Source organism: Terrapene carolina, unplaced genomic scaffold (assembly GCF_002925995.2).
Source record: "Terrapene carolina triunguis isolate 2854851 unplaced genomic scaffold, T_m_triunguis-2.0 Scaffold706, whole genome shotgun sequence".
Classification (NCBI taxonomy): domain Eukaryota; kingdom Metazoa; phylum Chordata; order Testudines; family Emydidae; genus Terrapene; species Terrapene triunguis.
Genome location: NW_020665057.1, coordinates 7,207,474 through 7,315,073, shown reverse-complemented (window position 1 = coordinate 7,315,073; position 107,600 = coordinate 7,207,474). Strand labels below are relative to the sequence as shown.

The following is a 107,600-nucleotide window of genomic DNA, read 5'->3' as shown; positions in this document are numbered from 1 at the left end:
TGTGTGTGTGTGTGTGTGTGTGTGTGTGTGTGTGTGTGTGTGTGTGTAGGAGGGAACCCAGAATGTAGATCTGAGAGATGTGCATTTGAACATATAGCTAGGTGATAAATAATATGGCATAGACATTCTGGTCTTTTTGCGTGCATGGACTTCATTTCTATTCACTGCTGAAGTTGCTTAAAAAAAAAAAAAAGGTACAGTCTTGGGAGAAGTTACACTGATGTTTTCCTTTGTGGCGGAACAACGATGGAAATCTATGTCTAGATCCTCAGTGGCATCAGTTTATGAAGCCAGAGTTTTAGGCTGATCACCACCCTTGCAGGGCTTTTTATTCACTCGTGAGCGCTTGAAGTAATTGGTTGTGTGTAGAGGACTATAAAGTTGACTGGATTTTTTCCAAGAAATGCCACGTTAGGGGTCTGTTTCTCTGAAAGCAACTAACTTTGACAGAAATCTGGTGGGGGGGGGGGATCTAAACCAAGTGCGAGGCTGTGGGCCAGATTCTGCCTCCTTCACTGCCGCCGTGTAGTGCCTGTCTCCGGTTCTTCGTTATTGTTCTCTAGAAGCGAAAGGAAACAAAGTGGAGAGGACAGATCACGCGGCCCCTTTATAAGAAAGAGGGGTTACGATACACAAGCCTTGGGGCCCCATGAAACCGGCAATAATCCAGCCCCAGAACTCCACCTAAAGCTGGAGGCGAAGGATGGAGAAGCAGACAGAGGCAGGTACCCGAGCTCGCTCCTCTTTTATCGATTTTGAGCGGCCCTGGAAGGGGGGCGGGAGTGGAGAGCAGCATCTTGAGCCCTTGTCGGAGCACACGAGTCCTGCAGAGCCGGGGCACCCCTGCATGTCAAGCGTCTGCTCAGAGAGCCGCGGAGCGGGCAGGCGAACCGCCACGGAACAGACACGAACGGGATCTACACACGGGCTGTAGGAGAACGATTCACCCTGGGCGACCTCAGCCCAGATCGCCAGGGCCAGCCAGCATCTAGCGTCTGGGATAGGCGGAGGAGCCGCTGGGCAATAGGTCAAACCCCGGAGGTAGGCGCAGGGCTTCAGACTTAAGCAGTCCAGCTCTCATCAGCCAGTGTATTACCAGGAGAGAGGGGGATCCGATACAGGCTGGGTAATCACCCACACTTCCAGCCAAGAGCCCTCCTCCTCTTTAAATGTCCCAGAAGGGGATCCGCTCGCACTCAGTAAAGCCTGCTAACTCCCCTGACCTCGGTGGCGTTACCTCCAGATTTATAGCACTGTCACTAATTAAAATCAATCGGTCCCATCGTCATCATCCACCCTAGAGCACTGGGTGACTTCTGGGGACAAACACCTGGAACTCATTACAAAGGCGCCAATCCCCACCAAGGAACAGGCGCGGATGAATGTATTAATTAAATAAAATGCGCAGCCCATGAATTCGCCCGGTGCCACGAGATCCTGGGAGCTTGAAACCCGGCCCTTAAAACGCCGTCCCAAAAGAAAAACGTGTGAAAAGAGAATTAGTGAAATTAGGTTAGTCCAATAAAACTTGCGGGGTTCTCTCGCTCCACCCCTCCCTGGCAGCCTTGGGCTAGAAGAGCTATCTGGCCAGATCTATTGTTTCCCACCCCGGTAGGGGGTTATTGTGGGATAAATAATTCTTTTTTAAAAAAGTGGGTATTTGCATAATCACTGCTTTGATGTGGCCAGCAATCTCAGGCTGGGTCCCCCCAAATCAGTCATTGGCCTGGAGGAACAAAACAAGACCCACTCTTTCAGGCCACTGAGCGTGTGGGGCAGCGCGTCAGACCAGCTTCACTTTCTTCTTCACCATCCCATTTAATAACCAAACTCTAGGAATGCAAAAAAAAAAGGGGGGGGGGAGGGAATATGGTGCTTTTCTCTCTTTTCAAGCCAGGCCCCACAGATTCCATTGTCCCGCGTGCACTTTTAAAAGGCTCGGTAACACGTGCGTTCCTATCCCCCAAAGGCAAAGTTCCCCCCTATTAAAGGCTGTACCTGAACGTAGAATGTCGCTACCACGCAGGTATGATGAGCAACGCGCCTAGGTGATTAGCATTTCATTATTCTTTTCGGGGCTCCTTCCAGCTCTCAGCAAGGCAGCACAGGACTTGGAGCAGGACATTTATTCTCCCTGTTTATTTCCAGTCTCCAGTGCCTTGTTCATGGGCTAGACGAGAAAGCGTCTTGTCCTAACAGGAGTAGTGAGAATAGACTCCACGCACTGGTTAGCGGTAGGGCTACGGGAATGGGAAAACATTACTTTACAAAGCCTGGTTTGGGGGTTCCTTATGAACCAGAAACGTGAGGCGGGTCTTTCAGGGACCTTCAAAATGGTCCAGATTCACCTACGTTCACTCTGGCAATAAGTCAGATCAGATCAAAGGCGAACATACATATGTATTTGAGTCGAAACCACCATCAACTGTGTCCAGTTCTGGCCTCCACATTTCAGGAAGAATGTGGACAAATTGGAGAAAGTCCAGAGAAGAGCAACAAAAATGATTAAAGACCTAAAAACAAGAGCTATGAGGGAAGATTGAACAAAAAATGGGTTTGTTTAGTCTGGAAAAGCGAAGACAGAGGGGAACATGATAACAGTTTTCAAGCACATAAAAGGTTGTTACAAGGAGGGGGGAGAAAATTGTTCTTCTTAACCTCTGAGAATAAGACAAGAAGCAATGGGCTTAAATTGCAGCCCATTTAGGTTGGACATTAGGAAAAACTTCCCAACTGTCAGGGTTAAGCACTGGAATAAAATTATCTAGGGAGATTGTGGAATCTCCATCATTGGGGATTTTTAAGGGCAGGTTAGACAAACACCTGTCAGGGATGGTCTAATACTTAGTCCTGCCATGAGTGCAGGGGACTGGACTAGATGACCTCTTGAGGTCCCTTCCAGTCCTATGATTCTATGCAACTCAGTGGTTTCCACCCAAATCCAGGCAAGAACGTGGTGGGTGCAGCTGAGTTTTGGATTCAGACAATAAAAAGAATCGGAGCCGAGATGAGTCCCATTGAACCTCACCTGGGGGGGGGGGGGGCACAATGTAGCCCACATAGTCTTCGAGGTTTCTTTTACACGGCTCCAAGGGAAAGCTCGTTTTATGGTTTCTGGGGATGAATAGGAATGTCCTGAATTAGGAGAGAGACACACAGTTCCATTAAACTGAGCAATAACGTGTCCCAGGGAAGCGAGCTGAACATGTGCTAGAAAAGCCAATCATTCCTCCACAGCTATGGCATAGAAGACTTGAGGAGAAGGGGATGTGAACGGATCCTACTCGTGTACATTACAATTGCTGTACAGTTCCTGTCCGTTATTGAGACCTGCTGGTTTTACTTGCATTCCCCACTCATCCAGCCGTTCAGAGCGTGAAAGGAAATGTCTGTTTTTATCATTTACTGACTGTAAACACAATGCGAGCCACTCTGCCCGAATACAGAGGGGGCGGGAGGGAGGCTCACCACTCTGCCCTGTCAGCCTCTGTCTCTTGCAAATAAAAGACCCTCTCCCACCCAGTAGGGCCTGTGCCTGACAGCAGTTCGTGTCTCTGTCTTCAGCTACAGCTGAAAGAGCCTCTGCCTAGGAACACGGGCCTTCATGCTACCACGGCTCTAATTTCTGAAATGCACAATTTTAAAATAACCCTGAGGTGCCCCCTTTTACAGTTAGTGGAGTGTGAGCAGGTTAAGCACAATGCCTCACCAGTGAAACAACCACCACGTGTCTAAAGGCAGATACTGTACTGATACCTACAATTGATGGCACAAGGCAGGGGCAGATTTCAAACACATGCCCCTCTAAGAGCTTAGGTGATTTTTGTTAAATTTTTTGCTTATTAAAATATAGAGGGGCTCCCCCCTGTTGGGCTAGAGGAGGCAAAACCACAAGTACTATCCAGTCTATCTTGGCGTTTCCTGCAAATACTTCAAAATGGACAAAGAGGGGACTATTTGTCTATCCAACGAGAGCGGACATTTACAAGTGCTGAAAGCTCCCACTCCCTACTGACTTCAGCTGGAGTTGTGGGTGCTGAGTATTTCCGGGGGGGGGGGGGAGGAAGAGGGGAAATCAGGACATTAGCCTATCACCAATAAAGTCAATATGTGCTGGGAGTGGGCTGTAAAATGGAACCCTGCCCGTTCAGAATAAGTGGGGGAAAAATAGGAGCTGGTTTCCATAGCAGCACCTTGCCATAAAAACGTAATTCCTCCTGACAGAGAGGTCATCTTCCCTTTACAACGAGTTTATGATCCCTGTGTGTATTGTATTTGGGCATAAAAGCTTCTCTGCACCGTCAGAGCTCAGCGGGCAGTTCTATGACTCTCGTGGGGGTTTATTGCCCCCCTTGGCATCAGAATAGCGACGAGAAGCCAAAGCAGTGCCAGTGTGACAAAAGCGTAACCCCCAGGGCTTGCGTTTGCTTTCTTTCGCGTAAGGCATAAATCTTGCAACATCTCGTCATAACTAAAAAGAGTGTTCCTGTCACACCCATAATTCGGCTGTGTAATTTAAACAAAGATTCCACCCTCCTCCCCCTAGACAAATGTCTGGAAGCAAAGAGAAAGTGGGGCTTTAGTGCATGAATGGCTAGGGCTGTTGGTCAGCTGTTCTCCACCCTCGCTCCATCCAGGAACTGATCACTCTGCAAAATTAAGTGTAGGAGGCTAGACAATAAAATCTAAGAATTGTAAATTCAACCAATTTATGTTCCCATGTAAATCTGAACATGCATAGACAGTTCGCAGCTAAGAACCAGGAGCAACACAGATCTCGCCCCCTCCCAATAATAGAAGGTTATTTTCCATTGAATATGTGGATTTGTCGCCAATCCTTTAGTTTATATGCAATTATTGAGGAGGAATTTGTTTTGCATTCTTGATTATTTCGTTTCTTTGTGGGTCTGAGCCTGCACTCCATGCAAGTTTTTAGTGCACAAGGAATGCAAAATCAGGTCTTGCATGTATCATTTTTAAATTAGCTTATCATGATGTTTGACATCATGCCAGAGAAACAAGTAATCCAATTGTACTGTCAGGTAATTCAGTTAGGATGTATACAGTTAATATGGGATTGTAATTTTTGCAGCATTAACAGGTATTCAATCACTGCATTATTTTTAATATTTGATATTTCAGCAGCTTAAGTTATTTTATATTGAAAAGATAAACCATTTTGTGTTTTCAAAGTTAAAACTCTTTGCCTCAGAAAATATATGTAAAACTTAACAAAACATAGCACCTTTATAATAAATAAAAACAAAACAAAACCACACTTGTCCGTAAAAATGTTTGTGAAGTTCTGTAACAATAAGATTCAACGGCTTTTAATGTAACCTGTAGAATGATCCCTCAAACCCATGAAAAACAGAATGGATACTGAAAATCCACATAGACCCTTGCCTTAGGGTGGCCCTACCTGCAGTACCCCCTCTGGCAGGTACTAGCATGACCTGCACACCTGCCTCAGTTTCCCCTTGGAATCCACTAGTGTAAAGTAACATCATCTCTCTTAGCAAGAAATTCAACTGCCACAGTCCACAGATCCTCATAGTAAAACACTTCTCAAAACCCCAAAGTAAAACTAAGTTATAATGCAGCAACTCTTCAATCCCATTGAAAGGTCACCAATTCCCCCTATGCCACCATCATCCACCAGAACGTTATTAAGCACTCTATCATGGCCCCTTCTCTTGAGAATTTTAAGACCCAGTTCTCTCCCACAAGTCTTCTCTGGTAGTCCCAGGTCAGGTCTCGTGGGAAAGAATTGCCTGCAGTATTCCAGTCAGCCAGGCCTCCCTGCCTGCAGTTCTTTCCTGGCTCAGGGAACTGCCTTCCAGGACCAACCCCTTGTTCTGATCTCAGCTCCCCCTAACCAGAGGGGTTCCTCCCCATCTTCCTAAGGGCCTCTGCACAAGCTCTCCTTTAATCTATCAGAGGGTCACCAGCTCTGGCCAATAACAGCCTTTTGCTCTTCCCAATGGCTCACTGTAAGAGTTTTCCTCTGCTACTTCTTTCTGGGTGTCTCCTCTTCTCCTAAGACAGCTTTCACCTGCCCTTTTCTGTCTCCCTCAGTCAATGATCTTAGACAGCTCTGACTCACCAGTTCTCTCTTAACTTCTTTCAGGGGCCTTCCAAGCAACTTTCATCTGACTTCCTTCGGGGACCTTTTTCATTTAGGCCTCAGCCCAGTTGCCCTTTTTAAAGCCTAATTAGGGAGAAGAGGGGAAGGGAGTGAGCAACTTATCAGCCACAGGTGCACAGACCATTTCTTTCTTAAAGTGCCAATGTCACCTTGAGACAATCCTAAACTAGGTCCAGGTCTTTCAGTGACAAAAGCTCATGTGGAAATTTGCACTCATGAGGAGTCCAATTAACATTAACTCCATTGGGCCTAGGCAGCTGTGTAAAGTTCTGCATGTGCTTAAGCCAGGGGCCTTTAATGGTGTAGTTGATGCCACATATCAACATAGGTATTATACATGGGATGGTGATTAAATATGCATGCACTACAATTCTGCATACTATCTTTCCTACAAACTCTATCCCAAAATATTTACAGGGTTCTTGTGCACACAAGTCCAGTTAAATAGTTAGCAAGGTCATGATCCCACAAAGACTTACACATGCTTTTAAGTGATTAGGACTTTTCACAGTGTGTAACATTAAGCATGTAAGTAAATCATTGCATGATTGGGCCCTAAAATAACAGGGGGAAAGGAAAAACAAGTCACTGGGCTGGGAGTCTGGAGACTTGGGGTCTATTCCCAGTTTTGCTGCTAACCTGCTGGGTGACCTTGGGCAAATCATTTCATCTTCTTTGTTTCCCTTCTCACCTTTTTGTCTTTTTTGTTTATTTAGACTGCAAGGTCTTTAGGGCAGGGACTTTTGTCATCGTGTGTTTATACAGTGCCTTGCACAATAGGCTCTAGGCACTATTGTAAGGCAAACAATACATACAACTAATAGTCAAAGGAGAAAATATTGTTTTTCATATGATATTTGGAATGAGATGGAGAGTTGATATGGCAGAGCCTATGTTGTAGGCACCCCCATCTGACAGGGAATAATAATAAATAAAATAAAATAATTACTATTAATAAACACATGCAACAGGGAGGCAGCAAGCTGTGTGGATGTGGCCGACGGAGAGAAAAGTAGAGAGTTCAGGGACCTGGAACACAGAGAGATAACAGGAGGGAGGGACACTTGCCTACCAGGAGTCTGGAAACTGAGGTATGCCTCGCTCAGAATGAGTTATTCTCCTCTGCAGGGCTTTTCTCTTCCTTTATGTCTTTTTTCTCTCCTTCCTCATTTGACTTTCCATGGAAGGAGAGGAGGTGGCAGGTTCTTCATGCTTCTGAAATGCGCTGACAATGTGTCCCCTCCCCTCTTTAATGGCTGGTCCACTGGAGGATAACTGCCTGCTACTGCTACCAACTACTGGAGTAATTCCTGTAGCAGGGATTCAAACTGCTGAAAACCCAAGAAGTATATAGGCTGATGGGAAAGGGGTAATGCTAACCTTGTATAAATATAGGAGGATCAGTCTTTTTACCACTTGCTTCTTGGTTGGTGGAGATGACAGTAGCCTGGTGCCATGAATTTTCCTTTGGGATAGGCCAGGGGTAGGCAATCTTTCAGAAGTGGTGTGCCGAGTCTTCATTTATTCACTCTAATTTAAGGTTTCGCGTGCCAGTAATACATTTTAATGTTTTTTAGAAGGTCTCTTTCTATAAGTCTATAATATATAACTAAACTATTGTTGTATGTAAAGTAAGTAAGGTTTTTAAAATGCTTAAGAAGTTTCATTTAAAATTAAATTAAAATTCAGAGCCCCCCGTACTGGTGGCCAGGACCCGGTCCGTGTGAGTGCCACTGAAAATCAGCTCGCGTGCTGCCTTCGTCACGCATGCCATAAGTTGCCTACCCCTGGGATAGGCTATCTAACAAATACAGAAGGGTCATTCTGCCAGAGTCTATTGCACTGAGAGTGGGGAGGATGGGAGGGACTGAGAGATGTCATTGCAAAACATATGGGGGCATCAGGGAGGGGATTAGAGAGGGCCAGTCATCTGGGAGACAGGCTGCATGGAGGTCATGGAAGGCTTTAGGAGGGCAGTTTTGAACTTGACCCAGAAATGAATGAGGAGCCTATGAGGATGAAGTTGATATGGTGACGTTTGTGTGGAAGAAAGCAAGCAGCCACTTCCTCTGCATACAGGTGTCTGGAGGTCTTAATTTTAGGAGACCATATAGAAGAGAAATGCATTGTCAAGAGAAGGGGAGATAAAAACATGGATGAGCAGAGCTGAAGCTGAGGCAGTGAGTTACACAATGTTGCTGACGTAGGGGGAAGGAGATTTCCCAGTATGGGAGATGAGGGAGTCTATTTGGAGAAGGTTAGTCAAAGCGGAGTCACTAGAGATGTCAAAGGATAGGTATAGTTCTGTATCATCAGCATTATAGTGGTAATTAAAGTTAAAAGTAGAGAAAACACAACCAAGGAGAACAGAAAAAAGCAGAGCCCTGACAACTGTACCTTGTTGGGGATTCTAGTGGGGTGTTTCTTGTCTCAGAGATGGAGAAAGAGCAATAGATATGGAATCATGTGAGCAGGGCATGTATTCACACCGCTAAAACTACTATTACAATCAGCAACCTTCTTAGCAGTCTCTGCAGAGAACCCAAAGACTGAATGGTCAGGGAGACTGCACTCTTTCTTATCCCTGCAAGCTGTCTTGCCTGGTCAAGTGTTGAGGCACATTTATGGGAAATGGTGGGGCTTTTGTAACGTCTGGTGTAGTGAGACAAAGAACTTAATTCCCCAGTACACTAATAAATACTGAATTCACAAGCAGCGATCCAACTGTGGCAAAATATTAATAAAGTTATAGGAAAAGCAGCTCATCACAATCAGGTTTAGAATTGGGCTGGAACCAAAACTTCAGATCCAAACATTCCCAAAAAGTTGTGAAAGTTCAGAGATGGATCCATACTTTGGCTCTCAGGCCCATCTTGCATTCTGTGCTTTTCAAAATTGACAAATGAGAGGCTTGCAGCATGGAAAGACACTGTCGATCTTAAATGATCAAAACAATGGGCTTTATTCGTAATACGTTATTTGTGTGTTTTTGAAAGGCCACTTTGCAATGAAGAAACACCACTTGCTGCATACAGATAGGTGTGCTGCTTCCTTTGTGCAGAATCTGTTTAATACATGCTTTACATCCAAGCTTTCCCAATGCTTCTCCAAAGTTGATTCCTGCGTCTTTATGAAATGCTAGATGGCCGCTTCAGAGCCATATACAAGGCCAGAGTATTCACTGGTGATGTCAACAGGCCTTCTGTTTCACCCAGCTGAAGTAATCAGATAAACTCAGCGTGAAGGAATAAAACTGAGCCAGAAGCAAGGCTAACGGTTAAATGAAGGCTAAGCCTGTGTTTTTCAAGCAAGCATAGAAGGCTTATTGGGAAGAGTTTGACTCTGTGGCAAAGCGCTCAAGGCAGCTGCACTCACCAGTACATTCAAGCTGTTGAACAGTAGACAGTAACTGCTTTCCCTAATCTTATTTTTGTAGGTAAGGACAACAATCATACTCAGAAATACAGGCACTCTCTTTCAGACTGGCAGTATATGCAGATCCCAGCGTAAGGGCCACACTTGCAAATGTACGCATGTGACCCAGCAAACAGAAAATGTTCTATTTATAACCTCCTCAATTAGTGATTTTCATACACAATAAATAGACTATAAGCCCTTTGAATTGCTCTGCGAAAGGAAACATTTTGAGAACTAGGGACTTGGCTGTTGGGAAAAGGGATGGGTCAATGAGGGTATCGATAAATGCAAAAGTTGGAGACACACTGTCCATAGAAACACAGAAACAAATCCTATACTGACTGGGTCCTGGCAAAATTTAGCTTTCACTGTACGCTGATTTGGCCCAGGCAGTATTGTTAGTGTATATTATTTAAAAGGGTCTAGATAAATATCCCCTGCACAATCTCAACTGTGTGTACTTCTGTATAATGAGCCCATTTCTACAGCCCTACTTACTTAGGCAAAAATCCCATTGTGTTCAGTGAGAGTTTTATCCAAATAGGAGTCACAAGATCTGGCCCAGTATTTAGACACCAACACCCAGATCTTCAAAGATATTTAGGCATCTAACTCCATGATCATAAAGGTTCCTGCTGGTCTTAAAGTCTATTAAACTGTGAACATAAAAGGTTGCATAACTTCAGTGGGATTGCATAGGGCTAAGTGGGGACGAATTTGGCCCTAGTAGTTGGTCCTGAATGGTCAAAACTAAACTCAGCTGAACTGCCAATGGGGCTCTGAGATCTGTCTGCAAGCATCTAGCTTTATTCTGTCTGCTATTTTTATATCTACAATCGTTAGCATGGTGTATTAAATTCAGAGTATGTGATGAAAGACAAGCAAGCACATTAGATGGCAAAACAGAAGCTCTTCCTTTTAAAATAATTTTTGCTCTCAAATCTATTTCTCTTCAGAGGGATTTTTTATTTAGTCTATTTATTTATTTGGCCGCTTTTAATCAGAGATTGGATTGGGTCTCTGAGGATTGCTCTATGTTTCTATGCCAGGGAGTTTGAGAAATAGTGCAGCAAGTTACTGAAAGTTGTTCTTACGGGAAAGGAATATTGATTGCCTTAGCTACCCATGAACAATCTTGCTCTCTCTCATCTTTTAATAAAGGAGAAAGAGAGACTGGACCAAAGCTGATGGCATATTTACCTTCATGAGTTTTTTAAAAAAAGTTAATTACTGCTTGGAGCAAGTTGGTATGGTTGTCCTGAGCTGTCTTTTATTAGTAGTCCCCTTCATTAATTTCCCTTGCTGGATTTGCTGCTAATAGCTGCTTGGTCCCAGACAGCACAAAGCAGCATCTGTGCCATTGAGCAGAAAAGCGGGAGTCAGGCAAAGGGGGGTGGGGGTAGACGCCGTTTACAAATCAACCCTTATTAACATGATGGCCTACTCTAGAGGGACTGCATCCCTCAGCCTCTAGCATCAAGCACAGCAGTTTAGACTTCAACTTTGCTAATATCAACTGGTGCTCCCGAACTAAGGAGAGAGACAAAAACCACCTCTTGCATGACCGTGCAAGTTATATAGCTCAACTGACTGTTAACGTCGCTGGACTCATTAGTTTGGTTGATTATTTTTTTTAAAGACAGGGGACGGGAAGAAGGAGATGGTTAAATACAATAAAACAGATGTAATAATACACTCATGTTGAATAATATAATAATCAGTGATGCCTCACCGACAAAAAAAATAATTACAAAAAAATCAGATCCTCAATTGTCCTGTTTTTATATGGGAATGAGGGACAGACAATACAGCTTTGAAAACAGCTATATTAGTTACTGTTATGGAGCCAACTCCTGAAGACTTTAAGGTATGTCTACACTGGCAGTTACAGCGCCGCTCAGAGAGTGCTGAAGGGAAACCACTGTTGTGTGTTCACACTGACAGCTGCCTGTGCAATAGCGTGTTCACACTTGTGGCACTTGCAGCCGTATTTGGAGCATTGCACTCTGGGCAGCTATCCCACAGAGCATTTCTTCCTCTTCTGCCGCTAAGAGTTGTGGGAAGGCGGAGGGGGCGCGGGGCATCTTGGGTCCTATCCCAGTGCCCCGTGATGCATTGCGTCGCATCCCAGCAATCCTTGTGCTTCCATCCACATTTGGCGCCATCTTTCAACAGTTTGTGTACTGCGCACTCTGCCTTTTCGGTCTGCAGGAATGGATCCCAAACTATTGACCAGTATGCTGCTCACTCTCACTAACACGTCACGAGTGGCAGTGGAGTTATCCCTTAAACTACAAAAGCAAGAGAAGTTTGACACTGGTCTTGCCACACGTAGTAGCTACAACATGAGATTGCTTGTGGCATTCACGGAGGTGCTGACCACAGTGGAACACCGCTTTTGGGCTTGGATCACATTGTCATGCATATCTGGGATGGCAAGCAGTGGCTGCAGAACTTTTGCATGAGGAAATCCACATTCATGGGATTGCTTGAGGAGCTCGCCCCAGCCCTGCGGTGCAAGGACATGAGAATGAGAGCTGCCCTGCCGTTGGAGAAGCATGTGGCGATTGCACTGTGGAAGCTGGCTACTCCATACTGCTACCAAACGGTCGCTAACCCTGTTCTGGTGGGAAAGTTGACCGTTGGACTCGTGTTGACGGAAGTCTGCAGGGCCATTAATTGCATCCTGCTCCGAAAGACTGTGACTCTGGGCAATGTGCGTGACACTGTGGCTGGCTTTGAACAAATGGGCTTCCCTAACTGCGGAGGGGCGATAGGTGGCACGCATATTCCAATTCTGGCACTAGACCACCGAGCACATTAAGCAGAAGGAGTATTTCTCAATGGCTATCCAGGCACTTGTGGATCACCGTGGGAGTTTCATGGACATTAATGCAGGCTGATCTGCAAAGGTGCATGACGCACGCATCTTTCGGAACACTGGCCTGTTCAGGAAGCTGCAAGCAGGAACTTTCTTCCCGGACCAAAAGATCACCGTAGGGGAAGTCAAAATGCCCATCGTGATCCTGGGAGACCCTGTCTACCCCTTAATGGCCGTGACTTATGAAGCCATACACAGGACACCTTGACAGCAGCAAGGAGCGGTTCAACAACAGGCTGAGCAAGTGCAGAATGACTTGAGTGTGCTTTTGGCTGTTTAAAGGCCCACTGGCGCTGCCTATATGGAGGCTGGACCTGGCCAATGACAATATTCCTATGCTTATAGGTGATTTAAGGGGTGGGGCTCACAGTTGGTCACCTGAGGGCAGGGCAGTACAGTTCAAACTGATGACCAGAGAGGAGAGAACAGACATTGTGGGACGCCGCCCGGAGGCCAATTGCAGTGCTGTAATCACCATGGTGTCTACCCTGGCACAGCGTCACTGTACCCTGGCGCAGAAAGCTGTACGCCTCTTGTTGGGGTGTTTTTTTTTTACAGTGCTGCAACTGCACAGTTTCTGTGCACTAAGTGGCTTGGCAGTGTGTACACCTTGGGAGTTACACTGCAGAAAGCTGCTTTACTGCACAGAAACTTGCTGGTGTAGACAAGGCCTTAGTCAGGACCAGATTCCACTCCCCTGGTGCCTGTTGTGGCACCATACTGAAATAGTGGTCCCAGTGAAGTAAAAGGGGTTAATCACAGAGTAATGGTCTACCCAACAAGAATGTGGCCCTCAGGTTTTAATCAGGCCTCCTTCAAGCAAAATTACCATTGCTTCCCCAATGCCACAGATTTACATCTTTCAGTATGATATTTTGTATTATCAGGCATGCATTTCTAGATTGTTTATTCACCCGTTTGGTGAGCCTGGGACATGTAAGATTGAATTCTCAGGGAGGGATGAATTAAGACATTCTGAGCAGTGTGGGCAGAGCGCATTCTAGAGCTCTCATGGGCCCACCCCCATGCTATGGCAATGGTGCTTAGGCAATGGCCCCCCATCCCTCCTTGGGGTGGCAGCAGCTTTTGGAATCTAGATGAATGGGGCAGTGCACACCTCTAGGAACTATTGATCTATTGTTTCAGGCTGCCTGCAGACTCAGGCAGGCATCACTTCTATTTGGCTCACATTCAACTTTTCTTTGCATTCATGAGAGCTGGAGATGCTTTTTTTTTAAAGTTGTTTCTGAGCTCATCATAGGATTCATTTAAAACATGTACATTGAGTGTAATCTACAAATAATATATTTGTGGGATTTATTGAATCCATTTAAAAAATAGATTGAGACAGAAAGAGGGAATGAAAGTGGATTTAAAAGATAGGCGAGATTATTAACGTTATTTTTCGTTGTGAAAAGTCAGTCTTTTGCATTGTAATATTAATTCCACCTTCGTTTGAAATATTCCTGGAACTCTCCATTTCATTTATTGCTGCAGTGGCTGTCTTGTTTTTTTCCCCCTTAATAGCAAAGTTAGGGGAAAAACTCTCCTTTAACTTTCTGAGGGCTAGATTTTGCTTTCATTTCTTGCCCTGTGCACAGGGCAATGCATTGGTGCACCCCCTCCCTCCAGAAATAGCACAGGGATGGGCAGAGGCATGATTCCTTCCTAACATCCCCATGTTTCAGGTGGGGAGTAGAAACTTGATCCTGATCTATTCAAATAGTAAACTATTACCCGCCCTGAGCTGGCTCAGCTGTGCCGGCTGGTGCATTAAGGGGGAGCCGAGGCTCTGGCCTCTCCCCTCCCCTCTCATTCTCTGACCACCTGCTTTGGATGGGTAGGTAGCCGGCACGGTGGGTGTGTGCAGCAATAAATATACCTAAAAAAAGCATGTATTTTTCTTGGCTACTATTTGATTTGTCTCCAGGTGAAATAAAGGTGCCAGATTCTGGCCTGACGCACCTGTTGTGCAATGCTATTGAGGCCAGTGGGGGGGGGTTATGGGATATACAGTAAATCAGGAAAGAATTACCCCTGCAGTTGCCACGTTAAAATATTCTACTCCCTGATCCATATGCAGATATTGATACTTATTGCTGCTCTCACTGCCCTCTGCATGCCAATCTCCCCGCAATGTCAAAAGAAGCTCAATCACTGACTGTATCCACCACCATATAGATCTAAGAGCCAGACTTAGTCCTTATGGAGGTGATAGAGAAGCAGCTGATGTCCTGCTCATCCATTCAGTAAGGATTAATCCCAGGCTATGCTATCCCTTGCTTTGAATAATCAGTGACCAGAGACACAATCTAACTAAGGAATTAGAAGGCAAACCAGATTAAAATAAAATCCATTCCACTCTAGTGCAGCTGTGGTCATTCTGGAGGGATGACGTTCTTTGTAGAAACAAAAGAGTGAGTGGAAGTGATGGGAAACCTCAGCAGAAACATTATTTTTCTGCTCTTGGTAGCATCTCCTGTGAATATTCAGTGTCTGCTCCTGCTGCCATTGGATTCAAAGGGAGCACTGCTATTGTCTTTAAGGAGAGCAAGTTTCTTTTTGAGCCCTCTCTCCCACCTCCCTCTATTCCTGTGAATGAGAAACTGATCATAAAGGCACCCATATGAGACTTATCCAGATAAAGTCAATTGAATGGGTAGCTAAGACCAGACAGTCAGTGAGCAATAACTGCGCTGTGCTGAGGCCAGAGCATGCTCCATGAGGCTCTGCAATTCCGGAGGGGATAAGGATTTGCATCCTCCGTACTGCACTGTGGCCAGTTCAGCAAATCCATTATAAACATCCAGTGTAATCCCGGTTTTCTGTGAAGGAGCAGGCCTTCACACTGTTGGAGTGAGTCACGTGGCAGGGGGATTGGATGGAGAGGCTGCACAGTGGGCATTGTTCTAGGCAGGCTTGTCTGGAGATGCTCTTCTTCAGACAGGCAGCAGTTGCCGCTGAGTGCCTCTACAGTGCACTGCTGCTGAGATCTAACTCACTTAGCCCCCCCTTCCCCTTGCAGATGGACTCCGTGATGATTGCATCATAACTGATTTAACTGAGGCAGTGTTTAATCCAAAGGGGAACACAGGTCCTCCAGCTACATCCTGCCCCCTCTTCTGTTAAATAATTAACACAGCTTTCCTTGTAACTGTCACCCCAGATTCCTGCTTGCTGAGAAACTGCAGCAATACACGCATTGATGTGTTTGCCATCCATGGGGAGAATGAAGGTTATTCAGAGGAGGAATGACAGTTACAGGCTGGTGGCATGCAGGCTCTGGAGTTAATGTCGCCACCTGGACCCTTTTAACCTCATCTGCAAACAACTTTCAGTGTTTCAGCAACATTACTCCAGTGATTTCAAACCAATCTGTCAGAGACACAAGGAGCCAATGAAAAAAAAAGCTTCTCTCCAGTAGAGTTTTTGGATATTATTTTTATGGCTGGGTAATATTACCACTCTAGCAGCCCCTGGGGGCTGTCTCAGAGGCTTGGGAACAGCCCTGCTGCTGCATTGTTCAAGGTGTCGGCCTCCTTGCAGGGGGGAGTTAAAGTACTGCCCACAAAGTACGGCTTCCAAGGGCTGGGGAGGCGATGAGGTGCAATCCTGCGCCGCACGCTCAGCAGCACTAAGCAGTGATCCTCCCTTTTAAGGACATGCCCATCTCCAGGCTTGACAAGCTTCACAGGTGCTTGCTGGGTTGACGCTCACTGTGCCCAGGGGAGGTTTTTAACCCCTTCCTGACGGGAGTGGGGATTTGCCCCACTACAAGAAGTAAGATCTGAGGAGTCTCAGGGATCAGTGTCTAAATTTAGGTCTCTGGGTCAAAAAGTGTGTAAATTACCTAAAGGAGTGCACCATCTTGAATTCAAGAATACATATGGCTGCCACACAGCTGGAGAGGTCGCTCTGAATTCATTGTTGACACCAATGTGAAAGACTCTGAGTGATGTCTCAGACCAAGAGAGTAGAGGGCAAACATTTATCTAAAGCTACTAAGGCAATTTTATTCAATAATGAATCATTAGAAGAGAAAGATTCTGGGCTCTGCAGAGCTCTTTTTACACAGGAAATGTCCCACAGTACTCTGCAATTATGTTAAATGCTGGTAGTACAGTGGAAGTGTCCATTGCCTCCACTACCTTCTTGTGGATAGTTCCATGGAATCTGCTGCATTTTGGTACATCCTAATTGGCCAGGCTATTCGATTTGCCCCATACATTTTATAAAAGGCACCAGGGGATCCCCGGTCTCCACCTGGATACTCAGAGACAGAAGTAGAAGGGACCACATCTCCTTGGAAGGACAGAAAGATCTCTGCAAATTGTCCAGCACACCCACCACAAACTCCTGGCAGCACCAGAGTGCAAGCACTGAGTATAAACCCGAGCCCTTGTCTGTTACTTGAACCAACAACATGCAGGCCGAGAAGAGAGAATATTTTCTTCTCCCCCTACTCAGACCTAATTTCCTTATGAATAAAATTACAATATTCTATAGAGACCAAAACTAAGGCCACAGAACAGCTTTTGTAGAATGATCATGCTAACACTTATATAGCGCTCTAGATCTTCAAAGTGCAATATAAACATTAACTAACTAAGCCCACAGCACCCTTTGACAGAGGTAATTTATCATTCCATTAATAGATAAGAAAATAATTGAGACTCAGTTAGGTTAAGTGATTTTCCCAAGGTCACATAAGTCAATAGCAAAATTGGGATTTTTGGTCACTAGGTCCAAACTGAAATCTGTAACCTAGAAATGAAAAGCTCTATATCCAGCACCCACCCATGAGTCATCCAAGCCCCTGTTTAGGACCTGTTAATTCTATAAATAAATAAAATGGATAGTTGCAGTTCCCTTTGATTCAAGTTGCTGCCCTGCCATTCTGAACCTGATTTTACACTGTTATATCTCGATTGATTTACCTGGAGTTACTTCTGATTTACATTGGTGTGAGATCAGAATCAAGCCCTAGGCCATAGTGGCTTTGGCCAGTGAAGCCTTGCAAGGAGAGCTCCCAATAAAGGAAAATCCACCTGGAGGAGGTTTCAGTAGCACAAGGCACCCATAACCTCCACACTGGTGGGGCGGGGGAAGGAGCCCTGCAGCTGGCCAATGCAGCCTCAGAAATGGACAGCATTACGCTGTTGAGTAGGCCTGGCCAGGGCACCCAGGATTCAGCACATAAGCAGGCAGCCTCCACCAGGAGGGCCCCTTTGGAGGCCTGGTCACAGGTTATAATGTCCCTGCCCAGGGGTGAATCCTCCTGGGTTTAGGTGGTGCAGTTTGTACCCCTTTGTGTTAACAGCAGTGACTTGATTTCCAATGGGGTATTTGTTATTCGTAACTAGTCACTGGACTACATTACAAGGGAAACAGCAAAACTGACCAGGCACAAAGTGCTGTGCTATGCCCAAAGGAACCCAACTAACACAACTTGAGCAGCACTTGGCAATCCAGGTGACTTGCCATTGTTTAGGCTGCCAGTAACCCTTGTAGCTTGTCTGGCAGGCGGTCATTGCCACTAGCTACAGAGTGACACACTAGCTGCTTCTCATTAAAGGGCTGTAGTAACTGAGATGCTTATCCGTGACTCCTATAATCCTGAGCTCCCTGACTCAGAAGTCTTGCACCAAAATAAATAACAGAGACAGACCATTACAATGTGTCCTTATTTCAAACAACTACTGCCAGGGAGATGTGCTGAAAGAGCAGGCTGCTGAGGCCATCTTTCTTAAAGCTAGCTCACAGATAGCTGAGTCAGTCTGGTTTGTTACTGCTAACTCAAAGGCAGCTATAAGCGAGAAACCCATTCAGGGTTAACCAGGGCAAAGAGAGAGCCCATTTTCGAACACCCAGGGAACCACAGGAAGAAAACTACCAAACTTTGGTTTTGACCTCACCCACCAGATGCTTGTTGAAAATGGATATAAAATGTTAGATCATCTCCTTGCGGGCCAGGTTCGGATTCCTTCCTCACAGCACGTAGCATCTCAGTATTCTACTCCTCAAAGCGACAACACTGAAGTAATTGGGGCTACACATGGAGCGATGGACTATCCAGTGTTAATAATGGGATCAGACTCCGGCCTTGTGTGGTTTAGGTTACACAGCATCTCAGAAAAGACTGGGGACCCAGTTAAAGGGCCTGATCCAAAGCCTATTGGAGTCAACAGAGAGACACACATGAAAATACAACCTTCTGTAATGATGTGATGTGAATTCCATCTTTTATAGTGCACTGGGAAAACTCAGCAAAATGGTGTCATGCACATTTATTTTCCTAATGATTTATGACAAACACTGGCATATGTGGGCCTTTTTACGGTGAAAAGATACAGGTATAATAAGGGTCTGTAATTTGTTAGAATAAAGAGATACTGCCAACTTGCTTAAGACTTAAAATTTAGATTTTTGTTAAGAAAAAAGCTTTTTATAAATCTCATAAATAGAAAAAAATCATTTTGTAAAAATTTAAATGAAAAGATTTATTTGTTTTTGGTTTCTCTGTAACAGCCCCTCGGAGCAGAAAAGTGGGTAAATGGTTACGGTGAAATTCCTTGCTCCATCACGGCTTCCTCCAGAAGTCCTTGGGAGAATCACTGCAGACAATTACCCACAGGGATAATTATACTTGCCCACATCACAGGGGCATTTTGAGGATAAACACACTGTTTAAAAGACTGTCAGGCGCCCAGATACTAATCTAATGGGGGCCATATAATTATGTGAGATGGATAGATTGTGAAAGAAAACAATACCGTTGTTCTAATACATGACAACCAAAAGTGAAACTGACTAAAAATAGTGAAAATGATCAGTTAAATTTCACTGTCTACCAAAGTGAAATCAAAAAGTAAAACAAACAATATAAACAGTAAATTAGCTATTTAAAACGCTGTCAGGTTTAATTATTAAAAGTGTTATTACTGCTGATAGTTACTAAGCACGGCAGTGTTAGTTGCTTATAATTTATTAGGACCCTTCAACCAATCTGAGAAAATTAAAAAAACACCTCATAGAGTTCTGTAAAAAGGCTTTAACGTAACATTTTTGCAGCCTATTAATTCCTGAAACCTTACTATCTTTTTTCCCTTCAAATTCTATAGATGTCTTTTCCAGAAGCACTAACCCATGTGCACACAACTTTTGTCACTAGGTTAAATCCAGCATTTTACTGTTGCAGACAATCCTCTTCTTTATTGGCTGTGGTACAAGATAACGGACTTAATCTTCCCAGTAACACGTGAGTCTTCATGTATAATTTTAATCTGCGAAACATTGGAGCTGAGTGTACTGTCACATGCCGATTTTACTTTTCTATGAGAAAGTGACTCCCGGGCTCAATGATGGATTGTTTGCTCTTTTTTAACAACAGGCAAGACGGTGAATGCCCTGGGGTGACAGACAGTGTGCAGTGGGAATGAGAGCAAATCTGATGGCCCAGTTCAAGTTCACCTGACAAAGCTGGAGCAGTCTGCAGGCAGCATTCTAGAAAGGATTATTCACACTAGCATTATATTTTTGAATGCATTTTTCCCCTGCGCAGCTGCACAGCTCCCCAACACTGAAGGTTTATGCACCATAATAAAGAGATTTAATTTTTTTCTCTTGCTTCCCACTCCTTACAACTAGTTTCCCCTGCTCTGTGCAATTATAGGGCATCTGTATACCCAAACAACTCAGTACAAACATCACCTCGAAAACAAGAGCAGAACTAAACAACAGTAACAAAAAGTCTGAACTCTCTGCTGGCTGGAGAAACAAAAGCTGATGGTTTTGTTAAGTCTAACGTGGTACTGGGGGTCCGATATTTTTATGGACCTTTAGTATCCAGTTTCCTTCCCCCTCAAGATGAGGGGGGAAAAAACCCCTAAACAATATCAACCAGATGCCTTTCTGGGACAGGATATTGGAACTTTAAGACATATTTTGGCTTGCAAAAAATTGTATTTTAGCTAAAGGAAGTCTTGAACTATTTAGCAGGAAAATCAAACACCTTTTATTCACATGGTTACAAAACATAAAGGGGGCACACTCTTTGCAAAGTCAGAGGTGTTTTATTTTTAGCTGGTGGGGCAGCTCCCTGAGAAGCAACAAATGTTGCCCCCCATCCAAGAGGTTGTTCCATATGGGTGGACCCCCCCAAACCTGCACAGAGCCCCACTGAAGTTGATGAGGTGCTACATGGAGACAGGGTCGAACTTCATGGAACTATATGCAGGATCAAGGCCTTTAGCTGGTTCATAGATAATACTACTTAGCATTTACTAGACATTGCAATGGCATCTTCAAAGCGCTATACGAACAGTAACAAATTAATCCTCACCAAACCTGTGTGGTAGGTATTCTCCTCATTATGCAGATGGGGAAACAGAGCCACGGAGAGGTTAATTGACTTGAGTAAGGCCATACAGCAAATCAGTGGAAGAACCAGGAATAAAACTCGAGAGTGTCTGAATCCTGCATTGCAACCACGAGACCATACAGTTCACAGAAGAGTTGGGACAATGATCTGAATGCATCTGAAACTAGTTTGTCTGGCTACTTCACAGACAGAGGCTTTCAGCGCTTTCTACGAGGTCAATCACATCACCAGCAAAGGAGCACTAAGGGTGAGTCTTCATAGCACAGTTAGCTCAAGTTATGATCTGAGTGTTAATACTAAATCAATTCCTGCCCACCCCAAAAAATCTCTAGCTAAATTGTGCTTTAAACTCAAGCCAGGTAATATCTACACCACAGCTTGGGGGATGCGATACCTAGCATGGGTAGACAGACTCATGTTAGCTCAGCTTGAGCTACCATGCTAAAAATGAGGTACAGGCGGTGGCTCGGACTAACTACCTGAGCTCAGACCCTGGGGTGGGGGGTTGGACTCTGCCAGCTAGGCCGTGCTGTAATATCCACACTGCTATTTTTAGCATACTGGCCCAAGCAGAGCTAGTCTGAGTCTGGCTGCCTGGGCTGGAAATCACCTCCCAGGTGCAGTGGAGACTACCCTTAAGAGGGGTGCGTTGAGGCTGGAGTGATGCTGCCGCTAGATACACAGTGGGGAATGTAACAGCTCGAGTTACAACTCATCAGTCTGTGCTGCTAATCCGACCACTCTGTGCAACTCCAGTGTTGTTCTGAAGGCTAGCTGGAGTGCAGTAACTTGAGTGTACTAACTCGAGCTATCTGTTGCAGTGAAGACAAGCCCGACAAGAAATCGAATGCAGATAAAGCCTGACATTCTCTGCCCCTTGAATACATCCCCAATGAGCTTCTGAGAAGGGAATGACATAACTGCATTTGCTACTTTCCAATTCTCCAGGTGGTAGCTCACTAAAGTCCAAGAAGGTCACATCCATGAATTACAAGCTTTGGTCTAAAAAAAAACAACAAAAGATTGTTTCATAAAAAGTAAAAAGCGGCAGCTGCCTCTACCCAGGGTAAGCACTATTGAAGCCTGCGGACAGCACGCATACCACAGGACATTCAAAGACCGCGGAGTGTTAAAAATCAGGGGTTCTTGGAGTATATTATAGAACCATGAACAATAACAAAAGTGCAGATAAAAATGAATGAAATAAAGAGGAAATGTTCAAAGCAGCAGCTGCATGTACATGCAATACTAAAACGTCCCCAGCACAGCCAGCAAACATGTAAAAGCTCCAAGAAACGTCTTTGGGGTGTGGGTTGAATTAAATTGAGTATTCTCAGGGGGAAGAACAGCAGGGTAAGTGACACTGGCTGTTGAGGGGGTTAGTGTGAAATTACATCTCCTGAACCCCAGAATATCACCAGATATTTCTGCTTCAGTCGCATAATTTATGTTGACAGAAGAAATCCCAAAATGCTAAGGCATCAAGCCCATTCTGTGGGGAATTACAGTTTTATATTATGGTCTGTGAGCCAGGGTCACAAAATCAGGGACATGAAACTATCGTCAGTCAATAACAGAGCTCCCACTGATGATAATGATTGTACAAAGGGTGAACTAGAATATGACCATGTCATAATTAAACTTTCAGAGGCCAAGACAACTCTTTGGAGTCAATGCAAATTTTTCCATTGGCATTAATGGGAGATGGATCAAACACGTAGCTAGTAAAATTGCTAGTGCATTCAGCATCAGTCAGTGGGAAAATTCTGCGGGATACTTTTAGGACTGTCCCTATGTCTGCCATTTGTTTATTTAATCATTTGTATGTGCAATTACCTAATGTGCATGCATGACTGCATGTTATATGTGCAAATTATGTGTGCAATTGCAAGACTAAATTATCCACCAATCTGCTTTTTCCAGCATCATTACACTTCAGAGTTAACATCATACTGCTCTGAATTTGGACAGTTCACAACTTTCTTAGAGTTGGTGTTTCAGGTTTATCTAGGCTAGTGCACAGGGTCACTGTACATTGGAAAGTTTATTTTCACAACCACGAGGAGCAGAATCTTAATTTTTATATGATATTCTTATATTCTGCAGAAATCCTAATATATCATGGGCTGGATAGATACATTAAGCATATAGGGAGTTTTGCATTTTCATTCTTTATAGAGTTAAATCAAGAGACATGTTAGAAATGAAAGCAGAAGAAAAAGGGAAGTTAGAGCTGTAGACAAGGGAGAAAAGATATCCTTTCAGGGTGGATTTGAAAACAGCTAGGAGTTAAGTAGAGATGTTCAGGAAGGCACTTCCAGATGACATGAGCTACAGATGACAGGCGCTTACACCATCAGTGACAAGAGAGTGCAAAGTGTCAGAGAAGTTAGTGCTAGATGAGCACATAGGTATAGAATGTGACTTTAGGCACTGCCCTGAAAATTGTGTAAGCTGCAGTCCCCAGGAGACATTGTGACCGTGTGGCTATGTCCACACTATGAGCTAGGGGGTGACTCCCAGCTCACATATGCATATGTGTGCTAGCTCTCATCTGAGTTAGGACACTAAAAACAGTAGTGTAGCCGCAAGGCTTTCAACAAAGATAAATTCAACATTTCAACAAAATTCAACAAAGACAAATGTAAGGTGCTACACTTAGGGAAGAAAAAACAAATGCACAAATACAGAATGGGGGATAACTAGCTTGACAGCAGCACTGCTGAAGGATCTGGGAGTTGAGGTGGATCACAACCTTAACATGAGTCAACAATGAAATGCTGTTGCCAAAAAGGCAGATGCAATTTTGAGCTACATGAACAGAGGCATAGCATGCAAGTCACGGGAGGTGACAGTACCACTCTACTCAGTGCTGGTTACGCCTCAGCTGGAGTCCTGTGTCCAGTTAAAGGCAAATAGCTCCCTTCACTTCAGTGGGACTACTCGTGTGAATAAGGGTTGCAAGACCGGCCTCTAGATTTGTGGAGCCACAGTTCCATTAGAGGCAGTTTTGTTTCGTTTTGTTTTTAAGAGAGAACTGTCAGTCCTGTTGGCACATTAACACAGATGTGAGCAAGTCCAGCCATCCTTCCTCCGGCAAGGCTTCCTTCGGCATCAACAGCAGTTTTGCCTGTATAAGGGCTGCAAGGTTTGCTCTGTGGCTTGCACCGTTAAAACTGCCATTTTACAATGGAAGCAAGAAATTACACACTCAGGTCTGAGAGAAAGAAGCTACATCTTATCACTTTTTGTTTCAGTAACACAGCATGTAGACACTGAAAAAAGTCTCTGAAAATCATAAATACAAGTAAACCCAAATACCTGAAATAACTATACCAGATCCTGACTACACCCTCTTCCTTAGAATAGTATCTCCTAATAGCAGCTAGGGTTACACATCCCACTGTCCTTTCTCAGCCAAAACCCACATTGAAGTCAAGCCCTGAGTAAAGGTTGTACTATCTTGTCTCCTTCTGGTGCTGCGATTTCTAGATGAGACTGATCATTGTAAGGACAAAGTTCTAGTGTTAGCTCATAATTTTTCTGGCCCTTGTGGGTTTGTTACACCCTGTATGTTCCTTGAATATACTTTTATGTGGTTTTGTTAATTTCCACAAGCTGTATTCAGTAACACGGTGTTACCAACCTGGAACAATGACCCGGATCCTTCCACACTTAGGAATAGAAGTAATTTTACTTCTATGGCTCTGCTCTCACAAGCAGAGTTATTTATGTGTCTAAATGTGTGAGGGATCAGGTCCCACGTCAGCACCTGTCAGGCTGCCTTTGCACGAGGCTAGTGAGGTTCTGCTACCGAAGGCCTCGTTAAAGAAAGATGATGGCAGATTTCATTGCACTCCACGTGTTGATTATTGAAGAAATAATAGATTCCTTTCTCTCCAAAGTTGGTGGAGTGTGAAACATCTTTCCCATTAAGAGAATGAATTTGGGGGTCTGTGAGGTAGATGAGGCCTTTTCCATTACCAGTCACCCAACCTGTAGAATAAAGAATACAAAATGACATACAATAGTCCCTTCACTTCATTGTGTTCTCTAATTAAGCCCCACCCACCCCAAGTCTGATCAGTTTTACATAGGTGGAATTCTGCTGACGTCAGTGGAGTTACTCCTGATTTACCCCAGGGTAAGCGAGAGCAGAATAAGGCTGCACTGATATGCAGGTAAGAACACAATCACAAGATGACATTAGGTCCCAATAGTATCTTATTTTTGGCTTTACCCTGCTAAGGGAGGAGAGTACTTGAGTCAACAGCTTGCCAGGTCAGGTCCTCAGCTCTAACCAAGGAGAGCCTGTGAAGCTAAAGAGGGGGTGTATGCACGAAGGTAGCTTTCAGCCATTTGGGGGCTTGCCAATCACAGGGAAGGAGAAGGGTGGCATGGGAACTGCTACACTGCCTCGGTGTCACCTGAGGTGCCCCCTTTGCAGAGAAGCCCCTCAGGGGCCCATTTCTGTTAGCTTTAGTTTAACTTTCACATGGGTGGAGTGACACAAGGTTGCATCACACTAGGATCTGGCCCAGGAACATGATCACAGTTTCTCTCACATCAAGAAGAGAGGGAGGTTCTCCTTGAGCCGCCAGGTGTTATTTATTTCACATGCCAAAAATTATGGCCTGTTTTCTTACGCAATGTGAGTCTGAGTCCTCTCTATGCCTCCCCTTGCCTTAATGACATTGTAAATGGTTTTGTTCTTTGTACAGCACACACTGCTGGAAAATGGGAAGGACACACAACAAACAGAACCAGCCATCATACAAACCTTGCAAATCGACAACCACATCTTTGCCATGGGAAAACTCATATGAGAAATGGCCAAAGGCCAAGCCATACTCTGTGGCTTTGTACTCTGTCTTTACTACTTTTGTGTTATTAGATAGTTTCACAAATTCTCCCAGAATATAGGGCTCCACACTCACACATCCTTTTATAGATTTGCCTTCTAATATCTGAAAGAAAACAGAATGATAAAGGATTAAAATAATCCCAGTAGAGATGAGAAGTCCTATAGCTCAGTTATTTGAATTCTTATTTGCACTCTTACTTTTCCCCACCGCACTAACAGGAAACTGGATGTAAAGAGCCCCCACACTGTGCCACCCATTTGTTTGTTCCCACCACAACACATCTGGAAGCAGAGCTCACATCTAGCTAGAGAGAAGAAAGTGTCAGCTCTGGAAATATCAATTCAGCCTGGTGAGACCAGACACGGTGATCAACAAGTTCTATAGGTATCTTGCTTGTAAAGCAAATGAAAAATATATTGCAAGAAAGTCAGTATAAAAAGTGGGCTAAGGAGCTGAGAAGCAGCACCAATGACAGCATGCTTAGCAAAAGCAGTAAAGCAAAGCTCTTTGATCCAAAGTCATTTGCATATTGCATTATAGTGTATACGTGAACAACAGAGCAGTAACTTATATTGCACACATGCAGGGACAAAGAAATAGGACATCGATACTGTACACAATAGTCTACTGGGCTATTTGTATTTTATTTGCAGGAGTCTAATAGAATGTAGTTAAATGTATAAACTAGATCTATAAAAGATAGAGGGAAAGATGTTGGCTAATGCTCTGGCCAGTGCGCCACTCAGGTGATGCAAGGGGGCCAGAAAGCCACTGTCCCAGGGTAGCTGCAGATTTCCCTGGAATGGAGGATTCTCCACATGGCATGTAGCTAGCTATGTTGGCTCTACGCATCCCCTGCCATCCCCCTCGGTATGGATGGTGTGTTGGGGGCAAGTCTGGATGTGCTGCAATCTGATGATCCCCATCCGTTCCTTGGGTGCCATTACAAAGCAATGCAGATTAGTGTAACCCTCAGGCTGCACTGAATGGGGACTGGCTGGACCCAAGGATCTGGCCCATATTATTTTAACCGTTATTTCCTGCAACATCGTTACTATTAATAATTATTATTATTAAGCATTTTTTAATGATCAAATGAAAAAACAAGTTCCTGCCCCAAGGAATTGACAATCTAAGGGCCACACACTGCTGGCCTGGCTCATCTGAGTAGCAAGGGCACTGGAACCTTTGTAGAAGTGGGTGGGCCAAGGCCAAAGTGGCAGAGGAATTAAAATGCTACTTAAATATCCTGCAGAGTACAACTGTAACATAAATAACCAGAATACAAAATGTAGCCACATTATAATATTTAAGGTTTAATTATAGTACAAACAAACAGACAACTTTAGTTCTAAACATGGGGACTCCATTTTCCCCCACAGCGCATGTTTCTTTTGTTAAAAAGTGGGGGGAAATAAGTGGGAGGGCCATGGCTCCCTGTCTCCCCCCCCCCCCCCGCCCCCCGTTCTGGCACCAGTGCTGAGAAGTCCCACTTAAATCAATGGGCCAATTTAAGTGAATAAACTGAGCAGAATTGTACCCTAATTCTGGTATTTCCGAGAGCACCATTATAACTATAGGCTACATTTTAAAGAAGCACGCTAAAGGTGCAGCTACTAAAATAGCATGTGCACCTGCAGGCAAATACGAGCCCACATATTTCTGTGCACAAACTGGTTAGGTGCTAACACAAGTTGGGCAACTATACCTGCCAGCTGGTTAACTGAGCCCTTCCCTGCCCAAGGTACACACGTAAAGGTATGGGTTTGGTGAGCCTGGCAGGACGTACATACTTTTACAGGTGCAGCCATTGCACCCTCTGGTGAGAATCTGTGCTTGTATGTTAGATGTTTTTTCATCTTTAAATAATCAAACTTCTTTACCAGATAATGGCATTTGCCTCTTAGGGGATCTCTATCCAGCATTTCGGAGTGAGAACGAGCGAGCCTCCCTGGGTCGACAGATTTGCTCTAGCAAGACCAAGCTGGATATGAGTCAGCAGTGTGCCCTTGTTGCCAAGAAGGCCAATGGCATATTGGGCTGCATTAGTAGGAGCATTGCCAGCAGATCAAGGGAAATGATTATTCCCCGCTATTCGACACTGGTGAGGCCACACCTGGAGTACTGTGTCCAGTTTTGGTCCCCCCACTACAGAAGGGATGTGGACAAATTGGAGAGAGTCCAGCAGAGGGCAACAAAAATGATTATGGGGCTGGGGTACATGACTTATGAGGAGAGGCTGAGGGAACTGGGGTTATTTAGTCTACAGAAGAGAAGAGTGAGGGGAGATTTGATAGCAGCCTTCAACTACCTGAAAGGGGGTTCCAAAGAGGATGGAGTTAGGCTGTTCTCAGTGGTGGCAGATGACAGAACAAGAAACAATGGTCTCAAATTGCAGTGAGGGAGATCTAGGTTGGATATTAGGAAACACTATTTCACTAGGAGGCTGGTGAAGCACTGGAATGGGTTACCTAGGGAGGTGGTGGAATCTCCATCCTTAGAGGTTTTTAAGGCCTGGCTTGACAAAGCCCTGGCTGGGATGATTTAGTTGGTGTTGGTCCTGCTTTGAGCAGGGGGTTGGACTAGATGACCTCCTGAGGTCTCTTCCAACCCTAATATTCTATGATTCTAAGGCTCAGACTGGTGTTCTAAAAACAGTGCTTTGAAGTTACGGCTTTAGCTCAGACTCTGAAACCTATGGAGAGGCTGTCTATTCTTAGCCATGAGGCTCACTCCTGCTCGCTCCAAAATGCTGTGTTTACATATCCACTGTGTATGGGACACAAGTGGCTTATAATAATCATTATTGTTCTGCAGAGAACTTGAAACTTTCCTCATTTTATACCCATTATTCTACAGGAGAAACATTCTCTGATCATTTCCTGCTGGCTTCTGTAAATTCCCTGCTTCAGTTGATTTCAGTTTAGGACTTCTTACCAGGAGTATTGTAGAGGGGATGTAAAAGATTTGTGTTGGAATCTTTTGCTCATACAGCCTTTTGTTGAATTCTGTCACGTAGTACTGGGCAGTCATTTGTCGCTCTACATCAATGAAATGGTTAAGAAGCCCCTTTTCTTCTTTATACTCTTTCCCAACATACCTACATGGTAAAAACAAACACACAGAATAGCCAATTCCTCAGGCAATAGCAATAAGGGAAATCCTCATTGGATTGCAAATCATCACCACAAATCCACTTTGTTGTTCAAGGGCAAAGCTATTTATTGGTAACTTATTTAAAATGACAACAAGTGGAATCTGGTCTTGTATCTCTTGATGGAATAACAGAAGTTAGCTCTGAAAGATCTTAGTCTTAGGGTGAGAATTTCAAAAGCGTGTAAATGAATTAGGCATCTAACTCCAGCTAACTTCCACTGGAGCACAGGCACCTTTGAAAATCCCACCATACACCCTAATAACCCATACATCACATTTATTCATGGTCAAAAATCCACATTTCCCTCTCCCAAGCAGCAAGCACTGCCTCTAGGTGCTGTGGCCTAGGTGAAGTGAGCAGGTGGACTTATTCCAGTTTTTAGGCAGAGGTGTCCATTTCACAAAGCCACTACACAGAATAAAATGTTATCCATCTCTCAGACATGCCATGCTCTGCCCCACCCACCTCTCTCCTTATCCTCTTGAGAACAAGACAGCTAGGCCCAGATTTTTAAAGCCATTTTGGTGTTGCTGCGCTCAGCATTGCAATGCCTAACTGATTTAGGAGCCTAAATCTTACTTTCAAAAGTGATTTAGACACTTGGGAGCCAAAATCTGACTGTAAATGGGATTTAGGCTCCCACGTGTCTAAATCATTTTTGAAAAAAATCAGACTTAGGCATTGCAACACTGAGCACAGCAAGGAGTTTAAGACCTCCACTTCAGGCAGAGGTCAATACTTGGTAGTTAATCTTGTGCCCATGAGCAACCTCTACTCACATTTGTATTAAAACACAACAATATTGCACACTCTACTGTGTGCCTTGTTTACATACTAGCTTGCACTGAAATCACTAAATTGGTTTTAATTTGACTATTTTCCTATTTTATGCAAATCTGTGTGTGGATACTCTCGTTTCAGATTAAGATTGTTGTATCTGGATTATATTTAAATCAGAAATAGGAAACTCTTAATCCACGAGAGAATTTGAAACAACAAAAGGTGTGAAATAAAATCCATTCACTGACTTCTGTGCAGGTTTGTGTGTAGACAAGCCCAAGGGCATAATAGGAAAATGGACAGTAAATGTAACACAGTGTCAGATAACACAGAAAACAATAATGAAACAATTGGTTCTTTTTAAATACCTGTCCCTATGGAAAGACCGTAACTTCAGAATCAAACTGGGTAACAAGAATATCCAGAGCTATAATAGTGAGGATCAAATAGCCAGGAGCTTTGGAAGGGCTATAAAACCCTTTTGCTTCAGGATATTTGCCAGCTCTTAACTAATGGAGATTAGGAAGAAACTTTCCCTGGGAGCAGGTTATCCCATCACGCCCCTATAACAGTGGGGTTCCTTGCACCTTTTTCTGAAGCACCTGGTACTGACCACTGTTAGAGTCAGGACACTGGACTAACTGGACCTTGGGTCTAATCCAGTATGGCAATTGCTATGTTCCTACGTGTGCAGAATTAGCCCTGATTAAAATTTCACTTCAGCAATTTGTGCTTGATCAATACCTTCCCAAAGTTTCTTCTTGATGCAGAAAGTGTATCCAAAATGCATTCCTTTGTTTGCCTTCCTTCGCCACGCTCAGGTAGTCTCCAATATACACAGCTGTTTCCTGGCCTGTCCACAGCCCAGATTTCTTAGAGTATTTCAGAAGAAGAGCAGCTACCAAAAGAAAACCCCCACAAATGAAACCGACAGCTTCTTTAGCAAGGTTGTTCCATACCAGTAACCAAGGATGAAACCTAAGAGCTATCAATTTTTTCTGTTGGGATTGATGTCCATGCCCAGACAAAGTTTCAAAGCTCTGCTATCTTGTCACACTCACCTATTACAGTGCAGTATTGAAGCAGCATCTTTTGAAGAAGCTCAGCCGTAAGTGGAAATGTATAAGGTAGTTAGGTAAAATGCATTGCTTTGGCAGGAAACACTGTAGGGCTACTTTGGGGTAGCAGGGCTTTCCTGCACCTGTCTTGTACACCAATAAAAATTTAAATGATAAGGGCATCCTGCAGAAAAACTAAGAGCGAGTAGAGAACACAAAATATCTACAGGAAGAATCAAATGCATTTCACTCCTGCTCTGTAATGCCCCTGCTATGAGCCAGTCATAAGCCTCTAGCACATATATAAACTTGAATACCACCAAATTGTGTGGCACTGACATTTATACTGATAAGACTATCTAGACTTATACTAGTTAATGTTAACACAAATTTGGAAGGGATATAAAACCTTCAGGGTTAAAACCAATCTACTGCTAGGCTTAGGAGGAGACCTTCGTGTGGAGGCAGATCATCCCACATTTGCCCACTGCAGGGTTCTTATATCTTCCCCTGAAGCATCTGGTGCCGGCACTGTCAGAGAGTGGATACTGTACTAGATAGACCAGGGAACTTAGAGCTGGGCAGGAAATGATTCTACAAGAATTTTCAAGATTTCAAATAATTTTCCCGTCACAAATTGAAATCTCAACAACTTTCACAAACTGAACTTCTGAATTTTTTTTTCAGATCAGGTCAATCAAAATGTTTCATCAAAACCTGCCCTCTTCAGATTAGAGCCACACTTTAAACCAGTGCTTCGCGTCAGTTGTGCTTGTTTATTAACTTTGTGAGCTAGCAGACAGAGCTCCTAGACTCACAGATTGAGAACAGAGTTTTATTGAAATGAACAAAATATAAAACTCACAAGGACCTTAAGACAAATTAAAAATAATTGAGAGATTCTGGCAGCAGGTACAGTCTGACTTGGTTTGGTTAACAGATGAAAGGAAAAAACTGGATGTGATATTAAGCAAAATAGCAAACTAAGCCAAAATGTTGTTCTGCCCTGGCTTGGCTCTTTTTTTATTTAAATCTAAATATTGTGAAAAATGAAGAGGGCCTAAAAATATCCAGACCCTTGAGCTCTGTATGATCCTAGTAAGTAGTACAGACCTGATTCTGCAGCCTTTACTCATACATAGTTTCATAGATGTTTAAGACCAGAAAGGACCAGTCCCTACTCTACTCTCTTCTAAATTATTGGCATAAGGCAAAATGAGAATCAAACATGTGACTCTCAGTTTACAAGGGCGATGCTCTAACCTCTGAATTATACGGCCAATGCACAAACACATATGAATAAGAATTGCAAGATCAGACCCTAGATTTCTATCTGCTGCTTCTATCTATCTTTGAGGGTTTTATACCTTGTTCATCATCATAGTAAGAGTGCTGGCCTGCATGCAGTACAAAATCCTTCAAAGGTTAGCTCTGACCTCCTTATAGCTATGTTTGGGACCACAATGGCACAGAACATATACACACAGGGGAGAGGTTACTTACAGTATGCTTTGTGGAGTTGTCTAGCCTTAAATATTCCAGTAGTTTCCAGTCTCTGCACTAGCCAGTTATGCTCAACACCTGACAAGAGCTTCTCATAGTCAGCATCCTCTAGAAAGCGAGCTTTTAGGATTTGTTCTTTGGTTCTCCCAGGCACAAAGACAAAAGAGCTCCCACTGGAGTTCAGAAAAGATGGACTCTCTACTTCAGAGAAACTGCTGGAAAACTGAGCTGATTTGTACCATGATTTCAGAGAGGAGCTTGAGCTGTGGCTGCTGTTCAGAATGTTCCTGTACTTTTCCGCTTCATCTTCCTCTGTGGTAGCACAGTCATTGAAGCCGTCAGCTTCTGGCTTCTCCCTCCCTGATGGTGAAACTCTGATCCCAACCCCGTGGCTAAGTTGAGGCCTTGGAGCATTCATGGCAGGAGAGTTGTTTACTGAGCTCCTGCTATTGCTGAAAGCAAACTCCCATTCATCTTCTGTATCTGCCTGGGTGTCGACTTCAGGCATTTCAAAAGACCCATTTCCAGCCATTTCAGCAGAAGATTTATTAATCCAGTTACATACAAAGGAATCACTTGCTATTTCTGGCTTGTTGCTTATAGATGTCGTAGTAGCTACCTTACCTATAGGCTCAATTGGCAGATCCTCTGTATTGTCTACAGTATCTCCTTCCGGGTCAATCCACACATAATTATTTATAGATAATGGCTCTGTGATTCTTTTATACCTTTCAGCATCTATTACATTTCCTTCCACTATGCTGCGCTGAGTAGGGCTGCGAATAACGCTGAAGTCTCTATTGCTGTCCTTGGTTCTGGACTCAATCATTTCAAAGGATTCTAATTCTGCCAAGGAAGAGGAAATCGTCTCCCTCTCAGGTCTGTTGGGACCAGAACAATGGGCACCCTTTAAGTCCATGAAAGAAATAGCATTATTCCTGAAGTCTGTACTATTGGCATCCCCTACGTTCTGTTTTGAGGCATCCCTTTCAGGTTCTGTCCCCTGCAAGAGCCCTTCTCTGGAAGCTGAGGACGCACCTGCTAATCTATTAGCAAAGAGCATATTTTTCTTTAATGAATGCTGAGAAGGACCTGAACAGCCACTCTGTGGCTCCTGAAGAGAAAGATGATGAGTTTGGAAGGACAATGAGTGCAGGCTACCAGCTTGAACATTTTCCTCACTAGATTCGGTTGAGGCAGTGCAACACTGCTCATCCACTGAGCCCTTCTCCCTTGGTTGCCAATCTCTGGGCAGTTTATTGCTAGCATTACAATCTAGCTCCTCCCAGCTAGCAGAGGAACTTGATTTTGACAACTTGCTCCAAGACTTCAAAGAACTAGTGGTTTGACTCCTGCTTTGCAAACGGCTGAAAATGCCATCTTCATCATTGGTAACTTTGTCTAATGGCTTGCTCTCCATTTCTTCTTCAAGGGAGACGTTCATTACATTAGAACTAATCCATCTCCTTCGGCCACTGAGTCTCTCACGGCTTCTTCTTGCGTTTTGTGAATCAGAGATTTTGGCAATGTATTTGCCACAGTGTAATTTTTCTTCGGTGGTACACATGGTGTCTACATTTTTAGTTTCAGTTTTTAAGGCAGTGATGCAAGCTCCCATTTTGGCTTCTCTGTGCCTGGTTTCCTGGCTCCTGCAAGTACTTTCAAACACTTCACTTATTGACCTATGATGCTGGGAATGCATTTCAAGGATTTTCTCAAAATTCACTTCACCACGCAAGATAGGCTTTTCCACTCCACCTTTGTAGCTATCAGGAACATAAGACCTGGCATCTGAATTAGGGAAGCTCTGTACTTCTAAATGCTCCTTGACAGACATGATCAAAGACATGATCTCTTTGGCAAGTGTTTCTTTGTCTTGATCCTCAGTAAAAGGTGAAGTGCTGTAAGTGTACAGTTTCTCCATGGCTTCGCTACATAGCTGTCTCACCTCACAGAGTCTCTTGCTTTCCCCGTAGAGTTGCCGATGAACAGTTGTAAGGCAGAAAGCTGCTTTAATAAAACTATGAAGCTCCTGCCTGCTAGTGACAGGGTCATTTTCTTTCTTGGTGAGAAGACCAATTTCAAAGGATTCCTTAGCTTCAGACAAATAGAACTTTCTCTTCTCTGGAGGACATTCTCTGGAGTAACTATAGGACAATAAGCATGTGCCACGGATATTCTGAAAAGGAAAAAGGATGAGAAGTCAATGAATTAGAAATCTGGAATTCTGTTCCAAATAAAAAGAAAAAAGTGCTATTTCTTCATGCATTTCAAGGCACAGATACCAGCTCTTACAGATCGTTCCTGCATTTCTAGGACATGAGGTAAGGATTGTCTCACATCTCTGATTATGATGCTTTATTCTAAATTTGCTTAGAGTTGCAGGGGGGTGAGGTATTAACTTGCAAAGCATCATCACTCTGGGGGATCCGTCTTTCTGCCTGTCTTTCTCCCTCTGTGGTTTTAGATAGGAGTTCTGGGAGGAATGCACCATCCTACCCAAGTCCCAGATATGAACTGAAATCATACTCACCACCGCGGTGAGCACAAAAAGCGGGGTGTACTGGCTGAAGGCAGCTGCCAGCTTGCAGGCTTCAGCAGCTGACAGTAAGCGATGGTCAAACTCTTGGAGAAGGCTCTGTTAAAACAGCAGGATAAAAATTCCTTTACACACTATGTCATCTTTGTAATGTCACATTTTTGGTGGTGGAAAAAGGCAAGTAACAGTTATAGGGTATGTCAACACTGCAATGTAAGTCCAAGGTTAGTAGATCTTGAGTTAGCAGAGCCTGGATTTGTTAACATAGGGCTTTATAACCCTAGGTTAGGAATTGTTGAACCCTGGCTCCCAACCTGGGGCTGGAGCATCCACCCTGCATTATGCGGGCCTGAGCCCAACCACCCATATCCCAGATTTCCTAGCACCCTCCCAAAATGTGGCCGCTCTAGCCCTTTATTCGTGTTGCAGTGTGGGAAAACTTGACTGTCCAGAGGACAAAGAAAGTCAGCTCATGGGATACTTTTGGTGGACTCCCAGAGCATGGATCTAATAGGGCTGTGGCTACATTGCAAAACAATAGAACTTGAATCCTGGGTCGCAGCTTGACTCAGGCTCAGACCCTCCACCCTCCTGGGGTCCTGGGTCTGAGCCCTAGGTTAGAGTGATTTTTGTGTGGACGGAAGCGGGGTTAGGCTTGAGCCTGAGTTTGAATCTTGGGCTTCCATTGCAGTGTAGACATACCCACAAAGACTTGACTGTATAATGAGGGTCATAGTAGTGTGGTGGGAAATAGTTGGAAATAAAAGGGGAGTGTCTGAGCTCAGTTACACTGGTGTAACCCAGCCTAGTTCCATTGAAAGCAGTGGGACTGATCTGACTGCAGAGCCCAGCTGCATCTGCCGAGAACATGAGTCATAATTTTACTTTATGTAATGAAATGCTACAGCTTGATTGTTAAAATAAAGCGGTAAATTGAGGATTCCGATAACTACATTAAATTGGCCATGGATTTTATAGTAGTCATTTTATGTCAAACAGAAATTAAGTTACATATCTAACCAGAAAACGGGAAGATACTAAATATAGACAATGCACATGAATTAAATTGCCCTGGGAACCTTAACTTCTACATATCCTGATTTCTTCTAACTGTGCAGCCTTACTGTTTACATTAACGTAGTTCACCAGGAATTTTGTCTGAGCAAGGGCTGATTTAGGACCACAGGACTTGGCACACGGTGGAAGAAAATGAAAGTCCCAGTTTGTTTCGATGCAATGCTATGTTCAGATTGCACTTCTAGTACAGAGGGAAACGGACTTCTCCTCTCAAGTTGTTATGTGAAATAAATGACTTCATTATAGGACAAATCCTGAGATGCACTGAACACCATCCACTCCCTATGGGTCGAATCCTGAGATCTTTAATAAGTTAAAACACAATAATTACTCAGGCAAATTGCCATTGATTTCAGTGAAGATCAGGACTCAGTCAGGATAGAACATGGACCTTAGAATTTGATTAGTTGAATCCACTGGGTTTTGCAGATGCTCAGCACCTCTCAGGTTTTGCATCCATAAGAGGCTTCTACTCTAATGAGTCTTGGGCTACTGCCAGAGCAAGATACTAGATCATCTACACCAACGGTCTGATCTGTACCAATTCCTGTGTCCCGGAGACTCTCCCCATTCACCTTTCCCATCACGTTGGACGTTTAACATGTGTCTAATTTTGGTCTTAACAATGTTCACAGTGTTAATTTAATTTGTCCTGGAGGGAAATGACATCCACTTTGTGTCTAGGTGAGATAACAAACACTTTGGCTGGCGTTGTGGAGCTTCCCCAAGCACTCAATGCAAGGACAAGAGCAGGAAGTTTGCCTGCGCTTGGTGCAACTAAATAAGGATCAGGTAGAGACTTCTAATACATGAATATTTACCAGGTCAACTTGAGAGTTGTTTTTAAAACTATTATAATCTTTCTCACTCATGGAAACAAAGATGTCAGCCAAAATACCCAGTGATGTAGCAATTCCCTGAAAAATAAAAACAAATAAGTGTTTTTTCCATTTTATTTTCTATTTTTGCTGGTGCTGTACAAGACACAAAGATAAAGACAGTCCCTTGCCATCTACAAGACACACAGAGAAGAGAGGACACATGGGGAAATCTAGAGCAGGAAACAAGTTAGCTGGATTTTGTTTCTTGGATTATTATAAATGTGCAGGCATTGAGGAAAGAATGAGGGCTGGTGTAAGTCTGTATGGCTCCACTAAACCGAATTAAACTGCATCCATTTACACCAACTGCGGATCTAGCTTTGTATTTTAGGAGGGATCTGAATGAGGACTGGAATTTTGTTACATTCTTCCTTCCTATTTCCTCCGGCCTGTCAGCTTTTAAGGTGTGACAAATACAGCACAGCATCATGTGACATAACATAAGAATATCGTCAGACTAAATGCTACATTAAATCCTGACTAAACAGATTTTGGAAAACAGGTTCTTAATCTGTTTAGGCTCAGTTTTAACACTCTACTAACTTTTTCTGCACACCAATAATTTAGAACTGATCGGTATCTCTCAAACTATTTGCGAGGCACGAGGAAAAATTGTCTAGACAAGCGCCATATCAAATGCAATCAACGTACAGTTCTGCTGATAGAGCACCAAGCCACTGATGAGGTAATGTTGCCCTGATCTATTTTATGAAGCACTTAAAAAAAACCCAACAGGTTTTGACAAAAAGGCAGGTGCTCCAGTTAATGACTATTTAACTCTGGGCACTGGAATTTGCAATTTTAAATAGGGGTCAGTGAATCACAAGAATTTGTAATGTCATGAAGATAGGTGCATTTGCCTTTTGTGTCCTTCCAAAACAGGACAATTGTTCACTATTCCCAAACAGTATGCCAGACAACAGATTACCTTAAAATGCAGTTAGTACAGCTAAATCATTCTATTACATGATGCCTCTTTGCCTTCTTAAATATCTGTACAATTCCCTGCACACCTCCGCTTTCATATAAATATTTATGAGACAGGTTCAAGCTGCAAAACTTCGGTCCAGAGTTTTAACCAACTAAGTTTAGGAAGCTTGGGATCTGGAGTTTTGGTTTTGTCCATTATAAGGATAGGACTGGTTTACACAATTCAGATCCAGATTCCAAATATTCTAAAGCATGGAGGTGTTATAAAGATCTGGGCTATTTGCAAAGTTAAAAACAAAATATATGAAGGATGGTTGTAGGACCTATGATGGTTAGGGCACTAACATAAGACTGAGTAAACCAAGCTTCAATTCCCTGCTCTGCCACAGATTTCCTGTGTGACTCTGTACAAGTCACTTACCCCCTCTGTGCCTCAGTTTCCCATCTGTAAAATGGGAATAATAGCATTTCTCTACCTCATGGGGGTGTTATGAGGATGAATATATTAAAAACTGTAAGCCACTCAGATACTCTGATGATGGGGACTATATAACTACCCAGATAGATAGATATTCAGATCCTGGTTCAGAATTTGAACACTCCTGAAGCTCAGGAATGTTTGGTTCCAATGAAATGGTTAAGGCCCCTCCCTAAAAGTATAATGATGGCTGCATCTTGGTATTACTCTGTCACTCAGTCAGAGAACTACATTGCATCATCTCATTTGATCATTTACTTCTGGTGATGGTAATGAATGAAAATGATCACTTTATTTCTTTGCAGAAAACAAAACAAAGCTCAAGACATGCTGGTTTAAAAATAAGTGCGAGCACATGCATGTAAAAATAAATCAAGTGTAGTGTAACATTCAGCTAGAACATTTGCCCCACGTATTAACCTTGACTGAAATTGATTACATCCAGGAAGAATAAAACCAGGACATATGACTGAGCGAAACACAATAGATTCTGGACTCAACATGGAATTCAGGGTGAGTATTCAGGGTGAAAAAAACACTAACCTTTTTATCTGGCTGAGGCAGTTTGAAATAGCCTACAATTGAAGCCCAAACCAGCTCCGCTGCCTCATACCACATTCCTGAAATAAAGCAGAGAAATGATCAATAAGCAGACTGCTTCTTTAAGTTACAACATTGCTCTATATTGCTTTAAAGCAGATGAGTTTATTTCACCTATCCTGAGCTGGGAGATTTCAAGATTGTATAAAACCATTCTATGACACTTTTCCAACGTAGTTACATCATTATGTTTATTAATTTCCTATTGCTTTGGTTTGCAGATTAGCAGTCATGAAAATGGAAATTCACTCAGAAGGCACAGCATAGCATTAGGCTGGCTATGCTATCACCCTACCAAGAGCAGAGCTTCCATACAGCAGCTCTTTGCACCACCAATCTGGGGACTTCTTGCCTCTGCCCAGGTAATTTTCAGGACAGCTCTATGGGGGTAAGCTACTGGCTGGTTTCATTCAGGAAAGAATGTTGAAAAATGGGGAATAGTTTTAATACTAAAAATAACAAAGAAACTGCATTTGCGAGTGCTTATCTTCTGGTTGTCTCAGCAACAGACTGACAATTTGTAAATTACATTTGTTTGATAAATGGGCTCTTGCTAGCTGTAAGTGTTTTCTGTCTCAGCCAGTTGTGAGTAGAGCTAATTTTCTGTGGCTTTCTCTGTCAGAGAAACCAGGGGAAAAATTTAGATAAGCCAAGTCTTTACTTAACACAGGAATTTCTTTTTAGTAAGTTGTGAACATGGGAAACGACTTTAACGCTTAAATGGTGAAATCACTGCATGGAAAAGTGTCTGGCTGCAGAGTGTGATCTTACCAAGCTTTTGCAGAATCTGTCCTCTGATCTGTATACAGACTGACTGAACAAGAATCCTATCACTTTCCTTGTCATACAGCCACACGCCTGAAACGAGAGTTTAAAAACTCACTGGAGTGTGACACAGCTATTGGTGGTTCCTGAGCCCTTAAAATCTGATCCAAATCTCAATGAAATCAACTGGAGTCTTTCCAATGATTTCAATGGGCTTCGAATTAGGGCTTTAGATACCTTGTAGGCACTGAGATACACAGGTGATAGAACAGTAAAAGAACTCAGAGAGATAAACACCAGTATAAAGCTTTCATACCAATTGTTTTTAGATATACCCTAGAACAACAGCAATAAAATAATATTAATATTATTAATAATAAAATTTAGCACTTTTATGGAATACCCTTCTAAAGATTTCAGAGGTTTGCAAGGGTGGCTAAATATTAATAAATAATATTTAAATATCACAAATATTAACTGAAGTGATTACTTAATTTAATTAATATATTTGTGGTAATGTATAAATGGCAGCATAACACATTCTTTTAGCCTGTGCCAAAAAATGCTTTCTCATCACACAAATAATAATTAGGCATCTAAATTCTTATTTTTGTCTGATAGTTATATGGCATCTTTCATACATATTGAACGTTCACACTCAAAACTTTATTAACTTATAAGTACGTTTGCTAAGCATAATTAAAAACAAGACATACACTTACACACATCACTAAAGAATGAATATTACAAACTATGGTTAGATAAAACAATTAGTCTCACTGAACAGCATGCAAATAACCTTATCTCAGAGGTTTGCATTGTTTTAAAACTGGCAATGTTGTTCATATTCAGCACTGTCAACCCACACTAACTTGATCCCAAGTCTTGTGATATTTGGTCTGTCTCTTCAATCCCAGCTCCTGGACTTGTGTGGATGTTTGAGAGACTTATCTTTCATTTTAAAAAAGGAAGTTTCTAGCCCTCATTGTTGTGGAGAAAAGCTTGAAAACATGACCCAAGTGAATCATAAAGGCTCAGAAACCAAAAGGCAAAGAAAAAGCACCTAAAATGTATAATTAAAAACTATCTCATGATTTTTGGGGCCTGACTCATGATTATTGAACACATGGGGTTGGCAATACCGCATATCCTTCCACCTGTAAAGCAAGCTCTGATGCCAACTGTACAGACCTCCGAGGGAGAGAGTAACGCTAACAAATAAGTATTTATAAAAATTCTAACAGCGTTTTAAAATAGCACAAGAATATTACGACTTTTAAGTCCAATATTTCAGACCTTTCCAAGACTAGAAACAAGTGCTGTGAAAGCTGGAACTCTCTTTTCCCCATCGGTACAAATCCTGCATTTTTAGCTCTGATGGTCACTATATAGTGAAACAATTATTATTGGCACAGGATACAATATTCCTCATTTTGTGCATAAAGCCCAAGTGATTTTGGGAGGAAAGAGAAACATTTCTCTGACAATCTGATTTAAAAATAAAATAAAATCAGTCAATTGTTCGAAACTGGTCAGAGGTTTAGAATGTTAGAAAACTCCCATGGGAGAGAAATTAGCAGGCAGGGTGTCAGTGATGCAGTCAAAGGTGCAGGGTACTTCTCGACCTAAGTAAAGGTTCGCAGAATATGGGCCCTGAATGAATTAGGGAAGTGTGAAAAGAGAAAGCTTCATTGCCCACATATATCTCTCTCTCATGGTAAAAAGCAGAGAGAAGGGAAATATGTAATTTGTCTACCATATTTTTGGGCATTAAAAATAATAATTAAAAAGGAAATAAATACAAACAACAAAGGGGCTTTTGTGGGAGTTTTTGGTGCACAAGGAATGCATGATCAAGCTGCAAGAGAACATCACAATTTAAGACCCGATCCTGCAGGCACATATTAGTTATCAGTATTATTTCTTATCAGGCTACTACTGTTAGCAGCACCACTGAATTCTGACTAATATTGGTAGGAAGCATTATGCCTGGTGTAAGTCATTGCAAAATCAGGAGTTTATCAAGGTTTGTGCAGTGAATGATAATATTTAAAGTTTGTGTGAGAGTGGCAAGTGATACAATTAGCTAAGAAGTGTATAAAGTTGCCAAAAATGATCACTTAGACATACCTGTTGCTCCATTGTCATTTATAAGGCTGCTTAGGATATACTCGGCTTTTAAAAGTTTTCCTGAAAAAAGAACCCCAAAAGATAGATGAATATAAAAATGCATTATGTAATATAGACGGGATTGAATTATTCATGAATAAAAGTCTGTCTGTTCTAGTTAGTCTCCATCTTTCTAATGCATTCACTGTTCACGTTTAAATGTTTTTAATTCTACATTACTGAAATTAGGACTCCTGTTAAACACTCACAGCTAGACTTAAACTAGTGGTCAGGAAATAAAGGACACCTGTATGTATACTGAACGCCACCTGCAATTTTGCATGCACAGAAACACAGAAGAAACAGTAAAGTAGGATACTTTATAGCTAGGATACTTGCACTATTTTGTACTTAGAAAATCCTGTATGCCAAGTTAATATGTATTACTTTACAGCAGCGGTTCTGAAACTTCATTGCACCAAGACCTTCTTCTGATAACAAAAATTACTACACAACTCCAGGAGGTGGGACCAAAGCCTGAGGCCACTTGAGCCCCACCGCCCTAGTCCGGGGAGTGCTGAAGCCCAAGGGCTTCAGCCCTGGGCGGGGGACCCAGTAACCTCAGTCCTGCCGCCCAGGGCTGAAGCCGAAGCCTGAGCCCCACCACTCAGGGCTGAAATCCTCGGGCTTCGGCCCTGGGCCCCAGCAAGTCTAATGCCAGCTCTGGCAACCCCATTAAAACGGGGTCGTGACCCACTTTGGGGTCCTGACCCACAGTCTGAGAACCCCTGCTCTACAGCTCCATCCTACCAACACTAGAGTGCAGAACTACTGCTGCGAATAGTCCCATTGTATTCATGTGATATGCTCAGTACAATGTGTTTGTAGAATTGGGCTAATAAATAAATAAAATATTTGTTAACAGAAACAACCCCTAGCAGAGTTATGGGCCTTGCCTCATTCCTTCCAGTACCCTAGATATTACAATATTACTTACAATCATGCAGATCTTGCCCCTACACAGCCACCCAGCTGTGGGGAGGGAAAAATGCACCTTACACAGAGCTGCTTCTGAGATGCTCCCTACAGGGGGCCGGCACCTAAAGGAGGGCCAGGAGTAGGCTGGTGCCATGGCTGTGCCCTCCTCATGGGCCACTCGGCTGGGCTGGCTGGGCATAATGAGGGTAGTATGCTGAACTTGTTAAAAGGCCTCAGCTTGCCTGTGGTGCTCCACCCTTCCCATAATGTAGGGCTGTGCTGAACAGGCTGAGCTCTCCACTGTGCCATCCACGCTGCCTCTGCCCCCAGCCTGAAGTGGTGTCCTCCGAGGACAGGAAACAGTGGCAGATAGTGGAGGAAAGGAGGAGACTGTCCTCCAGCAGCTATGGTTCCCTGATCCCCTCTACCCCTCTTCAAGGAATAGGGAGCTGCTCCCGGGGATTGACCACAAGCACAGAGAGGTGGTTTCGGACCGAGGAGGGGTGAGGAGGTTAGGCTGCTACATCATTCAAAGAAGAGAGTGGGGAACAGGGGGGGAACAGGCCCTGAGCTGCTGGTCTCTTTGCAGGCTGAGCGGCTCCACGCCCTTCTACACTCTCTCTTGCAAAAAATGTAGTTGTCCCACCTGCTCCTTGGGCTCCCCGCTCTGTTTGTTAGGGAGGAGCAGGGGCAGCAGCTATGGTGTGTTGCAGAGAGGTAGGGCGATAGGACAGATTTAATTTTAGAGGAGGTGAGGAAAGCTAAACTGGGGAAACGCATGGCCTGGCCTGAACTGTACTGAGAGCAGCCTGGCCAGGGACCATCCCTTCTCCCTAAATCCCTCTCCCCATGATGCCCCCAACAAACCCAGGCAGGCACCTTCTTCCCAAACCCACCCAGTCCTCTGAGCAACCTGGGACAACTACCCCTCCTCAGTAACAGATTTAAGAACTGGGTAGGTGGGTATTGAATTCATGCAGCAAGGAAACATCCTAAACACAGGGTTTACAGGGAAAAAAACCAGTAAAAGCTGCCAATGACAGCACAGCGTTCAACAAAACCCAGGTGTTCCACATCTCAGCACCCGTTTCAATGGCCTGGGTCACACACTGGCAGGTTTGAATGCTGAGAGAGATGCCGTGAGGCCTTGTTTTGCCACCCTTATCACGTTGAGGCAGCTTTGGCTCCACAAGCAGTCCAACCGAAGTCAACAGAACTGCTCATGTGGTTAGAGTGATATGTTTGCAGCACCAGCCCTAAGTATGAATATTCTGGTGCTTAGACACCACAGCAAGGGGAGCATTAGAAACACATAGAGAGAAATAAGAAATATGAAAGGTAAATTATAGTTTCTCTTGTCATTATTTTACAAAAAAAATATATATAATGAAATTTAAATTGAGTTGTTAAAACCAGGCTAGATTCAGTCAGCTTCTCCTTTTACCTTTGGTCCTGAAATAACGGGAAGATACTTTAAAAGCCATCCAGGTACCATCCACGCTCCAAGAGTGATGGAAAAAAAAGTACCAATTTACATTAGTGGGTCTGTCAGCTGCATTGTTTGTATAGTCAAGTGGCCCTACTGAAAAAGCGGCTGGGACAGTGCAGAGAAAATGCCAGTATTCTAATCTATTTTTTAAAGGCTCTTGGTCAGAAGTATAGCAATTCAGATACCCCTGTTTGAAACCAGCAGGCCAGATTTGTTAAGGAACAAAAGCTCCAATTAGTATTTTCCACACCCTTTCACAATTTTCTCTACTGCTTTTGGCTCTGAAACCCTTTATGCCAGGCCCTTTGTGCTGGCAAGAGGAGGTGGGAGGGAGGCAGGGGGGTGGGATCTAGGTTTGAAAAGATGGCACTGGGATCATAGGAATGTCATCCCCAGAATAGGACAAAGTATCCTCTTGAAAGTCAAGTAGCTCCTAATTAGAACTGAGCTGAGAAAATGGAGAGAGAGAGCAAGAGAGCTCTTAACAAGAGTTTTGTTACCTGAATTTACAGAGATGCGAGCTAGGCGAATAACCACCTGAGGGGCTATTGGTGTGGCTGGCTGCAACTTGTGCAGGCCTTTGGCAATCTGAAGAAGTTTGCTGGAGGCATCCACCCAATATAGGAATCGGTCAATCAGGAACACAATAGCAGCTGCTGTTGCACAGTCCTTGACCATGATGGAGGCTTTCAAATAAACCTGAAAAGAACACCAAAAACAGGAGACAGCCAGGCAGAAACAGGAGAGGTAAAAGAAGTTCAGTTAAGTGTTTACAGAAAATACTCAAGCTTAATAACTCTTTGCGGAATAGTGCTGCTTACACAACACTATGCACTAGACCAGATTTTCAGTCAAATAGTCTTCCTTATTTGCTATCAGACAGTCACACAATTTTACAGAGATTGAAGAAATAGACATTAGGAAAAACAAATATCTGCTGGTTGATAAAATACTGTATGCATTTCTCAATCTGCTTGCAGTTATTTTGTTCCTGGGCTTTTGGTAAGGGTGATAGTGATTAAATAAAGTTTATGAGTATTATAAATATTATTTCTGTCTATTCTGTGATTTTTTTTTTTTTTATCATGCAAGCTTCTGGTTGGGTAGTTTGTTTTATGGGTTTGTAATGTGGATTTTGTCCCTATTTTGTCTTTTTAATTGTTACACTGCTCCTAGAATGGCAGTTAAGTGCTTTGTAAATAAATTTAAATGAACAACAAACCAATTAATAGTCATAATGGTAATGTCTAGCTCTTACACTGCTTGACCTGGAGAAGTACCCAGCACCCTCCCAATTTCCATCTGATGTCACTGAGACCTGCAAGAGCTCCGCATCTAGTTTGTGCGGCAGTTGTTATCCATAAATCTTCAAGGAATTTACATAGGTGGGTAAGTACCATTAGTCCTATTTTGCAATTGGGAAACTGAGGCACAGAGAGGTGAAGATGAAAACAAAGTGCCTTGAGTGCCTCGGGCCACTTATTTACATATGTGTAAATATTTAAATATTATCCAAATGAGTGGCCTGATTTTTAGTGTTGCTGAGCTGCTGGAGTTCCCATTAGCTTAAATGGGAGCTGTAAGTGTTACCTCCAGAGTTTTTTTTCCTTTTTTCCCCTAAAAGTCCCATAGGAAATTATGGCCTCTCAGGAGGCAATCAGCTCTCTGCCGGATCAGCCTTAAATATAAATAACTGGCATTAATGCAACATTAAGATTGCAAGATCAAACACTCCTTTATACATCACAAAGAAGCAAACAGGGCAGAAGTCCAATGTTTTTTCCTTTGCAGGTCACCTTTAATGATTTTTAAAGCAGTATTAACTCCCTTGGAGTCCCCTCTGCGGCTGATCCTTCTCACTGGCATGAGGAATCAGCCAGAGTTCCTGAAGGAGCATGCTGTTAGGGGGAAGGGAGGCCAGCAGGGTAGCAGTGTGGATGCACAGAGCCTCTGTGGGTGTCTAGAGAGCCACGCAGATCTTGGGACATCTGCCAGTCTAGGGCCCAAACACTTTGCCCTTTCCAGGGGAGTTGGAGGATCAGTCCCCGCCCCCACCTCCTTTCCCTCCAATGGGGCAATGAGGAAAAGAGCTCCACAAGCTCAAATTAGGAATTTCATACCTCCTTTGAGGGTTTGTCTTGTGATGGGGAGAGTAGCATCCAATGATCATTTCACTGAAACGTGTACATTACATGCTTGTTATCTGAGAAGCAGGGCAGAGTGAAGGACCAGTAAACCATGGTAGAAGCCTCTTTTCCTATCTCAAAAAATCACTCCGGGAGCACAGATTGTAGGAGGAATGTAAAGGAGTGGGAAGTTATTGTCCCTTCCTTCTTGTCTGAACTGTCTTTTAACTGGATCCTATTCTATAGAATTCCCATGGGTCACACTGTCTCTTGGTCTTAAGCAAGAGAAAAGTGAAAAGAGTTGTCTTCACAGAGGGGAGAAGAGGGAGCGCAGGTTGCTTCAGGAAGCGAGAAGAGACTCTTGCAATATGGTATAGTCAGGGAACCCATCCCTCCTGTGCTTCTACAGGCACAGAATATGCTTTCCAGCCAGATCTTTGGCCTACAACCTCCCTGTAACCCTCAATTACCCTGCCTTGTAAAAAGGAGGCTAGTAATGCTACTTACCCAACTTTGTCAGGTACTTTGAGATGCTTGGATGTAAAGGGCTCTCTATACAGTGAAAAGTGCAGAGCCAGGAGTGTTTGAAAAATCTAGTATGTCAAGCTCTCTCCCAAAAAGGGCCTGACTCTCCTCTCCCTCACACCAGTGTAAATCAGGAGTAACTCCACTGAAATCAATGGTGTTAAAACTGGTGAGTGAGAGCAGAATCAGTCCCCAAAGCCCTATCAGATACTGCGCGACTGAAGAGAGAACTTTATCTGAATCACCAGCAAAATTTCAAATAAAAAGGTTAGGCAGCTAGCTCAATGTTTGTACTCGGCTTATAACATTTCCCTCGCTCATTAGCTCTCCTTGTAGGCACATAGGCCCAAATCCTCAAAGGTATTTAGGCACCCAACTCAATGGCTATGTCTACACTTATAACAATGTGTAAAGGAGAAGACCATACATGTAGCTAGTATCCACCACAGTGAAAGGTTGGCTGCGTCGACACTTGTCACTCTGGTGCATAGCTGTACCCCACAATGAGAGGCTCCAGAAGCAGGGAAAACTCCAGCAGCTCCCCAGCAAGAACAGGCTGTGGCAGGGAGTAAGCCAGGGGGGAAAGGCTCTGGTAGAGAAAAGCTCCAGCAGTGAAAGGCCCCCTGCTAGAGCCTTTCCTCACTGCTGGAGCCTTTCACCATGGCCCTGGAAGTGGGACACTCCACTGCTAAAAATAGCACTGTAGACATGAGAGGCACTGCTTGGGTGTGCAGAGAGTTGTGTAGGGAATATACCCTAGGGTTCTTGCATGTAGGACATGCTACTCTACTCGCCTAAGCTCTCTCTCCCCATCTACACTGCTATTTATATCTGCGCTAGCTGGCTGGGCAGTGTCTGTCTGCTACACGCCACCTTAAGTGTACATGTACCTAATGAGAGTTAGGCGCCTAACTACCTTTGAGAATCTGTGCCACTGAGCCTGATTTTCCTTTCATATGGGTTTTTATACCAGGTTAGCTCCATGACATCAACAGAGAGACTCTCGATTTATACTGATGCAACTGAGATCAGGATCAGGCTCAGAGGGGATCTTACTATTCTGTCCAGTTTTTAAATGCACAGCTTGCTCTGTAACTCTCAGGTGATGAAGAAAGCAAGGCAGGGATGGTTTGGATAGGATATGATGATAGGATAATGGTACCAATCAATAGCAGCATATTTGCTATCTCCCAGCTTTTCCACACTTCAAGGTGGTGTTCTGGTATTTTTTTTTTGTTTGTTTAACTTTTTCCTGATCCAGAGAGTGGTGTTTGCTGAAAGGATGGCACTTGAAAGGGATTCCCCACTCCCTGCCTGCACATGCTCTACTTCTGCCTGTCCACAATGGAGGAATCCCTCTCTTTAAGCACCTGTAAACTGACCCTGCAAACTACCCATTCTAAATGCTCATGAACACACCATATATTTAAGCACAGAGCATTGCCTAATCTATTTTTTCTCCCCTTCTTCCCTTAATAGATTGGAGCACAAAAGCCTGAGAGAGGGTGACCTACCAAACAAAAGGGCCTTTGAGTTCCTAGGAAAAGTAGACTTGGAGGAGGATGGAAGGAATCCAAGTGGCCCTATTATTTCCACTTGCACTAATTAGACATTTTTCTGTCAGCTATTGAGCACTGCTGAGAGGCCAAACTCACTGAATTCATTTCTAAAGTGTTTACAGAAGTTTGCATCTGTTTGTGTCTCTTCAGGAGGAAAATAAGCACTTCAATAGCATTGTGAAAAATCTAAACGAAGCATCCTATTCTGGAGGGCCTGGCAGCCTTGCAGCTGCATAATTTAACTCTCTGCTCGAAGCTGAAGGCTCTTGTGTCTCTCTCCAAAACCAAATGGACTCAAAATGTAGAAAAGTCAAGCCCGGGGGAGAATCTCCACAATTTTTTTTTTAAAAAAAGGAATGGTTGCATGCTGTGTGGCACATAGCAACGTAGTTTGGTGTCAGTCCTTGTAATTAAGTTCCTGTGTTTCTACCAGTACACTGAGAAATTAATACTCACTTCTTTCATTTGTTGCCAAATAGCATGGCTTTAAAATTCCTTAGCATCCAAAGATAGTGCTGGATAACTGCCATGCTGGGTACGTACACAAAAACATGTACAAAGAAACTCTCGAAACTACTTTTAAACAAACTGAGACAGAGGACCCAATTCTGCTCTCCATAGCACCATTATAAACCCAGAGTAACTCCACTGACTTCAAAGGTGTAACTGCCTAGCTGAGAGCAATCAGAAATTCAGATCTGCTGCTCATACATGGACACTTAAGCCCCTTTGTCCTTTATTGGGAGCTCTCTCATTTACTATATTTCCTATTGTTATCATTTTAGAGAGTGTCTGTATGTGTCTAGATGTAGGGGGAGAAAGGGAGAGAGAAATAAATACACACTTTGTTTCAACATCTGTTTCCATGAAGTGAAATGCATATGTCTAATTGAGTTTATGATACAAAGAGGAACCTCATGGCTGGAAAGCGGAGTCAGGTGGTGACGGAATTAAGTTTGCATGAGATTTCTATACATGGTTGATTGGGAAAAATGCAAAAGAGCCTTTACTGAAAGTGAAGAGCTTTTGCTTAACAGCAGCGAGTGGAAGTGTGTGCTGTTTTCATGGTTTCTTGCATTAGTGCTACAGCTCCGCCCCACATAGAGCTTCAAGTTTGGGTCCCAGCTTTGGGTTCAAAGCCATGACACCTTCTTTGCACTGACAATGGCAGCTGTTCCCAAGACAGGACACAAATTCAGAACCAGAGCCATCTGGCACTAGACCTGGCAGGAACTGTGTAAAATGGATATTACTGGTGTAGTAATGAATGAGGAGGAGGAGGTGAAGAAGATTGGAGAACCCTTAATGTGATGACTGATTTAACAGGAATTAAAAGCACAAATAAATGAAATACTGGTTCACGCCTGTCTGTCTATTTATAAAGCAATGAACACATAGGTAAGCATTCCATGAAATGAGTGTCTGTCTGCAGACTCAGGAAAGTTCACATTGGGAAAGATGCCTTTGCAACTAAAAGGGGTAGAAACTTAGGCAGCTAATAAACGGCTTAATTTTCAAAGATACTGAGAACCATTAACTCATCCTGCATTCATCTAGGTGCCTAACTAGGGAACTCTGAGCCTAACTGTAGGCACTCATGTATGAACACTTCAGCTTTCATTTATTTTGTTAGTGAACATTTAAATTCTTCAGGGAGATCCCAAATGCATGCATCAGAAAGGAATTTTCATGGTGCATGTTTCCAGTGGCTTCAGTTATATCTCCTAGATCTTTTCCTAAATTGACACACAATTTACATCCCATCTATGTATATAAATCCTAAGAAATTGCCTATTACTTGTTTATATTTCTTCCATCCATCTATATCAGCTGTGGGCCAATCAATCAACGAAGGGCCAAAGCATTGAAGGATATGGCATTGAAGGACTTGATTAATGCACTGTTAGCAAAGCCCATCTTCTCTAGTGGAGACTGGATCTGCTGGGAATTGTTAACCCCGTGGCATTGCACTGGGTTTCTCTGTCAATCTTTGTTAACAATCTAACTGTAGAATAATATAGTTTGCATTTCTGTATAGTTCCTTTATCTGCCAATCTTATAGCCCTCTACAAACACTAATGAATTAAACCTCACATTATCTCTGTGAGGTTGCTATGTTCTCTAACACCCATTTTACATATGGGTAAACTGAAGCAAAGAATGGTTAAATGACTTGCCCTAGTCATATAGCAAATCAGTGGCAGAGTCTGGAATAGAACACATGATTCCCGACATCTAGTTCCCTGATCAAACTGGTAGACACCACTACCTCACTTCTTATGTAACTTCTGGGTCTGCTGATACAAGCCCTAACCAACTCCCTTCTGAGGTCATTGAGAGTTTTTCCATTGATTGATTGGGCCTGTTACTAGTAGCCCCAGATACAAAGGAATTTAAAAGCCCTGGAACAGCTTTATTTTTTGAGTAAATGTCTTCCTTCACCATATGAGAACAAAGTTCTGAACAGTTACAGCTTTCAAGAATCAAAAACTCACTCTCTCTTTTCAGCTTAATTCTCTGGCAATTACATTTACTATATATTTTTCATTTCCTGCTCTACGCTTTAACAGCACGTAGACTTCATACACATGACAACACATGGATAAATATTCACTTGTGAATCTCTGAGGCTATGTTGCCATTGAGGAATTCTGAGGATGTCAGAATCAGGAAAACAAAAGCTTGAGTCCATTTGGGCATTCACCATATGGGCATTCACCCGGGAAGATAGTTACTAAGTACAGGGAGCACTTGGCAAATGTAAACTGCTATGCAAGTGCTAAGTTTCTGCCTGCTAGGAGAGGAAAGTTAGTCCCGTGGTTAGGGCACTAGCCTGGGACTAAAGAGAGCCAAGTTTGATTCCCTACTCTACCACAGACTGTTGGTGTGACCTTGGACAGGTCACTTAGGTCTAGATCCTCAAAGATATTTGATCACCTGACTCCAATTTAAATCAATGGGAAATAGGCACCTCAATATCTTTGAGGATCTGGGCCATGGTCTCTCTGTCCCACAATTCCCCATCTGTAAAATGGGGACAATACTACTTCCATATCTCACAGGGTGTTGTGAGGCTAAATCCAGTAAAGGGGGGTATTTAAATATATAAGATGGATGCCCACTGAAGTCACTGGCAAAGCAATCATTTATTTCAATGGTGCTTTATGATCAGAATTTATAATTCCCTCGTCTACCTGGTCTAACAATTCTCGAAATATGAGCCATTAAAATCCAGTCCGAGTTGAAGGTGGAGGCAAAATGCATTCTGGTAGTCAGAATAATGTGATTTTAAGATGTAATGTTTTGTGACTCACCAGGGCTTGAAGATACTGCCATACTATTGTTTGAAAACTGGCAATTAACAGGGTTAATTTATATCCCTCAACGTAAACAAGATATCATACCTTTAAAATGTTTCCTACAGTGTGGTTGTAACTATGTTGGCTCCAGGATATTAGAGAGAGAAGGTGGGTGAAGTAATACCTTTTATTAGACCAACTTCAGTTGGTGAAAGAGACTAGTTTTTGAGCTCCACAGAGCTTTTCTTCAGTCTGTGTAGCTGAAAAGCTTGTCTCTTTCACCAACAGAAGTTGGTCCAAAAAAAGATACTACCTCACCCACCTTGTCTCTCTTTAAATACTTTAAAATGGTCATTGGTCACTCAGACTAATAGACAGATATACTGTGGCAATTTATCAGACAGGGCTAGATGTTTTCAGCATTATCACAAGTACCCTTGGCTAATTTACCACAGGATCCAACAGGTAAACTGTTCTTTGATCCAACAGATCAGATGGGAAGTTTTGGTTTTGTATGCATTTCAGTTTCCTGAGCACTGCGAATTCTGGATTAGAATGAGAGAGCTGGCATTCTCTGATGCTTATAAAAGCTGTTCTGTGATATTTCTCAATTAAAAAAAGAAAGACCTGGGATGCTAGGGATGTAGGCATCAGTAGAAATGAAAGGGAGCCTATAATGGCATGAATTCCTTCCTCAGCACCAGACAGAAACAAAACTACAGTTCTCAGTTACCTGACTCTCCCTTACACTTGAATCACCTAAGGGAGATCTTATAACGTAAGTCAGGTAGCAAAAGGTCAGCCTGGACAGCTAAAGGCCCAGGGCCAAGAGTTAGGGCTTTAGATTATAATGCTCTTTGTTACCTTACCAACAGGTACAAAAAGGAGAAAGCTAAATACTCAGCTCCCCCTCTTTCCTGCTGTTTCAAAGGTTCCCATCTCTAAAGTGTCAAGCACACCTGTGACATCTTAATCAGGACTGTTTCTCTAATGTTAGCCTCTAAACATTTCATTAGGTCAAGTCATTAGGAAAGCTTATTCAGTCCTCATTACGGCACAATTCCCATTGACTTGAATATTCCCATTAACTTCATGGAATTTTGCCCACGTAAGGACTGAATAAACTTTCCTGAAGTTAAGGTTCAACTAGTTCCCATTACAATAGCTTATTTTAGACTCCCTCCCCACAGTCTCCCAATAACTTTGCCTTGGAAAATTGTTTTGGTCTGAAAATTGCCGCATTTACTGTGAGGACACAGAAATAAATTAACATATCTTCTTCAAACCTGGCAGAAAATGTATTTTTAGTTAACAGTCATTAAATATTGTTTCACATTGTTCACTCTGCTTGTGAGTTTTACCACTTGCCCTCACCTGTCTATTTAACCTGCAAGCTCTTTGGGGCAGGGACTGTCTACTTGTGTGTACAGGGCCTAGCACCATGTGTGGACCCAATCTTGGCTGGTCCCTTGATACTACTCTAATAATAAGAAAGAATGATCATTACTTGAAATTGACTTCTGTTTAATGCTGGTCTCCCTCTAGTCAAAACTGGCTTGCTCTTACCCCTTCCAGCTTTCCATGTAGTTAAATCTCCTTGAAACCTCATATGCTGGCTACATTTGAAAAAGAAAACAGATTTTCAGTAAGCAAAGTTATTAATGATTCTTGTGGATGGTTTAGAGAAACTCTTCTTTGCCCTGATGCCTACAAAAAACTTGTCAATGGCTAGGCTGCTGATGAGACCACTGCCCATTATGCTGACCAGTATTGTCTCATTATTTCCTGTCTATCTGTACCCATTTGCCCTCATGCTCCTCGGGGGCAGAGACTATCTTTTTGTTCTGTCTTTGTACAGCACCCAGAACAATAGGATCCTGGTCCATGATCATTACAAATATTTAATATAATAAATACAACAATTAATATAACACGGTGCAATCCTGCTCCCATTAATCTCCTGGGAGATTTTTGTCACTTACTTCAGTAAGCGCAGGGTATGGCCCTAATCCAGTAAATCACTAAATCACATGAGTAGTCTCACAAGATGACTGCTCATGAGCATAAAGTTGTCCCACAATGAAACTACTCACATATATGTGTGTGTGTGTGTGTGTGTGCATGTTGCCCTCTATAGGCTGGAAGCAGAACATAGGGACATTTTGATAGCTTACAGCTAACAGAGATCATTCAGAGGGTTAATATAAGCAGCAGAAGCCTCAGGTTTTGGAACTGAAGGGCCAGGAGTCCTGTCTTAGTCCTGCAGGTGTGTGTGGTTTTCTTATGGAGAGGGCATAATCCTTCCAGATTTAAGGTTGCTACCATGGTCTGACAAAGGAAAACAAAAGCAGTCTTATGAGTAAAACAAAAATCCTGATGCTTCCAAATGTTTGGGGTTTGGAAGCATTAGGATCTCATTGACAACTGGAACATTTTTTTGGCTTTAGATACAAATAGAGAGCGCCATCCTGAAGTCTCTACTCAGCTCAAATACCCCCTTCATGGGAATTTTGGCTGAAGAAGCCTGCAGAATGAGGTCCACTGTAGCTAGCTGGGGGATATGCTCACTTTTAGCTGACCACTCCTTTAAAAACCTGTTTGTCTGTTTAAAAAATGTGAGAAACGCTTTGTTGAGCCAGTTAAATTGGGATGGTCATTTGGATATGCCTGTGAATTTTCATCAGAAGACATTTCTAAGAGATGCAGGGGAGATTCCCATTGAATTTGGCCTAAATAGGACTTTAAAAAAAAACAAAAAAACATGGGGGAGGGAAATAATCTTTTAGTCATATTGGAAAAGCAAAAATTCCGAAACAAATATGAAGTGGAGCAGTTTAAAAGGATGATGTAAGCCGTCTCACCTTGACAGGTCAGACAAACTCTTTGTGCCTCCTACAGATGCAGCAGCCAGGAACTGATACACCAGTTTTAAAAATGTGAGAATAAGCCAAATGCTGAGGACCAAATTCCAATACACTTACTCCCTTTGGGTAGAACCAAGAAATCAACAAACTATTCACCACGTAAGTCATTACACAACATGAGTAAGGGTATCAAAATCTGGCGCTTCATAATAGCAACAACGCTCTATGGTAATAAAGCACCTTTCATTCAAGATCTCAAAGTACTTTGCAAACCTTAGTTCATTAAATTTAAGAACTTATTCTAAACTTAATAATTTAGAATAAATGCAGATGAAAATTGTTAAAAGGTTTTCCTCAATATCTACGAAGGCTTATTTTTCTTTCAGAGAATTTAATTATCTCTTTGCCCTCCACATTAAAAAAGAAAAAGTTGTTCAGACTTTTATCTTTCCTCATCAAACTGTAAACATTCCTTTTCAGCCTCATTCTTCTCCCCCCCTCCAGCCTTTGATTCAAAGAGCTCTTGCTCTGCCTTGAAATTTTATTTAAAATTAAAAAAAGGGGGGGGGAGAAGGAGGAAAAAAATCCCTTTTCCTGACTAATACTAATAATACAGGTCAAAATGTCAGTCGATCTACAATTAAATGGAAAACAAAAAAGGTTTTCCCTTTTTTCCCCACAGTACAATAGCACTGGAATATAAATTACCGATGAAGATGAAATAATACTTCAAAGCACACGGGGAAGGGCAGCACAGTGTTTACAAAGTATTTTCAACGGCACGATGAAACATTGAAGACGACGGTAACCCATGGATTTCAGGGGGTATTGGTGAATGGTTTAAAACTAGCATGCGGTAGGATTTTAGGTCCCTATAGTCTATGACCCCATGATATGCTTTGTTTAACAAGGGCAGCTGCAGTTATCAACAGATGTTTCGGCAATAAATAATTGGTATCATCTCGGAAAAGACCCATCTACCTGGGGAGCGGGCATAATGCTGAAAACACTGCTCCACTATTACAGCCACATTAATCTCCTATCTATCCAGGTTTCTCGGGGAGTTTACTGCAGGTGTTTATCCTGGGAGAGAGCAGACAAATGCTCCAAAGTTAGAAAGCTTTGTGAGGATTGTAAAGGAGGTCGGCCTCTGCCATAAATTTCTGTCTAGGGCCACACACACCAAGAGAAAAAAGAAAATACCAAAATAAATTGAGAATTACAATAAAATCCTCCTTATCAGTGGAGCGTACAAAAGCAAACACTCCCCACTTATTAGTAACATGTAAGAGGTTCAAGTCAAGCTTCCAATTTTCTTTTTTTAAAGCTACTTGTGCTGATGTTTAAAAAATATGATTGAAGTTCCTGGATCCAAAACTTGTTGGCTGTACTCAGGCCTGACTCCCAGTGAAGTACCGTATACAAGATCAAGAATGGAATCCCGGCCTCAGTGAAGTCAAGAAGAGTTTTGCCATTCATGTCAGTGGGGCCATTCATGTCAGTGGGGCCAGGATTTCTCCCCAGGTCTCTTGGGCCTGACTCCTCTTTCACTTGCACTCTGCTCACTACTCCTGATGTACCTCACTATAAGTGAGAGGAAAACTGGAGTCTTTAGTTTAACTCTGTTTTTAAACAGGCACCATGAACCTAAATATCACACTTGACTTCAAAATAAACAAACAAGCAACACTTGATATTTCTATAACTGGAAAAGGCTGGAGAAAAAGTGGGTTTTTTTTTTATCCATCACATTCCAGGCTTGGGTCTTTAGGCACCAGATATTGATTGTTTAGGGCTCAATCCTACAAACCCTTTCTTGGGTGAGTAATCCTTACTCTTGTGAAAAGCCCCATTAAAATCAAAGGGGTTTCTTGCATGATGCAGAAACATTTTTGCAGGATTCTGTTGTGGAGTTTCGTCCCAAAACTGAGGGCCCAATCCCACATGACCTCACTCATGTGAGGATCCATACTCTGCGCTATCAGCCCCATTGAACTAAATTTCAAAATCAGGTTTTACAAAATATTATATAAATATGTATTTCAGGATTTTATTTTAAATGTCAATGCAAAGTTTTCTGGGAGGATTTAAACATTCTCCTCTTTTGCTGGAAACGTGAACACAACAGCATCACAGTAGTGCAAGATCACTGGGACGTTAAAGGGGCTAATAAAGTGAAAGTGACTAATCTATTATTATTAATTTATTGTTTGTATTACCATAGCAACTAGGAGCTCCAGTCATGGATCAGGACCCCATTGTGCAAGGCGAAAACAGAAGAAAGGCCATCCCTACCCCAAATGCATCAAGTGCAGAGATTAGTAAACAGCATAAATGAAGTAAAGTTATTTTTATGTTTTTGTTTTGTATTAATGAACAAATCATTCCTTGTAGGCATATTCCTGCCCATTTATATAATTAGTTCTGCTTGAGGGAATACTATCAAAGTCCTTTTAGATACTTTCTTTCCTGTACCATTATACAGTAGCAAAATATTTGTACACATGGAGATGTCACTGCTTCCACCCACTATATCCTGCCTGGAGCCTTTCTGGGTATGTCTACACTGCAATTAGACACCCATGGCTGGCCCATGCCAGCTGACTTTGGCTGGCGGGGCTTGGGCGAAGGGGCTGTTTAACTGCAGTATAGATGTTCAGGCTTGGGCTGCAGCCCAAGCTCTGGGTCCCTCCCACGTCGCAGGGTCCTAGAGCCCAGGCTCCGAACAGCTACACTGCAATTAATCAGCTCCTTAGCCAGAGTCCCACGAACCCGAGTCAGCTGGCACGGGCCAGCCATGGGTTTTTAATTACAGCATATACGTACCCTCTGATGCCAACCTCCTGCATTGTCCACCGGGACTCATTTCCCCACTATGTGCTGTGCTCTGAAGCCTGGTCTACACGGGGTGGGAGCGGGGGGAAGAAATCAATCTAAGTTATGCAACTTCAGCTACGTGAATAACGTAGCTGAAGTCGACGTACTTAGATGTACTCACCGCAGTGTCTTCACTGTGGTGAATCAACTGCTGCCGCTCCCCTGTCGGTTCTGCCTGCGCCTCTCGCGGCAGTGGAGTACAGGAGTCGACGGGAGAGCGCTCGAGGGTCGATTTATCGCATCTAGACTAGACGTGATAAATCGATCCCCGCTGGATCGATTGCTGCCTGCCAATCTGGTGGGTAGTGTAGACGTACCCTGAGTTAGGCTATTTTGCCCCACTGTCAGGCACAGCAAGAGAGTCTCTTAATAATCAACTTAAAGGCTCTCATTGGGTTGCCAGCTGGGAATGGGGGTGAACATCATCTTAGGTCTCAAGTTCAAGTCTGAGTCTCAGCTAGCCCACAGCCCAGAAATCTAACAGTAAGGCCTGATTTTGCTCACACTGACATCAATGGAAGAACTCCTATTAATTTCAATGGGAGCAGGACTGGGCTCCCAGTTTCTGAACAGCAATACTATCCTTTATCCTTCCAGCTTTCATTATGTCTAGCCTATCTAGAGATTAGGTACTCCATGAAGAGTGATGGCACAAAGCCACTGTCTCCAGGATATGGATTCATTAAAATCACAACAGGAATGATTCTAACGATTCTAATGATTCTGTTCATACTAATCGGAACCTCATTTCATCTGGGGAATTCAACTAGGGAAGCGATGGGAGTTCCATATCTAGTCTGTGTGTGATTGGCCCTTTTCTAATAGCTGCTTCCTCAGATCAGTTCATTAACAAAGTCATTGTCTGCTAAATTACAGTGAGGAATGGTGTCATCTGTGTAGCAGTAAATATAGAGGACTAGGGCACTATACACTCAAGAATTGCATTTGTAGATTTTAAAGGAACAGGTGTGCTGAACTTCATACCAGTAATTCATGCAGCCTTGCACTGATCATATCTTGCAGATTTGTTTTGTCTTCTGGGCTTATGGCTTGTTTGTATTGCCACTTCTCTGGCACGAAGGGCCACTTCATTTCCTTTGCCTCTTCAATAAGGGTCCTTAGATCATCAGGGAGCGAAGCTGAAAAGGTCAAAGTGCAGGTAAGGAAATTGCAGATGATTCAGCCTCTGGTGTTATGATGTAGCATCTAACCTGCAAAAAGCATTCCCTTGCCTGCACCTCTTCTCAGGCACTACAAGCTGTTAGTTTTTGTCACAAGAGTAATAATGAGAGGGGTGCGTCTCATCGGTTGCTCTGCTATGCCCTGCAGGTAAATTGGGGCTGCCAGCCATTAAAAAGGTTTTTAGCAGGAAGTAAAACACTTTGGTGGCCGTCTATGCGTGAAGAACTAGAGAAAGAAACGTAGGAAACATTTTCCCCAAAGAACAGGTTTTTGGCTGAGTAAATTAATCCAACAGCATGGTAAACCTATCCCATTTGCTAAAGACTATTAGAAATCTGCTAATGACTAAAAAGGACTAAGATAATTAGAAGGCTTGGAAAGTTTGTTAAATAATTCTTCAATGTCCACATTTGCCACAAAGGTCATTGGCAATGAATTATTCAAGCTGCAGTAGTAGAAATAATTGTGGATCACCCTCCCCCCCCCCGCCCCACACACACATACTCCCAGTACCACAGTGAAAGGAGTAATAAAACTCAGTTATGTAGAAAAATGAAGACGAAATTATTCAGTCCATTTGAATGGCTGATGTATGGCACAGGGAATTAATTCTCTACAAATGCCCTGTATTTACCAGCTGAAACTGCATCACCCATACAGAAAATCCATGGACCAAATCTTCATCTGCTATACAGTAGGGTAGTTCCTTTGAAGTCCATGGAGCTACATGGATTTACACTAGCTGAGGATCTGGCAACATGTGCCTGTACTGTTATGCTTCATTTTCGGTTTATGTTAGAAGTAATAATACTCCATAACATATAGGGTAGAATTTTCAGAAGTGGCTCCTGCTGGAGCCAATGGACCACTGACTTCAATGGAAGCAGAATTAGGTCAATTTTACACTTTTGAATTCCCCATTGGCAGTGCCTTACATCTGAGGATCTCTAAGTCCTATTTAAAATGGATATTGCACAGTGAGGTTAAAGGCCTGATTTTCAGAGGTGAAGAGCACCCAGCACTACCATTGACTTCAAGTGGTATGTTGCATGCTCAGCCCCTCTGTGATTTGCCAAAGGTCACATGGTGAGTCAGTGGCAGAGTTAGGAATAGAATAGACGAGGCATGAATCCAGGTCTCATGACTCTCAGACCTCTGTGCTAACTACCAGAACTTTATGACTCCCACTGCTAATAAAAGTGGATTAACCAGGGATTATTGACCAGCTGGGGTTAATGGCAATCATCAGCTGCGTATCTAGCCCCAGCTGGTCATTGATCCCCAGGAAAAATCCTGTTCTGAGATCATCATTACTTAATGAGATAATGAGTTAAATGTACTTCTACATTTCTACAAAATCATGATATCTTAGAGATAATAAATTAAAACCCACATTTCTTATCCTTATTAAAGTCCACTTACTGACAGTGAGATCTATTGGGCTGTAGAATAGTTTTCCTTGGAAAATGATGGAAGCCCTGACATTCAGGGACAAATTTTCAAAAGTTGCCTTTAAAATTATGCCCACATTTTTGCACATATTATCTCACTCAAGTGACATTGCACTGCAGTTATATGTTGCTAGCACCCCACAAGCAGCCAGGATTCCCCAGTGTTTTGAAGCACTGTCTGGGCATTGACTGTATTATTCCCACTGCTGCACAGGCTGGCGGAGAGCGAAGGCACGGAAAGGTGGCTCAATGGAATGGACAGAGGGGATGACAGCTATGTAGCATGCTCACCTCTTCCCAGTGCTAACAGAAACTCTATGATAACAATTGTGGTAACACATAAATAGGATTGAGGGAAACTTGGCTGACCACAAAGAGGACAGAACTAAGATCCTGCCTTTTTATGTATAGTAGCCTTAAACAAAGAGGAAGTTTCCCCTGGCCGAGGAGCCTGCTGGAGCCTGCTTGGAGACACTGAGTCCCAGAAGGTGCCACTCTGGTGTGCTCCCGGGCTGTCCCATGTGGCTGACAACTCCAGCAGAGGAGCTTCTCCCAGCTTCCCCTTCAGCCCAGATCAGCAACAGCAGCAGAAGAAGAAAGAGGTCAGGCAGGCAAGCAAGCAATACCTGCAGAGATGCCAGAGTCAACTTTTCTGCCAGAGTGACTTCTTTGACTCAGACATTTGCAGTTAATGGATTTAACAGTTGCTGATATTGACTTGCTGCACCGCACTGCTTGCAACTTCCCAACGTTGCCATTCTCTCCCTTTCTTCTTCCTCATCTCTCCCCTCCCCAATAAAAAAAAAAAGCACTGAATTAAATAATACCGACATTTAGAGGACAGTAACAGCATCAAGCATTACAAAAGTAATAAGTAATGTGGTTTGGGACACTCGTAGGCAGGCTCTCTAAGACCATTACTGTTACCCTCAACTCCAGTGAAATTTAAATTTGCATTAAACATTTGATTTTAATTAGGCCCCGATCCCGCAGATGGACTCTGTTCCCATTTGGATGCAATAAAAAGCAAAGGATAGAATTAGGCCTAATTCTTTCCTATTATCTTAACCAAATGTCCCTAATGCTGTGTTAGTTAAAAAAGAATTTAGGATAAAATTTCCTAAAGCACCTAAGTCACTTGGGAACTTTAGTCTCACTTTCTAAAGTGACTTGAGCACTTAGGCCAAGATCCTTAAAGGTACTTAGGCACCTTACTCCCATTGAAATCAATGAGAGTTTTCAATGAGAGTAAGGTGCCTAAGTACCTTGAGAACATGGGCCTTACGAACCCAAGTCTCATTGAAAGTCAATGAGTCTTTTAGGTTGTCTTTGGGAGCAGGTCTTCTTAAGCATTTGTAATATGCCTAGTACAATGGGGCCTTCCAATCCTTACTGGAGCCTCTGGATGTGACTGCAATAAATACAATTATTGTATTGTGTTGCATTGTATCATCATCTATGGAACCACAAAATATTGCAGTGGCAACTATAAATAATTCTGCACTCTTCAGCCAAAATCCAAGCACCACCGATTTTATGGCAGGGCTGTGTGATCACTGTAAGCAATGTAAATTCACGGCTAATTAGGAGGGCTGAAGAAGGAGATGAAACTACACTGAAGCTGATTTGCAGGATTTATAAACAAAACAAAAAACCTTAAGTAAGGTATGGTGAGGATTCTTTTTTTCCCCATTTGTGTGTGTTTGGCTTTCAGTTGTTCCTATGTTTGGTCTGAAAACCAGTTTCACAAAGGCAACGTCTGGGGGAGGGGAAAGAAGAAAAACCCTCAGCGTTTGTGTTCAGAGAATCCCCTTGGCTCAAACTGCTGCCATAAGTGACCCTGTACTAATGCCATTCTGTTGGAAGCACATGTGGGCTTGATGAATCAGTTATATCACAATCTGATTGTTACTGCTGTTTAAAAGCCACCTGCCATAGGAAAGGGGATCTGCAGTCTGAGATCATCCAGCCAACCTGCAGTCTGTGCCCTCCAGTAGAATACACACACAGACAGCAACTGTGATTAGGTATTAATATTATTATCACTGCCCCATTGCAAGTGGATTTTCTTCTTTTAGCCAGCCCATGGCAGCCATTCCTAAGAAAAGCCTGAGCCTCACTTCAGTCTCTGATCACTCACTTCCTGAAGCAGTTTACCTGAAGGGCCATGTCTAATTTTGTAACTATAAGGGCACTGATTTACCTTATCTGGAACTAAGCTGATTATTTCTCATGCTTTGTGGCATTTAATAGGAGAAAAGAAGAAGAGAAGGATGAAGAAGAAAGCGCTACCTGATTAGGAGTTCAAGAGCCCATTCTAAAGAGTGATAAAGCTTAAAGGTATTTGTGATGAGAAAACAAAGTACCCTTTGTAGAAAAAGAAAAATCTTCCCGTATCTATAACAGAAACCTATCCACCACCCTCAAACACAACCATGCTCAGAAACTAACTGAGGTGCTTGATAGCCAGCTGATCTCCCAGTAAGATCATGGGTTTGCAAATCTGTTCCAAGCAGACTAGAATACAAAATGGGTCAATATGGACTAAATATTATTAGGATTGAATCACTCATGCAAAGTGGGGAGAATGCCCTGAATGCATATAGTACCAACTACAGACAAGTGAACTAGTTGGTGAGAAACACATGCACTCTTATTTAAAAAAAAAAATGTTTTCAGTGCTTTTTAAAAATCTCAGATTCAACTATTAATATTTTCCTTTGTATTCAGGGCATGAGTAATTTTTCTGTGTGGCAAAACAGAATAGGTATACTCTCCAGCTGGTGACAGAAAGAAAGACACTCAGAAAACAAATTCAGTAATGAAAACTCAAAAGAATTCTTTATGGGAAAAATAAAAGCTATGATGGTGTAACGTTGGGTAGCCCCTTAGAAAGCTTTTTACAGAGTGAATAGAACTAACAGTAACATTTGGCAGGTTCTCATATCTAATACAAATTTAAATTTCACTGGAATTGAAATAATTCAAAACACCAACCATCACACAATGCTGAAATAAATGCTAGCTTCTCCATAGGACAGGCAATGTAAAACTCTTGCATCTTAGCACTCATTTTGTATGTATTTATTCCAAATATTAAAGGCAGAGGATATTCTTTCAATATGGATATTGCAAGTGTTTTTCTTGGAACACCACTTGTAGAGGTGTTGCATGTTTTACAAGAAAGAGATTCAAATGGTGAGATTTTTTGATGAGGAGAAACTGTTAAATACATAAGCAACAGACAAATTCCTAGTGAAAGGAAAGTAAATAAGTGCCAGCATTCAGAAGTTGCATTTTTTTTTTTTAATAATTGAAATTTATGTGCATCAGCAAACTTTTGGGCATTGTTCTTCCCAAACTAAACTGTTCCTTATAGGCTCATGTTTACTGAAGCCTAAAATTGGAACTGACAGCAATTCACTGCAACAAAGTGGGCTTCTTTCCCTGCCTGCCTGCAGCCCACATCCCATTCATGCCCTAGAAATCCAGTCATCTTCTGACACTCATCTGCTGGGAGAAGAAAAATAGGACAGGGATGGGGATGTGTCACTGTGGCAAGGAAGTTCACAGCAATCTGCTGGCTTGTTCCTGGGGCCTCTCATTGAGACCTCACCTTTGCACTGCTGGTACTCTCTCTTGTCTTCCTCCGATGCATCAGACATCTTGGGTGAGAGCACATCCAGAGCTTGCTTGCACTCCTGAAGCAGGGTAGCCACGACTTTTTGATTATTCATGATGCCTGCTCCCACTCTGCTGCGAATCGGGCGTCCCTGGGTGAGCAGTGATCAATTACCTAGGAGAAGACACAAATTCCAAATGAAAAGGATCCCTTCAAGGCTGAGGTACCTGATGAACAAAAGAGAGGGAAGATGATTAACTAAAGCATCATCAATTATCTGTGAGACTCAAGCAGGGAGAGATAATAGGGGAAATACATGACAGCCACGGAAGACTTTATTAGAGGAGTGTGTGAAATAACTGCAGGGTCTCTGTGACTAACTGTGCAAGGCAAACATCTCTGAGGTACCAGAGAGCAGAGAGAAAGGGCTTGCTTTTCAATGGAGCCATAAAATCACAAGCAGTGCAGTGACTAGCCAGGGTGCACTGAATCCCTTTTCACTTAGGAGACTCACGCAGTCAAGTGCTTTTAGTTTGAACTGAATTGTAGACCTTTTAACACAGAATTACAGTGAAATGCCACATTTTCAAACACTTGCTGGGTGACATGGCATATGCTTACTGGAGCCTGCAGGGAAAAGTTAGGCTGTATAATTTTTACTCATGGGCATCGTAGTATGCAGCTCTCTCTTATGCACCCTCCCCGCAACTTCTCTAATCAACACAACACGCTGCTAATCCCCCAATACAACAGTCTCTCTAAATAATATCTTGAAAGGAATCTTTCCCGGCATTCAAGATTTCAGAATCTATATCTAGAGATACTAGTGTTTGCTTCAATGGCTGTCAACACAGTGTGACATAGACAAACTATACACAAAAAATCTAGTTTGAAATTACAGAAAACTATGGAATGAGTTCAGCTACAACAGCCACCTTAGAACATAGAGGGGGAAAAGGACTGTTTTTTATATTATGGGAGGGGCTGGTAGCACTGCCTTGTATTAGGATTGCCTGACATTTCCCATTGTAAGATCCTGTTTTCAGTTGCTTATAACTTTGCCGAATGTAAACCATTTTGGCTGAAATTTTCCATGCTGGCAATCTGCCTCAGACTGGACTTTTTTAGAAAAATTTCAGCTGAAATGGTTTCCAAGAATCAGATTAGAGAAAGATATATTGTTTTGCCTCTGTTAAATTTTGGTGACCTTCACTTTGAGAACTTCTAGTGCTCCCCATTTTGGAGCAGGGACTTGAAGTTTGGCATGGGGTGGCCTTTGTGTCAGGGATGAGCCTTTTGATGACCCTGTGAAAATATTCCAAACTTTGGCCAAGTTATAAGCCTTTAAAAAATTGAAGTTGACTCCTGCTCAGAAGAGACTTTGATTTTAGCAGTGAAATTCCCCAAAGATTCCAATTGCATAGGGTGACCAGAGAGCAAGTGTGAAAAATCAGGACAGGGGGTGGGGGATAATAGGTGCCTATATAAGAAAAAGCCCCCAAAATCGGGACTGTCCCTATAAAATCGTGACATCTGGTCACCCTACAATTGCACCGGGCCTGCTCCAACTCAAGATTGAGCAGGGCTTTCCCTGCATTGGATCTCAGGGCTGCTGCAGGCTGGGCTGAGTCCAGGTTCAGGTCAGGGTCCTGAAAATGAGAACAGGAAGCCTGTCAATGACCCCCGTTAGGCCCAGGCAGTTTGGAAGACAAAGCTGCTTGATTCAAACACAGAGGGGACAAGAGCTGGACCTGCAAGGGGAGTGAGGGATAGATTGGCATAAGGAACCTGGGTAGAAACTGGGACAAAGAGCTGGGGGGCAAACACTGAGACTGGACAAGGAGCCTGGGAAGGAAAATTGAGACTGGAAAACATGGGGAAGGGGGAACTGGAGGACAGATTGTGGGAGGGAGACAGATTGGATAAGCTAGAAGGAAAGGTACTGGGACTTGCTGGTCAATGAGACTGGGTCAAAAAGATGGGGTCACTGGAAATGGCTGGATAAGGAGAAGGGTGAAGACAGGGATGGGAAGTCCAAAGCGATGTTGCCTGATCTATTAATTGTATGCTGATTATATTACTAATTTAGTTTCCCTAATTAGCACTCTGAAGTTTGGTAGGTTCTTGTATCAAGATCAGGCCCAGTATTATCAGAACTACTGTTGCAACCATGCACATTGAGGGGTCCTAATGTAACATGCACACTCTGGTTTATAACAGTTTTATTAATACAGTTAGCAAATTCACAAAACACTCCAACCCAGCAAAGCAGGCAGAAAAGGATAAAATGAGTGGACCATCCATATACTTATCCCCATCCCTTGCAAAACAATCTGAAGTGTTAGTCATCTTCTTCCTCACCATCACCAGTGGTCATCATCCTGGCATCTCCCAAGAGCTACGTCTCTCCCTCTCAAAGCACACAGGCTGGGATACAACTTTCATAACGTGTTATGCTGATACCACTATGCCTAAAGCATATTCAGTAGGGGTTTCAGCCTCTTTTCCTTATTTATAGCTTATTTAGGTGCTATGTTGGGGTACCCGTCTCCGAAAGGTTACTAATCCTTTCCCCACATGCTTATTTGCATGTGTGTCAATTAGTTTACCATGGCATTCTTGTGACCAGACATCAGCAGATGTCCTTAACTAAAAATATCCTAAAAAAAAATCCCATCTTGTGCTTACCTATCAGCAGTTTAGTTATTATTACAGCATTCTATCTTGTGATTCTTGTGATCTAGCTTACTCTTGGTTAGCTACTTATGCCAAGGGTTTTGGGGCCTTATGCCAGGCTTCCCCTAGCACATACCTATACCTATAGGCTACAGTGATAGACCTAGGACTTTCTGGGCAAGTAGACTGGGACTGGTATGAAAACCCTGAGGAGTGGAGGCTGGGACTGGCTAGGTGAGGACAATGGGATTGGGACAAGGAGCAAGGGGTGAGGAAGAGACAGGATTAGGGCAGGGCCACATTGGAAAGGATGGGGCAGAAATGATCACATTTTGGGGGGGCAGAGCAGAAAAGTCTGTGCCCACTGGAGCACACTCCCCTACAGAGCCTAGAATGGAACCCAAGATCTCTGAGTCTTCCCCACTCCTCAGCGGTCAGCAAATATCCATGAAACCCTGGCAAACTCTCTAATCCCGCGCCAACACTGGTCCACATACAGGATGACAACCTGCTACCGCTATCATTTATTCCCTTAGCTCCACTGGCAGAGGTCAGTGTAGTGGCTCTAAAGGTTCCAGTTCTGCTGATGACCCATGTGGGAGTCAATGTCATGCCACCTGATGGAATTTCTGGGGGGGGGTTTCAGTTTGGAATTTACACACAATAAACTATGTGAATTAAACATTATTAAGGTTGCAAAGTGAACCACTCAAAAGTCAGGAAATGCCAGAATAAAGTTGCCTGTGAAATCTTTTATCTGCATTTGTTGCAGAAGCTGGAAGATGAGTAGTGAATGAGGCAAAGGATTACAGGAAGAGAAAGGATGGTCTTGTGGTGAAGGCACTTAAATGCTGCAAAAAACAAGCACAAGCCTATAAATCACTCCCACGTTACTCAGGGTTTCATTGATTTATGAAGCATGTTCTTTTTGCAGTTACAGTTCAGGACAGAAACAGGTGGCAGATTCTCAGTTTTAAGTCCTATACCTCTAGAACAGTCTCCTGTCACGAGTCTTCTTTATGTTAACAGGAGTTTTGTTCACTTCACATGAACCCACTGGAAGGAATTACGACTTCAATAAATTCATTGTAACAAGTTAATGCTTGAAAGTGAGTCAGTGGAGGCTGGGATGCTCACAAATTTGGTGGCTGTCCCTGAACAGGGATGGGTTTTTCACAGCAAGTCTATAGAAGATTGCTCCACTCCACTAGTGCTGTCTTCTCCCTAGTGTTCATCAGGGATGGTAGCAATAGAAATAGGCCTGATCCAGTGCTCTGCATTCTCCCAAGCATGCAGAACAGTCAGCAGAGCTCCACCGCAAGCAGAGGATGGGGGAATGGCAAGGAACTACTTTCTGGTCATGTGGTCTCCTTACCTCCCCAGACAGAGGGCCTGCTGGCTGCTCTTTGGGGACAATGAAAGAGGGAGCTCTAATGCTCCCTGAGACTGTGGTCCCTCTAGGGTCTGCATCACCCCACAACACAGGGCTACACTAAGGGCTTGTCTACACTACCGCGGTAGTTCGACGGCTGGCAATCGAACTTCCGGGTTCGATTTATCGCGTCTGGTGTGGACGCGATAATTCGAACCAGGAAGTGCTCGCCGTCGACTGCGGTACTCCACGTCAGCGAGAGGAGTACCGCGGAGTCGACGGGGGAGCCTGCCTGCCGTGTGTGGACCGCGTCTGAACCGCGGTAAATTCGAACTAAGGTATGTCGACTTCAGCTACGTTATTCACGTAGCTGAAGTTGCGTACCTTAGATCGAATTGGGGTGTTAGTGTAGACCAGGCCTTAATGACATAGTCTAGCTTGGAAGCCTGGTCTTCACTGCAAAACATTATGGCGAAGACTCCAATTAACTTATAGAATACTGACCACAACAGTACATCCAGCATAGATAAGGCACAAACCCTGTTCAGCATCATGTCAGCTAGTCATGTTTAAACCCTAATTTAGCTATCGATAACTTAAAAACAAACAAACATTAATCATCCTAAGGTTAAAACCTACCCTCTCTTCTCTCCCCCTCTCCCCCGCAAAAAAAAAGATTCAAATCTAAATGACAAGTGAAATTGTAGGCCAAACTGTCAAGATCACTGGAAAAGGCTCATCACAACTTTGCTTCACAGAGATCCCTTTTCCTAAGCATCTTTTGTACAGGGATAAGTAATGAGAACTTCAGTTTGCTAAACCTGGTAGCATTGCTGGAAAAGTACATCCTTATAATATCAAAGCACTCTCCTCCTTATCCCATTAGGGCTAAAGAAATTGATCCAGTTACAGGCTACCTTTCAATCAAAGAAGAAAAAAAGAAGCTCTCAACTCAAGCTACTATAAAACACCAGAGCTACATTTACCATTAGGCACACTGACATCCAATTGATTTATCTGACTAAACAATCCCGTTTGTGAAGGGGTGCATGTGACAGTCCCATGAGTACATCTCAGGTTAAGACGAATCATCCCTGCCATATGGCCCTAGCTCTATTCCTGAATGTAAATAGATTTCTTTAAAAAAAACTTGCTTTTCTGGGGAGCACTTTATTACCATACATACATGTATTAGTTTACACACTCTCTGTCTCTCACCACAGAATGTGTGTATATGGAAAAGAGAAAGAGAGAGAGACCCCCACCAACTCTGGAAATAGCATGCATTAGCAGCTGGTTGGAGAAGAAATGTTTTGGGCCACATCATCCCAACTTCATCAGATAAATACTCACAGAAAAAAAACATCTGTGCTAAAAATGCACTAGAGCAAGAAAGAACACGGAGCTGGCCTTAAACACAGTGCTCAAGGAACAGGGGAGTCAAAGGGAGCTTTGCAAACAGTCTGACTTGTGCTGCGTACATTGCAGCTGGACCCCGGAATCTGGCCCATTATTCTTTAAGTGAGACTTTAGAAACGTGTATATAGGTTTTCCCAGCTCACACTGTGATTTTCAGTAGTTTTGAGGATATTTTTGTCTACTGACCACAAATATACAAGAAAACACTTTTCCCCCTTGGAATTCAATCACCTCTTCCAGGGTGTCCACTTCCAAGTTGCCCCCAAGGTGAATGATGGGTTAAAAAAAATTCAAACTCCTTACTTAGCCACTTCAGAAATAGTTTCCCATAAAAGATCTACACCTCTATAGTAACTGGAGAGTGTAGTCAGGAAGAATAAGTTCTCTTCGCGTTATTGAGCACCACAGTGTAGATTTTGATCACAAGTCCTAAAACTTTTATTGGGAAACAATTTGGCTAATCAACGTACACTCTTCAGTTGTTCGTGGGCAACAGGTAGACTGTTCCCAGGATAATGAAAGCCAATCCATTTTTCTTCACATTTCCCACTTGCTGTTGTCAGGAATGCTAACTATAGCATCAGGATATTTTTTATTCGTCCTCTGTCCCATGCAAAATATAGTCAGTATAGATTGTTAGCCAATAATCTGGGCTTGTCATACATTGCCAGCAAGGAGGAGTGGCACAGTAGCTAGAAAGAAAGGAATTTCTTTGGTGGATGCCACTGCAAAGTGAGTCTACATGTACATGCTGTACAATAATGAAATATTTGTATGATTTGTTGGTATATCATGAGCTTCCATGTGTTGATGAATGACAGAAGGGCCCCTGGGTTGAAAGCAGCCATGTGTTCATTCTGGTGCTCTCTTTTGCCATTTCTTACATAGCTTAATAAAAAAATAAAATAAATACTAATAGTATTAGAGTGCTAAATACTTCTTCATCTCCACTAAAAAGGGACTCCTAGCTTGCACGTTATGTATAGAGCACCCTAAAGTCGAGTACATGACCAAACATTATCATGAGCAGATGGAAGGGGGCTTAGGGCACCAGAGCGGAACAACTGAGAGACTCCAATAGGATTATGAATGTACATTTCACTGGTGTATAACTTTTCAATTGCATTTATTAATTTTTATAAACATAGGCCTCTTTCCTGGCTTGGTCCTGCACCACCTTGAAGTCAGTTGCAAAGTTTCCATTGGCTTCAATATTTCAGGACTGGTCCCTATATCAGGGTCCCAAGAGTTAGACCAGCAGCTCTATAACTATGGTTCCTAGACTGCCTGCAGATTGCAGAGAAAGCTGGCAGGTCAAAAGGTGCTGGCTTCTCCTCCAAGATCCTGGAAGCAGCTGAACACAAAAAGGAGGAGCCAGCACTATGGCCTCGTTCATCGCTACCTAGGAGGAGGAGAAACAGAAGCCAATCCCAGAGGCTGGAGCCATTGGGTGGACTGGAGCTGTCAGCTGCAAGCAGCAGCAACATCTGGGAACAGAGTTAAGAGCCTCCAACAAGAACGCCCAGGGGAGAAGCTACCAAGTGGCTCAGCAGCATTTTCAGGAGAGCAAGCTGCAGGGAGGAAAGGGCATCAGAATGCTGGGTTAACACTGGCAAGAAAACAGAGAAGAAAGTGATTAGGCAGAAAAGCAATGTAGCCAAGGAGCAGAGGAGAAGGGACTCGGGGGGTTGCACAACATGTGCCGAAGAAAGGAAGATCTGACAGCAGGGAAACATGCAAGAGGAAAAGACAATCAGGTCCCAGGGAAAGCTGGGGGTAGGTGAATAAAGAATATGGAGAAGGAGATGAATTGAACAGCAAAAGAAGACAGCATAATTATTTTTTTCCCAAGGAGGACAAAACCTTTATTGTATTAAAAACACCAGAAAATACCTAGTACTTACACAAATGCTGTAGTTGCCACACAATGGGAGTGACAGTAGGAGGCGGGGGGGGGGAGGCACCATGAGATGATCTCTTTAGCAAGGTGTGGACCGCACTGTGAAAAAGTTTCAGAACCCCTGAGCTAGAACATCACAAAATCTGCCAAAAGAAAGGAATTTTAAGTTATATTGTGGGTAGGAGGAAATTTGGGGCTTCACCTAACTGGACTGCAATCAGTTTTGAAGCCATTTTTGAAAAGCAATCAACAGACACTCCAAAAACGGAGCAAATATAATAATCATTCGAGAAGCTGTGAACAATGTTTAGGAAATGTTCACAGTGTTACGGTCCTGAAATCCCAATTAGAGTTTCTCAGCCTTTTGTCTCTAAAAAATATATTATCCTAATTTTGATCTTATTGAGGCCATGCTACAATTCCAGGGAGACCAATGAAGGGGAAGCAAAGACCTGATGATTTCCATGTAGAGGCTGCATTTATGGATTAATCCCAACAGGGAGCAACTAAACCTCATCCCAGGGGCATTTCAGTTGGGACGCAGCACAGTCAATTGAGAAATGGGGTAGTTATTTATGACTGGGACTGTTTTGACTTTCAAATAAACATTTTAATTATTTTAAGTGCTACACTGAAACTCAGAAATCAAACACTGTTTTAATTTTTATGTCAGCTGTGCCTGCTTCTCCTCTCCCCTCCCCCTTACTGATGGAAAATTCAAGCTGCGTTTAAATGCCACAGTGTACATGATACTGATCTTCATGTCAATCACATCAAAAAGCATTTTCCCAAAGCAAAATCCACTGCTGAGACACATTGCCGAGAGCAGGAAGAGAGGCCTTGTCTACACCAAGCAGACTTAGGGCCTGATTCTAGGAGTAACTCCAAGGAAGTCAGTGGGGCTGCATTAGTCTAAAACTGATATATATAAAAGGTGCACCCTCAACTTTCAGTGATTTAACTGGAGTTAGATGTACTCAACTTCTCTAAAAATCAGGCCCCTCTGTGACTGGCTCAGACACCCTGACACATCTCACTGTAGCAAACCATTCTCATCTTTCTTCCCCGTATATTCATGATCTAGGTGATATTTTTTCTCAACCGCGTGAACAACTTTAAAAAAAATCTGATCCTTTATTTTTATATGAAAACAGTTATTTTTAATATATTTCCATTAAAATTAAATGTAAATTCCATTTAGTAGAATGCAACCTATTAACTTTTCTCTCCCTTCTAATTCAACAAAGTTGAAAGATTCTTTCCTTCCTTTGCACATTCCCTTGTGCCAATGCCATGTGCGGCTTGGCAATTCTGATGCATGTTGAGCTAAGGAACACTTCTGTGATGCCAGCAGAAATCATTTCTCTTGTTCTAACCAAATAATTAACTGAATATATAAAACTGCCCATTGTGAAGATTACATATGACAACAGATGATAGGTCAGATCCTCGGCTGGTATAACTTGGCATAGCTGCATGTAGCTTCATTGTGGTCAATGGAGCTGCACTGATTTACACCAGCTGAGGATCTGGCCCCAAGTCCCTTGATTAAATAGGAGCAGTAGTGAAATCATGACCCTCTGGAGCTACTGTAAAGCTACTCTAGCTGCATACCTGCATCCATTAAATCTAAAGAGCCTCATCCAGTCCCCTTTAGAAGGAACTAGCAAAACTCCTATTGACTTCCATCAGGAGCAGGACTAGGCCCCACACCTGTGAAATTTAGAAGTGTTTTTATTTCCACAGCAGTCTGTTTTTCTTTCTGGATCCAAATGGTCAGGGCCACATTTATATGCACTGTCTGTCTCCCAGTTCCTATTTAAAAGCCAATTTAATAAAATGAGATTATTAAAAAAAAAAAAGGTAGAAAATGCATACTACTAGTTCTGTGCATGTATGCACTTGTCACACAACACTTTGGGGCCAAATCCCTAGTTCATGTAAATGGTGTTGCTCCATTAATTTCAATGGAGCTATGCCGATTTACAGCAGCTGAGGATTTGGTCTCATGTCCTAGAATTTTTCTACATGTGGAATAAGCAACACGCTAGCAACCAAAGACTTAAAAAAAAATATATCACCAGTGAGCATTTCAGCTGATCAGTATTACTATCATCCCCAGCAGCAGGCAAGTTCAGTTTCTGAATATTCTGACAATCACTTGTGTTTCACTAGAGTATTATTTTTTTCTGGTGCATGGAAGCTTTGCTTTGTCAGAGATAATGAAAGAGACATGGCAAAGCTATTTGCTAGGGGCTTTTTATTTTTTTACTTCTCTGGTTTAAAGATTAGATGTTTTCTTTTTGTAAAGCTGGGTATACCAACTGGCATTGGCTGTATTAAAATAAGGAAGAACCTCAATCAAAAAAGCCTCTCCAAAGGCAAGCTTTCTTGTTAATATGCACAAACATGAAAGGCTTTCTTTTCATCCTATACAACTACAGTGTGTGTAAATTGCAGGGGGCTCATTGGCATAAATCTCGGCTGTGACCTCTGAGGTAAACTGGATTTACATTACTTTCTGACAAGAATTAAATGAAGGCCTTGTGGATATATGAACAGCCTTCTAGACTGCAACAGATGGGCATGAATGTGCTCCCTAGGCAAACTATCAGTGACATCTGTGTCCTCCAAATTCTGGTGGTCTCAGCCAATTAACAGGCAAAAGGAGAGAAGGGGGGTGGGGGGGGGGGAAGCCGCCCTCTGCGCAGCCACCCCCAGTCAAAACTGAAGCAGAAGTGCTTGTGTTTAGAAATGGGATCAGGAACAGCCCACAGCAGTGAGGGGATTGTTATTAGGCTTTACAGAGATAAGCATTACAGAAAAAGCTAATGTGGATAGATTAGATATCACTAAAATAGAACAAATTCTGCCCCTCAGTTAAACCAGTGTAAACCTAGAAAAATACCATTATTGAGATAGATTTGCTCTGGTGTAATGGAAAGCAGAATTTAGTCTAATGCTTGCTTATAAGCAGAGATGGGCCCAAAACAAAGCACTTCATCTAACTCCACTTACCCATGCTTTGGGAAAGCTTAGATCCAGGTCTGGAGCCAAACTCGATGGCTGCTTCCTAGCTCTGTAATGGGGTGAATCAGAAACTGGATCCAAACATCCTTAATTCAGATCTGGACTTTTCACCTTTTTTGGTGAGCCATATAGACCGCTGAGAAAAAGTGTTCAAGTGACTAATGTAATATGATTGGAGACAGAATCCCTGTTATCTACCTTGGCCATTATTGAAAAATAGTGCTTTGGAGATGGATTGTAAATATAGCCACTGGACATTTAAGGATCCTTCATATGGTTCTTCAGAAAACTTCAGATATTTTTTAGTGTGGCACGGATACTGAGTAAAACGTCAAGAATGTTCTTTATTAGTAAAACAAAAAAAGTCTCAAGTGATTTATTTCAAAACTGTTTTAGCTTTTAAGGGAATAAAGTCTTTAAGGGAAATGATCTATTCAGAATGAAGCATTTGAGATTATTCTTTTGAATTTCAGGGAACATTCATGAAATTTAAAAACAATAGACATTTACATAAAACTTTGATCCTGATTATGAGTGCAAGGGACTGGACTAGATGACCTCTTGAAGTCCCTTCCAGTTCTATAATTCTATTTGAGAAAACCAGACATCACCACACTAATAAGCACCTAAGAAAACAAACTTCTGTCTAACAGGTGAAGTTTCACATAGCACTTTGTTTTAGGTCTTAAAAAAAAAAAAAAAGTGGTCAGTAAAAAAATTAGATTTCATTGCTCTCCAGAATGTATCCTCATTAAACATTTCCCTTGAGAGTTAGCATTTTTAAGATAGGTGGGGGTTTAAAATAATCACCCTCAATTCTCCATGTCTATGTAAGACGTGTCCTTCTTGCAGTTGCATGTAAATATTCCCTTTTCAGTTAATTCACCCATAGCTATATCCACAAAACAAGACACATAAGGGAAGAAGGGACTGACTCAGAAATACTGAGCACCACAACTTTCACTGAATTTAATGGGAGATGCTTAACTTTAAGCATGTGCTTAAGTATTTTCCTCAATAGCAGTTCTTTCCTGAATTTGGCCATATATGCCCAATTTCACTATGGTATAAAGACACTTCACAACTTGCACTAATTTCTTTCACTCTTTTACACAGTCACTTGCATTGTCCATAGGAACCAAAAAAGGCTGCCTGCAAGAATATTTGCATGAGCAGCATTATTCTGGAGAACATAAAATTGTCACCTTGATCTGTAAACCAAAACTGTAGAGCAGTTGGCCACTTTATGTACTAGGGGATGTAGGAGAAGGGAATTCTGGGGCAGAAACTGATCCCTAAACTGTTCAAACTTTGTTTACTTATTAACCAGAAATGTTAAAACAAACAAGCAAGCAAACCCAACCTGAGTCATTTTTGAAGGACTCTACTGCTCCTATTGGACTATCCTCTGTGTCTCAGATGTCTATTTTCAACAGACTGTGCAGTACACTGCTTTATAGTCACTCCACATTCATAGGCCATTTGTTCTTGTTGCTTGATAAAAGCGGCTGATTGGTGGATGTGAAATGTGTACTGTAAGCTGTTCCTCATGAAACACACGTTTATAAATATTTCCATTACTTCCCTTAAGAAGAGTGCAAAAGTCCCAACTTTTTACCTCCTCCACTCCCAATTGACACCTCTAATATAACACAGGGTGATAACAGCAGAAGGGATCTTTGGCTAAATGCAGAATTGTGATAGTGTCCAGACTTGGTGTACAAAAGCACCTGTTGTTTTGCTCTTGTAGTGGCTTTAAAAGTGCCAATTCTGGCTCTCCCCCCCTCCCAAAACTACCATTTTCACACACCATTATTGGATGCAAAAGAGGGAATAACTGAGAGACAGATCAATAAATTTAAAAGATCTTTAAAAAAAAGACAATGAATTTGGTACAGCACATATTTTTAGATCAAAGATGCCTTTGAAGTGACAAACCCCTAATCCATAAACTACTGAAGCACTTCCTTTCTGTTCCAAACTACTTGTTGTCAAATAAAATGGAAGTTAAGGAAATTATCTTTATCTGAAAATGGCCAAAAGAAGCCATCACCTAATGACAGCCTTGTCACAAATGACAATTGGGGAAATTGTTAGGAAGGCGAGGCCTAACGACTTGAGAAATAAGCTTGCTGTTTGCACTAATCTGGTCATGCAGCCCCCCACACACAATTCCAGTCAGCTTGCTGTGTGAAACAGCTAAGTCTTTGTCACCGTTAACAGTGGCTGGAAAGACTTCTCTTTCATGAATATGTATCACCAGCCCTCCGTGTCTACAGAGACAAACCCTTCAAAACTGCAATATAAAAAATAAAACACCCTCCCCCCCCCCAAAACAACCAACCAACAAAAAACAAAATCCTAAGCTACTGAGCTGAGCGGAGTGAAATGCTACTAACTAATGAAAGCTCACGCTTTGGTAATCAAGCCAGAGGAACCCTCTGCTCAAAGCCTTTCCTAGGACTTTTATTTCCCAGCAAATTGAGATGAAGCCTATAGAGCACTTCACATCTTCATGTGTAAATGTGCAAAACCTAAATGACCCCATAGAGGTCTATTATGCATCTTTCTCTATATTTATACCAAATATTTGACCAAATGTGTTGCACGGGTATGGAAAAAAACCCTGGCTGTATATACAAAACTGTGGGCCTGATCAACTCAAACTCACGTGAGCCCATGCTTACTCATGTGAGTAGTCAAGTTGATTTCGAGGGGATTACTCATGTAAATACAGACTACCTGCACGTGTAAGGGTTCCAAGGCTTCCCATCTCTTCGCCTGCTTCCCATCATGATCAAATATATGGTGTGAAACTTACAACTATATTAAAAAATAATATGCATTAAATCAGATTAAAATGTTTTACATATTTAAAATATGTATCTTAATATACTATTTTCTACTACAGGAATGGGTTCCCTTTAAAAAAAAACAACCCAATAATTTGGCCAAGAATTTCAAAAGTAACTAGTGATTTTTGGGTGCCCAACTTGAGACAACACAAAAGGGTCTAATTTTCAGAAGGCAGGTGCTCAGCACTTTCTAAGAATCAGATCTCTTTAAAGCATCTCCAGCTGGACAACCAGAATCACTAGCAATTTTTGAAACTCTTGGGCTTTATTTTTTATGGGGTCTTTTTACCAACTATTCACAAAATGCTCCGCAGGGAGAAGTAGAATAGAAACATAGTGCTATTCTATCTGATTTTACTGTCAGTAACACCGATTAAATCCAGAACAACTCAGATGATGTCAGTGGAGTTACATTGGTATAAAACTGGAATATGTGAGAGGGGACTCAAACCCACAGCACTTTACAAAACTGTGCATTGAGGTTCATATACAGGCAGAAGGGAGGAAATGGCTTATAAGGATGCAGTAGAGTAGATATATATGACAATTATTTTGCATCTGCAGAACTGATCCTGAATTTCCTGCATACCAATGAGAGGTACAGAAACACAAAGAATTCAGGATCAAACTTTATATGTATATGATCAAAACAAATAGATTAAAATTTGTGTGTGTGTGTGTGGGGGGGGGTTCTCCTGGGAATGCTGTACATTAAAATAGTCAATATTATTCATAAAGTTACCTTACGATATTTGCTACTGCTGTTTGAACTTTGGTGAGCTAATCAGGTAACAAAATGAGCCTTAATTTACTGAAAAGAAATGTTTTTGTAACATCACATATTTTACTTTTTCTCCCAGTAATAATGAGAGGAAGAAATTGGACTTCCAGTGGAGATATCAAGACACTAAGCTCAATTTTGAGGGTCTACGATATTATGCAATGTTTGCTGTAGACATTTCCATTTCATTAGCATATTCTACTTTACATGAAATCCAGTGATGAATGCTCCCCCTGATCTAAGGCTAATCCTCTTTAAAGAGCTACAGGCTATATTACATGTGGCCACAGCCGCAGTTATGCCATGGCTGAATCACTTTGAAGCCTATTGAACAGTGTTCCCTTGTGAGACTTTGCACAAATCCATAAACCAGTGCTCTCTGTGTTGTGAAATCCTAATGTTTTCATCATGAAGAATTTTTATGAAGGGACAGAACCTCTCTCCCCCCAAATAAGGTCACACTGCACATGAGATGCGAGGCTGCCGTCACTACTTCTAACGGCCAATCTATAACTGTAGCATACAAGATTAAAGTAAAATGTTGACCTGGTCTTTCAACAGCAAGCAATTATTCAGAAGCCATGGCTGTTGGAACAACAATTCACAATATATAAAGATGAACTGAGAACCAGCCTTCCGGCTGAGATTGCCTTAGCACATTTTTCTGTGGGCTACCTAAAATTTACCAAATTTTGATGGCCATCGCAATTTAGAAGGTGACCAATATAATCAGAAAGTGATGTGGGATACTATTGTAAACTGGAAATGTTTTTTGAACCATGCTTCTCTCCCTTTCTCTATTCCACCCCCCTGCTTCCCTCTCTCCTTTTTACATCCATTTCATTCCTATGCATTTTCTTCATCCACATTCTTTTTCCTTTCTTGTCCTATATCCCTTTCTGTGGACCTGATCCAGAGCCAATTGAAATCAGTAGAAAGACTCCCATTTACTGCAGTGGGTTTTAGATCAGGCCTTGGCTGTGTGTGTGCGCATATTTGTTTCTCTTATTTTCAGGGTGGCAGCTGAAAACAAGAGAAAAGAGTCCAACAGGTGCCTCACTGATTCACCAGAGAGCTTTATGATCAATGCCTGCTGCTGAGTGAAACTGTCAATATTGCATCATCCCAGGAAGCTTCGTCACATAGCAGCCACCCCAGGTAAAGCACTTCTGGTCAGCACCAACTGGCTACTCTTCTGCTGGCTATTCCACAGATGTCCATTAAGGAAAAGAAAATAATTAAACTCTAGGGCAAGATGCATCTCACATAGGTAGATGACTAATGCACATCACCTAGCCCCTTTAACATTTGCGTAGTGGACTAGAATATACATTGTCACACAATACAGTGCCCAAGGTACCTTATGTGAGCGTCGCAAGACACAATACAATCAAATTAGAAAGAAAATCATGGTATTTATGGGGCCTGTACCAAAGCCTACTGAAGCCAGTGAAATTTCTTCAGGCCCTTAAATACTGCAAACACTTATCTTTATACACAATTAATTTGCTTCAGAGTAGCCAAACAGGGATTTTTTTAAGTGATAAAAATAATATCTTACATTTACCCAGCACCTTTCATTAATAAGGACCCCAGTATGATATTCAAAGTAACCCACTTCTAGACAAACTATACACAATGATCACTTCATATGCCTTTGAAATGCAGCCACCTTTGGGGTGGAACGTGGCAGCTGTACACAGCAGCACGACACCTTAGAACAGGAACTACAGAAGAATACTATATCCATTTGAAGGTGCAGATAGAATTTAGCTAGGCAGAACACATTTCTTAAATTGCAATCTGACCAGGACACCAGGACTTATACTCTGGTTCTTGCAAGGAGTGCCATAGGGTCTTTAATGATCACAGCTAGTCAGTAGGGTTACAAAGGTTAATACCCTGTCACATGATGGGTCATAATCCACTGACTTCAGTGGTTTCTGTTATAGTCAGGTCTTAAATTTTATGTCTCATTTGAAAGATGAAACCTTCAGTAGCCCAGAGCCCCTTACATTCTGTACCCACTCAGGGAAAAGAATACCATCTACTCTACTGAATTACCAATATCACTTCCTACAGTTTAAAGGGATTCTCTTGGGCATCTCCCAGCCAAGTACTGACCAGGTCCTATTTTGTTTAGCTCACGATATCAGACAAGACTGTAGTCTGAGGTGGTATAAAGACTATCGAGGTCTACGTGCACAGTCTGTCATTCTGAAAGGAAAATGGTCCAAACCACATATGAATAGTGAAGCTCCTTGAAGTAGGTGATAACTCATATAAATACTTCTGAATGAACTTAAAAGACATACAGCCCCCCAACCCCCTCCTCCCTCAATTTCCCTCTCCCGGAGTGCCCTTTTCCCAGGGGCTGATCTCCTGCCTGCATTATCCACCATATGTGATAAGATGGGCCCTTCCTGAGTCACCCTCAAGGCAGGCCATAGCTGACAGATGCTCCTGCCTCAGTTTCCCCTTTCTTCTGGAGTCCTCAGTAACGCCATGCAATAAATAGCCCTTTTCACAGTTAATTTATTACCAGAGGTCCCAGAACCATAATCCAGATTTCCCCAGCACAGTCTGAACGGTACATTCACTCTTTCAAGTCCCAAAAGTCCATCCACACCAAGTACAGCTCCTGTGTCTCTCACTGTGCTCCAGCTCCCCCGTATGCCTCCTCACTATGCCTCACCCCAGCCCCTCTAGCTGAGGTGCTTCTCTGTTCTGTTTCCTTCCCAGCTCTTGCCTGGAGACATCAGCGGGCTCAGCCCTCTGTCATTCCCAGCCTTCAGCCCTCTCTGGCTTCAGTTCTCCGGCTCAGAGAGCCGGCAACCATCGCCCTTTGCTATTCTCAGCCTTCCACCCTCTCTGGCCATGGCTCTCTGGTCTGGGAAGTTTGTAGGTAATCCTCCGACTGCTTTCTCGCCTTCTGCTTTCACCAGCCTGATCTGGCACCATGGCTCAACCATGGCATTTTCACCGCTTCCTCCTTCAGGAGCAGCATCCTGAAGCTCTCAGCCCAGCTCTGCTCTTCCTCTGAGCTCTCTCTATTCAGGACTCTGGCCTCTCCCCTTCGTGGACAATGGGTTCTGAATTCTTTCTCTGGGTTATGAAGTCCTTCTTGCCTTTGGGGTGTCTCTCATTTATAATCCCAAGGGCAGCCCTGCCCTCCTCATTACACCAGACTAGGGCACACCTGGACAAGAACAGGAGAGTTGGGTCCAATTCCATTAAGGGATCAGTGACCCTGTTAGAAGCCCTTCTTAGAAGACATTCATTTAATTTGCCTCATCCTGTATAAATGAAAATGTCTCTGATATTTTAGTCACTAGAATTCAAGCACAATCAAGGAGAAAACCTTAAATATATGATCAGTGATCTCTTAAGTTTATGGAAACCTCCATAACATTATAACTTAAGTTAATACACGTTTAGTCACAGAATACACAATCTCCCTAAAAACATGATGTCCGATTCTCAACTGGAGTAAATGAGTGTAACTTCACTCATGTTTACTGTGTAGACCAGATCCTCAGTTGATGTAAATCAGCATAGTTCCATTGGGGCCAGCCACCAATAAAACCTGCTTTTTTGATCAACTAATTTGATGTTTTACAGAGAAAATGCAAGGGACTCCCTTTCTGTATAGCGGTGAGTGAGGGAGCACAATTACACAAGCAATTAGGTGCACAATTACTAAACACAATAGTGCTGCCCTAGAAGTAATATTAGTGATTTCTACCTTCCAACTCTACTAAATCCACTAGAAATTCCTCTTCAAAAACATGCCTTTTTGCAATCAGGCACCAAAACTTCTAGGAGCCTCGGATTTTGGGGTAGGGCATGTTCTGAGTATTTCTCCCATAGATCAATCCGATGATTTAGGCTTCCTTTTAATGATGAGATTATTTTTAAAATCTTGGCTCTTCCCTCATTCACTTCCCTTTGCTACTCTCGAAACCCTGCATCACAGTGAGCCTCGCCCATTCTGAGGGCTGCATGAGGCTTCCTCCAAAGTCAGTCAATGCCACTCTAATTAGCAAGAGCCACATGAAAGTGCCTCCTTGCCCCCTTTTCCCAGTGACTGAGCATAATGCTCCTGCTGCACTCTCATATCTGTTTCTTTCTGGTTCTGCACTTCTATGCTATGATTAATTTACAATCATATTACACGGCTACTTTACCAGGAATTGATTCTACAATGTTTCAACAAGAACCGTGATCCACTCGAGAAAGGGAAGAATGGGAGGATGATGCATCAGGAGAAGCTGCAGGAGGAATCTTTTCCTCATTTATCAAACCTGCAGATTCTCAGATGTCATCTAGGCTAGAGTAATTTACTGTGCTAACTAACATTTGTTCCCCTGGCATGGCTGTAAAACACCCTTTATTCACACATAGTCTTCTCAATTGTTTATCCAACATACATACTGTGCTATTTAGACTATGATTTTTCAACATTTAATTCCTATTGAGTCTGGATCATTCTAGGCCAAATTGTTAGCGTGCCTATCGGGATAGAGGGGCTAGCATAAATGGTGCCAGTGGTCTTTCCACCACAAGGTATGTATATCAGGAACAGGCTATTCCAGCAACTGTATCAGCGGGTGAACTCCTGAGAGTTCTGACTCCATCTTTGCTAAGGGCAATCTGTGGCTTCAGTCCCTTTGAGAACACTGAGTGATGGCAGCCATTTTGAAAGAGGGGTGTTTCTCCGAAGAACATTGTTGCTCAGATAAGTCTTCACTTATGAAGAACATTGGAAGAGGACTATTAATTCTAAATTTTTTTTTTTAAAAAAACCCTACCCATTGTACTAAATTTACTCAAGAGTCACCTCTCTGCCAATTTTGGTGCAGACAGACAATGCCTGAACTGAGATCATTTGGGACACAAAAAACAAAAACAAAAAAACAATTAAGTACATTTCTTAAAGGACCATTTAAAATTAATATTAACCCAAACATTAACCAACCAATTTACTTGTAAATTCTTAGAAAATTCATTCTGTGCCCAAAGAGCTAATGCTGTAATTTTGGAGAGGATACAATATATTCTTCCAGTGTTGCCAATTCTTATCTGAACACTAGATGCATGATAATTGGGGTTTATTTTAGAGCTCCAGCTCCTGGAGTTGACTATGTGAGAATCTCAGTTTTCATTTTAAAAGAAAAATTTAATTATTAACCCTCACGATTGTTGAGAAAAGTCTGAAAATGTAAACCACAAAGGCCCCAATCAAAAGGCAAATTTAAAAAATCCTTTAAATTGACTATTTCTTAAAAATCTCATGAATTTTAAGCCAGTCTCCTAATTTTGTGGGGCCTAACTCATGATTTTGAACACTTTGGGCTGGCAATACCACTCTTCATATTTAACCTGAACCTTTGCTTTAAGTGCAAAACTCAACTCATCATTTACTATGGAGCTGCAACTAGTGTACCATAATGAAGAATCTGCTCTGCTCTAGAATTCTATCAGTTGGTTTAAAACTCTACAGAAAACTCTACCATTCTCTATTCAATTCCACAGGAAGGTTCTGCTGTGACAATAATTGTCTTATGCAGCAAATGCTGAGCATGTAAAATGGCACTCATTGGACACTGCTCCGTTTTTGGAGGCCTTGTGCATTTGTAGATCTCAGCTTCTGATGAGGTGGAAAGAGGCAGAGTGTTCTAGATAAATGTGTGATGTATAATGTCTTTAACATTTATTATTTAAAGAACACCCTCACCATTGGGACTTACTGACAGTATCAATAGAGAGGCTAAAGACTGACTAAGGAACTACTGCTGCCTCCAGGTCACAGTGATGCTATGGCCCTTTTTCTGTAGCAGAACCCCACTACAGATCCCTTCCTGATGCTGACTGCCGTAGTTCTCTGAATAGTAGTTGGCTTCCCTCTCCATCAAAGCGGGAAGCAGAATGCCTGAGCGGCTCCCACAATGTAGCCAAATCAGGGGAGAGATCAAAGGTTTGGGGAAGAGTTCACTGCTGGGTACAAGTCTATGGTAGCAGGGTCAGCTCATACCCTAGCTCACAGCCTCCCTGCAAATGTCTTGCTGTCCCAGACCTGTGTGATTGAACTTGTCACGTAAGGCTTTGTTCTTTTTAGGGAGGGAGGACAGAGGAGAATCAGAAAGGTAGAGCAGAAAGTGAGAAGGAAGAGTGGTGAGATGAGCTGGAGGAGGTGAAAAGGAAGAGAACAGTGAGGGGGGAAAGATGGGGGAAAGGTGACACGGCTAGGAGAACTGGTGAGACAGTGAGAGGAAGCAGAGAATGGAGGGTGAGGGAGACAGGGCAAGTAAGAGGAGAAAGGGGGAAAAGACAAAAAGGAAATGAGAGAAAAGAGAAGTCAGGGAGGGAAGGACAGATGAGAAACAAGACAGGCCTGGAGCAGGAATGGAGGCAGAACACAGGAGAGAAAGAAAACAAGAGAAGACAGGGGGAGCGAGAGAGAGAGATGGGGAAAACCCATCTTGCCAGAAACAGCTCTCCTTGTCAGTCATGCACACAAGTTCAAGAAGACTGATTCAGGCACCAAGCAGTGCAGAAGTGAGAGGGAAGAATCCTATCCCCTCAGTAAAGGCAGGAGGACTGAAGAGGGAAGTAAAACAAAGTAAAAACATTTTGTTCTTGCATTGAAATGCCTCCCAAATACTTCAGGTTATAGAGCTGTTCTGGAGACTCGCTCCACCTAGAATTGGGATTCAAAACTTTCAGCAAATTCATCTCCTTCCTATGCATCTCTTCTTCCTTCCTCCCCACTTCCCTTTCCTCTTCCATTTAGAATCAGCTGTGTCTCTTGTCTGATATTTGGATCATAAGCTCTTTGGGGGCAGGGATCAAGTCTTACTAGCACACTTCGGATGCTGCAAAATAAATAAATAAATAAGGGATATGCAGTACTAGGGTCTGGCTGTAAATTATTATTAGGGCTTTGCTGCCTTCCCCAGTGAGCTCTAAGCAATCTTCAGTCCACTATCATCACCCCTGGACACTCACTTAAAATATTTCAAAAGGGAGATTTACAGCTCTTGTAATTCCAAAATTCTAATTCATACACTCCAAAAATTATAGCTATCCGACTATCAGGTTTGAGGCACAGCGGCAGGGCAATGCTAGGGGAAGATGGCATAATATTTTCTCTTGTTGCTGCTTCTGTCTTTGGATACACGGAGGAGTTTGGAGGAAACTGTAGAGGACAAAGAAGAGTTAGGCAACTAACTCCCCTATATGCCTTTGGAAACCTCATCCTCAGTCTCCAAGGTTGCCCAGCACTTTAGACCCTGATCCTGCAAACACACACGAGTAGTCTCATTGAACTCAATGGGACTACTCGTGTGCATAAAGTTACTCATGTGTGTAAATGTTTTCAGGATCAAGTGTTCACAAGACCTTAACGAGCACTAAAAGTCTTTTAAAAGAACAAAAACCAAAAGCTTGATTTACACTACAACTCTGGTAACATAACCCAACATTGCCACCTACTGGCTGTAATATCTTAACCTGCCTGAACAGGGCTATGTGAACATACCCGAGCGATTAAAGTGGAAATACATCTGGAATCAGTAAAGTTGCATACAATTTGTTTTCAGATGACTTCCTATACCAAAAGCAATACAGACTAGAATTAGATCAAGTAGTAGAAAGCGAGATAATTTTGGGCGGGTATCTTTTTTTGTAAGAAGATAAGAAAATTGTAATTCAATTTATAGTACATTATATTCACAGATGTAGGCTGTCTATGATTCCTTGGTATTATCTAGCCACCAGTATACAGATATTCACAACTCTGGCTATTGTGCCCCCAAAGCGCCCAGTTACTCTTTATCTCATCATTGTTATCACCCCATCTTCAGTGGATTCTTGTGGAATTCATGGCAATGAGAGTTACTGAAGAAATTCAGCTACAAGGTTCCCAAACAGACAATAATAATCCCTTATTAAAGAAAAGGATGCAATGCAATAGTACTCAAAGATACTGTTAGCAGGGGACTATAGGCCTAGTCTATCTCTAATAATTATAGAAATGGATGGATGGATGGGACCTTTAAAAGTCATCAAGTCCAGCCCTCTGTGCGGAGGCAGTTATGATTCTGTATTCCACTCTTTATGGTTAATTTAATTAATGGCACAGAAAAATCCTCTAATTTGGGGTTATTACTCAAGCAATTTTAAGGCTAATCAAACAAAGGATGATGTCAAGGAGTTTAAAACCAAACGGTGATGTATGTTCACATTTTTATATAGTATCACGATGACTATGGTATTATACAGATAGTAAATAGTTACTTGAAATGCAATCCATCACACTATATATTAGTTTTCTACCCAATATTAAAGTAATAATATTCTTTAATAAAAGGAATTCTATTTTTAAGACATTAAAATAAGCTCACTCGGTGGGTTGGGGTGGCTATCTAGGGGCTTGATCCTGCAAACACAAGCACATGCCTAACTTTAATCAGGTGAGTACTCCTAACAGAAGCTAATGGGTCTTCTCATATAAGTAAAGTTGGTATGTATATGTGTTTGTAGGACAGGCTCTACAGATTCAAGGGGAGAAAAATTTAAGGTGTTCTCAGTCTCCTACTCCCAGATGTTCTATATGAAGCGGAATAATGTAGGACATGCGTCTTTGAGGGTTGGAGGAAGTGAAAGGGAGTGCAGGAATACTTGGCCTCTGAAATACGTTAGTAGAGCCAACCCCTGGGGGAAAAAGCTCACATACCGATCACATTTTTCATAGGTTTTCTGCAAAAGTCTAGGTAGTCTTTATTTTATATATTTAAGGCATATAATGTTAAGCCCTTTAATGTTTCATTTCTGTCCCCTTGTGGTGAGAGATCAGCTTTGCAGAATAATGGCATCTCTTTACATTTACCCTTTTTACACTATACTTAAATCTGGTGTGGGCATTTTACAAGGTGGATTTTGAGTAAAAGGAGTCACTACAGTCAATTATTCTAAATTAGTACTCAAATGGTCAGACCACCTACAAATTAATGGCTATTTTAAAAGTGGTCAGAAAGCTAACACACACATTCAAAGCGGTCACCTAAATAGTGCCTGCAAAATGAGTGCGTATATGCACAGTTACTCACTTGTGCACGGAAACACCCACTCTGTCCACACAGCAGCTGTGCCTGTAAATTCTGCATTTAGAGTTTAGATAGCCAGGTCTGAAAGTTAGCCCCTTGGGAATCAAACAAAGGAAGAAGACGCAAGGTGAAATCCTGGCTCCACTGAAGGCAATGGGAGTTTTGCTGCTGGCTTCAATGGGGCCAGGATTTCACCCCAAATGTCAATTTATTTAAATAACTGACGAATATAGGAATTGCCCTCTTGGCCCAGACTAGTGATCCATCTAGGCTAGTATCTTGTTTCTGACAGTGGCCAGAACCAGCTGCTCCAAAGGAACAGTCAAGAACAGAAAGTAAGAAATTACGGAATAACCTACCCAAAGTGATAGATTCTTCCTAAAACCTATCAGTATGTTAAATTTACATAATCAGGTTCAAGTGTTGTCTAATTCAATTTCTTTATTCATCAAACAGGCTTGGAAACAAAACCCTACGTCTAAATGCTCTTTAAAATCATTTAATGTGATCTACGATTTCTTTCTCCACCAGAGACGAAGCAAATTTATTGCATTTACATCTTATTCTGCATGAAAGTAAATTGATTTCAGGAATATTTAAAAACTTACCTATCTTCTGTGAGGTTCAAAAGTTTATGCTGGAGAACTTCCCAGGCCAAAAAAAAAAGATAGCTTATGCTAATTATTTAATGTTTCTGTCTAGAAAGAAAAACCTATAAAAATTCTTGCTTGCACAGTGTGCATTTTTTAACAGACCATCTAAAGGCCAAACCTTATTTACCTTATTCATGGGAATAGCTTCCCTAAATCAAAGAGGTACCACATATATGAGCAAGATGAGGAAGTTTAGGCCTTTAACAGTAGTAAATAATAATACTTGGCTATAAATTACTAAGGGTGGGATCCCCAAGGGACTTAGGGGTTGCAACACAACACCTAACTTTTAAGTGCCTAGAAAAATCACAGGAACCACACTGTGATCCACAAAGTCAAGTTAGGAACCTGGGCTCCATAGACAACGACTGGGGAGAAACAGGTGCCTATAAATGGCATCCACAAAAGCCGGGATGCTAGGCAGCTTCCCATCTAAGCTAGCCAATGGGAGATGCTGACCAGAGGCGTGTGTGCTAAGCCCCTCCCATCTCTCAGAAGTAGGCACCCAAGTCCAGGAGACAGAAAAGTGCCTATTATCAGCTTAGTGATCCACAAATGGGAACCTGCCATCTGGAGTGAGGAGGCTTAGGCACCTAGGCTGCTTTTTGAGAAGACGAGTTAGTGTCAAGATCCTGGCTGCAAGGCGTGGGTCAAGACTAGAAGTTTCAGTCTGTGCTTGTGTCACGCCAAAGGGCCAGGCAATAGTAATCCTAGGAATACTCCATTGTGGGATTTTTGAACCTTCTTGAGAAGCATCAGGAGCTGGCCACTGTCAGGATACTGTAACAGACCACTAGTCTGATCTGGTATGGCAATACTTTTATACCTAAAAAACAATTTAAATGAATACAGGGGCTACACAAGGAAAACAACGACAGCTAAAGCCACAGACTCTCAAAAGCCACCAAGTAAAGTAGTATTGTCTAATATTTGATTAAACAAATTGTTCCTTGAGTTCCAGGTGGTGTTTTACGAAAAGAAAGTTACAGTGTGTGCCTGGTAAACAGTGAGATATAGAAGGAGATAGCAGCCTGTCATAAATATAAAGGGAAGGGTAACAACCTTCCTGTATACAGTACTATAAAATCCCTTCTGGCCAGAGGCACAAAATCCTTTTACCTGTAAAGGGTTAAGAAGCTCAGGTAACCTAGCTGGCACCTGACCAAAAGGACCAATAACGGGACAAGATACTTTCAAATCTGGGGGTGGGGATGGAGAAAGGCTTTGTTTTGTCTGTTCTTTGTCTGTCTGTTCTGTGTGCTTGCTGAAGACAGATCAAGAAAGCAAGCAATCAAACTCCACTAGAATTAGTAAGTACTAGCAAGGGAATGCGTTAGTTTACTTTTATTTTGGCTTGTGATTTTCTCTGTGCCGAGAGGGAGGTGTATTCCTGCTTTTCTTTTTGTAACTTTAAAGTTTTGCCCAGAGGGAAATCCTCTGTGTTTTGAATCTGATTGCCCTGTGAGATTATCTTCCATTCTAATTTTACAGAGGTGCTTCTTTTACCTTTTTTCTTTCTAATAAAGTTCTGGGTTTTTTTAAGAATCTGATTGGTTTTTTTAGTGTCCTAAAAAAACCCAAGGTTGGTCTGTGCTCATCTTGTTTATTCTCAAGCCTCCCCAGGAAAGGGGGTGTAGAGCTTGGGGGGATATTAGGGGAGAGTAGGAACTCCAAGTGGTCCTTTCCCTGAGTTTTGTCTAATCTCTTGGTGGTGGCAGCAGCGTTACCTAATCCAAGGTACAAGGGAGAATTTGTGCCTTGGCGAGTTTTTAACCTAAGCTGGTAGAAATAAGCTTAGGGGGTCTTTCATTCGGGTCCCCACATCTGTACCCTACAGTTCAGAGTGGGGAGGGAACCCTGACACAGCCAATAGTGATGTAATAGGAAAAGAGTAATTACACTGTCTTTCATTATTTGCTTTTAAGACAGCAGCTTAGTTATTTCATGGGAATATTTAAACTGCCTCAACTGCAGATAGCTCTTTTTTTAAAAAAAAATGATGTATTTGTTTAGAAATCTCCTCCATGCCATATATGGCAGTAAATATTTCCCACAAAAGCTGGAATTTCCCATGGGAAACTCCCCCAAATCTAATTACAATGAAGGACCCATGGGACAGTGCCAGCCCCACTCCCTTAAGCCAAAAATCCTTCTTCATGCAAAATTAAGGTTGAGAATATAAATATTGAAAAGTCAGGAGAGTTTCACTTCTGGGTGTAACACCAATCGTAACCTGCCCCTTTCTAACTTCTGCTGAGTCGGAGTCTATTTATCAGTGTGACTGAGGAATAAGCCCTGTTATTAATGCTCAGCTAAGACAATAGTTTCCTACATCTCAAAGCCAACCCATCTTATTAAATCTCTCAAAGAGATATTATCAATTATGAGTGCACATGGTACTGGGAAGAAAACTCAGTCCTTACTCAAGCAGTTGAAGTAGCTAAATCCAAACCCTTGTTTTCTTAGGCACACTAATTATACGTCAGGAGTTGTGCTTCACCTCTAGTTCAGTTGCTCTCAGTTCACCACACAAACATGGTTGCTGGTGCAGCCAGTATTCTTTTGCAGGAGTATAATGGCCATTTTGAAAGTGTATAAACTTTGCACCCACGAGCTGAACTAAGTGAAATCTGAAAGAGAACTGGAGATTTAGTGCTCAATGGCTCAGTGATGTCAGGTCTGAGGTGGATGCATTCTTACCTACCTGCTAGCAGAAATTTAGGCAGTCAGGGGACTTTACCTCTGAAAACGTGAGCATCTTGGGAGGTTAGGCACCTATAGAGTTAAGCAGCAGCTGCTTCGGGGTTTTGAGACTACTGCCAGTTGGGCACCCAAGTCCCCATTGTGAGTCCAACCCTTATTTTCTATCCGGAGAAGCCACTAGACGTGCCTTGTTGCAATTATAATTATTGTAAGCTAGTGCTGCAAGATCCTGATGTTCGAGAAGGGAAGTTCCTCTTTTGAAATAATGAGAAGACAAGACATTACTTACCCTAGTAATTTTTCTGTTTAGCAAAAGCATATCATCAGTATTAGTGCCCTCACTTTAAAACGATATCATGGACACAGGAAGGGTTCAAAGAAAGGCAACCAGACTGAATAAGGGATTTGAAAATAAGATCATGAGGAAAGGTTAAGGAAGCTTATCTCACTTAGCCTCAAGAGAATGGACACGACAGGGAAGCTGTAGGGATGCCATGTTCAGGGGCTCCATCTTTAGTAGCCTACAGGAAAGAGGGCTGCACCATGTACACAAGCAATACACACTAGAAAGATGTGAATTTTAATACGCACCAATGTGTTGTGCACACCCTGGCCCAGGCAGATCCTGTTGGCACGCACTAAAAGTCCCCTAATGCATGCAGCAGGTTTGACACGGGCCGTTAGTGTGCAATACATTGGTGTGCAATACATTGGTGTGCACACTGCTGCACCATTTAGGCAAGCCTGTAGGAATCTGATAAATGTGAGTCTCCCTTCCTGCCTGATTTGAGTGGTGCAAGCGAGAAGCAGCTTTCTCTCCTGATTATCCTCTTCCATGCTAGACCCTCTTGCTGCTGCAAGAAGGTGATAGGTCTTCTAGTCCTCCCTAAACTCCTAAACCCTGCATGTACCTTGATTATAATTATATCTCTCTACACTGGATTTATCTTCCATTAAGGAAAACACATTTTCAGACCTAAACAAGTTCACAGTGACTGTATAACACCCGTGGTACCAAAATTGTGACTATGACTACACTAGGGAGCTTATAGGGGTGCAGCTGCACCGAAGCAGCTGTGCCACTGTAAGTTCTCTACTGTAGATGCTCTAAGCCAATGGGAGAGAGCTCTCCCGTTGACTTAATTAATCCACCCCCAACGAGCAGTGGTAAAGAGCTTCTCCTGCTGACCTAGCACTGTCCCCACTGGCGCTTAGGTCAGTGTAATTTATGTCGCTTGGGGGTGACCGCGAGCGACCGTTATACCGACATAAGTGGTAGTGTAGACATAGCCTGTGGTTTTTTTCCCAATGTAGCTGGAGGCTCTGTGGCAAAGCATGTTTTGTTGATCTGAATAAACAAGGCTGAACGGTCACCTAATACCTGCTTTTGAGCAATGGGCTATGCCCAAATAATGAATGAACATTCTGTATATATAACCTGTGCCCAACACAAATACCTACTTGTGCAGATATTTATTCAGATTTCATATAATTAAATGCAGATTTATTAGTTCTAAGAATAAAAGTTAACAGTACAGTAGAGGTGACAATTGTGAGTGGGGGCACAAGATAGGGGGTGGGGGCACAATTTTTAACCCATTTCCTGCAAAAAAGATTATATAAACCCTGGCAGAAATCTGCAGGGAACGTGACTCTGTGTGACCCCCTCATGCATCACCTTACAGGTTACTTTGTGCAGTGATATTAGCAATACTGTCCTCAAAGCAAATGATCAGGCACATCCCAGAACTTCTCTCTAATGAGGGCCTTTTTCTGCCCTTGACCTCAATGATTTGCAAATAACTTCAAAATTTGCCCTTGACTTCAATGGGTGCAGGAGTGAGGTCCTAGAGCATCCTAAGCTGCTAAATTCCTTGCCAGAATAGTTCTGGTCACTGCTTAATTTGTTTCAGGCTGAGTCCTGGCACCTCTATGCTTGGCAGTTCATAGCCCCGCCACCTCTGGGCTTGCCGCATCAGTTATGAATGTAAAAATTAAGCACTGGTTCAGTAATGTGTTCTCTATGGACCCAGAAGATTACTGGCAAGGATCACAGAAAACCTATGTCAGGTCCCACTATGTTAATATGACAGTTCAAGGATAAATAACAGAAGATATCATTAATTTATATCTTTCATTCTGTAATGCCCAGTCTGAATAAAATAAACTTTGTCTTTGGTCTATTACTCAAAATTATTTTTCTGATCTAATGTACGCCTGTTTTCATCCATATCCAGCATAAAACAAATCTTGAGTGTGTGGTACCCTTCAGAGTTCCTACTTTTAGGATATTTTGTATGAGTAGCACCTTAAGGCCCCAACTAAGATCAGGGCCCCACTGTGTGAGGCCTGGTTCAAACACGTATTAAGAAAGAGTCCCTGTCCCAACACCTTAGTCTACATAGACAAGGCAGACAGAAGGAGTATGGGAAAACAGAAGAACAGAAGGTGAAGTGACATGTCCAAGGTCACACAGCTGGTCAGTGGCCATGCTGGTCACAGAAGTCAGATCATCTGACTCCCAGTCTAGTACCCTATCCACTAGACTACACTGTCTAGCTTTCCAAAATTTTGCCATTCAGCATTTATTTGCAGTCCCACCTTTTCAGCTAAGGGAAGTCTGAAGCTACAGCGATCCAACAGCAAAGTTAATATGAGAAAGAAATGCACTCTAATAATCCAAGCAACTGTATTATTGCAGTAAATGCCAATGACACTATCCTAAAAGCATGAATGTACTGGGCCTAACTCTCCTCTCACTTACATCAATGTAAATCGGGAGTAATTTCACTGGAGGCAATGGAATTCCACCAGTGTAAAATTGATGTGGAGGAGAGGAGAATCAGACCCAGTTGCTATTGTCTAAGGAATGGGTTTCTCTCTCTCTCTCTCTCTCTCTCACACACACACACACACACACTTTAAAAGCCACAACCTGGTCAATAAAGATTCTTTAACCTCACATTAACTACACTTTCCGAGAAAAATCCTCCTACACCCAAGTGCTTATCAAATAATAAACAGATGAATGGTGGGAAGATAAAACAGGTTACCAGACTGATACTCACCTGACTTTATAGATACCAGTATCTTAATGATAGCACATAATCTGATTCAGGAAGATGATCATTCCTTATTATTATCAAACATCAGAGTTCTTGTAAATTAGTCCGGTTTCAGGAAATGAGAGGCAGGCAAGAGACATGAAAAAACAGCACAGACAATAAAAGCACACATAAAAGTTGCACAATTGTGGGTTTTCCAACCACAGCAGCCTCAGCGTCAGTCTGTAACAAGATACTTTTTGAAAGAAGAACACACCCATACAAGACTGTTGCACTAAAAAGGCATTCTGGGATATGTATGACTGAGAGATGATTTCCCTTCACTTTGTTTCCAGTATATCCTTTTCAGGATTCTCACATTAAAAGCAATAGCACTAAGATTTAAAATTCTCTCTGAAGTAAGGCTTTTAAAAAAAAATAAGAACAAAAAATTGTACACAGCAAATAGTTACATCACAATAATCATTTTAAATGAGCACAAGCAGCATATCTAGCCAAATGTACTTAAAGCAATTAAGCACTTTTGTATACAAAAGGAAGTAATATATTGTATTGTTTAACCATCCATGGTATGGAATTTGTTTATTTATATTAATCTAAGTATATGTTTTATAATATTGTAGTACCTCTACCCCGATATAACGCTGTCCTTGGGAGCCAAAAAATCTTACTGCATTATAGGTGAAACCGCGTTATATCGAACTTGCTTTGATCCACCGGAGTGCGCAGCCCCGCCCCCCCGGAGCGCTGCTTTATCGCGTTATATCCGAATTCATGTTATATCAGGCCGCATTATATCGGGGTAGAGGTGTATTTATTCACATGGAGACAAATCCTGCAAAGTTTACTCAGGCATAACACCCATTGATTTCAACGGGAATATTGCAAAAGTATAGATTACAAGATTTGGCACACAGATATCATACTGTCACATACATAGTATGGGAGATGCAGGGCTGTCAAGTAGTTAAGGCTGGGATTTAAAAGACCTGGAATTTATGCCCTACTCTGCCACTCACTCACTGTGTGATCTTGTGAAAGTAACTTACAGTAACCGAGGTACAGAGAAGTATCTGTAATTAATACCTACTCATTTTTGTAATGAGCTGGGAAACCATTGGATGAAAGATGCTATAACTGAACTTTTATTATGCAGTAAATTTGCATCAGGACTCAAAATAAAATATTCTTTTCGACTGAACTTGGATTGCCAGCCAAGAAAGGATTTTTTCTTCTCTAACAGTCAGTGAAATTTGATCAGACTCAGCATTTGTTTCTTAAAACATAAGAAAAATTATTTTATTCTCTGTTGGCAAATAACTTAATTAAGCTGTAAATGTAAAACCAAAAAAAACCCCAAACAAACAAACAAACCTAAATGTTTCCCTAACAAGCAGAATTGTTACAATATAAACACCCTGAAGGGTGGGGGATCTTTCTGTATAGAAGAATTACAATACAAATATGTTTTCCTTGATGTAATCACTTTATGATGGAGCATTTCTCTGTGGCCAAGACATTGCAGAGGTGACACTGGAGTGTCACCAAAGAACAGTCCAGTTCTGAATACTTTTGACTGTAGGGATTCAATACTGGGCATGTGGGCCAGTGACTAGGATACACTGTTAGGAGCTCAGTTGAAGGTGACCTGAGCACAAGAAGACTGGGCTTAGTCTTTGGCTCATAGATTGAATTCTAAAGGACAGCAATACATTCTGGATCTTGTCTGGAGCCTCAATGAAGTGAAAGCACATTGGAGGAAACCTCATGTGAAGGTCTGAACATGGTGTGATTGCTGAAAGTTACACATAATTAAGGACACAAATATCTATTTGTAAGCTAAGAACTGAAGAGAGTTTCTCTTTTCTGTGTTAGATCATATTAGGATAACATTTACAAATTTTATTTATCACATTAATTCCTATGATTCTAATATGTACTGGTATAAATACATCTACTTTATGTTTTACACTATCAGCTGGGAGCATTGCTTGCATAGTCTAATTTTGTCTGTCTTTGAGACAAGCTATTAAAGAAAGAGGCACAACTAAAAAATTCAGTGCCCTAAGCAGACAACCAAAGTGGTTGTCAGTTACGGTAAAACAACAAATTGAATGTAGAAATCCTCCCAACCTCATGAATTATGGACAAATCCAGTCCTTGAGGGAGAAGGACAATCCTACAAATACATATAAAGAAAACTGGATAAGACTCTATACATATCTCAGGTTCCAAGCCCAACTCTGGCGGTTACCAGGGTTCCAGCAGAACTGCTTGCTAGTATTATGAATGAAGAGACACTAAGCACCTGTAAATGAAAATGCTTTAGAAAAATTGCCATTTGAAATTAATTTCTGCACACTCACTTCCAGTCCCAAAGTGGTTGTTTCCCTCACCTACTGTAAAGTTTAGTACAATTTTGTTTGTCTGTTTTTGAATTATCCCAGGATTTTAAGATGTGATTTCTCCATTTTTAAAGACTTGTTCAGTAATTCCTTTGTGATTGGAGAGCTCAACATTAGTTTTGTTTTAAACTTGAAATGGATGTAGTCCAAAGTAGCTTGTGTGCTTTACTAAGTGTGATACTGATTGAAGACTAGGTACTACAAAATGAATGTGGGAAGATTGAAAACTGTACAGAGGGCCTAATTCTGCATTCATGCGCCGTACACTAAGACATATGCACATGTGTATTTACAGATGCTCTCTTTCTTTTAACTCCCACCCCCACAGGATCTTAAAGTCAGAACACTGTTTAATGCAACAGTAGACTGAGATTCTGAACCTACAGATGTCAAGGAATTCAGATATTTGTTACAATAACTGTTATTCAGTCATGCTGAATATATGATATTTGCTATAAAATCAAAGCTATCACCACAATGAGTAATATGAAAGACTTCACTATGAAAGAGGGCATGCAATGATGGTTGTGGAAATATAATTTTGGTTTTTACTGACTTTTATGAGTGTGATGGGTTCCCCCTAGCGTGCCACCTGGAACTGGGGTGCCACTGAGCCCTCTGACCCACCAGCTTGGGCTCCCTCCCATACAGTGCTGCTGTGACAAGCTGCAGACCCGCTCCCGGTCTTATACTTCCCACCAGCACTCACGCAGGCAGGGACACACCCAGCTGCAGTTACCTGCAGGCTCTGACCAGCTACTGCACGAACCAACAGTAGAGAGGCTACAGCCAAAATAACCAGTTTCCCAGCCTAAGTCCCCAGAGCTGTACCATCCTGCCCTGGTCTAAACCCCAACCAGTATGAATTTATTATCCAGTTTGCCTCCCCCTCAATGTGCGGAGGAAATGCAACAGCCCCTCTGAGCTAGGATTCCCGAGCACTTCACTGCAAACTTACTGGTTTAGATTAAAACAGAAAATAAATTTATTAACTACAAAATATATGTTCAGTGATTATAAATGGTAGCAAACAAATCAAAGCAGATTACTTAGTAAGTAAACAAAAACGCAAACTAAGCTGATCATACTAGATAAACTGCTAATTCATATCCAATCTCTCACCCTGAGAGACGGTACAAGCAGACTGCAGATTCTTGAGGGACAAGCTACACTTGCTTTACAGCTTGGAATCCCCAGGTCTTTCATACACAGGCTAGAAATCCCCCAGTTCAGTCTTTGTTCCTTAGGTGTTTCCAGAAATCTTCTTGTATGGGGAGTGAAGAACAACAGATGATGTCATTCTCTGCCTTAGATAGCTTTAGCATACGGAGGGAAAAGGATTCCCTCCGTATGCTAAACTCAGCTTATGGAAAAACACCGACATCCCAAGATGGATCATGTGGCCTGGTTACATGCCTTTGCATACCTTGCTGAGTCATAGCAGCCATTACTTACAGGCTGTCTGGAGTGTTCACAGGAAGGCTCACCAGCTGATGGATAAGCTTCTCCTGAGGCCTACTGTTTTCCCTAATGGCTTATTACCCTGAACAGGCCCTTCCCCACCCACTATCTAGACTGAAAGCATCTTGCCTAATGGGCATCACCTAGGTATAACTACATCTGAAATACAGATACTTAGCCAATATTCATGACTTCAGATGCAAAAATGATACAAGCATACAAATAGGATAATCATATTCAGCAGACCATAACTTTTCCAATGACATCTTACATTACCCATCTTGCCTAAAATGCATCATTATACTATAATCATATCATAGTAATATCACTATGAAGAATATGGGGTGCAGTGTCACAATGGGTTTATGATCTTAACCATAAAGTTTCATTAACAAAGATTCCTCCTCCTCCTCCGTGAACAGTCCTATGAAGCAGTGTCCTGTCTCACATTGCATTGCTAAATGTACAGGTCTTTGGTTAATTTAGTTGGGTAGTTCATTTGATGTCATCTGCCCAGTTTTCAATTTACTTCCTATTTTAAAACGTAAATGGATAGCTTATTAACACTGGCATTTATTCTGCCTACCACATTATAAGCAGATATTTTGTTTGTTTCTAAATAAAGCCTGGTGGGGAAGGGTGGTTAATAACCGGGGGAAAATACACTTGAGAACTAGTGAAGTGTCTTTCAGCGGCTTACATGCAGAATGGTGTTCAAAAGCAATTAACTGACCATTTGACTCAGCCTGTTTTGCTGCCTAGAAATATAACTTTAAAACTTTTTGTATCTAAACATGTTTCTTTAGAATGGACTACTGAGAGTTGTTTACACAAAACTCCCATTGATCACAACTAACTTCCGTGAGGGCTGTGTGACAGTAAAGTGAGCAAGATTTTGCTCAAAATAAATCATCAGTGGCAGAGAAATCTGATCATGATAGTGTTAAGAGAACTTTTTTTTTTACACCAATAGAATGCAAACAACTTGTATGATACACATAAATAAACTCTGTCCCTCATAGATCCCGTACAAGAACCCAGATAGAAACAAACTGCTGAATAGAGCTCAGAATTTCTTGCAGATTATTGTTCTAGTTCCCTCCAATTGATCCTCAACACTTCCTTCTTTGACTTTCATTAATAAATGTCAGGTATGTTGACACCTCCTACAAGATGGATCAATTTTAATTAATATGATTATATAGCATTGCCAATGTGGGAATGTAGTCTCAGGCACTATACCTGCCCTGACTCCTCCCTGACAGTTTCTGGGAGCTTTTCACTCATTTTCGTTTTTATTAAAATGTTTCTCAGCTCCGTTGCTGTGTGAAAGGCCGCAACACCAGCAAAGGAAACTGACCGACTGTAAGAGCGGACAAAGCAAACGGTAGAGTCACACACAAAAGCTAAATGCGCAAAGAAAACACAGTGATACAATAATAGGGAAATACATTTGTGTAATCCCTTTCTGATCTGGTCATCAGCAGGCGTTATTCACAAGGATCAGAGGTTCAGCCCGTAGCCTGTTTTTAAAGTTGCTGGCGTCCCTTTAATTACCCGAATTGCTGATCGCTGTGCTGGGCACTTACATTATGCTCGCCGAAGAGAAGCCGCCGGTCCAGGGAGTTTGTTTTGGTGGCCGCCCTAGGTGAAGCAGGAAGCCCAAGTGCTGCGAACTACAAGTCCCATGGTGCAGCTGCTCCACCTCCTCCACCCCCGAGAGGCAATGGGCGGGGAGTGCGGGGAAAATCCTGTCCCGTGGCAGCTCCGCACAAACAGACTCGAGCGCTTACGCCGACTCGCCGAGCCTGGAGAGGAGCAGGCTCCGGGCGCGGGAGAGGCTCATTTAGCTCCCCCGACACCCCGCTGGGATCTCCCTCGCTGCGCTCTGGGTCCCCCGGCAGAGGTGAGCGCACGGAGCTGACGGGTGTCCATTGCCGCTGGCTCTTTCCCGGGGGCAGTTTAACGAGGATGGATGGGAGCGGTGGGGATAGGGGGACAGACAGCGGCAGGGGCTGTGCCACAAGCGGAATGTGTGTGTGTGTGTGTGTGTCTCGGGGCGGGGGGATCAGTGGGGATGGGCTGATTTGGGGATGCAAAGGGCGGCGCGCAATGACCTGCGCCCGTGGAAGGCAGCGGGAGTTTCGCTCCTTGGAGCGGGCTTGCGCGGGGGGCAGCTGGTAACACGGCATGGCAGGGGACTGCCCACTGGCCCGCACATGGCATGGCGTAGCGCAGCTGTGCGCCTTCCAGACCCCGCTGGTCTGCGCAAGCCAGACGCGCAAGCGGCAAAGCCAGGCGGTGGCGTGTTTACATTTGGATGCGCTGTGAGCGGCAGCTCGTGGGCGGACGAAATCGGCGTCTTGGGAGTTTCCCAGCTGCAAGGAGAAACGTTTCCCACTGGCAGGTGTCAGCCAAGGGGCCGGGCCGAGAGCACCTTTTCACTGCCATTGCCGCTGAGGGGCACTTTCTTGTTCACAGACAGATATTGGCGTGGGACTGGGCATTCGCCTGCTGCCCTCATCCAGTTAGTATAGCTTCCTTTTTGCTTGGTCGAAGGGATGCCTCCTCCCGCCAAAGATCCGTGTCATCAACAGATCTGCGGTGGGATGGAGCTTGGAGGGGCACCTCTGCTGCTGTTGTCGGCAGTGGAAGTTTTGCTGTTGTCTTCAATAGGAGCAGGATCAAGCCCTCAATTGTCAGGACCTTGGATGTCTGTACTAGATCTTGCTGCACTGTCAACTCTCAGTAAATTTACTCCTATAAAAAAACCTACAAAGGAATAAACATAGCAAGAGATGTTGGGGAAAATGTTTTCTTTACTCTAGTCAATTCCCAGGCATTATGGGAAATTCTGCTCTTGGACCTGGTGACAGGTGTTCGACTCACCACTGCGGCACCCCCTGATGGCCATCCTGGGAATTAGCTCCGGTTGCCCATGCACTCTCCTCAGGTGGTGTCCCACCCATCCTCACTCCTGTCTCTGCATCCAGGAACTGTGTCGCTCCCTCAGCCCTGTCGTCCTCTTCTGGACACACCCCTCCAGCTGTGCCCCACTCGGTTCTTTCCCCCCTTCCAGGGGGCCAACAGTCCTCAGTCCAACCGCTTGCCTCACTGGCAAACTGCACTCCCGGTTTTACCTGCTCCTCTCAGTAGCAAACTTCAGTCCATACAGTGGCTATGCCCCTCAGTGGCAAATGGAGGCAAAAGGGGGCGGGTGGGAGAAAAGATCCAGGCCAGCCTGGACAAACATTTATTATGGCCTCTATTAGGAATTTACATCTCGTAAGTGGGGGTGGGGGGAATAGACCTGATGGTGTAATCAGTTTGTTCCCTTTCTAAGTTTTGTGAGATTTAATGGAGTCAGAATTGCTTTCAAAACAGTTGTATCATTAGTATTTTCACCTCTTGATGCTTGTTTTATTTGTCAATAGAAAAAGTTTGAATATCAGAAAGAAATTTGGTCTTAGAAATTTTCTTTTGTGGGGTGGGTGTATGGGCAGCCTAACCCTTCAGCAAAAGATCCACAAATTCCCATGCCTGGTGATGTTAACAGTCAGTGCCCCAAGGAAGTTGTGTGGATTTTTTGCTGATGGATTTGTGCGGAATGTAAGGGGAAGTGAGACAAGTATGCACATTCCAAATGTGATAATGACACCAAGGGTTTAACACTGTAGTCCTATGTACGTAAAACTCTTGCTAAAGGCTGGGGGCTTTTTGCTTCCATCAGTTTTATAATTTTACCCAAAATCAACGGTATTGTTTTCAAGATGGGCTGGGGAAAAGCAGAATTATTTACAGGAGTTTTAAACAGCCTAGAAATCAGAATCTACTTGAAATTAATTTGTTTCTTAACATTTAGGTTTTGCTTACAATGGCCAGGAAAGCCATACCAGCACCACTCTAGCAAGTAATGCTTAAGTAGAGTTCACTAATGTGATTTCCCTGGCCAGATTTATCCAGCACTGAAATGGGAGATGTTCTGTGCCTGAGCTGTTGCTTTGTAAGAAAAAGCATTGTGCCTTGTTTTGAATATCAATTAAGGAAGGAAAATAAGGAAAATAATTCCAGAGGTCTTGAGATATTTATATGGTATCTCTAGATATTGGCATCACAGAAAGGTGTCCTAGTACCAGTAATCCATTCTTTGTGTGTTCATAGATTAAAGTTGTGCAATCTTATGCTTGGAAAGGCAATTGTATGTCAGAGTCCATATCACAATGATGCTTCATGTAGCAATAAAATACAATAGACTGAACTGTAAACTGCTTTTAGTAATGACTCCCATACAATGAATAACATTGATTATGCACCTCATAGTGAAATGTACGTATCAGTTAAGTGAGGAACTTATTTGGATGTAGAAGGAAATACCATTTCACACAGTGTACCATTAGCTTGTGGTACTTTTTGCCACAAAATATGTGGCCAAGAGTTAAATATGATATTTATGTGGACAAAACCATCCAGAATTACAGTAGCACATATTAAAAACAAGAACAAGGAGTTTTGAAAGGGATATACCCCACCCCATATTTCCAGAGATGAGCCAACTGCTAATTAATGGGGTTTAGGAAGAAACTTTCCCTCTGGACAGACTTCCATAACTGCAGTTTTTCTTGCATCTTCCTCTAATGCAACTAGTGTTGGCCACTGTTAGAGATACTGGGCTAGATGAACCACAGGTCTGATGCAGTATGGCAAATCCTGTACCCCATTTTTGTTGGAGAAAGCAGGGGAATTTTCACGCCCACTTTAAATTCATTTTCGATATTTGTAATGTATTACATATAGCAGCTCCTCCTTAATGAGATTTCAAAAGGTAAAGTTTGTGTCAGTGGGTAGTTCTGAAAAAGCTAATGTTCTTCTGAGCTCCTACTTGACTGTTCTACCATGGATAAATACTGAAGTAGTCATTAGGCCAGAGAGAGGGAGAATGACTCTATAGTCCAGAGGTTAGGGAACCCATCTGGGAAGTGCAAGACCAAGGGGCCTGTCCACTTACACTTTCATTATTTAGCTGGAGTGCCACTGCTTCAAAACATGAGACCGAGGAAACCCTACAGCAGAATGTCCCGCAGCATAGTGATTAGAGAGCTCTGAGACCTCTGTTCAAATCCTTTCCCCACCTTCTGGCAGGAAAAGGGGAATTGATCCTGAGTTCCCCACATCCCAGGCAAACTGTACTTGTAAAGGGTACTTGTCACATTTCATATTGTCAAAGGAATATAATAAATAGTGATATATAATATTCAGAGTCATTAACAAATACTATAATAGTTCCAATGTGGGTCTTTGAGGTCTACAAAACAAGTGTTTAGGCTTCCAATGATGTATCACCAAAATGTTTCTTCAAAGATGAACTCATTTAGTAAGACACTTATAATAGGGGCAGAACTAGTTAATATATTTGCATAGTTTCATGCAAAGATCTCAAAACATTTAAAAAATATTAAGGCAGTTTAATAACAGCCTGTACTTGTGGTTGTATGCTGTGTTGTTGTAGTCATATCAGTCACAGGATGTTAGAGAGACAAGGTGGGTGAGGTAATCTTTTATCGGACCAACTTCTGTTCGTGAGAGAGAGAAACTTTTGCTCTTACACAGAACTTGGTCCAATAAAAGATATTACCTCACTCACCTTGTCTCTGTACTTATCCTCATTTTACAGATGGGAAACCAAAGCACAGAGAGGCTTTTGACCTGTCCAGAGCCACATAAGTCAATGGCAAAACTGGGAATAGAACTATTGTGATCGAGCTGGAGTTCTTCACTCCCAATCCTGTGCCCAAGCTGCTAGACTGTTTACTACCCATGGATCTCTATAAAACAAGTACACATTAATTAATCAATAGTATGTAAAGTTCTTTAAATGATGCCAGTTCCAAGTGGATTTTTTTGGCATTGCAATAATTTCATGTTTCATTCTTTCTTGTAGTTCTGAGAAGGATCATCATCATGAGCTCCATGGAAGAAGTGGAAACTGAAGAGACAGTAACTTGTCTCCATATAACTTTGTACCATCCTTGCCAAGAAGAAAAGCAGGTGTTTCGCAGCTTAAAATTCCACAAGCGAGAGCGGCGCAGGGTAGATGAAGTGGCAAAGTTTGGCCGAGATTCTAACATCTGCCATTATAATTTAATGGATACCCGTGTTTCCCGGGTTCAGTTTACCCTGCAGTTTTTCAGGCAACTCAACAGCTCAGAACTTGGTTTTGAGATAAAGAACATGAGCAAAAAGACCAAGCTAATTGTGGACAATGTGGAACTGGACTACCTAAACAAAATTGACCTGCCATGGAAATGCATCATTCGCTTTGGAGACTACCAACTCTTAATGCAAAGACAAGATGGGGAATCAGTGGATTATTTTGAGACTTGCTTTGAGTTGGCCCAAGCTTCACTTTTGCAAGAGAGACACCTGCCTTTACTGCAGCCCATACCCGAGTGTGGCATTTCTCCTTCTTTGGTCTATTCCCAAGGAGTAAGACCAATAGAGATGGATGAAAATGATTTGTGATAGAAGGGAGAAGGTTGCTTTCAACAGTGTCCAATACCTAATTCAGTATGACGTCAGAGGACCAAATCTGATCTCCTCAGTGCACTGCATTTGTTTTGCTTTCCGTAGTTGCCACTGTTGTGGTATGTATTCTTCCTCTCTTGCACACTGTTTAAACATATCAGAACGTACTCGTTTACAAATGTCATTAGACCTGCATCATCTTTATTTAATGTCCATCCTGTCTCCTCCCCTCCACTGTCTTATCACCTTCTATGTTTGTCTGGGGTAAACCCCAATTAGAGTTAGTGGATCTTTGCCTGGGCCTAAAGGCTCATGGTAGCAGATCCAACTGTAGGATTGGGGCCATAGAGCATAAGCTTTTTCAGACAGGGTGGACCTGCCCTATAGTGCTGCTATGTGGCCAGGTGTCCTGTAGATGCTCCCTGCCTCACTTTCCCCAAGTGGGCTATCCGTAAGTTAAATGAGGCTTTATTTAGGGAATAGCATCCCTCTGAGGGGTCTAGTTTATTAAGCAGAGCCTCAATGAAAATGCATCCAAACCTTCACTCCAGTGTCTCAGCTGGGAGACAATCAATCTTAATTTATCCATCCCACGTGAGTCCACCAGTCCACTCCAGCAGCGCTCTCGCTTCAGGCTTCTTGCCACTATCTGGGAAGAATTCTTTCCCCAGAATCAGATCTATCAGCTGTAGCTCTTCTCTGTAGCAGCATGTAGTTTCTGACAGCCTGGCCATTCCCTGTGTCTAAGAGTGCACCTTCTAGGCTCCTGGCTCTGGTAAGCTCTCCTCAGGGGGGCTTCCTGTCTCCAGGAATTCCCTCCTGGACTTGTTGCTCTGGTGAACTTCCTGTCTCTAGAAACCACCTCAGCTGAGGACTGGTAACCCTTGGTCAGGCTCATTAGCTAATCAGTTGTCAACTAGGCGCATAGGGATTTCTTTACCTCCAGGTGGATTTGAGTTGGTTTGTTCTCCCTTTCAGGAGCTTGTCATGGGTAGGCTGGTCTCTGACTTTCCTGAAAGGGCCAGCCCCAGTAACACAAGGTCTCTCTCATATATTTCTGTTTAATTATCTCTGTAAAACACAGTGCAAAATCCTGGCTTTGTAAATAAACCACAAATGACCAGGATTAATACACAAATTTGTTATGTTGAATTCTTAACTTTGATACTGAAGTGCAATCTGTATTCAGACTGAGATCCATTTTCAACCCTAACTCTGATGTTAGGATTGAAAATGAAACTCAAACTTTTTTTTATTCATATTTTGTGAAAATGGAGCTATTTAGTTAGTATATTTAGCCTCACAAACAATTTTTCTTCTAATCCTAAAGTGAGCAGAATGTGCTATAATAAAAATGCTATTATATCTTCAAAGATGAGTGTAAATAAAATAATGTGAATGTCCAGTTGAGGTTTTATTAAAAATGTTTGCAAGCCTTATAATATTTTGTCCTCTTGTGTAGTTATAGCTTGTAAGCACAACCATATGAGGGAAAATTATTCTGAGATCTCAAGCTTTACTGGCAATTGTTCAGCATCTAAAAAGAACTGTTTCACAGTTGGTGATGAGCATTGCTCCAAGATCATGCTTTCAGAGAAATAGAAGAGTGCCTGCAATAATGCCATCTGGAGACCTACAACATTCGCCACATCGATATGCATTGTTTACCCTCATTTTTAAATTTTAATTTACCTAGAGTGTGTAATCCCCTGCCCAACAGCTGCTTATCCCACAAACTTCAGGGCTCTGGCTCTACTTATTTCAATTCAATTCTAGCCCTGAGGGCTGCCTCAAGTTGCTCTCCTGCTGTAACAAACTCTGGATTTCCTTAGGAGCACAGAATTGCCAAAGCACCGGTCTCCCCCAGCCACATCCCAGTCCCCTCCCTCTGTGCCTGGGGAGCCTCTGGAGGGTGTACAGAAACTCCCTTCATTGGGTGGCTTTCATGCCTATCCTGTCCCCCTTCTATACCAGCTTAGCTGGCACAAAGGGACTGCAGGGTAATGTTGAATAGGACCCAGAAAGTTGAGCACTGAATAATATGAGGAGTGGGTTTATCTACAATGACTGCATGCTCTCACTTCAGATGGAACTTTCAGGTAAAAGAATGTTTGGGGAAGCAGCAAAGGAAATGCTTAAACAATTATAAATTTGCACTATAGATCATTGTGGCAAAGAGTTTCTAGCTGTGATTTCTAAGCAGGTACATGTTGATTTCAAACCTGCTCTTCTGCCTACACAATGGGACCACCGAACATGCAATGTCTATGTTAGAAATTGAGCCATGTTTGAAACTTGGGGCCAAACTCTATACTTCCACCTCAGAGAATCTCATTCGGACTTCAGTATCTAACATGGCTCCTCCAGGATTTCCCATCAACTATGGTTATGTCTGCTAACGTGGAGAGGGTTTTTGTTAGAACTGAGCCTCGACCACCATCTTATCAAGTATGATTCCATTTTTATTCAATTATAGATAACATTGAAATACATTCTTAAATTGTAAAGGGATTAAATGAACCATCTAAAAGGATTTAGGTAGAGAGGATGCTGGAAATCATAGCAATGCTAACTATGTTACAAGAAAAGCTCAGAGATGCTTTTAGGATTACACTGGATTGGGTGGGTGGGGAGTACCACTCAACACTAAGCTGAAGATAAAGAGACACCTAACAGCTTTATTGTTTCAGTTTTTTAAATCTCTGTGTGACACACAAGGGCATTGTAATTTAGTAGAGAGACTTTTTAAACCATAAACGTTTGGTTTTGAGAATTGTATATATAATCCACCTGAATATAAATTTGCCTTTACAGCTATTATACAGATACTGTCTACAGAACTAGAGGAAATTTACTCTTCATATCAGGAGAAAAGTGGGATGTAGCTTTAGATGCACATTAAGGGGCAGGATTTTAAAACCTGAACACTGATTTAAAAAATGGGTGCCAACAGTTAGGCTCCTAAAACCATCTACAGCCATCTAAATAAGTCACTTGATTTTCATCTCTACTGAGCACCTAGCAACTTCCATAAATATGGATTTCTGAGCCTAACTGCAGGATCTCATCTTTGAAAATTATGGCACAAGCCTTGCTTTATTTGTCCTTATCCAGTAGGAACAACTGCTATCAGTTTAAACATCTAAGTATTTTATATATGGGCACAGTCATGCCACTCAGACATCCAAATACACTTGCAAATAACTGTGCACAGGTATTTGTACTTGGGTGCAAAAAGGGAGGGTAGTGAAGATCCTGTTCAAAATCAGGCCCTTAGATCTAGTCATAAAATACATATGATTTACTATGCTTATTTGCTGGCTTGCTGCCTGAAAGTGTTGTTTTGTACTTACCCACATAAAGTAGTTGTATTCCTATTAGTTTTTTCTACAAATTTATTAAAGCTATAATTTACAATATTGACACTCTTGTTTGGTGCTATCTTAGACTTAACTTCAAAACAGGTTGCCAAAATTTGCATTGTACAATGATATTACTTTCTTCACTATTTACTGGTCCTGTCACATAGAAAGCTTCAACATGGTTGCGTTGTTCCTGACCATGTATTACATTTCCCAAGTTAATATTCTCAACAAAATGGCAATTCTATTCTGGTCTCTACCATTCAAATAGATTATATAAGGAGAAAAGAGAGGCCCCTCCCCAGGGCCGGCTCCAGGCACCAGGCAACCAAGCTGGTGCTTGGGGCGGCACCTGGAGGGAGGCGGCGCGGCACTCCGGCCGCCGGGGAGAGCGGGGCCAAAGCCGGGCTCGCCGCCCTCCCCCCGGCGCTCTGGCCGCCCTCCCCCCCCGCGCCCTCCCCCCTGCCCCCTGCGCTCTGGCCGCCGGGGGGAGAGCCGAGCCCCAGCCGGGGCTCGCCGCCCTCTCGCCGCCCTGCCCCCTGCGCTCTGGCCGCCGGGGGGAGAGCCGAGCCCCAGCCGGGGCTTGCCGCCCTCTCGCCGCCCTGCCCCCGGCGCTCTGGCTGCCGGGGGGAGAGCCGAGCCCCCGCCGGGGCTCGCCGCCCTCTCGCCGCCCTGCCCCCGGCGCTCTGGCTGCCGGGGGGAGAGCCGAGCCCCCGCCGGGGCTCTCCGCCCTCCTCCCAGGGCTCCGG

The 107,600-nt window shown here is 42.5% G+C and overlaps 2 protein-coding genes across 3 annotated transcripts; one reads left to right on the top strand and one right to left on the bottom strand.

Moving 5' to 3' along the window:
- Positions 1-24,147: 24,147 nt before the first annotated feature.
- Positions 24,148-98,616, bottom strand: ALPK1 (alpha kinase 1). Its single transcript, XM_029913508.1, has 14 exons — positions 98,557-98,616; positions 63,535-63,714; positions 58,270-58,424; positions 44,536-44,734; positions 41,590-41,649; positions 39,466-39,552; positions 38,638-38,714; positions 36,627-36,722; positions 34,723-34,827; positions 32,190-34,368; positions 30,373-30,526; positions 28,629-28,791; positions 25,607-25,793; positions 24,148-24,822 (listed from the first exon to the last, which is right to left on the bottom strand). Exons 2-14 carry the CDS (start codon positions 63,653-63,655, stop codon positions 24,623-24,625), a joined length of 3,783 nt encoding a protein of 1,260 aa, XP_029769368.1. The 5' UTR covers positions 63,656-63,714; positions 98,557-98,616; the 3' UTR covers positions 24,148-24,622.
- Positions 98,617-98,773: 157 nt separating this feature from the next.
- Positions 98,774-104,895, top strand: TIFA (TRAF interacting protein with forkhead associated domain). 2 transcript variants are annotated; one of them, XM_026659867.2, is made up of 3 exons: positions 98,774-98,873; positions 102,639-102,800; positions 102,906-104,895. In XM_026659867.2, the coding sequence occupies exons 2-3, from the start codon at positions 102,782-102,784 to the stop codon at positions 103,484-103,486; spliced, it is 600 nt and encodes a 199-aa protein (XP_026515652.1). In that variant the 5' UTR covers positions 98,774-98,873; positions 102,639-102,781; the 3' UTR covers positions 103,487-104,895. The 2 variants fall into 2 exon arrangements, with proteins under 2 accessions (XP_026515652.1, XP_026515653.1); XM_026659868.2 differs by lacking the exon at positions 102,639-102,800.
- The last annotated feature ends 2,705 nt before the right edge of the window (positions 104,896-107,600 follow it).

Coding starts and splice junctions, on each gene's coding strand:
- ALPK1 (XM_029913508.1), bottom strand. CDS start 63,655: ATGAATAATCAAAAAGTCGTGGCTACCCTGCTTCAGGAGTGCAAGCAA. Junction 44,735..58,269: donor CAAGGCTGCATGAATTACTG/GTATGAAGTTCA, acceptor TGTTCTTTTCAG/GTTTATTTGAAAGCCTCCAT. Junction 34,828..36,626: donor ACAACTCTCAAGTTGACCTG/GTAAATATTCAT, acceptor CTGTTTTAACAG/AGCCTTCTCCAAGAGTTTGA.